The sequence below is a fragment of the Cyclopterus lumpus genome, chromosome 7 (genome assembly GCF_009769545.1).
Source record: "Cyclopterus lumpus isolate fCycLum1 chromosome 7, fCycLum1.pri, whole genome shotgun sequence".
NCBI classification, from domain to species: domain Eukaryota; kingdom Metazoa; phylum Chordata; class Actinopteri; order Perciformes; family Cyclopteridae; genus Cyclopterus; species Cyclopterus lumpus.
The window spans coordinates 12,080,938-12,191,229 of NC_046972.1; the positions used below are offsets into that span (position 1 = coordinate 12,080,938).

At 40.9% G+C, this 110,292-nt stretch overlaps 14 protein-coding genes and 1 non-coding gene across 22 annotated transcripts; 4 read left to right on the forward strand and 11 right to left on the reverse strand.

The window, feature by feature from the left end:
- The first annotated feature begins 9,682 nt into the window (after nucleotides 1–9,682).
- lhfpl5b (LHFPL tetraspan subfamily member 5b) lies at nucleotides 9,683–12,851 on the forward strand. The gene is made up of 3 exons (XM_034537665.1): nucleotides 9,683–10,091; nucleotides 11,938–12,177; nucleotides 12,841–12,851. The coding sequence occupies exons 1-3, from the start codon at nucleotides 9,683–9,685 to the stop codon at nucleotides 12,849–12,851; spliced, it is 660 nt and encodes a 219-aa protein (XP_034393556.1).
- A 227-nt stretch (nucleotides 12,852–13,078) lies between these two features.
- srpk1a (SRSF protein kinase 1a) lies at nucleotides 13,079–24,292 on the reverse strand. Its single transcript, XM_034538046.1, has 16 exons — nucleotides 24,189–24,292; nucleotides 23,524–23,581; nucleotides 20,796–20,923; nucleotides 20,494–20,602; nucleotides 20,272–20,359; nucleotides 19,843–19,930; nucleotides 19,267–19,373; nucleotides 18,635–18,800; nucleotides 18,529–18,554; nucleotides 18,163–18,388; nucleotides 17,704–18,072; nucleotides 17,422–17,522; nucleotides 17,061–17,168; nucleotides 16,821–16,890; nucleotides 15,851–15,943; nucleotides 13,079–14,446 (listed from the first exon to the last, which is right to left on the reverse strand). The coding sequence occupies exons 1-16, from the start codon at nucleotides 24,199–24,201 to the stop codon at nucleotides 14,262–14,264; spliced, it is 1,935 nt and encodes a 644-aa protein (XP_034393937.1). The 5' UTR covers nucleotides 24,202–24,292; the 3' UTR covers nucleotides 13,079–14,261.
- Nucleotides 24,293–24,807: 515 nt separating this feature from the next.
- mapk14a (mitogen-activated protein kinase 14a) lies at nucleotides 24,808–35,192 on the reverse strand. 2 transcript variants are annotated; one of them, XM_034538048.1, is made up of 12 exons: nucleotides 34,770–35,192; nucleotides 32,253–32,382; nucleotides 31,988–32,046; nucleotides 29,900–30,011; nucleotides 29,616–29,645; nucleotides 29,319–29,366; nucleotides 29,099–29,213; nucleotides 28,937–29,008; nucleotides 27,623–27,702; nucleotides 26,402–26,480; nucleotides 26,024–26,197; nucleotides 24,808–25,890 (listed from the first exon to the last, which is right to left on the reverse strand). In XM_034538048.1, the coding sequence occupies exons 1-12, from the start codon at nucleotides 34,886–34,888 to the stop codon at nucleotides 25,826–25,828; spliced, it is 1,083 nt and encodes a 360-aa protein (XP_034393939.1). In that variant the 5' UTR covers nucleotides 34,889–35,192; the 3' UTR covers nucleotides 24,808–25,825. The 2 variants fall into 2 exon arrangements, with proteins under 2 accessions (XP_034393939.1, XP_034393938.1); XM_034538047.1 differs by lacking the exon at nucleotides 27,623–27,702 and adding an exon at nucleotides 28,135–28,214.
- Nucleotides 35,193–36,891: 1,699 nt separating this feature from the next.
- Nucleotides 36,892–47,052, reverse strand: elapor1 (endosome-lysosome associated apoptosis and autophagy regulator 1). Of its 2 annotated transcripts, none has more exons than XM_034538382.1 (22): nucleotides 46,945–47,052; nucleotides 45,261–45,381; nucleotides 44,894–45,074; nucleotides 44,644–44,791; nucleotides 44,471–44,551; nucleotides 44,251–44,356; nucleotides 44,022–44,171; nucleotides 43,668–43,756; nucleotides 43,272–43,449; nucleotides 42,829–42,960; nucleotides 42,235–42,325; nucleotides 42,042–42,147; nucleotides 41,765–41,902; nucleotides 40,866–41,129; nucleotides 40,028–40,204; nucleotides 39,796–39,946; nucleotides 39,291–39,384; nucleotides 38,972–39,073; nucleotides 38,717–38,843; nucleotides 37,954–38,132; nucleotides 37,640–37,805; nucleotides 36,892–37,556 (listed from the first exon to the last, which is right to left on the reverse strand). In XM_034538382.1, exons 1-22 carry the CDS (start codon nucleotides 47,029–47,031, stop codon nucleotides 37,470–37,472), a joined length of 2,955 nt encoding a protein of 984 aa, XP_034394273.1. In that variant the 5' UTR covers nucleotides 47,032–47,052; the 3' UTR covers nucleotides 36,892–37,469. The 2 variants fall into 2 exon arrangements, with proteins under 2 accessions (XP_034394273.1, XP_034394272.1); XM_034538381.1 differs by having other exon boundaries at nucleotides 41,765–41,905.
- A 447-nt stretch (nucleotides 47,053–47,499) lies between these two features.
- Nucleotides 47,500–48,214, forward strand: c7h1orf194 (chromosome 7 C1orf194 homolog). Its single transcript, XM_034537726.1, has 3 exons — nucleotides 47,500–47,638; nucleotides 47,782–47,898; nucleotides 47,978–48,214. The coding sequence occupies exons 1-3, from the start codon at nucleotides 47,564–47,566 to the stop codon at nucleotides 48,212–48,214; spliced, it is 429 nt and encodes a 142-aa protein (XP_034393617.1). The 5' UTR covers nucleotides 47,500–47,563.
- A 385-nt stretch (nucleotides 48,215–48,599) lies between these two features.
- smc5 (structural maintenance of chromosomes 5) lies at nucleotides 48,600–61,378 on the reverse strand. Its single transcript, XM_034536735.1, has 24 exons — nucleotides 59,219–61,378; nucleotides 58,993–59,134; nucleotides 58,333–58,385; nucleotides 58,070–58,232; nucleotides 57,638–57,772; nucleotides 57,254–57,394; nucleotides 56,968–57,129; nucleotides 55,322–55,393; nucleotides 54,381–54,636; nucleotides 54,071–54,225; nucleotides 53,439–53,552; nucleotides 53,220–53,314; nucleotides 52,954–53,086; nucleotides 52,145–52,318; nucleotides 51,850–52,019; nucleotides 51,619–51,742; nucleotides 51,124–51,246; nucleotides 50,909–51,034; nucleotides 50,639–50,734; nucleotides 50,357–50,461; nucleotides 50,140–50,259; nucleotides 49,738–49,917; nucleotides 49,436–49,531; nucleotides 48,600–48,858 (listed from the first exon to the last, which is right to left on the reverse strand). The coding sequence occupies exons 1-24, from the start codon at nucleotides 59,380–59,382 to the stop codon at nucleotides 48,724–48,726; spliced, it is 3,234 nt and encodes a 1,077-aa protein (XP_034392626.1). The 5' UTR covers nucleotides 59,383–61,378; the 3' UTR covers nucleotides 48,600–48,723.
- Nucleotides 61,033–61,342, reverse strand: LOC117734229. The gene has a single exon (XR_004609800.1).
- An 815-nt stretch (nucleotides 61,379–62,193) lies between the features above and the next one.
- On the forward strand, nucleotides 62,194–64,996 carry zgc:195245 (uncharacterized protein LOC565483 homolog). Its single transcript, XM_034537677.1, has 5 exons — nucleotides 62,194–62,247; nucleotides 63,615–63,642; nucleotides 64,025–64,175; nucleotides 64,287–64,431; nucleotides 64,815–64,996. The coding sequence occupies exons 1-5, from the start codon at nucleotides 62,194–62,196 to the stop codon at nucleotides 64,914–64,916; spliced, it is 480 nt and encodes a 159-aa protein (XP_034393568.1). The 3' UTR covers nucleotides 64,917–64,996.
- Nucleotides 64,997–66,864: 1,868 nt separating this feature from the next.
- Nucleotides 66,865–74,908, forward strand: inavaa (innate immunity activator a). The gene is made up of 10 exons (XM_034536737.1): nucleotides 66,865–66,959; nucleotides 70,895–70,991; nucleotides 71,475–71,608; nucleotides 71,764–71,886; nucleotides 71,973–72,207; nucleotides 72,302–72,355; nucleotides 72,519–72,744; nucleotides 72,903–73,049; nucleotides 73,144–73,810; nucleotides 74,154–74,908. The coding sequence occupies exons 2-10, from the start codon at nucleotides 70,928–70,930 to the stop codon at nucleotides 74,244–74,246; spliced, it is 1,743 nt and encodes a 580-aa protein (XP_034392628.1). The 5' UTR covers nucleotides 66,865–66,959; nucleotides 70,895–70,927; the 3' UTR covers nucleotides 74,247–74,908.
- Nucleotides 74,909–75,069: 161 nt separating this feature from the next.
- LOC117733788 lies at nucleotides 75,070–76,648 on the reverse strand. Its single transcript, XM_034537679.1, has 6 exons — nucleotides 76,523–76,648; nucleotides 76,379–76,432; nucleotides 76,156–76,295; nucleotides 75,933–76,076; nucleotides 75,297–75,410; nucleotides 75,070–75,223 (listed from the first exon to the last, which is right to left on the reverse strand). The coding sequence occupies exons 1-6, from the start codon at nucleotides 76,631–76,633 to the stop codon at nucleotides 75,070–75,072; spliced, it is 717 nt and encodes a 238-aa protein (XP_034393570.1). The 5' UTR covers nucleotides 76,634–76,648.
- Nucleotides 76,649–79,834: 3,186 nt separating this feature from the next.
- On the reverse strand, nucleotides 79,835–82,088 carry rpl10a (ribosomal protein L10a). Its single transcript, XM_034538102.1, has 6 exons — nucleotides 82,024–82,088; nucleotides 81,535–81,606; nucleotides 81,364–81,444; nucleotides 80,571–80,719; nucleotides 80,311–80,483; nucleotides 79,835–80,049 (listed from the first exon to the last, which is right to left on the reverse strand). The coding sequence occupies exons 1-6, from the start codon at nucleotides 82,026–82,028 to the stop codon at nucleotides 79,879–79,881; spliced, it is 651 nt and encodes a 216-aa protein (XP_034393993.1). The 5' UTR covers nucleotides 82,029–82,088; the 3' UTR covers nucleotides 79,835–79,878.
- Nucleotides 82,089–84,370: 2,282 nt separating this feature from the next.
- fance (FA complementation group E) lies at nucleotides 84,371–88,021 on the reverse strand. 4 transcript variants are annotated; one of them, XM_034538280.1, is made up of 11 exons: nucleotides 87,761–88,021; nucleotides 86,628–87,207; nucleotides 86,425–86,469; nucleotides 86,302–86,349; nucleotides 86,077–86,220; nucleotides 85,881–86,004; nucleotides 85,621–85,696; nucleotides 85,455–85,521; nucleotides 85,235–85,360; nucleotides 85,111–85,152; nucleotides 84,371–84,798 (listed from the first exon to the last, which is right to left on the reverse strand). In XM_034538280.1, the coding sequence occupies exons 1-11, from the start codon at nucleotides 87,958–87,960 to the stop codon at nucleotides 84,766–84,768; spliced, it is 1,485 nt and encodes a 494-aa protein (XP_034394171.1). In that variant the 5' UTR covers nucleotides 87,961–88,021; the 3' UTR covers nucleotides 84,371–84,765. The 4 variants fall into 4 exon arrangements, with proteins under 4 accessions (XP_034394171.1, XP_034394170.1, XP_034394172.1 ...); XM_034538279.1 differs by lacking the exon at nucleotides 84,371–84,798 and having other exon boundaries at nucleotides 85,020–85,152; XM_034538281.1 differs by lacking the exons at nucleotides 84,371–84,798; nucleotides 86,425–86,469 and having other exon boundaries at nucleotides 85,020–85,152.
- Nucleotides 88,022–88,160: 139 nt separating this feature from the next.
- Nucleotides 88,161–91,739, reverse strand: mkrn4 (makorin, ring finger protein, 4). Of its 2 annotated transcripts, none has more exons than XM_034537396.1 (8): nucleotides 91,614–91,739; nucleotides 90,576–90,701; nucleotides 90,231–90,475; nucleotides 90,070–90,158; nucleotides 89,725–89,975; nucleotides 89,523–89,630; nucleotides 89,108–89,207; nucleotides 88,161–89,020 (listed from the first exon to the last, which is right to left on the reverse strand). In XM_034537396.1, exons 1-8 carry the CDS (start codon nucleotides 91,682–91,684, stop codon nucleotides 88,895–88,897), a joined length of 1,116 nt encoding a protein of 371 aa, XP_034393287.1. In that variant the 5' UTR covers nucleotides 91,685–91,739; the 3' UTR covers nucleotides 88,161–88,894. The 2 variants fall into 2 exon arrangements, with proteins under 2 accessions (XP_034393287.1, XP_034393288.1); XM_034537397.1 differs by having other exon boundaries at nucleotides 88,161–88,968; nucleotides 89,064–89,207.
- Nucleotides 91,740–92,357: 618 nt separating this feature from the next.
- On the reverse strand, nucleotides 92,358–99,532 carry ppardb (peroxisome proliferator-activated receptor delta b). Its single transcript, XM_034536240.1, has 8 exons — nucleotides 99,122–99,532; nucleotides 97,017–97,400; nucleotides 96,307–96,458; nucleotides 96,069–96,207; nucleotides 95,356–95,558; nucleotides 94,887–95,093; nucleotides 94,555–94,798; nucleotides 92,358–93,958 (listed from the first exon to the last, which is right to left on the reverse strand). Exons 2-8 carry the CDS (start codon nucleotides 97,339–97,341, stop codon nucleotides 93,711–93,713), a joined length of 1,518 nt encoding a protein of 505 aa, XP_034392131.1. The 5' UTR covers nucleotides 97,342–97,400; nucleotides 99,122–99,532; the 3' UTR covers nucleotides 92,358–93,710.
- A 1,107-nt stretch (nucleotides 99,533–100,639) lies between these two features.
- On the reverse strand, nucleotides 100,640–109,977 carry LOC117732994 (differentially expressed in FDCP 6 homolog). Of its 2 annotated transcripts, XM_034536238.1 has the most exons (12): nucleotides 109,773–109,977; nucleotides 108,198–108,338; nucleotides 107,897–108,082; nucleotides 106,695–106,922; nucleotides 106,446–106,592; nucleotides 104,701–104,760; nucleotides 104,470–104,578; nucleotides 103,878–104,176; nucleotides 103,618–103,784; nucleotides 102,967–103,165; nucleotides 102,427–102,517; nucleotides 100,640–101,413 (listed from the first exon to the last, which is right to left on the reverse strand). In XM_034536238.1, the coding sequence occupies exons 1-12, from the start codon at nucleotides 109,866–109,868 to the stop codon at nucleotides 101,217–101,219; spliced, it is 1,920 nt and encodes a 639-aa protein (XP_034392129.1). In that variant the 5' UTR covers nucleotides 109,869–109,977; the 3' UTR covers nucleotides 100,640–101,216. The 2 variants fall into 2 exon arrangements, with proteins under 2 accessions (XP_034392129.1, XP_034392130.1); XM_034536239.1 differs by lacking the exon at nucleotides 104,701–104,760 and having other exon boundaries at nucleotides 109,773–109,972.
- Between the last annotated feature and the right edge of the window lie 315 nt (nucleotides 109,978–110,292).

The following is a 110,292-nucleotide window of genomic DNA, read 5'->3' on the forward strand; positions in this document are numbered from 1 at the left end:
TCCAATAAGACAGCAATAAGGAATTATCCTAAATGTGTAGTATACTGCCATATGAAATGATGAATCATACTAAATATTTATATTAATTATATAAGTAATCATACTGACTATGTACTAGATATCATCATCATATGGAATCATACTGCAGTGATGCTACATGTCAGGAGTTTATGCAGTGATGTAAAAAACTCAAAAAGTGATGTTAAATTAATTAAGTTACATAAGTTAAGTTGGGGAACGAAGACCACACCTCATTTTCCGAGGTAACTTCCTGTCCAAGCCTAAAAAGGTGTCTTTCTCCTCTCTCTCTCTTTCAGCACAAGGACCACAGTGTGTGACAGAGACAACAACCAACTCACCCTTCACAGCGAGGCTCAACTGCCTGGGGTTTACAAGCCAAGATCTTAGTGTTTTTTTTACCGTGAGGTTAAATGGATTTTAAGCAACCAGTTTTGTGAGCATTGACTTGTACCTACTGTATATACTATAACTATATGTGTATGTAATGCTTGCAAAGCTGTATTCCGTTTTATATTAATGTGTGTGGCTTTGTGCCCGTGTGTAATTGTGCATGTGCTTGCATGGGCATATCGTTACTGCTCCAACTGTAGTGGACATGATAGGTTTTGCTCTGTGTTGTAATGTTTCCTTTCACCTGCCCAGAGACTGCAGATGGAAATTAGTGACTAGCTAAATCTGGTACAAAACATCTCTTCTCTTCTTTGAGATTAATGTATTTTTTATGTAAATAATCATCCCAAATGCAGTTTTTGTATATAATTACCTTGCATATTGCAAATATAATTGTTTTTAATTTGAATATTATGTATCGATATCCATATTACTAAGTGCAGGGCTCCATAATAATTTGAAATTAAATAAATATTATTTGCTAATAAAAGAAATTCTGCTTTAAGTTCATTGAGCCATTGTGCTGTGAGTTGACCTCTCAGTCCATTGTGTTCGGTCCTTAGTCATTAAGATTACTTTGGCCCTCAGATATCAGCGGATTACTGAAATCACCATGAATAAATGATAGAACATGTATCAATCTGAATATTGAAACATTTCCCCCTCGATCTAAATATGTTGTTTAGGAAGTCAATTGCTCTAAAATACCATACAAGCAGGGCCATGGCAGGAGGCCGGACCAATGAGACCATTGAGGAAGAAGGGACAAAGAAGGAGGCAGGGCAATTGGGAAGGAGGCCAGGGGCAAGGAGGCAGGACCCAGGAGCTAGGACCAGCTTCAGACACAGCCAGGTCCAATGGACCCTATGAGGCAGGAAGGCACAAAGACTTCAGGGAAGAAGTAGAGTTAGTAAGGTGCGATGAAGAGATGTCATTTCATCCATAAGGATAGAGAGGAGCTCAGTGTCCTAAAATGTCCCCAGCAGCCTATAAGCCTATAGCAGCATATGAGTTATAGTCCAATCTAGCTTTAGGATATATTAATAGGCTTGAGTCAAAGATGGCCGCCACTCCACCTCCTCGGCCGGTGCCTCAAGGAATGTGATTATGAATATGACTTGGAGGAATTGATTCATTTAGGCTGACATATTCTTCATGGCTCAGCCAGGTGTAGGTGAGACACAATAAATCAATGTGATTGTCTGATATTAAATCATTTACAAATACAGATGACAGAGATCTAATATTTAGGAGTCCACATTTAATTCTCCTGTTTTGTTGCACTGCTGAAATAATGGTGTTAACCTTTATGAGGTTATTTTGTATGACTGGTACATTATATTCTGGTTACTTTTGATTTAATTAATTGAAGTGGCAGACACAGTCTCTATAGAGTTATGGGTGGGTAACTGCTCGAATTGAAGTGCAGAGAAGGGTGTAATGCGTCATGTTTTACTAATCCTCAGATATTAGTGAATTTGACTTCATTTGACTTACGCAAAGTACTTCCTGGGATTATCTGAGGTCTGCGTGAGCCAGGTGGCGATCAATAATTGTTAACTTCCATTGACAGGACTCTCTCTTTGAAGGGCTCTGCGTCTAACTTATCCCTGGAGGAAACGGACCAAATTATACAAAGAAAGTAGTAAAAATCGTCATGAGCTGCCCAAACCCCTTTACCTGGCCAGTCACATAAAGAATAGCCCAACCTGGCAACACTAACAGGAGAAAACCGCTTGCCGGGCTTTGTTCAAAGACTACAGGAAGTCACTGTGCCCAGCCAAGAAATACAGTAGTCCAATTGTCACGAGAGAAGGGCAAGAATCGGACCCAAACGCCGACAAATAAGGAACAAAAGGAAACTTTAATTCTTTCAGCAAAAATCCAAAAGTACTACCTCACCCCCCGTGATTTATGGTGATCCTAACAGGACGAACTGACAAAGGGGAAAGACACAAACAGGGTTTAAATACACAGGGCTGGTGCAGGTGATTGGACACAGGAGGCAGACAATCACAAGGACAGGAAGTGGAGGGGAAAAGAGGACACGAGAGATAAGGACTTCACAATAAAACAGGAAACACAAAACAAACTACAGATCCTGACACCAATACGCATAGCCTCTTGTAAAACAACAACTTATAGTTTTCACACAATAAACAAGATATGTGTTGTTGTTGTTGTTGTTGTTTTTTAACAGAGCCAGGCTAGCTGTTTCCACATCGTCCACCAGGACCAGAGAACCGCCTGCTAGCTCCAACCTCATATTTATGATACAGACATGAGATATCAATCTTCTCATCCAACTCTCCAGAAAAAAGAAAATGAGTGCATTTCCCAAAATATTAAAGTATTTGTTTGACATCGGTCTGTGCAAGGCTTGTATAATTTACAGTTAGTAACTTACAAAATGGTTACCCACAGATTTCTTGTATGGTAACAGCAAATCTTAAATAGTATGAATAGTGTGTCATATATGCTAAAAACAAGTATAGTATGTAATTAGGACATACACACAGAGAGAGAAATAGAGGACATGCTCTAAACTAATACCCTTTACAATCCGTGGTGTGAAATGATGAAGAGTGAAATGAAGAGAGGGCTGATCTGCAGTAGAAATCCTTCACAGTCCAATTAACAGCAAGAATTTCCGCACAGCTCTCACATACAGCGCCGCCTCGACAAATGTTAGTGTTGAGGGGTGGGAATCCTTCTTCCTATCATTTCTGCTACAAGGTTATATAACTGCTGCATCACTTACACATGCACTGACAGGAAACAGGCACTCTCACATGCAGTGACAATCTAAAAGTGAACACGTGAAAAAACGCACAAAAAGGATTGTGGTGTGGCTTCTGGCCTCGCCTCCACTTCAGGACACTTGACAGAAATATTGAAGGTGACATTTCATAAGGGCACTACACATCATGATTGCAATTATAGGTTTGTTTTCTTTATTATTTGGGGGCCGGAGGGGGAGCTGATATTATACATGTGATATACACACACAATCAAAGTTCAGAGGCTCAGGTCTTAGAATTTAAGAATAACGATGAGAAATATGCCTCCTTGCCATGTGTGTCCTTGCCCCCATCGGATTTCTCATGCAGCGTGTGTGCAGCTCGGAGATGAAGCTGGTGTTGTTGCACCGACAGCAGCTGTGTTGGTAGGAGCAGCAGTGTTTTCACAGGGATTCAGTCTGTCAGGAGTTCTGAATGATGAGCCCAGCTCTTAATATCATGTTCACACACACACTGGGCTTCAATCCTCAACAGGACATCTACAGAATAAACACATAATTCACAAATCTAAATGAGGAAGAAAGACAAAGTAGGTGTTTGAATATGAAAATCAATGCGATTAAAGATTGTGTGTGTTAACACGGTCCGTGTGAAGGATGCAGAAGCTTTTCAAAGAACATCACACCAGAAAGGATCCACGTAAAATACACTCAGGGTATTTTCCCACATTAAAAATAACATAGGCATAACAACAACACACAGGACTCTCAAAAGGTATGTTTAATATTGATTTGGAAATCTTCCTGTCTCAAGTGACTGTGTAAACACAGTTTGTAAATACACACGAATGAAGAGCGAGGTAAGTCTGTCCCTCATCCGGCTGTTTTAGTGGAAGTATGGAAGGAGCACACTCTTAATCTATCATCTGTGCATGCATGCTAATAAATGACCCGACTCAATACACTTAATGGCATACTGCCCCCTCTTGGACAATATTGGCTAATAAAATATTTTTTTCATAAACTCAAAGAGAGAAAAGACATTTTGAGGCATGTTGTCTTTCTTTCTTTTACTATCATTTTTAACACAAAAGCAGAGCATCGATGGTGAAAAAGTAATCTCATTAGTGTGACACCAAACACACGTTCCAAAGGTTGTAACGATTGCAGATTGCCTCAGTTAGCCCTAATACACACATGCTGGATCTCTGAGGGTGTTAAAGCCCATTGTGGTCTTTTCTCTATCTGAAATAACAAGATGTGTCTGGCTGAGCCCTGCTTTCTGCTGCAGAATGACATCGACTCCAACACAAAACGGGATGAAAGAAACCTCTGAGCCTCAGAGCCGGCTGGACAAGCATCTATGAAGCTGCCGTGCTGTAATGAAGGGGGTTGGGGAGCGACATTGGTGCAGGGTCAGGCATCAGGGAGTGGAGGATAGCATTTGGGTCCACAGAAATGTGGATGCTCATCTCTTTTCCTGGGCAGAGCCGGTGCAGCCATTAAAATACCTGCACTGATCTCACAGAGCTCATTATCTTCAAACATTGTTGCTGAAGAGAAACAATGCCAAGGTGCAGTTTGAAGGTTATTGATGCAACACAGGGGGGTGTTTGGAAGGCTATTTCAGTATGCACAAAGCCAGTGAGATATATAAAAATGAAGGAATACTACAGACAAGACAGTTAGCCCTGCTGCAACAACCCTCCTGCATACTGATTGGAGTGGTTTATTAAACTGAATGCTGAGTAGAGAACACGTGACTAAATCCTAGTATTCTCCTCAAACCAGCACCAATGGGCAGCACCATTGTCTGGGCCAATCATAAAATAAATATGTGCCTGGGTTTAAAAGACAGTTAATATTAATATGAAATGCCGCGCCCTCTCTTATTGACATTGGCATCTCATTGGACGGCTTGTTTGTCATGAATCCAAAGGCTGAAAACTGCATCTTTTACAAAGACGCCGACACTTTGGTGGGGAGGAAGATGAGTCCCATAACATAAAGCAATAATATAGCCAAAAGAAAATATTATTATATAATACGACAATGATGGAATATCTGTCACATTTCAAGAAAAATATTGTGATAGTCTGCTCTCCGTCTCAGCAGCAAACCTTAATCACATCACGGAATAAGCATGTCGCTCATTTGATGAAAGTTGGCCATAAATGTAATAAAGCTGCCAAGGTTATTAGGAATGCCACAGGCCATTTTACAACAGCTCACACACCTCGTATTGGATTATGGAAAGAAATATGATGAACCAAGGAAGTATGACTTACCCATTTACAGAGGACCTGGGGAGGTTTAATGACTTGTGACCGAATCCATTCATAAACATTAATATCTACAGCAATGACAATCTGCAGAGGTTTTTTTTCAGTTGGTGGAAACTTGAAGACATTATTTTAAAGACTACTACAGTTAAACTGTATGTTCATATCAGCCATGTGTTGCCTTTGTACAACATATACACTCCACTATAGCTTTGATCAAAGGTACATCCAGCAGTTAACAAGTGTAACGAGGTATTTAGGGTTTAAAGCAACTGTGATACTAATGTCTGGTATTCAAAGAATGTCAGTGCCTTTTTTGCAATAAGCTCACAAGAAAATAACTGCAATGTCCACTTGAATGTCCACAATGTTTGACCAACTCAAAAAGTCCCCCTTAATAAGATCAACCTAAAAGTCCAAAAATACAACAATGGAATTTCTCCTCAACCACAATCATAAATACAAATCAAGAAAGCTAATGATTGTAAAGAAACCTCCAACATAATCTTAGTCACCAGTTGTAATATTGAGTATTGTCTTGATTTCCAGTTCCCTGCTCAGTAGTTATAGTCCTCAAATCGACTGATTTCTTTTGTTCACTTTAGATGAACAAAGAACCAGAAGGAGCTAAATGAGCCAAGCAGCTTTCTCTGAAGACTCCTACCTTTCTCCTCCGTCTTACTCCAAAAATATGTCCTTTCATGTTTGTTCCAATAGGCCACGCCTCCTTACACCTGTGATCCTGGAGGAAACTGATCCCCTGACCAGGTTTATGCAAACTCCAATATGCATGGGTGCACCAGAGGTTTAACCTTCCAAGGGTGTTTAGAATTATCGATCTATGTTTCATATACATCAATTGTGAAAATGACCCCATGACTGGTGTGTTAGTCACTTGATATTCACTTGACAATGATATAAAACATAACTTAATGTGTGATCTTCTGCTTGCAGGGAGCCAGAAGAAAAGTGTTCACTTACCTGTACCCATCTTCATTTTTTTCTTTCTTGTGAATCTCAGGAAACCAGACTGGCAGGTTGTTATAAAAGCGTCTCTGAACTGCAGTGAGGAGCAGGAATAATTGAACAGACGGATGAACTCCCCTGCGCTAGTCTACAAGAAGGCAGAAGAGCTCAGCTATCAGTTTGTTGATCAATTCACTCAAGTTGTTTCAGTGTAGATGGGTCTGTGTTTAGAAAGTAGATCCTGAGGTTGTCCATGATGCAACAATTAAAGACGTCTCATTCTAACATCAACTCATTATTTCTTGTTCACTCTTCAGACATAAAAGTACTTAATTACCATTAAACAAAGATATGGTTTGGGCGTCCTGGTGGCAATAACCATGTGAGCTGGTCTTCCTGTCACATCTCTACTATGTACTGTTCAATAAAAAGTACAAATACACATGGTTTCTGTACTCATTCCACAGATAAATTTCCCTTCTAACTTTAATAATAAAACATTATAGCTTGAAATTATTATCATTATTGCTGATGCATTAAGCATAGCATTTAATATACTGATGTGTTTTGGTGTGTAAAATCTTCATTTGTAAAGTTTCAAACAAAAGCTGTCAAATAAATGTACAATATTTTCCTCTGAATTATAAGTAAAATAACATGAAGTGTCATGAAAGTACAAGAATCTCATATTTGTAGATAAGTAAAGTATTTAAGTAAAATTGACTTTGCAAGGAAAGAGGTTAAAAGAGGTCTTCATCTAATTTGTGTGGCAGGCCCCCCAGGCCTGTTAATCCAGCCACCATGACTGATAGATTATGACTTTTGATGAGCAGCTAGCTATCACTATGTACAAACCCAGTGCTCATTAATTAGGAGACAAAATAAGAAAATGCCAAAATGACCATCAAGTAAACCTAAATTAGCATTTGACGAGGTTGGGATCAACTTCTGCTGCATGTGGTGGCTGCTGGTTGGAGAGGGCTGGCCATTTGCAGTCTTTTTTATACGTACCATCAACTTGACTTGTGTCTGAAATGTGCTGGATTGCCTTGTGGCACAAAGATAAATTATTTAAAGAATCAAAAAGAGATTCTGCTGTCAACAATGTTAAACAAGCATGAACAAGTTATGGAGTGACAGACGGTAAACTAAGTTTAATTCTCCTAAGTAAAGTGAAAGACGAATCCTACTATAATTTATATTTAGGAGACGATGGCACCCCTAAAATCAAACCTATTTAATAAGGTGAGGAAATGTTAACACAGTTAAACACCTGTATCCTCCTGTATGCCAGACCCTGTGTGATGGAAAAATGGCTGTAAAATCTAGACATCAGATTTAATTTTCGTTTGGGAGCTTTAACACAGCAGCGTTGCTCTTGGTCAAAAACAGATGGACATGGATTTATCTTTAATTCATAACCATGAGTTATGAGTGCAGCATAAGTGGATCTTTGGATTTCACTAATTCCCTCATATCACTGCAGGCTTTCATTATTTATCTAGAATAAGCCTTGAACAAGGCTTTTTTGTCAGAAAACCAATAAAAACAAATAACAAGGTTAATCCTCCTAAAAGTGGAACTATATCGGTGTCTGGCTCGATGTTCACCACATCCACAACCACATCTCCTCTTCAAAGAAGGCTTGAAGGCTTGAAGAAAATCCCGTCAGAGGCTGTCACATGTATCAGGGATTACGTCTCATTAGAGCAGCACTCAAAAGCAGCTCCCCCACATTTCTCCTCCACGGACTGAGTTTGATTAGTCTTTTTATCTATGTTGTGATGTCTCCTCTCCATCTCATCCCTCTCTTTCGCTCTCTCTCTGTCTGTCTCTCTTTCAGGCAGAGCTGGTGTTTCCCTCTGTGCTACCCCCCACCGGCAGCTGATTGTCCCTCTTGAGCTGCAGGGAGCCGTCGGGAAGCTGTCAGGAAGTCTGTGGCGACGTGGGTCAACCACTCCCCCCGAAATACTTCCCTCAACACATGGCAGAGTGTCGTCGGACTCCTTCCTGCTCCATGTTATGAACACTGACTGCAGGGTGAAGGGTACAGATGGTGGCTTGCTCTGTCCGGCTGCCCTCTGTCAGCCTGGAGCCAGAGTTGTCATCCTTAACTGAATATGGCACAACGAAAGAAAACATACAAGGAGTGACACCATATGTGTTGCTGTAGTTTAAAGGACACATCGTATGTCAAAACACACCAGCAATTACGAAAGGGAAAATTAGAAAGTCAGGCTGCAGCAATCAGATTGGCTGTTTTTGCTCAAAATGAATATCTGGTGTTGAATACGATTAATTATCAGCCAACAGAAGCGCAATTAAAATGGAAAAAGTAGTCTGCTGAACCGACTAGAGCTACATCTCTGCTTTGTGTGAATCACAACAGACCAGCTGCTTTTGGCAAACACATTTGTGCTGTGTGATTTAAAGCTGCCCAAATGTCGGGATTTCACATATGTGCCATTTAGGCCTCTACAGATCCGACTTCACTGTTGCTAAACTCCCAACACCATCTGCAACAACAGATATATCCTATGTTGTCAAATGTATCAAAATAAAATCCTTATTCTGTTCCTGTCAATGGCAAGAAGTTCCAGATAAGAAGCATGACAATAAAAAAAGATTCAGCTGGAGCAATATTGAATTTGATATAAATGAATAAAAGTTGGAATATGCTCATTTTTTAATTTATTTTCCCTGTGATAACAAATTGTTTTTCCTGAATGTAACAGTATGCCAATCAAAAACATCGGAATCAAAATGAGTTTGTACTCAATTAGAATAACTAAACAATGCTGCAGTGAAGATACAAAAATAACCACTAAACATCGTGCATGTATGTAGTTTTGTTGACGATCTGATCATTTGAATCTTTTTTATGAAGGAAAGACCAGGTTTGGCTTTCCAAGGAAACAGATACGTTTACCAAACGTACGTGCTATTTAATTATATAACACAGCTGTAGTGTTGATTCTACGCATGCTTCTTTGTACCTCCTAGTTTTGAATACTGTAAAAGTATTTCAATGGTGATCGTATTGCTCCTTCTGTCAATCTCTGACGTCAGAGTCACGTCGTTAATTAGAGAGGTGAGGGTGCTGTCCGGGGTGCTGAATCCTGAGCCAGGTCTTGCAATGCAAAGCAGCCACAGCTGTAACGAGCGCGTGTTGTGTGTGTTGTGGCGAGTTTAAAGGCTCCTCAGGACACGTGGGTTGAGTTTAAAAACGTGAATGAATTTGTTCGCAGTAACTTAAGACAGGGGCCATTTAAGACAAGCTAACATGCATCTGCTCCCGGCTCAGGAGGCTGCTAAAATCTACCACACCAACTATGTGAGAAACTCTCGAGCCATCGGCGTCATGTGGGCCGTGTTCACCATCTGCTTCGTCATCATCACCATGGTGGTCTTCATCCAGCCCTACTGGATCGGGGACAGCGTCAACACCCCGCAGGCCGGCTACTTCGGCCTCTTCAACTACTGCATCGGCAACGCGCTCACCTCGGAGCTCGTCTGCAAGGGCAGCGTGCTGGACTTCGCCTCCATCCCCTCACCAGCCTTTAGGACCGCCATGTTCTTCGTGGGGACCTCCATGCTGCTGATCGTGGCCACTATGGTCTGCTTCAGCTTGTTTTTCTTCTGCAATACCGGGAACGTCTACAAGATCTGTGCGTGGATGCAGCTGGCCTCAGGTGAGGAGGAGTGTGGTCTTCTAAGGCACTGAGGTTAGGTTGTACTTTGAAGTCCTCGTAATTCGTTTGATAGTTATAGTTACTGTTCGGATTAAGATATCAGATAATAAATGTATAATCATTATGTCAAGTATGACTCATCGTTATTGATTAAAGTGCTCAACAACATATGAAGCAGTTAAAGTTTCGAGTCAGCTGATCACTTTTACACTTTTGACAGTTAAAAGGACATTTACATTTAATACATACTGTGAGTACTTTTTGAATGCAGAATGCATACTAAAGCAGTATGTATAAAGAAACAGATACATTGTTCCACCATTGGTGGCATCTCATGACAAAATTAACAACAATACTTTGGGGTAGAATTCCACAGTCTATGGTAAAAAAAAATTATTCATATAGCCATACATCATTCTGTTTTATTTTGTAGGGTGCATTTTGATCACATTTTATTTTGAAGTACAGAACTGATACTGAACTTGAGTGAAGCTGAAACATGAATCAATATTGATTATTGAGGATGGATATCATCTGGGATTAAACCAGGAGTAACCCATAAAATATCATTAGATTATTGACATTGAGGCATTGTGTATACTGTGGTAGTATAGTCATGCAGTTAGTAAAGAGTATACTGGGTTTAAGATGAGGGTTTAAAAAACAAATGAGTTTATTGCTTTTCATATTCAGAGTTGAACGGTTCCCTCTAAACTGTGTGAGAGTGTGATAAACTCGTCTTCTCACCTCTCGGGTTTCTTGCGAGGTGTGTGTTTGTACTGGATGTGTTGTTCTTCACTGGGAAAGCCAAGAAAGGATCCAGTTTCAGCACAGACTCTGACACCTCTGATGGTGGATTGGTTACATGTAATAAGATCAGGTGTTGCTGTGTTGTTAACTGATCAAAACTCCCACCTGTAACACACCAGGGCCAAAGAAAGGATGAAGTATTATCAGAGATATATCAACTAAATGTACATAAATAATCACAAATAAAAGTACTTGTTCTACAGTAAATGTGTCTGCTGTGACTAATATATTATCATAATAACGTTGTAATACTGATGCCACGATGCGTAAGCAGCATTTAGAGACAGTCAGGTAGTTTTTTCTAATGGTTTCCAACTTAGGGGTCAGGCCCCTCCAAAGGGTCACCAGAAAAATCTCAGAGGTCATGAGATGATTAATGTGAGACAAAAAGAAGTTACATAATTTCGTGCATTTAAAAAAACTGTTGTTTTTTGCTACTACTTTGCTTTTTTGTCAACTAATGGATACGTTTTACTCTTGGGCCGTCAAACAGGTATTTAAATGAAACCCCCTGAGAAGTTAGAAGGGGAAATGTCTGATTTAACTGCTTACAAATCATAGACTTCTGAATATGTTTTAGTGTAAAAGAATAACTAGAACAAGTAAACACTACAATTGCTTCCTCTAAAATGGAGTGGCATATAAATTAAAATGGACTTCAAACACAAAATCTTACGATAGTACAGTTTTCGTTACCCCACTACAGTATCTAACTTGACACTTCTGGAATGCCCATATCTGCAAAATTCAGATTTTTTATATTTGCACAGGAACTGTGGCAAAAACCCAGAGGACTCTTTACCAGATGAAGAGCATTTAACATTGAAGAACTTTCATAGCAAACCGCCCAACTGAGCATCCTTTGCTGCTGCACCATTAATAAATTAAACCTCTGGCACTTTATGGGGTTACATCATGCCTTAGCCTGCGCCAGTGGCCCAGAATTACCTCCATTATAATTATTCAGCAAAGTAACAGCACACAAGGGTAATTATTCCAAGGCTCGAGCATTTCAGTGTCCCTTTTTCCCCCGCAGCGGTGTTGATGGTGATGGGCTGCATGATCTACCCTGACGGCTGGGACTCTCCGGAGGTGAAGAGGATGTGTGGCCAGAGGACGGATAAGTACAGCCTGGGGAACTGCACGGTGCGCTGGGCCTACATCCTGGCCATCATCAGCATCCTGGACGCCCTCATCCTGGCATTTCTGTCCTTCACTCTCGGCAACCGTCAGGACAAACTGCTGTCGGAAGACTTCGAGGTGCAGGGAGGGGCAGGTAATGAAAACAGATGAAGTTGGAGGGCATGGAGCAAAGCACGGAGGAAACCACGTCTCCTCTCGAGCCTGGTTTGTGGAGTCTGTATGCTGGTTGTTGGCCTTTTTCACAGAAGACATTTTGACTTGGAAGGAACAGCATTAGTGTTTGTTAAGCCGTGATGTTGGGACAATGAGCCAGCGTCCACGATACCAGGACCCGAAAACTGAAGCAGCTACACGTTAATGGAATTCAGCCATCAATCATTTTATTATTTACGCCTGCTTTTCCTACTGCGACATGATTTGAAGCTTACACTTTGCTTTTCCCTCTGCCACTCCTGGAGATAATCTTGGATTTTCACAAATATCACAGGGAAGGATATACAAATACAACTATATATAAATACTCCATTTCCATCTCTTTTCTGATTGGTTTAATTAAACGTGTATACATTCACAACCATAAAACATTCTGAAATGCTAAACAAGGACCATTTACTGTATGTTTCTTACTTACTGTATCCCATTTAATACACATTTTCTATCTTAAATATTGGTAAAAAATACAAATCTTACCTCAACTTTGTCAATATTAGCAAGACATGTGTGTTGCAACCTAGGAGGAAACCAAGGCCCAGTGTCTTAAATCTATGAAATAAAGAACGTTTTCCCTCTTTTACAGAAAACCCCTGATGAACACGGACCTTCAGGAGTGATTGAGATGCAATGAACAAGCATCCTGAATTGTCATAATGTAGTTCAGGTCAAACTGCTCACCTGACGAGTAGTTGTGACCTTCTCTGAATTGAAAGTATAGCATCCCTTACTGCTTCACAACCCTAGCAATAACAGTAGAGTTTCAATTCTGTACTTGATGTCAAAGACCTAATAAAGTTCGAGAAACAACCTGGACACATTTGTATTGTATGAACATCTGTTTTTATTGTATGGTGTGTTTTTGTAAATTGACAGCTTACACAAAGTCCATGTTCTTGAAACTGACACTGATGTACATTTTGCTGTTACCTAGGCTCAATAGATACATAGGTGATTTTGATATGATTGATTTGGGACACCATTACATAACATCAGATATCACCATTTTGTTGGTAAAAACAGAGACATTATTGAAGAGTTGGCCATACATACAACTGAGCTCGAACACATCTTCCATACTCTTTATTAAAACACAGCTACCCAGCTAAATATCTTTAGCTAAGATATAAGATTTGTTAAAAACTGTACATAACTGTAATATACATAAAGGCAAACTCTTTGGTACAGATATATACAGTTCATTTTCACTTTTTTTGTTTTCTTCCTTTGACTACGGCTTCTTAACATGTCTGTCTTTTTGAAACCTTCAAAACAGATTCCTGATTTGTATTAGTTGTATGAGAATACCAGCCTCCCATGAGAATGAAAGATCTCATTTATTATATTTAACTAACCACACCAAGTACCAGATGACAACAGATTTGTTATGGCTAAATAATATGACCTACAATATCTGACAGCGATGTATCTAAGAAACTGTCTGGAGAAATGCTGTGAACATTACCAGAGTCAGTTAACATGTCAGCCCAGTGTGCAACTTCCTCAGCCTACTTTACAAATACAAAATGTTTACCTTACATGTTTAATAAGATCAAATTATTATTTAAAAAAAATAAAAAAAATAAAAAAACACACCGCACTAATGAAAATGTACGAGAAAAGAAGTAATAGCAGATCGTTTTAGGGGGGAAGGCTACATATCCTTAATTTGTTTAGTGCAGGAGTGTAACAAACAAGGAAGAGTCACTAGCAGTACAATAACAGGTTTGCGTAGTTGGGTGGGTGAACGGAGCACAGCAGATTGGAGCCAGCATGACCACAAAGTAATATAAACCACTGGATTCCTGACGTCATCACACCGAGAAGAACCAACCAATACAAAGCAAACATCAGTTCAATAACAAGAACATAAGAAATCCAAATCAACGAAACAAAACTAAAAAAGAGAAATAAATATTCATTCGATATGCCCAAATTGGAAAGTGATCTGTTGCAGTCTCTGGAGAGAGTGGGAGGGAAGGAAGGTGCAATTGCTTGAGGTCTCCACTAGAGGGTGAGCCAGGGGTGACGCAAGCACTCTGCAGCAGTGGCTCTCTTCTCTGGGATCAGCTCCAGCATGGGAAGCAGGAAGTCCGTGAAGCACTCGGCTTCTTCACGGGGCCACTCGTACTTGTCAACCAGCACCTCCAGCAGGCCCCACGGCTTCAGCTTGGTGATGTGTTTTAAATCCCCTGCAGAGACAGCACTGCGTCAAAGAGCCATGCAGGAATACAGCACAACACTCTAGCATCTGTAAACTCACTACGAACGACAAGTCTGTGAAAGCATATTCAAACCTTGAAATATGAGAAACATTAAATAGTTTACTTCAACTACTGGCAATGGATTTCCAAAACAGAAAATATTTGAATAGTAATACCTAATGTTGGAAACGTTTTAACAATAAAAAAATTTAATTTCATAAAACAGCTATGTGTAAACATTATCAGAAGCTCTAGGGCATGATTTTTACAACCTCTTCTAATCTCGACACTGATTGTTTTACCTTTCTTGGTGAAAAAATCCTTGGAATATTTGCCAGTCATTATGAGTTTGTGTGGGACACTCCCCAGCAGCTCAATTATCAGCGCTATATGGTCTACACGGCAGACGATTGCAAGGAGAGGGGCAAGACAGACAAGACAAACAGATTCGTCAGACAGCGTCCCGGTCAGAGGCCCACTCTGGGTGTGTGGTCGGAGGGCTGAGGAGGAGCGAGGCCAGACTGTTGCTGGGGTTGGGGTGCACACCCCTGCAGCTCGAAATCAGGCTATCAAAACAGGCCACCAGACATTACAAGAGCTGGATGGTTCTTAAACTTCTTCCAGCTCCATGTGTCAAGAATCAATAGCTTCCATGTTGTCACGGCAGTCAGAAACTAACAAAATTCACATATTGTCGATGATAAATCTATACAACTAGGGTGGAATCAGCTCTTTCTAAAAATCTGTAGTGAGCCTTTAACCGTTAAGCCTGTCCTTCAATCGCAAAGTTATGGCAGTGTTTTAATCATGTTTGTACACATGTTTATAAAGCTGTTGGATCTTTATCTTCATTTTTGTGAAGGTCAACATTTTCCTCGCACTTTAAACACAATGTCAAAAAAAAAAAAAAAAAAAAAACTAAATCAGTACACATGTTACCGTATCAAGACTCCATAGTGAAGGCTGCCTGACAGAGGAGCCATCTGGAGCACAAATGTTCTCAAAGTATTTCAAGCAAGGGACCCTTTGGATGACGTACTACTGTATATCATATACAATCCCGGTCTATTAGTAAGAAAAACATTTGACCAACCGATGGAGGAAACAATCCCAACAGTATTCCCCTACAGTCGGATCAATACAGTATCAAGTATCCAGACTTCTGGCAACAACTAAGGAGGCGCTGTGTGGACTCTGCAAGCAGACAGACATTCTGACACATGAATAATGTCTGATGGCACTGTTTAAAGTAACAAATTAATTGGTCTGTATTCATTCTTTTGCCCACTGGCCTGCATACACCAACAACGTATGTGCTGTCAGGAACCTTCTTCCTCCTCCTCCTCCCATCCACCGTTCCCAGAGCGAGCCACAGACAGAGAGGTGGCATACCTCTCTTGGTGAAGTATTCCTGTGAGTATTTCCCACTCAGAGCATAGTGACGAGGGATTTTACCGAGCAACTCAATCATGAGAGCAAGATGGTCTGGAAATGAGGCACATCAGAGGAGAGATATAAAGTCAGAGGGCAACAGTGTGGAGAACGGATGGCAAACATGAGGAACAATGTATTAGGAATGATGGATGATCACAGCTTTGTATGACAAGAAGCATAAGTATGGGAAGTTTATATTATTTTTCACATGAAAAGCTTCAAACATTTGAATAAATGAAGCCATTCACTTTCATATACAAAAACAAACAACCCCAAAGATTGAATCAGACGGATAAGACTTAAAGCACAGCAATCAAAGGCATACACACTTGTACAGCAGATTCTGATACAGGATGAGTGATTAGTGTTTTTTTAAACGGTCACACAACAGTGCAAGCTGTTGAAGAATTAAGCAATAGCCTCATGAGTTTGTGTACTGAAGAATGTGAAGAAGCGGAGTCACAGCTGCTGGGCATTTACCAATGAATCTGAGCACAGACCAAACATGCTGCAACAGTATCGAGTCAGTACAAAAAACTAAAACTAAGCAGCGAGCCAACATTTACATAAAGCGTGAGGACGAGAACAATGACGCTGAATGAGATGAAGAAAAGATGAGCAAGGAAATCAGAGATAGCCCCGTCTCCAGTGTGGCAAAGGTGGTTTGAGGTGTTAGAGGAAATAAACACAGGAATGTTGGTACTCATCATTAACATCTACATATCTTCTAAATGTGTGACCATTTGAAATCACTGTAATTCATAATGGCATTAAAAAAACATCATGAAGCTTTTCACAGTAGCAATAAATTGCCACCAATGATAAATATCTTACCAGTGAAACATATATTTAAAAGATACTATTAAATATGTAATAAGGATTGATTCTGTGCAGGTGTAAATGGCGAAAGAGGAAGTCCCAGCAATACCTTCATCCCTGGAATAATCTTCCCCAGAATGTGGTTCAAACAAGTAGTCCCCTGTGGCGAGCTCAAAGGCCTGAGGAGACAACAAAATCATTAGAAACACTGCAAAGGAAACAGTTGATGGGATTTACTCCCGGGCTCCACCTGCTGCACACTCATAACACCTCAAGGTAAATTGGATGTTTTGTTTTCTTTGGTTTTGATACGGTGTGTTGGTCGTCAGTTGACAGTGCAATCTCTCACCATGCAGGCTGTGCTCCATACATCGGCCGGTGTGCTGTATCCAGCACCGATGAGCACCTCTAAAGACCTGTACTGCCGCGTCTGGATGTCTTCTGTAAAGTGCTTGTGCTGAGCGAAGGAGAGACAGAAACAAATCCTTAAAATAGATTCCAAAATATACGAGTGTGACAGAGGCGAGGACAACTGTATCCAACTTCATCTTCAATACAATTTAAAAACTTAAATCAATACAACAAATTAAACAACGGGATGGAAGATTTAAGTATTTCTATTTTGGTAGCGAGATAACACGGCATGTGTCCTTAGCTGGAGGATTCATCCCTAATCAGGAAATCCCTCAGGTTATTAGCAGGCTACTCACCACCCAGCAAGCATTTCCCAAGTCTGCAATCTTGACCTTGATCTTGTCTGAATTGAGTGGCTCAAGGGGGTTAACTAGCAGGGCTCCTGCTGTCAGCTTGCCTACAACAGAGTAGAGAGAGAGAGAAAGAGACAAGAATGGAAAAAAACATCTAATAAAAGAAGAGCTTTAACAATTAATGTTCACATGGATGAGCCTTCAATACATTTCCAAAACAGCCCATCCAGAGCAAACAGCTACTAAAGAAACAGTTACTAGATGTACTGATTTTGTCTGACTGACCATCCAGGCTTTCGGGCCCGTCCTCATCCTCCCCCTGCAAAATGCTTTGCTCCAGCTCTCCCTCCTCCAGCCCAACAGGAAGGTGTCTCTCAGTTACTCCACTGCTGTGAGCGCCCCTGCCTTCAGTCTCAGTGTCTAGCTCCTTGAGATCTGCCGAGTCCACACCGTTGCAGATGAGGTGAACTGGGGACTCCTCCGCCTGTTGCTCCTCCTGAATGGCACATTTCTCTGTGGGCTCTGTGTTGCCATTGTGTTGGTCTTCGTCCCTCCACTGGGACTGTCTCTGGTCCGCCTCCACATGGCCATTACAGTTAAACTCCAACAGCCCCTCTGGTCCCACCCTCATGAGATCTGCATTCACACTGCTCTCTGAAATTATCAAGAAAAGACCAGTGATATTTCTTTGCAAATGACTCGTACCAAGGATTTTATTACGGTCTCACAATCGTGACTTCTTACCCTCTGTTTCCTCATCTCCTAGATCCAGAACAGACACCCGTCTGAGAGGAGCACAGGCTCGTCCCTTTGGAGACTGTGGGTCCTCATCGTCATCTTCTTCATCCTCTCGTGTCTCTGTGTTCTTTTCCATTTCCTCGAGGTCCAGGATGCACTTTTCCAGCAGCTCTGCCTGACGCTTCTGTTTCTTTTTTAACTTCTTCTTCTTGTTCTTGGACATTTTTACTGTCTGTCAGTGATGAATATAAGAAACAAGACGGTGATCATTGATAAATACATAATTGTGGGACTGCTTTAAATGTGTGTTATACTGAAAATGTGGGAGGCTAACGTTCTACGCAAACGGTAAATAATACAAAAGGGCTGTACCTGTTTTGGAGCAGGTGCTGTGCTTACTGAAAAGAGAATATCAGATGAGTACAAACTGTAACCACACAGAGCTCATGAATGTACAAATGAAGTGTTTGTCTCATACTTGCTGAACCAGAGGGAGGCGGTGCCCCAGCCCTCTGCCACTCTGTAGCTTCAGCTGCGAGCTTCCGGACATACGGCTCATCAACACTCATCAGGATATTCTCTGGCTTGATGTCTGTGTGGATGATCTGACACTTTGTGTGCAGGTAATCTAGGCCTTGGAGTACCTGAAAAAGTAGTGAATTCTAAAATGATTGACCGATTGTAAAAGCTTCACTGTATTTATGAACTGATTAAAAATAAATACTTTAAAAAATATATCCATTTCTCTTTTAATTGTTCACAAAGTTGAAACAAATTGACTAAAAAGCTGATACACAGTGGTGCCTTATAGGAAAACAAATATTGGCAAAAGAAAATGAAATTAAAGACTTGACCACAACAATTATCAAAAGCATAAATAAGAGCAATACTTAATGGCAACGTCTACATCAACATCGTTGAAATCAGTTACAACAAAAGCTCCTTGACTGAAAAGAAAAATACAACCACAAAATACTCTGCCCCGACAGGTTTCCACCAGTCACACCCTGCAGGCTACCTGGCTTATGTGAATGAGTGGAAGCTACAACGGAACCTTCCTCAGGAGTCAGTCAGCATACAAAAGGTGGGAGACTGTGGGTCTCATGTTACCTGTCTTATAATGCTCTTCACACAAGGCAGGGGCAGCCCTTGATAATTGGACTTTATTATCCACTTTAATAAGTGATGGCCCAACACCTCAAACACCATGCAGACATCTGAAGATCACAGCAGTTAAGATAAAACAAGTAATCCAAAATAAAAACCCATTCGAAGAAAACGATTGCTGAAACATGCTGAGGCCTTGTGGTCATTCACCGAAATGATGATCATTAGCATTTTCTAAAAAAAGAGTGCAAACACTGGGGAGTGTTGTTTTGAAGTGTCATATTACAGCTGCAGCACTCGCTGTGGCATTCAGGGGATCTTACTCAGCCAAAGAGTTGTGATAGGCGGTGTGTTTGACACACAAGGTTATTTTCAGTAAAACCCTCATCTGTTTACTTTGTTACTTGCATACTGCTTTCACAGCTAAATTTGACACCAGGGGAAGAATGATCTGACCCTTTCCTAGAGCATTTTTTTCTAAGAATTAACAGGCTTTATTCTTTCCAGCAGGAAGAAATTAAAAAGGAGCAAATCTGAATCCTTAAAACATTTTTTTTTTAATCTGGCTTGAAAGGATACGGGTTCCATTGACACCAGAGATCTTGAAGTCATCTACCATTTGGACCACCATCTCCCGGTTGGGATCATTGGGGTCTGAGTTTCTCACCTGAGAACAAATAAACAGAACAACGCAATGCAAACAATCAGGATTCACACTTACTAATGTTAGACTGGGCCGATACAGGGTCGGCATGCATGTCTCTTTATCTGTAGTCATGTATTACTACTTCAACACACGCTGACTGACTGTTGTGACACAGTATTGTCTGTAGAGTAACACACTAATTTAAGTCTGTAATGTCTTTCACTGCAAGAAAGACCCCGTTGTCCTCGTGTTATGCGTGTTATTATGAACCGTGATCACGGTGTCAGCATTGATCAGTACATTTACTCTGCTTTCCAATTTGAACTCAAAACTTTCTGTGTGCCAATAACTCATCGACTCACGGATCTGAGGAGTTTGATCTCATCCACAGCTGTCTCTGTGTAATGCTCCGCACTCTTCACCACCTTCATTGCAACAAACCGCTTCACCCTGCAACCACAAAGCAAGTAATGTTCGCTAACAGGAAGCACCGAGTCAGCTGCAACTGAATCTGTAGCCAACTTCAGGCCTCAAAAACAAAACTAAGAATGCACTAAGAATATGTAGTAAAGTTGTTCTCATACTGGATGTCCCAGGCGAGCCACACGGTGGAGAAGTGTCCCCAGCCCAGTTTCCGGATGACATGGTATTTTCCATTGTAAAGGTCTCCTACTTTCACATGGTGGTAGCCACCTAAGAGTTGAAAATGCATGTTACAGTCAGTCAGTCAATTAACTAATAAAAGGCAATACTCTTTTTATTGTGATTTATCTTTGATAAATTAAAGCAACTCAGTGGTATAACTCAGTTATTGGGGTGGTTTGTTCAATGTAAATGGCGCAAACACTTTTCCACAGGTAAGCATGATGAATAAGAAGAGACTCGCCTTTGCAGTAGTCGTTGGGGTCCTCCTGCTCTTCATCATCAGAGCCGAGGATCTCCTCAGGTTCCTCGGGTTCCTGAGGCGAGGCTTCTTGCTGGAGATGCTGTCGAGCTCTGGAATTTATTGTCTGCCTAATGGGCAAAGACATGCAAGCAAACCAGCTTAGACTTCATTAGGAACAGAGTACCTTACATATTATCTTCTGCCTGGGAACAGAAGTATGTTAAAGCTGTAGAGCAGGACTTTTATTTATTATTAAAAGTCTGTTGAAGTCAGGCTGTTGTCAAACGAGTTCACACAATGCTGATTAAGCCTATTGCTGACAGGGAATGCTGTCTGGATGGGGCAGTTTTCTGGAGTCTTTGTTCTGGAGAGTTCTGTGGCCTCTTTCCCGCGCCAGCACACCGTGGATGTGGGACAAAAGTTCTACACTGCAGCTGTAAGTATTAAACTTCACAGGCCTGGCTACTTAATTATTGAATTGCATAAACCTAAATTTGTAACTAGGGTAAATTCTGTTTTATAGAGAGAACAGTTATCTTTCATTTCCCTCCACCCTGTAACCCTAACCACACCCAAAATCTGCTTATTGCGTTTCCAAGACATAATAGAGCAGCTGTGTAAAAATGTACATTTCTAACCATTTGAATATATCTACACTTTTGATCTAAATTAAAGGTGTAACACCATTATAAATTATGTATAATTAAAATGAGCTAATCTGCAAGATTGGAGTTGAAACCAATTTTGCAGATTGGTTTTGCTAGAAACAAATCTATAACAAATTACTAGGTTTAGGGTCAAATAACTGCAGCTGGGTTGAAAAAAAAAAAAAAAAAAGATATATTCATCATTAATAAGGAAGCGATTAGAGAGATATACAGTATATGCATATTAAATATTTGGATTCTTTAAAATCTGTAGTTATGGGTGTTTTGACCATGATTGCAGTTAACAATTTATCAACGTTGGCTTCACTGAACGACAGGAGGTAAATGTGTATAATTTGAATATATAAAGATCTTCATAAGAGGATGAATCCAATTTTAATGAGACTAACCTCTCATTTAATGCATTATTAATTCAGTCATACAACTTACAACTCTTGAAATGAGAAATAGAAATATAGCGATTCTGGCGTTCCAACCAAGCACAATCGAGGATCTTTGACTGCTAATGTGTCAGAAAAAGATCAGGTTTTTATTCCCAGAACAACATTCAGTCATTTTATATCGTAATAAAAAGAAATCTGGCATGTGAGCACTTTGCCTGTGTATTTATGTGTAACATCCTATAATCTGTCTTTAACAACAGTTCACGTCCTGATATTAACTTGAAAGCCAAACAGTCTGATCTTACTTCCTCCTCAAAGCAGATTAAGGCTGTTCATCACCATGGGAGACAAGAGCTGAGGTCTCATTCAAATAAATTCCCAAACTCGTCTGTAATGTCTCACAAATGAGCTACTGCTTTTCACATAATCTGCAACCTACTTACTCGCGCCTGACAAGGTTATTTGAAGCAGAGCAGTTTAAAGGCATGCTTGTGCACGAATGAAAGCACAAACAGCTGCTGTTAATTACTCAATTATTTGAACTGAATACTGGATTTGTGTGCCGTTTTTCTCTATTTTTAATGCATTGATTATTTTTACATTATTGCATAATTAAATCAAACATTTGTAGAAGAAAAAACAAATTGGTATTAATTAATCTCATGCTCATCCACAGCTCTTCACTGACTATTAAAGAATGAATAAAAGGATGGAATTAAAGGAATATCATTACTTAATTGTGAAGCCAGACAAAACTCCCATTACTAAAATGTTCATGAAAAGGAAATACATGGCTGCTCTCATATTGGGTGGATGCTCATATTTTTTTCTGGTGCTCATCAACTTTGGTGAGAAGGAAACTATGCATTGAATATTCAAGTTGCTCCGATGTACGTTTTCCCTAAGAGGCTTAATTAACTTAAATTAATATTTGACCACTGATTCTGAACTACAGTTTCTACAGTGTTGGTGCTCCTCTATCGACATGGCGCTCAGCATGCAAGCATAATCGTGGCATGCAACGACACCATTTTAAGTTAAATTTAGCTTTTTAGAAATATATGATTCTTCTGCCTAAGAGACATGCCTATTTGTTTGTGCCGTTTTCAGTGAAACGCCATGCATCGGTGGGCTGATGTGGGCTTCTTCATTCTCTGGTTTTAAATATAGCACAGGCTGTTATGTAACACTACAGTGGCTGCCACTGATGGCATTATTAGTAAATTGTGAGGTGCATCAAAACAATTAGTAGAGATCAATGCTTGAGTAGTATATTTTGAGTACATCCTGAATGTGACTTTATCTTAATACAATCATTAATAAACTATTGTTGTAGTAGAACATGGCCTTCGGGTGGCTGCTTTCAGGCACTACTTACAGCACATTCTATACGGATAGCTTACAACTTATATCTTAAATAACAGTCCAAATGAAAGAGGCGATATGCCCTTACTTAGACCCCATGCAAATATGGAAAGCTAGTTAAACCAACCCAGAGTGCTCAACCTCACGATCCGATATGTCAATTAGTCTTACACTATTTAACTAATCATTGGATTGAACAGACCAAAATAAAGTGCATGCAGTGAAGGACCTTGTGGCAGGTTCACACCTAAACCATGAGCAGCACGTTCAAAATGCAACAAACAACAATCTCCTCTTCTTTTTTTTACTCACTTTTTGCTGGTCTTCTTTGCTTTCTTCCCCCTCTTCTTCCTCGCCTGGAGTGCCAGCACTGTCAAAAGAAACCAGTGACCAATTATCTCGCCATTGTCTGGTTGCCGTTTGTTGTCTACTTGACAACAGATTAACGCCGTCTGAGGCGGAGGACACAACGAGCGCCATCTCACCCTGCAGCTCATGAACGCGGTCATCATGTACCGTAGTATGTCGTATTTACAACAACCGATATCGAGCTAAGCCACATTTCAGGTGCATGTGTCGGTTTTAAAGGGCGGTCTAACGTTGAGCTAGCTGACGGGCATCACTCGGGTACTTCTGCACAAGGACCAGCGGTAGCGTGACGCGAAGTCACTCCGCTGTCTGGTCGGTGCACACACACGGCTGGTTGCCGGTGTGGGTGTTTTAGGCTGTGCGTGAAACGGACAGAGCTACACAGCTAAACGCAGCGACATAATCCTGACATGTCCCAGTGAAGCTAATGTCCAGAGCTAACGTAGCTCAACAGTGCGTGACAGACGCGTTCAATTAAACCGCCCTCTGAATGTATGCAGCTCGGCTACAATTTACATGTGTGACCGCAGAGGAACAGCCACCGCGGTGTCAACACTCACACGCGGACTAACGTCTCTCACACGGTGCGCGCTGGTGTAAAGATTTACCTTTTCTCTCCATGTTGGCTGGATCCGTAGCTTAGCCCTTAGCTACACCACCAACGATCGAATGTTCCGCGCGTGCGCACTGGTTCGTGTACTCAAGGGGGAGCTTCCCGAGTGATGTCTCCACCTGAGCACCGAACCATTTAATTATTTTATGAAACACTGAAACTGCAGGTCAACACGGACGCTGTTATGTCCAGTGTTACGTTTTTATATTTACTGATAATACATTAAATAAGTATCGCACACAAGCTACCAAGTGGTTGTCCAAAAAATAGGCAGGAGCAGCTTCTCCTTTATACCTTAAATTTGGTTAATAGATATATACAAATAGACATTAAATGACAAACCGTAATCTGGAAAGTGTTTTAATTACTGTAAATACATAACGTTGGCCTTTCTGCACTGTAATTTATTGGTACTTTTTGTACCAATGTTTTAATTTGAATATAATTATGTCATTGTGTGTTATGCAATCGTGGCTTAGTAGGCATTTGACTCTTAAGAGACACACCGTTGATGTAGTAATGGATTTTCCATTTGTAAGAAAGTGCTGCTGGACCACAGAACGAATACAAATGTGTGGGTCATTGTCCTCTCGGTCAAAACATTCACATCAAAATTAATCAAGGATTTTTTATTTTTAAACACAGGTCTCTTAAAAATAAGTCTTTATTTTGTCAAACAAAGGACTGAAGATAGAAGTTACTCTGCTGGACTGAAAACATTTACGGGATCTTTCGATTGTTGTTTATAAATACCACCTCCACAAAGTATAAATACAGCGGACATCCCTCATTTAAACATTGAAGCAGTATTTCTATTAGAGGTTTTAGCATGACACTTTAAATTCCTGTAAACCAACAACACACTCTCACAAACGCACGCAACGATTTTAACTGATGTACATAATAAAAGTGATTGCTTTATAACAAACTCAGATAAGTCAGAGATTTAAAAAATAATGCACATATATTTACATAGTTTTGAATAGAGCATTTGTTTGTTGTTGAATAGCACTGTCCTTTTTAAACAGTTGAGGCTCAGATGTTCGTGTGTAGCCACAATATGTATAAGAGTCTGACAGAGGATCTAAACTATCAAAATAAACATTAAAATGTGTGAAATTTCATTGGTAAGCACTGACGGTCAGTGACTACACAGAGCAGGCACATTCTCAAATTATCAAACACCTAAAAACATCAAATATGAAACCCTTCAGAGCTATATCTTCTTAAATATACGATAACTGACTCATTTTACAAATTCATGTGACTCAGTGCTGTTTGTGACAGCTTGGCAGGGCGACTGGCAGACTAGCATATTACTTTTTTTAATTGATGGACACAGAAGCTTATATAAGCTATTCAATTGTACATTTTTAAACAAAGTAGCAGAGCTAAAGGTCCAGGTGGTTCAGCATATCAGTGTCACAGTGACAAGTCATCAAAGTCTATGCTTAAAAATAATAATAAAATCTGAAGAATATAAAATGATGATTTCAGCTATTGGCAATAAGAGCCATTTCCCAGCAACAGTCCATCAACATTAGTGGTTCATAAATAATAATAATAACTGCACTAATGAACATGTTCGGGATTGTTACAAATTGTCGGCGGCTGGACTCGATGTGGGTCGCGTTACTCCATCTCGTCCTCATCAAAGACCGGGGGCTCAAAACTACACAACGCCTCGTAGGTTAATCCTGCAAGAATTAAAAAGATCAAAACACATCAGGGATTCCATACCGTCAGTACGGCATACATCAATACCTGAACACGCTTCTTTGTTGATGTTTTTATACAGTATTAGACTTTTTGTGTAGAATAATGACGTACGCTTCCACTCTTCAATCTCCAGCTCTCTGCTCTCGAAGCTCTGGTCGTACGGCTCCGCCTCGGGCTCGTCGTCTGGGTCGTGGTACTGAGCGAAGTAGGGGTGAGCCAGAGCCTCGGATGCAGTTATCCGCTTGTCTGTATCCAGAACCAGCATTTTCTCCAGAAGGTCCACAGCTTTGAAAATATGTCAACGGAGTTAAATCTCAAACTATCTATGCTGTAACCGGTCATGTAGTTTAAGGTATTTTGACAAAAGTTTAGTTCAAACCAATATTATTCACAAACAAAAGCCAAAACTATTTATTAGAATTCATAAATAATAATTGAAGTTTTCAAGTCTTGCCCTACAAGCCAATACCAGCAGATGTCTTGTACTACCTTGTGGGTTGGCACCAATGAACACATCAGCAAAGTTCCTCTTGGGCATGTGTGGCAAGGAACTGATGTAGTTCCTGGCCTGCAAAAATGCATAAAGGAAATCAAATATCAGCTTCTACCAGCAGCAACATGTTGCCGACATTCAGTACCACCCGTTTCGTAATGCTTACATATTTCGTTATGCTACCGATTCTGCCTGCAGGTAATTATTGCACATCAAATAAATACTGCTCAATTCTTAGATTTCTCTCGATTAATAACTACACTGTATGAAATACCCCGAACAGCCTCACAACAGCAAGGTGTCAAAGAAAAACATTGTGGTGTGAATCTCTTTGTCTTCTTGTCTGGTTTAAACAGATAGTGTATATGCAATTATTTGTTCCAATATCCAATTCATCATGATTTTGTAAATTCTACTCCAATACATTTTCAATAACAAAACTACTTAACTAAAGATAAACACTTTTTTCTTAAAAACTGATAATAATTAGCCCAAATATCCTGTAAAAAGTAAAGAAATTAAGATGGCAACATATTCTATCATTTGGAATGGAAAACATGTAAATTACACAAACATATTGAGAGAAGCAAGACAGCAAGTTTTAAGAAATGGGCAACAAAAAAAAGAAAGAAACCCACAGAACAAAGCAACTTTCATACAGAAAGTGCTGTTAGTAGCTCCTGTATCACCAACAGAAAGCCTAGCTATTGCACAGTGTGCATGTTTAATTCTCAAGAGACAATTTGTTACTACCAGGGTGAAATGGCAACCACACAGATGCCTTTACCACACAAGTTCAGAGCCACCTCTGGTAATCACAATCCCATGCAGCAAGCGTGTCAGACACACGATTACCAGGATTAAACTAAAATCCTAAATCCCTAGTAGTGAACCCTGGTGGCCGTGCTGCTCCTTACACCCGACTTGACAAAAGTTGTCCCAGTCAACGAAGTGATGCTTTCATCAGTGTGGCCCCATTCATTGCCATATCACTTAAGACAATGAAAGTTAAATTAAGATTAACATAGTTAAATCTTGGCACCAAATATTACAGTATGTATGGTACCATTTGGGGATAACACTGGATAAATATAGGATATTAAGCCAACAGCTGCGTTGCTTTAAAAGCAACGAGAGAGTTACTTCAGCAGGTGTGACTGTCCTCCCACCCCGGCCTACTGTCTGGTCTAAAGAAGGTAACGGTGGATCCGGCTCACCTCATGGCTGGGCATCCTGTTTATTAGAGATGCTGGGGGCGTTCCTGTTAGACGCATTATCTGCTGAAGCTGGTTTATATCTATGAAGCTTGTGTCAAGGGGAGTATAGCGACAGAGCAAAGTAAGTTAAGAAGCTGCTTCTCAATCTAACACTGTGCGACGAAACTCAAGATGCACTACAATGTTATGTTGAAAAGCAAACTTCAAGCTTTGGCGCAAAATGTGACCATAAAAGTTAAGATTTAGAGGAAAGACACAACACAATATTTGCATTACAATCAATCAGTGAAAGCCAGAGCACAATCACCTGTGTCATAACCATATCATGACAAACAAACTGAATTCACACAATTAAAAAGAGGCAGAAAGCAAGACTCAAACCCACAAAGCTGAAGGCTGGAAAACATGCTGTGAGTTAGGTAACAGATACGCCCAGGTATTGCACAAAAGAGTGGCACGTTTGGAGCAGAAAACTGGTTAGAGAAAAACCTTGGGTGTCTTTTTGAACTCACAGACTCTGAAGATATTTTCATCAAGAGCTCAGGCCCTGGTGTTCCGACGAGCAGCATGATTAGCTTCAACTGATCAATGTCTATCGGCACACGGTAAAGGAAGACCAGATACTGGACAAGGGAGAACTTGTAATCTGACCCGTTAGTCTTCATCCTCCTTGTAAAACTTCACTTAAAAAAAAAAAAAAAAAAACGGCACTACGTTTACTTTATATTTCACACGTGAGATGAGGCAAAAGAAAAAATCTGCAGGCAAGTTTGCACAGGATAAAGTATTTGAAATGTAACCTGTGGAAAGCTTCCAAAAAAACAAAAAAGTGGAGGCAGCTGACAGCCCTTTACACTTAATTTACAACCAGGGGAAGCGAAAGAAACTAAATCTTGAGCACAGATTGAAAGGTCCGTGCAAAGACTGGCAGGGGTGCAGGCAGAGAGTGGACCAGAGCCATTGATGCATACTGCCGTGTAGGAAGAGTTAAAGCACGCCAGTGGAAACATTGCAGTAAAGGGCATGTGTCAAGCCAGAGGGAAGTGTGAAAACAGGTACTATCTGTGTTACATTTCTAATATAAAAAATGCCTCAGGCAGGATCATGTTTCAACAGAAAAGCAGGTTTCCATGAGAGGATATGGAAAAGCATTGCAGATGAGTCTCTGCTACTGTGCTGGCGAAAAACATCACAAATCAGTTGACAACTATGGAAATGTACATTTAACCCATTTGATTTGTTATGCAACTGGCGTGTCAGTCTTTCCAGTTGTGGGAGTTCTTAACATACTGCACTCTCAAATGAAAAGGATACGGTCAGTTCCAGGAAACAGAGTTTTTCCAGTGAGAAGTTCTGCCATTATACAGCCCACTGACCAAATATCAACTGAAACACAGAAAGGCAGGACACAAGCATTAGGAATATGACGTATAGGTGCAAAACGTCACCGGGGAAGATCATTTCAACACCATCTACCTGTCATGTTGTAATGCATCCAGTTCAACATGATCTCTGGGGCGCGATACCAACGAGTGGCCACGTAGCCAGTCATCTCATCATCAGTGTGCCGCGCCAAGCCAAAGTCCAAAATCTGTGAGCAATTGAAGTGCAAAAAATATTGTATAAAATTCACATGTGGGGACTCACATTTACATGTTTTTATTCATGCGTTACAAGCGAGCAGCTATTCACTGACCTTCAGCTCACAGTCTTCATTCACCGCCAGGTTACTCGGTTTCAAATCCTGAAAAACAAAAGCCAAAATGTAGTGATTTATTTTGTGTAATTTTGACATCGGAAATCTTTATCTCTTCTTGGAATGGAAGCATTACATCATTCACACCATGTACAAGGTCCTGACTTCCCTTTCCTTCAGTGTTTATACAAGGCACGGCCCAAACTCTACCAAGAGGAACAAGTCATAAACCCTGACACTTTTATTTGATCAAGGTCAGAGACACAGTGACATTTGTCAAACAAACATGCCACTTACTCTGTGAATGATATCTGCTGAGTGGATATACTGTATAGATGGAAGAGAACATGTGCATTAAGTTAAACATCATCAGTTTAAATGTGTATTGATTTTCCGCAACATGCAATGTCAGAGGCAGTGCAATGTAGGAACCATCGATTCATCAAACAATTTAGGAAATAGTCTCATTTGCTTTCTTGCTGAGATTTAGATGAGATTATTGATACTCCTCATACCTGTGGTATCAATCTACTCCTCTAACTATTGCAAGAAAACAAACAGCCTATTCTCCAAAACCTCACCTTTAACCCTCTGAGGATCTGATATATGAGAAACTGCACGTGGTCATCTGTGAGTTTCTGACATTTCACGATGTTGTTGAGATCTGCCCCCATTAAATGAGTCACAAGATACCTGCCAATCACAAAAGTTGAAATAGACAAATATTAAAAAGCATGTCAACGTTTTCACATTTCAAAAAAAGCTAGATGGATAAATGAATATATTTTCAAATATTTCCCCAGATTTTGTCATCATCTTATTTCCCATATGGCTATGTGAGCTTAAACCGGTTTAGCTGCTCCTTCTTTTCAGAGGCTCTGAAAGGCCAAGCCCTGCCCAAATGAAATGCCATTTAACAACACACCCACATAAATGGGCTTAATGGAGCTGCATCAGTTGTTTAAAGTGCCCAAACAGCACTTGTGAAGGAAGGCAAGAACATGATGCTGCAGTCAAAGTACACAAAGCCATGTGCTGCTTCATCAGTCTCCTGCTCAACAAATACCCACTTCATGAATACTCTTCTATTCTCACACAGCACAGAGAGCGGGGTCTTAAAATAGCACCCGGTTACACTCAAACGTGTTCTCAGCAGCAAACAGGGACACAGACACTCCAAAGTTCACCCGGCTTGGAAAAAAGGGGTATATAAATAGCGACCTCTGTTTTCCTCTCTCCTATAGAAACAGGAGCTCTGAGGAGCCTTACCACAGCGTTGTGACTCAGTCTTTATTTTTAGAGCCAAGGGGAACCATACTTAAAGCACCTGCATATCTGAGATTTTCCTGGATACCATACTGCATTCAGAACATTTCCAACTTTCCATCAGATGTTCAGATAAAGAGATACATATTTCCTCATGAGTAATCCCCATGAATGGTACACAGACTTTGAAGAGTGGAATTGGTGGAATTCACAAAGATATTTATCCATAGTACATCGTTTTCATGACATTGTCATGTAAAATATGAGAAGATCATGTAGACAAGCTGAATGGGAGAGAGCCTATTCAGGAACATGACCGAGGAAAAAAAGTCCAGCACAGTTCACTTCCCCCGCTGTCAATTTCTGTAGCTTTTTTTACATTCTGTATTCAAATGTATCTTGGGTGATCCGACAGTGGCTTGCTCTAAATATAAGTATGAATTAATCTGAACCACAACCCATTCGGAGCAGTAGAGGGGACTTGAGACCTCAAATGTTTCCTGGGTTTCCTGCAGTTTCCTCCAGCAGAGGTTGTCTTTTATGAAGTCTAACACAGGATGACTGACAAAGACACTGCATTACTTGGACTTTCATCACACATGTACATCATCTAGCGTAGTCAGGAAGAATGAAATAACACATTAATCGTTGGAGTCCTTAATCGAGACAACATAAACAGCAACTCCGTAGTTCCTCAGACACAAAATGACATGCATGTTAGGTATTAGCAATAAACCCATCCATGCATTTGAGCAAGGCCTCCGACATGAAGCAAGTGCTACACCACCCACTCTGCTGCAAAATAATTACGACGAGCCGAATCTTGAGGGATAAATTTCCATACAGGAATGTATAAAGTATGAAATCATAAATGAGCTGAGAAGAGAGATCTGACAAAGTATTTAGTTGAGACACATTCTTATGTCGGGTGTCAACTGAAATCCAACACAATTTGATCTTAAAACAAGTCACTCAGTGTGTAGAGAAGAGAGGGAGACATTCCACACATGGTGGGGGAGGCAGCACACTCTTTTGAGGATTTAGTCACCGTCTAGCTGTCCACTTCCCATTTCTAACAAACTGTAATATCAATGAACAATATCTATCTGTTAGCCAGCAATGTGTTTCACAAGTCAGAGAGCAGGAAACAAAGAGAAGGAAGCTGGTGGTGAAATAACTAGTAGCAGCTAGCGAGTGAATAACTAACAGAGTGTACAGTCTAAGCAATGTTGCAGTGTGTTTAGTCAGCTGGCCCATCTCCAGGTGCTTCCCAGGCACAGCTAGGATTGTCTGCTGCTGCAAAACTAAAAGGCTGCAGTTTGTTGAATATTTCTAAATCATGCACAAATGTTGAGGTGAACATGGGATTTCGTTATTATTCTAAACAAACACATTCAACTTACACATCATTGAATTCTTTCAGGCTAGTAGCGGGACTGAAGACATCTAGGAGGCCAATGACCTGCAAAAGAGTAATAACCATTGTGGAGAGGAGTTAAGAAAACAAACATTGGGAAGCAACTAAAACCTTTTTTTACAAGTAAATAGGAAACCTAATAAGCAAACACATTGTATGGCACTACATAAGCACACTTTTTTTTTAAACTTTGTTTTTATGACCGTTTAGCATCTGACTCAATAAAAGGGAAGAGAAACAAGTCCACTCACATTTTCATGTTTCATGTGCTTCAGCAACCGCAGCTCTCTGTATGTTCTCTTGGCATGGATGATGGACTGAAATGGCCGGGAGAGCTTCTTTACAGCTATCTCCAAACCAATCTTCATGTCATATGCAGAACTGTGGGGAAAAAGGGGGACCAACATTTAAGCTGAAATCTCATCAGAAATAATAATAAATAATGGTCACTGTAACCGTACCCACATACAAAATGTGTTGTCGGCATGAATTTATATCAAGAATAGAATCTACATGGTATGAAAATCAACACACCAGGAATTAGCTTAAATTAAGAAGCAAGCTTGTTTGTTTTTTTTAGGCACATGAGAAAAACTGTTTTGCGACCCAAAACCAAATTAGGTGCATTAAGAGCTGCCGAAGGTTGCAGAAAAGGGCGACATCAGCAGAACATGTCATCTCTCAGCAGATTGGGGTCGGGGTCAGGCCCACCTGCAGTATGTCCTGCACTCTCAAAGGCTGACTGTCTCTAAGCCAAACCCAACACTTTCTCCTGCTCAGCTTACCTAACCATAGTCTCAGGCTACATCCACACATCATTTTTAAAAAGGCATTACTTTTTTTCTACCTAGCATCCACACTACTACTGGTGTTTTTTAAAACCACTAAACCAGAGATGTTTGTAAAAACAGCTGAGGCTGTTTTAGTTTGAAAACTCCAGAGTTGCATTTTTGTCTGGGCATTTGAAACATTGACGCAGGCACCCATGTTTGCTTCTTGACTGGGGTCTCATCAGTCACGACTTCTCCTTCCCTGATATGACACGCCCCTATCATGTAATCCTATCCCAAAAGAAAACAAACATCCGGCTCGACTACCAGAGATTGATTTCAACATGGATAATTACAGGCGTTGCTGTCCTTGTGGTCTATGCTAGCAGTTATTGTGCAGTTTAATTCTGCATACTATAATGCTCCTACTGCCTACATGCAGGAGAGGCCAGCTACTGTTGGAGCCCTTTGCAACCAGTATGCACATGCCTGGTTTATGGTGCATCATGTGATATGCATTTCCAGGTGCAGTTATTCCTGAAACGGCACGAAAACGGTCATCTGGACGAAGATCTCAGCCAGTAGACAGACACTGGCAACTACTGCTGGGGGACTAGGGATCCACCAATATCACACATTGTTGAAGCTGAAATAAATAACCGTCAACCGTGTTATTATTAGTGTTTTCTATAGACTGTGAATGTTTTTGGTATGCAGGTATCGTCTCAACAGCAAAGCTGAACAGTTTCCGATATAAAATCACAGTAAACTTAGACCATGTAAACACACTGACATTCAAGGCCAGTGTACTGTCAATGCACTGGTGAGCAAACAGTAATCTGACCAGCAACAGATTATCCTATTGCCCAGCAACAGCACAGCTGTCTGCTTCCATTTGCAAAACAAACATCTGCCCACTAAATTAAGTGTACTGCTGACCATGTTGTGTCCTAGATAGTATTAGCACAACGTATTTAATCACCAGACCAATGCAAAGGATCTATCCCATGAAAGCTTACACTTTTGCCACGCATTACGGGAATCCACCTCACCAGCAGCAAGGTCTTCTAAACAATCAAATCAATAGGCAACACCATCTCCTCTGTAAATGTGAATGCTTCTGTGCTGCAAATGAGTTAATCCTCAGGCAAAACATTCACTTTAGAGCTGCCTAAAAAATAGGTGTTTTCATTAAAGCTTGAAACATTATTGATATTAAGATGAGACTACAATATAAAATCATACCTACAATAGGGCTGCAACTAACAGTTCATTTTCATTATCAGTCACTTCTTCCTTATTATTTCTCATAAATGAACGAATTACCAAAATTTGGTCAATACAATATTTTTTTTAAACTGACGTTTTCAATTAAATAAAATCCTTTCTTTTAAGAGCCTGAAAGCAGGCATTTTTTCCTTACAAGATAACTATTAATAAACCAAACCATCAAAAAGGTTGACGGATTTGTATCTTCCCCAAACACATAAGCACCAACCAACAATGGCATTATCTGTTAACCTCATCTCCACTTTACTCGGGTTACATCACCTGTTGGTGGAATTTCAAACTAATAATGTAAATAAACTCCCTTTTTCCAAACCACATATCAGTAATGTTGCCTCTGGGAACAGAATCTGCAGTTGCATTACGTAACTTACTTATAAAAGTGATTGCTTTGTTACTTTTATTACGTTAACATACACACTGATCAGATAAAAACTCGCGTACGTTGGTCGTTATTGTTAGTGAGAAGCGTCCTGCAATGCGGCTCGTGTGAATATAGAACCAGTTAGATGGGTTAAATACCAGTTTTACAAGAGGCACAACAAGTCAACAAGTGTTCTCGTTGAAGGGAACATCGTGACTCCACCTTGCTAGCTCAGAGCGAGCTAACTCAACTTTAGCATTTGCAGCACAGGCCTCGTCTAAATGAATGGAGGAGGGTAAGTTTAGGGGACTGCAAACGTTCACAAAGTAGCGCGTGGAGGGACTTACCACACGGATCCGTAGGCACCGGAGCCCACCGGGGACAGGTTCCGGTAGCGCTCCGGGACTTCCCATATCGTCTTGTTGACCTCCTCCCGATAAAACTTGGGTCTTTCTTTCTGCGACATTCCTGCAGAACCGAGTGCGACCACCGACTCCACTTTCTGCTCCGGGGTGGGCACTCCGAGCCGTGCAGCAAAACTTTACCCAACTTACGAGAAGTAACGCGAAATTAAACGTATCTCGTCGTGAGAGAACTTCAAATAATCGAAAGTGACGGTGCTGCCTTTTCTTGAGTACTGCTGCACAGCCGAGTCACCGTCTGCTAAACGTAGGTTTTTAAATCTTCACGCTATTTGTTCCCTTGTCCGCTCGCCTTCAGACAGCTCCCGAGGTTTCACCCCGCTTGCAACACCTCGCAACGTCTCGCGAGAGAAAACAACGGGACCCTACGAAACGACAGAAACTGAAACCCGTGCTGCATTCAGGCAATACATAGAAAAGAGAAACCTCCTAAACAAATTGTCCAAATCGTTGAAGGTAAACGGCAAAAATCAGAGCGCTAGCAAACAAGGTAATCCACTAGTTCAAAATGACTAGTCTAAAATAATGAAATAAGTATATTGTCACTAAAACAACAAAAAACGCACAAACTCCGATTTGTTTTAATTTGACGTAGAGACTTCTTTTCATCTATTGACGTTTTTATAATGTGCCTTCTATCGATTGATGAACAGACTGTTGCGTATGGTGGGTAAATCAGTCTGAAACATAAATCATTCATTTCGCCCGATATTTTTAGTTTAATCTGAAATATTACTTCAGTTTTAAAATGTGCATATTATCAGATGACAAAAACAGGAAATTAAAATGAATTTACATCATACGGACGACCAATTCAGCAAAAATGCGAAAAACGTAACTTTTTATTTAGAAGCAAAAGTATGTTGACTGATGCTGTGGATCACCAATGGGAGCACATTGCCCGAATCAACCAGGGGTTGATCAGGATGTCTTAAAGGGCCGTCCATGCAAAGACATCTAGGGGGTAAGGTGATCAAGCAAAAAAAAAAGGGCATCCCTCTCATACTTATTTATATATAATAAAGCTACATGAACATAACAGATAGCACCGAACTACCAGTCTCTGGCATACTGAACTGGGACATAGCCTTTGATTCCCTCAAAGGTCATGACAAAGCGTCTTCAGCTGTGATTTGTTCTTCTGTTTCAGTTGTTACATAAGAACTACACGATATTCGTCGTGGAAATAGGTTCAAAGTATTAAAGATTCCTAGTGACTGAAAAGCAGCTCCGTAAATTAATTCTCAGCAAGTATTCCACTTCAACAGTGGGGAAATTGTCCTTAGCGAAGAAGTTTGGTACAAATCACTACACCCTTTCAAATCGAAAGGGGTACTTGAGTTCAAGTGGCAGAAAAACTTGTACAATTCTATATTACATGTAAAAGTTTGGCATTCAAAACTTTACTAATGTAAAAGTACAATATTATTGCAGGAGAATAGCTCTGCACTATTACATTATTGGATTATTATTACTAATAATCTAATGCAATGTGTAAACATCATTTACATGTTCTAAAGTGGAATTAACTACATTTTATTTTACAAGATGATTACATGCGTTGTGTGTTTAAGAATAATCTGCAAAGTAATACTAGTACTAGTATTTAAAGCTGTCAGATTAATGTAAAAGGAGAAAAAGTACTTGAGTGAATGTTCAGCTATATTCCACCGTTGCTTATAATGACGTGATTTTTAAGATATGTTTTGGGGAAAAATAATGTTGTTCTTCCATGTGAAATTGCAGAAAAGAGAAACATTTTGATTTATATGACGTGCCTCTTTTTTTGCTCTGTTTGACTTGGGTTTCATGACATGTAGACTCAACAATCTGCAGTTAAATATTAAAAACATCTATAACATATGCACGTGATTTAAAATGTAATGCTTGTATTTTTCTTGAATTAAGCAACCACAAAAAATAATTTCTAAAAGGCACATAAAACACATACACACAATTAAAGTAGTAACATTAAAGTATTATATAATATATGCAATGTGAAGTAATAATATGGTTTTAGGAAGAGCACCTGAAGGCAGCATTCAAGGTTTCGCTTAATTTATAAAATGTGTTGTTTTTTTATTGTAGAAAATTTCTTTATTTCACAATAAAGCAAGATTCTATCATAAGCTTACATGCAGCAGGTTATCAAAGGTGGTAGCAAATATAATACAATATAATACAATATTGCTAAAAAAATTTAAGACTGAACTTGATGGCTGGTCTGATAACAATAAACAGAATAGCATAATAACAATAACAAAAGAAAGTAGAAAAGAAATAAAATATACATTCACAGTTGTGTTAAATGTAGAAAGCCTTACACATCTACAACAATTGTAACTTACTACACAGTTTGGTTATCATATCATTTTTAAATACACGATGGGCTTTGAAAATACAGAATATCCCCAATATGGAGACTTTCTATTACAGGTCTGGCAAACTCACGTATGACAAATAATAATAAAAAATGGATGATCTTAATATTATTGTTTTAAAACTCTCACAGTAAGCCTGTATCTTTTGTAATAAATAAAATGCATTTAACCACCCATGTCTGTTTTCTGTGTCTGGAGCTGTGTGTGTTTGCACTCTGGTAGAAGCATCTGTTCATCTTCTGAATTAATCATCATCAGAGTCTTCCTCCTCTCTATGATTGTATAAAGATGACGATTTTAGTGGAACTGAGTCAAATCCATCTGATGTCCTCTGAAAACACATTGATAATAACACAAAGCATGAGAAGTTGCTTTATAAGTAGCTCAGTCTGTGTGAATGATCGGGTTACTGACCTCTCGGGAGAAGGGCCTCATTTTGGTGAAGAAGGATTTCTTGGTGAGGTCCATGATCTCGTCCTCTGCGTCCTCTCCCTCCATTATTGCACAGCTGTCTGCAGTGGGCAGCTCACACTCATTACCCCCAGAGCTTACCATCAGCTTGGAGTACTTATACTGCAACCTGCATGATAGAAAATAACATTTTGTCAACATAAATTACAGTTTCTTCAGGTCTCGCTTAGGTTTTAGCTTTAATCTTTTTTTTTTACTATATGACATATCCATGCTTCAACAAACATCACAGAAAAGCTGAAGCTCAGCAATCTCACTTGCGTGTCTTTTTCCAGAAATAGCAGCTGATAGAGATGAGCAGCACAGCACCGATCGTTCCCGCGGAAACCCCAAACTTGAGCCAGAAATCCAGACTCACACAAGCGCTGACCTTTTGCGCTGGAAGTGACTCGCCTCCATAACACTGCAATGGCTGCTGCCACATATAGGTGGTTTTCTGAAACACACACATAATTTAATTTGTATAGGTCACATATCACACACACATCATTTAACTATTTGAATCCTTAGGTTTTCAGTATTATCCTTACAGGAATAATGAGCTTTGGAAGTGTTGGTAGGCAGATGCTGTAACATTCGACAGAGCCAGGCTAAATGTTTCCATTCTTTATGCTAAGCTAACTGGCTGCTGGCTGTAGATTGAGTGTCTCAATCCTCTCATCTAACTTTCCACCAGAAAGCAAATAAGCGTATTGCTCATTACGTCAAACTAATCCCCTTAAAGTACATACATATTGTGTATCTGTGTGTTCCAGTGCTTCACTGTGTTAATATCACACTTAAGTAAAAATGACTAAATTATAGAATAAAATATTATAATTATTATATATTTTTTTCTGTAATGTAGACTGACATAATAATAATTTTCATAAAATGTTCATGAAATAATTCATAATTTTTTAGAACATTAAAGTATTTACACACAAGACACACATTTGCGATGGACCTCTGATTGGATTTGTGGGGTCAAATAGGTGAAATTAATTTGACCAATATGCCCATATGTCTGTGCAGCACTACCTGTATTCCCTGGATGCAAGCACTGACAATCTCTTTGTAGTTGTTTTTGGTGCAGACTGGACATGCATGCTGGCTCTGCCACAGAAAGTGGAAAGTACAACCATCACAAGTCCCTTCTGAACAGTTGCTGTGGAAGAAAACACAGATAGGAGAGATATTTACAATCTTCAAGTGATGGAATAATACCTCCAAGTTCAGATTCTCAGAGCTCAGTATGTAAGTTCAGAAGTTGAGCTTGGTCTCAGTGAAAGATACCTTGGCAGTGTGATATGGTCTTTATCAGTCACTGAGGGGCTGCATCTCAGTCTGATGGTGGCTGACCGGCCTTGTTTACAAGCCTGAGTCGTCTCACTGGACCTGGAAACGTAAAAGTCTTAACTTCTACTCTGTAATATATTGTAGACTGTTTCTGATACTCAATTACATTTCTTACTTTAACTATCAATACAACTTCTAGCATCAACACTTTATATTAATTAAATAAAATCACATACATTATATAGCTATTATTACCATTAGAAATATGTATTTGAAAGTACCACAATGATAAATGATAAGTTGTGATCTTATTAACTTGTAATAGAAGATGACATCTGGTAGGTTGGACGCAGAGGGAAACAGCCATTTTGGAGATGAGATGCTGTTGAGGCTCGTGTCGGTGGTCACACCTTCAGAATAAGAGGACATATATCAGCATATGCATGTGATATATGAAATACAATCACATTTAAGCAACATCACAAAGCAGAATATATATTTGGTTGCAGAGTAACTGCAAAGTAATGAGTCTACAGCCATAATAACTACTCTGCAAGGCTGTACTGTGGTATCGTGGTGCTTTGAGCTAAATGTTAACGCCAGTGTGCAAAAGGCTCACAGTGAGAACATTACATGCTAATGTTTAGCAGGTCTAATGTTTACCATGTTCACCAACTAGATTATTGTGTGTGCGTGCTAACATTTGCTTATTAGCACTAAATACAAAGTTCCACTGAGGCTGATGTGTATTCGCCTACATTGGTTTTGTAGGTTTTGGGCCATAAACTACAGTCTATGGTCATAAAGCATTAAGTCCATACCAATGAGTGTGTCACCAATGATGAAAGGCTGGGTGGACACCATGCTCTGACTCCTGATGTCAGAGGGAACCGCAGTGGACTGACAGACGTAACCTTTGACCTCTCTCCCACTCTCTGTGACATTTTCCACACAGGTAGCCGGTACTCTGCCCTGTAAGTGAAACACAGCAGGTTTTAACATAAAAATAAATTTGACTTAAAAATAAATGCCATCAGGACCACAGCTTCTCACCTCTTTTCCACACAGACCCAAATTAAAGCGATGGAAATATCTCAGGCCTTTGCTGGTGAAACTGGGTCTGCTGTGGAAGCCGGTGACGTTGGACAAAGGAGAGAAGTTATAATGCAGCAGCACGCCTCCTCTTGTCTGCACATCCAACGCACAGTCACTGAAACAAGCTGTGTAGGCCTGAAGGATGAGAGATACATTTTCTGTTAACAGTGAGCGGAATAATCTCATCTCATGTACCGGCTGAGGGATAAAAAAATAAAATGGGAAATGCAGATATTAGCAGGAATATGGAGGCACGAAAGCACCTTATTCTACCTACTGTTACGGTACGATTCATCTTATGTTTATTTGGTTTTAGTGTATGTAGTACAACAAAATAAAAAGAAAGAAGGAAGCAGACATAGAAAACCAACATACATTCTATTATATAAACAATTCAAAATCAAATATAAAAAAATAGGGTCAACATGAGATTTTTTACTTTTTGATGGAAGAAGATTATTATTGCATTATAAAATAAATTACATTTTATATAGATAAATATATAGATACATTAGGGCTATGAGGTCATGAGTCCCAACCCCCAATTGGGAAAAGCCACCAAAAGGTTTTTAAAACCTTATGATTTTATCAAGGTTTCTTTATTAATTTAAATGTCTTTATTCCCTAAGTGATTGTTTTTAAAGCTCCATGCACACACCCTCTGCTATTTAATTTAATTCATTTATAAAGAGAGAAAGAGTCTGAAAAAATCCCATAATGAACTATAAGGACATTATCTATGTGTCCTTGACAGCGCTGCATGAATACCTTGTGTTTGTATGCTGTATCTTATTACCTGGTTTCTCTGTGTGTTTGGTCCACACTCAACACAAGCGGCCTCTCCGACAGGCTGATCGGCCCTGATGAAGGTGTTCGCCGGGCAGCTCTTACAGACTCCAGTCCCGTTGACCATGTAGTGACCCAGTGGGCAGGGAACACAGGCGGAGCCGGCCTTAGTGGAGCTCAGGGCACAGCGGCGACACTGAGAGGCCACACCTCCAATTACATTGGTGATGTGGATGGAGAAGATCTTTGCAGCATCAGCGCTGTATTTTCTCTCCTGAGGGAAAAGAAACACAAGCTGAGTCGCTGCAGACAATAGAGTGGTCTGCTGTTGAAACAGTTTTAGCACCTGTGCACCTGTAAGCTACTCAGCAACATGGCTCCTGACTGCTCCAGAGTTCAGTGCAATAACTGGGGGCATACTCACTCTCAGAGCAAAAACACTGCACAAATCAGCAAAAGCAAAAAGTGTGTTATAGCATAATCTAGTCAGAATTTAAAAATAAATTCACATCCATCATGTGTAAATATATTCATAGTATGTATTGCAAATGTTGGTGCTTCATCTTCTTCCCCTTGCCATTAGCAAATCTAATGGATGTGTCAGACTTTATCTTACCCGTAATTCTTCTTAGAATGTTGTTTTTACGATTTCTGATTGTCACTGAGACTTTAAAAACATAAACTATAAAGTCTGGTACCAAAGGGAAACAATGACAGAGACAACAGTATGACAATATATATGCATGAGGACATAAAGTGCACTTACTAAGAAATATAAAGCTTCAGAATGAAGAGAGATAAATCAATTAGCACTGTACTTTACTAATTACATTTTGAAGGCTGAGGGAGTGAAGCTGTTGAAAAGTCATAGATGAAGAGTGATACTGGGGATGTGGGATTGTGTCTCACTGTGTTAGGTTCCTCTGATCGTTGGAAAGTCCAGGTGAAGCTGGCGGTGCTGTTTCTCTGGATCAGGTAGGAGTATGACTGTTTACTGTTGCTGCCTTTCCACTGCTCCACCACATCATTATTCCAGTGGTTATACCCCTGCTGAGAAATACAGTCCCCTCATATATACATAATCATTCATATGGCTAGCTCTACTTCTTTATATATATATATATATATATATATATATATATATATATATATATATATATATATATATAGGAACATTTCCCCTCACCGCCAGGAAGTAAAACTTGCAGTCAGCAGTGCACGTGGTCTCAAAGACAAACGTGATGCGAGAAAGTTCACTCCTTTCACTTTCTTCGACCATGGACTGAGGCAGCCTGTGGAAACAAAGGACATGTCAATCAACGTTTCCAAATGGGATATTGTGTATATGGATGACCTTTAGGAGACACGTCTGACTTCACCTGTATCCAGGGACACTGAGTATGAGCATCAGGTAGTCTGTGTCCTCATCCCCAGCGGTGGTGTAGACATACTCTCCAGCCACCGCCCATGCTAGCATTACAAATAAATATTTAAAAAACAATCAGACGCCATCCCTCGAGCAATGCAGAGACGCACAGTAATTCAGGCTGACAAATAACTCTTCTAACATATTGTACTTGAAATTAAGCCCAAAGCACAAGTTAGTACCATAGAGTCTGAATGTATACACATTTTTTACTTGGAAATACTAGTTTGACAAAATAATTTCACCGCTTTTGGACATCTGCATTTTAAAATTATTTTGTCGAACACTGGGACTGTTTTGTTGGTGATTTTATAAGATACATTGTGTATTTTACTCTCTATCTCTCTTTGTCCTTATCTTACACATCCTGTTTCCAGTAATTGCTTTTTGGATGTTCAGTTTCTCGAATCTTGCTCTGTAACTAATTCTGTTACACTTCGGTTCTGTGCCTTAGAGTATTGTTTTCTAACTGTGATGATTATCTTCCAACTGCTGTGGAGTTTATCCTCTCCATCTGCACTGTCTTGCCTCATATTGAGTTTCTCACCTGTGTTGTTGTGTTCAGAGTTGCCGAACTCTCGACGGAAGATGGAGCTCTTCATGTTGCTCGGCATTGTGTTCCACCATTTGTACTCGTAACCCACCACTGGCTCCGTGCCAACAGGGCACTTGCTACAGGCTGTGAGTAAATACTGTGTTATTATGTCACGGTACACATGGCAAATACAACAGGACACTTTTTGACAGTGTTATATACTTTACACATATCACTCAGCAGTCAAGATTTATAATCAATTTTGTGGATTTGCGACAGTAGCTACAGTTTCACTACTCTGGAAGTCGTTATGGCACAAAAGCTTTTTAATATTTATAATATTGGTGTAAAATGATCAACATCTTTGGTAAGTACATGTGTATGTCAGTACACAATAAGCCCCTCAGTCTGACTTACATGTAAGATAGTGTAATAGGAGTGTGATCATTCTGCACCTGTTCCGTTGGAGTAGAAACCTTCGTCGCAAGGTTCACAGGAAGAAGAGTTGGTGACAAAGAAACCCGGGTTACATGGGGGACAGGTCTGCTTCTTCCCTGATGCGGGCAGCGTCACGGCTCCTTCAACAGTTTCATTGCAGATCTTTGGATTGATCCACTTATACATAAGCTGAGTCTGAGACACACAACAGGTTAGGCATGAATATATGAAAGAAGCCACCAGATGCTCTGTACCGCACACAATCAGCCCAAACGATTCATATGTAAAGAAACCTAATAGTTACACCAGATGGCCGGTGGCTATTTTCAAGGCTAAACCTTTCTCTGTGTTCACCACGACTGAACCTCCACAACCTCTGCCTTCACACGATTCATGTCATTTTCTACATTTACCTTTCCTTCAGAGTCACAGGGAGTGTGAGTGTAGAAGTAATCACTGTTTGTACATGCAGGTCTCGGTTTGCAGCTCCCTGAACCAGTCTCTGGAAAAATAGAAACAGAGCCAAAGGGAAACAGGCGGGGATGAGGGAAAACACACAGCTCACATTAAGATAAGAGATCAGACCAACCTCACACACTTAAGCGATAAATACAGTATCTGCATGCAGAGTGCCTTGCATGTGTGAGTGACGAGATGCAAATACGTAATGATTGTAAGTGTAGACATATCTACGAGTTAAAGAGTAGGCTGATCAGTGACCCGACTGGTGTTTGTGGACAGTGCGTTACAAATACAAACATACATACTTGCATATGTGCCTTGCTCACACTGGTCGCAAATGACAGCACCCTTGTTAGAGTAGGTTTCAGCAGGGCAGGGGATGCAGCGGGCAGATCCCTCTTGTGCACTGTGGGTGCCAGGTTTACAATGGAAACACTCTGATGTGTAGGCCACCCCTGGAAGAGAACCATTCATCAATCAATTTCATAACCATAATCAATTTCAAGCACACAACACACCATAGGGATAATCTACCTGAGATGGTAATGTTTCTTAACAGCACAGGTTTGACAGCACTGCCCTGCAGAGTATACGCAGCAGTTCTCCAATACAGCACATTGTTGCCGGTGTTAAGGTCAACCTGCACAGAGTGAATGGGAACATGAGACAGGAGCAAAAGATTTGTAATCTAAAAGATCCTGCAAATGACAACAAGATGCCAGGAGTTTTAGTGGAGTGCTACGCTCAGACAAACCTTGTATTTGTTGAAGTTTCTCTCAGTGGTCTTCATCCACCGGCTCTTTGATTCCGTGGACTGACACTGTTCATTCTGAACCTACAGCAGTGTGAGAAACGAGCCACAGATGACCAAATATATCGCTGAAAATCACCCATCTGTTTCGCCCAGAGTCCTTTTGAAACACTTACAAAGAACACAAAGTAAAGGCTGTCGTCAGGGTATAAATACTCAAAGGACACAGTCCCAGGCGTCTTCAGGCTCACAGCGTAGGACAGCGTTGCAGTGCACTCATCTGTGTTGGATGTTACGTAATCACCCATTGGTGTCCAGGTTGAGCTGAAGAAACATCAGCAGCAGAAACCGTTTGATGAGCTTCTTGAAACTAAGAAACAGTGAGAAAACAATTTAAATAACAATACATGTGAGGCATATACAGACTTGGAGCAGTCTGTGGGAGCATCCCCGTCGTTCGTGGTCAGTCCTTGGGTGACAAAACCAGACGGCATGCTGTCCCACTCATCAAAGGCCACACCGGTGCCCAAAGAGTAGGTACCTAGAGCACACTTCTGGCATTGCTGCGACTGCATGTCGAGGAACTCCCCTTCACTACAGGAGAAGGCTGGAAGAGGGAAAGAAAGAAAGAGGCCACATTGGAAATGTATCATGGAGACGTGGAAAACATGACAAGGAACAGCTCAAGAGGATTAAAAGTGGTAACAATTAAATATTTACAAATTAAAGCTGTGACACAGATTTAGGGAGTGCATAAGATGTATACAATTAGATTTAAGAGTAGGATACTCACTGCACTGAGTGCCTTTAGCTGGATCTGGGAGGCCTGTGCATATGTTGGCTTTGTTGGGAACTGCCACTCTCCATCGTGACCCAAGTATGTCACACTCTGTGTACTCAAAGTGATAATCTGACTGCAGGGACAAAACACAGGTGTTAGTTTCACACAGCTGGGGGAAAAGTATACATCAAATATTTTTTAATGATGCATAAAGCTGCAAGTCAGCATGCATGTGAACAGCAAATGGGGCTAATATTAAAAGAGGTCACCAGATTGTTTTATAGCTCTGGAATTTATTTTCCAAAAACAGACAAGCCTCTTTTCTAAATAAAAGTTACAGCTAATATTTGCCCAGGAGGCCGTCCCAACTGTTGGTCTAATCTCACTCCTCAAGGATGTGAAGTAAAACCTCAGGGTTTATTTTCTTAGCCAAGGGGAAGAAATGCTGATTAGTCCAATCCTTGTGTAAACATTGCATTTGTAGTGTTGTTTCTGGAGACAGCAGTAGCTCAGGTACAAAGCATATGCTGTATTTGTCTATGGTGTGACGCCTTTTGGAGATACTGACAGTAGGGTACTCACAAACACCGTCCCACCCGTAATGATGTAATTTATCTTGTTGATCTGACACCTTCTAAAACAAGTTGTGAATACTGAGCAGGCACACAGTGTAGCCAACAGCAGGCTTTAATGTTCCAAGGAAAGTCAGTCTTATCCAAGGCCACACAGCCTTGTGGGATTAATAGTTAACAGAAACAGAGCAGCAGCAGCAGCAGCACTCCTCTGGGTCTGTGTTTTCGATTAGAGCCGCTACATTAGCTGTGGTTGGGATATCAGATGAATGTGTGTTTTGCTGGGAGGATCTGATGTAAAAATGTATTGAATGGGATGGCTAGGGATGTGCTGAAGCCTAATCGCCTTCTTTAAACAAACATGAGGAAACCATGGCAACAGGACATAATGACCGCTTTGCCTCATGGTCAGTGGACTGGCATGGAAACAAACTCACCTCCTACCCATATCATCATCACCTATAAGCCCAATAGACTGACATTTCAAGGCCAAGCTTCTTGTGCTAACTTTTCAGTTACAGCTCGCATATCTTAATTCCACACACAAGAAATACTTTGCGTAAAAAACAAATGTATGCTAATTGGAAACAGATAGATAAGGGCAATAAGAGCAAGGCAGAGGACGTAACATATGGAAACTCTCGTAAAACAAGTGTGTGATAACCATAATCATAACCAACACTGAAGCAAGCAGAACTGAAGTGACCAATGTAATGTAATTCAAACACTTGCTGAAACATATGTTCATTTCCCACTCCCAATATGAGAAGGAGGCTTTTACTAGTCCTGCTAAAATCAACACTTTTCTTTATCTGAGTTCATCTTTAAAACCTAAAGACAAACATAGCTCTTAGACAGGCCTATACAGACTGTAACTCTTCAAGCAGTTTGAGAGGCTTAAGGTCAGCCCTCTTTGAACATGTTCAGCAATATTTCATATCTTGCTGAATTTAAATTACGCTTCCACCTACTGCTCATCCATAAGCAATTTGCCTGATCCAACCTTAATAAACACATGAATCTGATAAAATTGGAACTGACCAGTATGAGTCATTTTAGCTTTGTATGGGTTGTTTTTCATAACGTAGAAATGGCTAACAATAAAACAATAGGAATCTCCTCACCTCTTTGCACATGGGCAACTCTGCACGGGTTAGTGCAAAAAGCAACCACAGTAAAAGGTGGCGCAGGTGTATCGGGCCTCGCTGCATCGTCGCCTCCCGTCAGTGCTGAAGTGATGGAGACGGAAGAGCCGAGGGTTGACCTGCGCCCTCAGGTGCTGCAGGCTGGAGGTGCGGCTTTGCGCTGAACGGTGAGCAAATACTGTTCGTTGATTGGCTCTTGGGTCTGTTCTTACTCTATTCATCTTTTAATGGCTGGCTGTTGAAACGCAATAGGCGGGCTTGTAGCGAGCATTTTGCTCGCATTACTTGGACATTTATTGGAGGAGTGGGTTATCGGTGGCCTACTATTAATCTTTAGAGAATAAAATAGGTGGCTTCTTAGCACGGCATCACAACTAGGGTGGGTTTTTAACATTAAATTATTTCAAGCTAGGTTTAGTGAGTGGCCATTTTGTCATTTTTTTATTAAACAAAAAAGACTGTTACGGGGTAAAACGTTTTATTTTTAGGTTTAACCGGAAGTGTGTGGTTGCTTAGGAACCAGGTTGTAAACATTCTATTAGGGTTCTTCGTGAGGCTAAAAACAGCAATTACAACGAATTTCGTCCCATCGTTAAATATGTCTCGCCGGGATCCTTTCCCCTTTCCAAAGTTTGAAAACGGCTTCACTCTCAGCGGCTTCCGGCCGCAGCAGGTAGGTTTTCCTTCGGATAAAAGCCCAATGTGTGATTGGATAACGTGAGCTAACTTGCAGAGATGTGTTTTTGTTTTAATAATAGATATAAAGCCCTTTTGGGCCCTATTTTAAAACTATGATTTTCCTTTTCCGATGCACAGAGAGCCACCTATGATAAGCCTGCCCATATCGCCCAAACAGAGGAACCCTGGTGTCGTCTCCATGATACCGCTACTTTGGCCAGCTCCCGGCGGAGTAGTGTGCATTATGAGCATCAGGTAACCTCCAGGAGGATGAATGATTGTTGACCTTTAACTTTACTTGAATTGGAATGCATCACTCTCGTCTCATCCTCAGGCACCCAAGGATAGCCTCGACTTCCAACTAAAGTCTGTGTACGATCACCACAAGGACTTCTTCTGGTTCAGGAACCAGATGTTATACCAGAAGGAGACCGTCTCTGAGGGCCACAGGTCGGTGCAACCTCACTGTGCTGGCAGTGGCAGTTCAGGAGCCTCATTCAGCCTCACTCAACAAGAAGACATCAGAGTGTGGGTCGATCCACAGAGGAACTCCATTCACAGCATTAAGTGAAGTTTAATCGTTTATGATACCCAGTTATTGCAGCTGGTGTCCAGGTTGATGAGTTAAAAATAAAGGAACCTAAAACCTTTGGTTGCCCCTTTTCTTAATACTTTTTATGGCGTTTGATTAAAATGTAATTCATTTCAAGTGCAATAAGTTCTGTTCATATGAATTTTTTTTTAAATTCAGGAAAAGTACCAACTTCACATTGCATTACTTAATGAAGGAGTATTCATGCAAAGCATACCAGGAATCAGATATTAAATAAAAATAGAAAAATGTGCAAATAACAAAAATACGCTTAATGCATATTTCAATTTCCTCTCCAACTGTTTTATAAATGTCCATCCTATTTGGACTACGATGTGAAAAATCCTTCCATAGAACTAAAACATTATTTTCAAAGGTTCATGTTCAACTTTATTTGAAAACAGCTTAACAGAAATTATTTATAAATCAGTATAATTTTAACAGTTCAAAATAATTGAATTTGGGCAAGGGAAGGTCAAATGGTGGGTTCATGCTCTGGCTTTTCTTTGGATACATCGTCTGATGAAAGCCTTCTCGTCCCATTGGTTAGGGGGAAGCATTTGGCTGCCGTTATGCACACAAAGGACAGTCATCTCATCAGCGTACTGAAGATTCTGCAGCAGCTGGAGACAATGCAGAAGAAAAGGTTCAGGAAAATGAAGAGCGCAAAAAAACAATCAGCTGCTTATTTACACATCAGCAGATACTGACCAACATTGCATTGATATGGAGTCATGTTTCTGGCCACTTACTGAATCCAAGTCCAATAATCACCATCTTTTAACAGCGTTTTTGGTCTGCATGTCCTGAGGGACACATCTGGCTCTATAGCTCAATTATCTGCTATGTTCACCAGCTAGTTGCTAACTGTGTCTGCCTGCTGTTTCATGTTGAGTAGGAAGTAAACAGAGGGCTTTTTATACAGTAAAGTTGCAGGCCGAAAACCAAAACAATGAGCTGAAAGATGTTTAAATGTTATGTAAAGCCAAGGTAAACTGTAGAGTTTGGATGATACGTCTCTGTCCGTCTCTTTGTCATCACAATAAGTAACTTTTAATATACAAGTGGGCATGTGATTCATTATCAATATCAAAATATTGATTAAAGCCTCTTACTAAGACACACACACAATGTGGTAAGAATCTCTCGTTAAGTTCTGAACAAACTCATACAAACTCATTAGAAGGTACAAACACTCACTTTGGGTGTTATGAAGAAGTACTGGGATGTTGTCTCTTTGCAGGCTGTGCGGACCACAATGTCAAAGACTCTTCTCTCATTTACAGGATCCATTCCCTGCAGAAAAGAGAGAAATAGTATCAGTCATATTAAAGCCTGAGGCAGAGGAACCAGGGATTCATTTGTGTTGCAGTTTTGGACCCTAGAGCATCAACGCATTCTATTCCTGGAGTCAGGGCGAGTCATGCCTCTTTTGCAGCTCTTTTGACATGTTCAGATTCTCACAAAAGAAAAGCTGTTGTGAGTGAGTGAGTGAGTGTTACCTGGTTGATCTCGTCCACCACTCTGAAGGGGCAGCGATTGAGCTCCTGCAGGGCCATGAGGTAGAGCATTGTGGAGACGCTGCGCTCTCCTCCACTCTGATGGTAGGCCGTCAGCTCGTGGAGCTGAGTGCTGCTGTGGAACTTCACCCGAATTCGGATCCCATACTTGTCATACTCCTCCTGCAATGAAAGACAGCATTTAACAAGATAATAATTACATCTTGAATTTAAAAAAAGAGCATACGTTATATATACACACACCATAACAACCTTTTTGGATAATTAATTAAAAACAATCCTCATAAGCTTACATTGATTAATGGAAACAACCACTGGAATCACTCTTTAACCCCGAGATGTCAGTGTGTGTATGCGTGTTGTTCCGTGTGAGTCAGCATTTACCTCATTCTCTGAGTGCAGATCAACCTCTCCTGCACACTGCATGGAGCGAAAGAAATCACTGAACTTGTCATTAATCTGTTCCACCAGCTGCTTCAGCGGGTTCAGCCAGCGTTCCTTAGCCTATGAAGACAAATACAGAAATCACTATTCACGCATTTAAACAAAGGCTGTCCTATAGGAAATGCCTGAGGAATCCCTGCAGTGACAGATTACATACCTCTGATATGTTCTGTCGGTAGGCGTTCAGAGCGTTGCTCTTGTCTTCCAGCTCTTTCTCCAGATGTTTGATCTCCTGCTCTCTCCTGTTGTACTCGTCAACAACCTTCCAAGAGAACCAACATGAGAAACATTCACACTCCACAATGTATTCAGACTCACAACTTCTGCCCAAAATCAAGAAAGACAACAATAGATAAATTGCTACGAATTAAAGTTTAAAAAAAACAGCATTATATGGCCCGATCACAGTCTCCTGTAAACAGCTCTAGCTTCAGCTTACATTTTCACTGAGGCCAGTGAAGCACTCAGCTCTGGACCGCTCCTCATTCAGCATGGCGTCGATCTCGTCTAGTGTGTCAGGCAGCTTGCTGAAAGCCTGCATTAAAAAACAAGAACCATGAATATTTTACAAACTAATATGAATCATACTTTGCGTTCAAAGGACATCCACAGCAGTGACAGGACCACATGATAAGGATAATATACCATAGAAAGTGCAGAGGCTTGTTATATTCAGGGGTATAATACTTTAACACCAATAGGCGCTCACATTGCGAAGGTCTTCAGGTAATGACTCGTCAGGTTTCATCTTGCAAATTGCCATTGCTCTCTTCAACAGGCCTTTGCATTGTTCCGTCAGCTGCACCTTCCTCTGCTCCAGACGGCTACATTTTTGCTGCAAGAACACGCCATGAAATACAGGCGTTACTATTGTGGACACTACGGCAGGGCAGATGTGTATGAAAGTGGGAGTAAAACACAAACCTCAGTGGTCTTTAGTTCAGTGGCGCCGTCTCTACAGTCGTTCTCCAGCTTGGCCTTCTCAGCCATCAGACCCACCGTCTCCAAAGCCAGGTATACCTTCTCCATGGTCAGCTTGGATCTCAGCTACAGACGATGGAGAGAAAAAACAGAGGGCACAAGGTGAGTCAGACATTTGAAGACAGAAAATGGTCAGAGAAAGAATATGAGGACTTTTAAAGCAAAAACTAAACTAACATTTAAAGAAAAAAAGAAAAATCCCCAAAAATCTATCACAATACCAGAAATGGTCTTTCTCACTGTTTAATACATTTAACAATGAACGTTTGACATAATGTCGGCTAGAAGGTAGAGAGAGTCAGATCAAGACAGAAGCATGAAAATGCAGAGGTAAATGCAGGGACAGAAAATGTATTGTGTTAAAATACAGTAAAATCTAAATGTTATGCAACCACAGCTATCAAATGCCACCTTAGTTCTAAGGACATTGAACCATACCTTCATTTGGGCCATGAACACTGTGACTATGGACACTTTGTGGGAATTGACAACAGCAATTTTTTCTTTAGTTTCCTCTTCAATCTTCTGCAGGTCAATAACGCTGTGCTCCATCTGCCCCAGACTAAACACATAGAAGGAGCGAGTTCAGACTAGTTTGAGGCAATGTACTAATCAAGTTAGAGAGGGAAACGATCTGTGCTTGTTTGAAACTGTTCAAGACAGACTTGCCTGTCCTGCTTAGTACTGATCTTCTGCTCCAGTTGCCTCTTTTTGCCCTTTACTTCAGAAAGGTGCTTCTTCTCTGCCAACAACTCGTTGTCACGGCGATCCAGTGTGGCAGCTTCCGCCTGCAGGGTCTTTATCCGCTCATCGATTTCTCGTAACTTCACCTCACAGGCCTAGACACAGTGGGGGTTAACAGTTCAACTCTAACATATTTAGATGTCTTCAGGTATATTTCTCAGAGTATCAGATTTCTGAAATGTTGAAGTTAAAAAAGTCTGTTCCTGTGTCTCTACCTTACCTTCATCTGCTGCTCCAGCAGCCGCTTCTCTTCAGCATCCACAGTGATGGTGAGGTACTGGGAAGGGTGCACTGCAGAGTTACTGGTGCTGATCTTGTTGGAGTAATGGGACCTCTTCAATGTGTACCTCTCCTCTGTTGTGTATAACACCCTGAGGTAGGGCTCCTCAATCACCTGTGAGAAAGAAAATTATACGACAGAGACTCAGGTCAGCAGACAAGCCTTTTTAATAAAATAATTAAATATTAAGTTAAACACTACGAACTGCATCAGGTTCTCTGAACCTCAGTGGTCCAACTGGGAAATACTCAAATAAAAAAAATGTATCAGTCAGATTTAAGTTTCCCAAAGCAAAATACAGTCAAATTAAATAAGATTACATTTTCTAATACAACTAATTTTGACATCAAATTGAAAAATGCAACTTTCTGACAGCTCTGAAAAGGCACTAGTTTATAAAATAAAAATTCTAGTGTGGTGACCATTTGATTTTAATGGATGGTGCCTCACTGGCATATCAGAATCAGAATCAGCTTAATTGGCCATGTATGTGTGTACATACATGGAATTTGACTCCGGTTACACGTACGCTCTCGTCATCCATACATATTTAAATTGCAAATGACAGGATGAATATAAAAAGACATTAAAGACAACAGAGTAGCAACATATCAAGACTTAACCTACACCATTCATCTTGAAAGCCAACCTTTTAGTTCACCAGAGGCTGAATTCTAAATTAGATTCACGTTGCTAACACTCTGCTGTTATGTTGTGAGGACTTGAATGATGTGGGGAGAAAAACGTACCGTTTTAATCATGGCTTTAGTTTGGTCATTGCCCACCGGAACGTCATGCACTTTGTACTGGTGACAGAGGTAACTCATCACCTCATCAGGGGCGTCGAACATCTCGCGTAAGTAGGTGAAGAACCCAAAACGCCTATAAATAAGAAAATAAAACGTAACAATGTACGTATAAAAACTTTAAAAAGTAATGGTCCCAGACAAAATGACACATGTTGATGCTGATTATATAAGTCATGACGCCTCAAGTAGAATTCATTTTCTCTCACCTTAGGGACTCAATATTTCGGGATGGCTGCCGCCGAGAGCACGATTCCTCCGGAGCAGAGATGGAGTTCACTTTCAAGTTCATCTTGTCACGGACCTGAGGTTCAAGACAGATCAAATTATTTGATTTATTTGGGATGGCAAAAACTGGATGTCACACACAAAGTCCAGATTTTCATCCTCCACCCAGAATCAACAAGGCAATCATAATCCGCACTGACCTCTATCATGAATTTCTCCATGTCGTCTTTTCTCTGGAAGACAAACGCCCTCAGATCGTGGAATGAGATGTGGTTCTCCACGAACTTAGCAAAGCGATGATCTCTCACATTGATCTGAGGTATAAGGAAAGGATTACAATGTGGGCTATGCAGCGGATTCAAAAAGCACCACAATCACAATAATTACTGCTATAAATCCATGATTGCTCAAACTCCCCAATTAAAAAGAATAAAGAACGTAAATCCCAACCGTGAGCATTGGACAGACCTGTTTTATTCTGTCATCTTGCTCCATGTACCCATTGTGCTAATACTTGACTTCAAACCCCCATTTAGCACAATAAAATAAAAAGATAAGCACAATAAAAAACGTTTCGTAGATGGTGTATAATACACTGTAATGTAGTTCTACGCAGATAAAAGGACATGTTTTAGTATTCTAACTGTGTTTTAATATATAATATTTTATACAGCAGTCTTAGTTGTTGAGAAATACATTAATAAACAACTTACAGTTTATCTACAATAACAGTGTCTTATAAACAATGTATTACAATTATATTGTAACAATTAAATGCTGAATGGGGTGGGGTTAAAAATAAAGTGTGACCACATGGTTCACTGGGACTCACCACCAGCATCATGGGCTCATGGACATTTCCACCAAAGAGTTGTCTGTTCTGCCGGAGCCAGTGGAGGGCAGTGTGTGTGTCCCTGTGGCGTCTTTGCAGCTTTTGCTCTTTGGCATTCATCATGTTGTTCATGTCACTGAGCTTTCTCACCAACACTGGCAATAAATAATACACATAATCTCCTGACTTTGAACAGTCTATTACACTGGTACCTAATCTAGCACCATCTTATGTAAAATAATTACATTATGCAATATTATGTCAACTGGTTCAGAGGAAGGACGCTGCATAGTTTGTGGTAAACTCTCACTTGTGGACTCAGCATGGAGGTTGTCTTTCTCCCTGCGTAGGTCGGCCTTCTCTCCTTCGATCTTGGCTCTCTCTTCCCGGATGTTCCTCAGCTCGACATTCACAGCATTGATTCGTGGAGTCACGTCAGGTTGGTCGCCAACTTTGGCGAGCTCTGCCTTCAAGTCATCAATGGTCCGTCTAGTGTTGCTGATTCGCTTCTGGTGGTCTTCCTCTTCCATCTGCTTTAGCCTTTGTGTCTGTTTAATATCTTCTATCTGTGGAGAAGAACAGGGAGTCATCATTCATTATGAACAGCACACAGCTGCACTACAGCTAAAGTCTCCTTTGTTCTGTGACACACTGGCACACTGAACAGGAGTCAGCAACATAAACGATATGAAGTAGGAATGGATCATAAATATAAAAAAATACTTTTTATTATTAGAACATTCAAATAGCAATTTCTTCCATCCAAAAAAATAAATATTTAAAATATATATATAAAAATAAAATATAAATAATATAATCCTTGTTTTGCATCAAGTAAGAAGTCACTTCTTACTTGATGTTAAACAAGGATTATATTATTTTTTTAGAAATATTTTACTGTAACTGTCTAAAATGTAATAAACCATGAGAAAAACAAAAGAAGGATATTCACGGGGGCAGAATCCCAGATAGAAGTGCATTTAATGTATAATGTATATTTTATGCTCCACATTATTACAAAATGGATTAGATTTAATGTTCCGTTTACTCACAATTACTAAGCCCTGAATACCAAAATAAATCCATATTGCAAATCAATAGTTGCCACAAATCAAAAATCCACTTTAATTGCAGAATTTCTATCCAAGATAAAAGCAACTAGTTTCCATACGTAGTAAATGTCCACCTTCAACATAGATTATGCATTCAGCTTTGAGGGCTGCAAGTTTTCCTCCTCTTTCCGAGTCTCACCTCTTTGTGTTTTCGATCCAACTGTTCTTGTTTCTGTTTGCACTTCAGAGAAGCTTCTTTGATGGCAATAGTCTGGAAAAAAAAAAAAAAACACATTAAAAAGTTACTTCTCCGTTTAAACACTGAAGCCGGGCACAAGTCCATTTTTACATTACATTACATTTAGCTGACGCTTTTATCCAAAGCGACTTAAAATCATGTTACATTCATACACAGCTACAGGGAACAATTCAGGGTTAAGTGTCTTGCTCAAGAACACATCGACTAGGGTGGGGATTGAACCGCCAACCCCGATTGAAAGACGGACCTGCTAACCACTGACCCACAGTCGCCATTTCACACAAGAGTCCCATTTCTGATTTACAATTAACACTTGAAATAATGAGGGCACTTGCTACGGCCAACTGCGGCACATGTAGATGCAGCGGTCGGTTGCTCCCATGATCTTCACGACATTTTCATGTTAGTGATTTGTGTTGGTGGCTGTTGTGGCCACATATTTGCTCCATTGTGGCATTGACAATGGAGCCAAATATGCTGTATATGTTAAGCTTCAAAACATTCTGGTGCAAATTGATAAATTAGATATTGTAAACTGTTTGTGATTTGTCATGTTTTTCTGTAAATTAGCTGTATTCTGTTGTTTATCCCTGTATTGCATAATAACAATAAATGATCCCTGAAGTTATCATCATGATGAGATCACAAATGTTACATTCCAGTATTCATTGTACTGTAGAAAAAACATCAACAATCCTAGACTCTCATTTTAGTGACAACATTTTTAATTAATTAATCTTAATTACTCCTGCTTCACATTCAGCAGACATATTTAAGAAATAAACCGAAATGGCCGGCGGGATTCTCAAGTGTGCCACTCAAAAATGTCTTCATCTTTTTATAATGCGTTTCTGTCGGCAGCATAATGCTCCGATTCATTTATAATGTCCAAAAAATCATGTGAAATCCACATGGATGCCCAAAGAGGCTCTCCATAAAACCATTCAATGCAGTAGATAGATCAGTGAGAGCTAATGACTAGACCTCTGAGGTACAAAGATACGCGCAGATCATAAGTACGAACTCAAAGTAATCTACAAAAAATAACAAATCATTAACCATATTTATACATTTAGACGCAACCGTCACACTGTAGACTTGGTATGCAACCTGAGGCGCACATACAGTAGCATGCAGTAGTTTAACCAATGGAAAACTAGCAATAAGTGTGCTAGAGAAACTGCCTTTTTTACAGCCATTGGTTGTTGCGCAGCGTATTATTTATGATAGCTTGATTGATTTTTTTGAAGTTGCCTTTTTCACTGAATTTGTAAGGTTTATCGGTGATGAACAAGATTGGTGGAAGGTTGCTAGGGAAAATGTTTCAACTCAGGTGTATATACAGTATAAGTATTCAAATATCATTTTAAACATGTCGCTTTGCAAGTTGCATCTACAAATGAGAGTAAATGATAGACACAGTGTGGATTAAAATGTTGATGTGGTGTCATAATCACACGTAATGTTAATCTCTATGTTGATAAGGCACACTGATTAACAATAACATTTAAAAAATGGCATTCATATCAAAAGGGTTGCCCACCCCTGCTGTACACCTATCTGAAAGTAATAACGTGTTTTTTCACCTTAGCCTTTATTTGTGCCTCTGTGGGCTTCAGCTGGTTATCAATCAGCTGGATCTTCCCCAGCATGGGCGCCTGGGCCTGCTTCAGGGCAGAGAGCTGCTTTTTGGCGTTGTCTCGCTCCTTCTTCGCACCCTCAAACTCCTTACGGGTGGTCTCGTACTCCTAATATCAGTGGGAAAGAATCACAGCTAACATGGTTAGCTTAACATAGTTTTTTTTATTAAAAAGATTGCCCTTTGTGTTCATTCGTCTCTGTGCCTCACAGTGTTTCATCTCCATCACTCACCACCCACGGCTTCTTCTTCTCAAGCAACTCAATCACGTCCAGATGTCTCTTCTTTTCGTAGTAACGGTTCACATCATGTTTGTTCCTCTCGTTCCTCTGCTTGGCCTTTTCAAGGAAACTGGCCTTCTCCTTCACAACGTTCTAAAGGGAAACCAATCACCAACAACGGTGAAAACCCTCCAAGAGCCTACAGCTTGCAATGTTGCCTTTACATCTTTTAAATATGGGTAAAAGGTTAGATAATGGTTGGAGCCACTGTGACATTGTTTTATTAAAACATCTGGGTGGTGCTCGTCAAACAGAAGAAAGGAGAATTCCACTTAGGTGTTCAATGACATGTGACAACTTTTTGAAATGCATTCACTCTTTGACAATTATGTTTACCTCCAGTTCTCGTTCTTTGTTGCGAAAGTTTTTGAGCTCACAATGGTACTCATACATCTCTGGTGGTCCCACTGACTTCTCAGTTGCCTCCAGCAACTCAATTTTGGACATCTTGGCAAACTCTCCCACTTTTTCCTGTCAGGACAAACCAACCACATCAACAGGAAACAGGAATACATAAGTGTTATTGGATGTAACATTTAAGGTAATCTAGAATTATTTAGGAAGGATTTGTATGAACACTGACACATTGATTGAATAATGATCAGCCATCATTAAGACATTTCTATATTACAAACCAGGTATGCAATAAAGCATTCACACATATGGCACCGGCAATGTGCAAAAATGCTACAATGTGATAGTAATAGTTAAACAGGCTTACCGTGTGGACAATTTCAGCAGTTATTAGTCTATTTGACACAAACATACCTGAGGCAGAAACTGGCAGAGGTTGTTGACTTGGATATGCAGAGCCTTGACTTCTTCTTCCACTGATTTCTGGTTGCAGTGTCTTCCATTCAGCATCCACAGTGACTGGTTGTTCTCCACGTGGATCTCTCTGTTAATCACTAGATTACCACCAGTCTTGAACCTGGAGTAACAACAACGAGTTTTGGTTCGACAGTCAGATACATTTCGGAAAGAGCATACACGTAGCATTGTGTGTCTGCAAACTCTTTCACATAACTTACAGTTCAATCTCAATAAATCCTTTACTGCACCCACGTTTGACATAGAGCCCAATCTGCAGAGAAAAAAAAATAAACATTTAGTTTTTTCCTCAGCTAAAATAACTATATATTTGACTGATTGACATTGGTTCAGGGATCTGAAACTAGGTAGAAGATTATGGAATGCTATCAGCCAAAAACCTAGAATTTATGACATTTTTAATTGTGCCTTTATTACTAAATCAAGGCTTCGAGTTCAGAGTACATCTGCCTGGTGAGCCGGCCTCCTGCCATGGACCCTGCTGATGTGCCCCGCCCCCCCTCCTCTCTACCTCCTTCTGTTTCATGGATTCTGGAGGTCCATTCATACATTGTCATATTCATTTCAATGTGTTTATGCAACTCTGTAACGCTGTTCATTCTGTACACATGACATCTATTGCATCTGTCCATCCAGGGAGAGGGATCCTCCTCTGTTGCTCTCCGGAAGGTTTCTTCCCTTTTTTCCCTGTGAAAGGTTATTTTTGGGGAGTTTTTCCTGATCTGATGTGAGGTCCTGGGACAGGAATGTCATATGTATACAGATTGTAAAGCCCTCCCAGGCAAATTTGTAATTTGTGATATTGGGCTATACAAAATAAACTGAATTGAATTGAATCTACCAGTGGTTTGGGGTACTACCTTGTCTCCTCTGCCCAGGATAGCGGTCTTGCCAGCCAGACCCAGACAGATGGCACACACGATGCTCGACTTGCCAGTTCCATTGGCTCCAACAATCATGTTGAGATTGGGTCCCGGATACAGCACAGAGTAGTCGTAGGTCCTGTGATAGTGGGTGTTTAACAGTGTTATCATCAGGGGCTGTTAGACGGTGTTCTGTTGCTACAGCTCAGGAGCAGTGACTTACAGGAAGTTTTTCATGGTGATGCGAAGTATGGATCCCTCCACAAAACGACCATCGACTCCGAGTTGGTCCGTCTGGCCGCCTGAGAACATGCTCGCTGCGCTGTTGGACGTTTGTGAGCCGGCGTTGAGGTGACTCTGTCGCCGTTTCTTGGTGGACGTAGCCATGGTAAGCAAAAGACGAGCTTTCCGAGGGAAGGAATTGCAGTCCGTTCGCCCCCGCGCGCCCCGCCGAGTGTTCGCTGAGACACCTCTCAGATTGGTTAAAAAAGGTCACGTGTATACACAAAGACGGGCGTCATCATTAGAACTATCGCGAGATATAATTCACAGACTGATACGTGGAACATGAATTACAACATGAATACAACCTGAGTTAGTTGATAAACGTTGTATTCATAGAGGAGCTGTTCTACGTATCAGTCTGTGAATTATAATTGTTTTATACAAGGCTACTGTATATTATTTGATAACATTTTAGATATTTGTTTGTTATTTTCACTTGTATCAAAGAATATACGGTAGCCTTGTATAAAACAATTATACTGATGTTAACAAAACTATGCTATATTCAAATTCCCAATTCGACAGATGTTGGTTTGCATGAGATACGTATTGTTTTGGGACTATAATATGAGAGCTTTCTTTTGGACTTCTTTCTGCACCACATATATCCTGTAAAAAATGGGTTTAGGAGATTTTGACCAGGATTTAGGACATCGAATATTCTTGGGAGTTCTAAGTAAAAATACTGTCATCTGGTGTTGTTATTATATCAATATTCTGGATGGACCGTGTGCATTTTATGAAAAGAAAGACTGCATAAATGAAACAGACACAATATGAAGACACATATTGTATTAACATAAATAAAAAGAAACGGACTGGCTACGATAAATGGATAGCTTTATCAAAGAACTACTGGAATAGAGAGCCAAACTCATTTTAGTTTGTTGTATTCTATATATTACACCTATCTGAAAGTAATAACGTGAATAACATCAAGTTGATGTTATTATTACAGTAATAACATCAACCTTTTCCTGGTTATATACCAGTTCGTTAGGCTCAATGTGATGTGTGAGGTTGTGTACATATGGTATGTGATATTTCACCTTCATGGTCATTTTGGAGAATATAGTTTGTGGTGCTGTTGAATTGAGTTGCATTATACTGAGGTATTGTTAGTGTTGATTCGTCTACCTCAATGTTGAACAGACTAAACAACATATTAGAAACGGGTCATTAAGATAGGATGTATTGCAGGCATGTATTAAGACTGAATTAGCAGCCAAGTGTGTTCCCATTATTTTCTTTGAGCTGCCCGTTATGTGTTGCAGAGGATTAGTAACATGCATGAGTTCATTTTGTACTTTATAGTTACACACACACTGTTGACACAACTCCCATGGAAATTGCTGATACCCACGGAAAATGCCAATACTTAAAATGGAGATCAGTACGTGATTTAGTTTTTAAACGGACACACGTGAGGCTGCCCTTTAAACATGGAAACAGGGCTGCGACGACCAGGAGGTAGCCACGAAGAGGACATCTGTACTGTCGGCCATGATTCTCTTCATTAAATCACGTACGGTAACTAGTTGCAGTTGGTCGTACTTCACTTTCACTTAAGACATTTCCACCGTCGCGTAGTACAAGTGTGGACATTCCCCGCGGAAAGGGTGAACCGCCGACATCTTTTCCGAACAATGAAACAAGCCGCGTGTCGTCAGACACAATGAGCGTCTCGTGAGCAGAACACAGGCCTTAAATTATCAACCGCTCAGGTCGACTCGCGCAGCTCTTCAGTTGTGGTTAGATCAGAATCGCCTCTTTACTCATTGTCCATAGTGACGCTTGAGATGAACCCAAACACACCGAGAACTAGTATATCTGATCAATTCATCACCTCTGACCACAACATGAAGCGTGGCCGCTCCGATGTTAAGTTCTCGCCCGCTGCTCATCGCCATGGAGGCTCGCGAGCGCTTTCCTATCATTTCTGATCGGAGCGGAGCTAAACTCCGACCAGATCAAATAAGATCACTGTGTAGATTTTTAGAGAAATACACACTCACACACAAACTCTCCACATTCATTCAACCAAACGCTCACACAAGCACACCACTCACAACGCATTCAGACTATGAAGCACGAGTTACTTCCGGGTAGGCTTTAAAGTAAAAAAAAAAAAACCGCATGGAATCATGGGACATTGACAGCAGGATCACTGTTTGGTATACTGACCTCATGTGGCCACCAATGGAAAAGACCGCTCCTTCTTTCCCTTTTTGACTGGATGGATAGTTCTTGTATTTAAACAAATAATTACAGTTTTACAGTCAAGTAAGTAGAAGAAATTTATCATTTATTAGGTAATTAATAACACAATAGTCAAAAAAAAAAATGAATTCAATGAATAATGCAAGTAGCCTAGGTCTATATGAAATAATATAAAAGGATTGGTGAGTAATGTAGTAAAAAACAACAGCAAAACATGATATTACAATTCAGTAGAAAATATAAGTAAGATAAACAAAATAACAAATTACTTTTAGAGCATATATGTAATGGCACATATGCCATAAGCCAAGACGTATGACATTTAGATTACTTCCATCTCAATGTAAATTATTACAAAGAGTTATTATTATAGCAAACACAACACCATAAACTGCAAATAACTGTTATATCTCCAAGCAATAAGAACATAACGTGATAATAAGACTGCCTGACCATATGCAAACAGTTGGTTTGCCTGAAAGCCTTTGTTGTTGAAGTCAACTTGTAACAGTGTCGTGTTAGGTCGGTTTTAAGCTGCATTTGTGTCTGTGGCAATTACCTAATCTAGCGTCCTATTCCCTGTGGGGGTTGTGAGCTAATCTTGAATAGCGTAATAAGATTTCAGTGTCTACTACCACTATTGACTATTGCTAGGTGGCACGTTGAGTCTCAGGATCCCTCATCAACAACACTATGTTGGACTTGGATGCAGCAAAGAAACAGATAACAGACCGACCATGTGAAGAGGTGTGATTCTTACAACAATGGATTAAAACAGGAAGACTGTTACTGGACAGACACAGTAGACCTCCACCATCCTGCCATGGAGGGGACAACTGCAAGAAAAGTGAGTTGATTTCTTTCACCTTTACTTTTGGCATTGCCTTTTAGTGTGTGAGAGGTCAACGTCTGGTCTGGTGGCCATCTGTCAGAGGTGAAGTTGACTCCTGTCAGGATTTAAGTGTATCCTCTGTGGGTTGACAGTCGTCATTGATCTTTGAATTCTTTATGTCCTGTAGACTTTACATCCCTCGTCAAATTAGAATCTCTTGCACATACGGATGATCAAGATTATTCAGTGGATTCATATATGAATCTGCTTTAGTTCAGGTGAGAAGTGCAGCCATCAACGTGTTGTATCCATATTGAAAGCTATCAAACACAAGATAGAGACAATTTATCAGGTGTTTTATTGATATGCATTTAAATGCTTCATTAATTCTCAAACTTCAGAAAACTGATAAAGTCTCTTTTTGCATGTAAACATGTGGCATATCCCTATTCTCATATGGAAAACAAAAAGTTTTTTAAATTGTAATGTTCTCAATAGTCCAATGTATGTGAACCAAATGTTGATGTTTCTGAATGTAAAATGATTTCAGAGAGTCAACTGGGGATAGTAAAAATTCGGAGCATCTGGGAAAGTTGTAAGAATATTGATTTAGCTGGAATCCACTCAGGCTCTGACTGAAACAACCGCTTCCATCACGTCAGAAATCGATCATCTCAACCTCTCTGCAGGAGCCCGATCGAGGAGGAACCGGATCTGGAGGCTTATGTCTGTGACAGGGACAGTAGCACACCCCCAAATTCAATACTGAGCTCAAAGAATCCTCGAGGCAGAGTTACATCAGTTACAACATGAACCATCTACCATCTGTTACTTGCTCAATGGGATCCTTTACTCCTGATTATCTGGTTTCAGTGGGTGTGGCAGAGGTATCTGAGTGATTGTGTTTCAGTACGCTGTCATGCCAAGTTTGTATCTCTTGTGGTTACGTTTTGTGTGTAATAAATACAGATATTTACATTCTTTTCCTTTTTAATTACCGGTGGAACTTTGCGCATTTTTTGCCACCTACGTCCCCGATAGAGCGGTTACGTCACCTCGGTGCTCCACGTAAACACAGCTCACCCACTTAAGCAGCACAGCAGGCGCTGTCCCTTCCTGCTCTCACGGTATCTAATTATACACACGGTTCAGTCAGGTTAGGATCAATATACAAAAGATGTTTGGAGACATCAATGTCTGGCTCAGCTAGTGGCTGTGACATCATTTACTTGATACATTACTTACAGGGTGTCTCTTCTTCTTTATTCTTTTTAACCAATAGATACCAGGATATGGACATTACAAAAAAGGTATATTAAAGCACACACGTTCTAAACTATAACAGTTGATGATACTGATGATTAGTATATTTAATTGATTGAGATTGATTGCCCAAACAATCTTTCTATTGTAATGATATATTGGTTGCTCAACCAATCCATTTGTCAATTTTATCAATAGAATAACCTTTGTTTTACAAATTGTTCAAATTGTTATTCAAGTGTTTTTCCCTCTTTAAATAATTTCCCTAGTTACTTTGTGACTGAAATCTCACATTAACAACATGCATGATGGCAGTAGTTTACTTTTTTTTTAAATTTATCTATTCTAGGATTGTATCAGAATTGGAGATCCATAGAGTTAGAAGTGAAAGTCAACAGCTAGTGATATGAGTTATTGTGGGTTTCTCAGAGACCTCTGTTGGCCGCTCCAGGATGTCCCGTCAGTCCACAATGGACTGGAGTGGTAACGAGGGCGTTCAGACCAGGAAACTGAACGGTTCCTCAGTGGAGACACCGAGGCACCAGAACCTGCACCAGGAGCTGCTGCTCACCCATAAACGGTACAGGAGGGCCAACTCCAACACCTCCAGTCTCTGATCTCAATGTGGTCTACATTTCATAGAAAGCAGGGTGGACTGTTTGTGTAAGTGTGACTCTGACTGACCATGCAGGGGTCTGCTGCTTGAGGAGAAACCGGAGCTGAAACGAGTGCTGGAGCAGCGCAGACTGGAGCTGCACAAAGAAGAGGAGTTGGCACAGCGGCGGCCCTCCGATCTGGAGACAGAGCTTCGCAAGAGGCAACAGAAGCTGAAAGAGGTCAGAAGAAGCACAAACAGCTGATAGAAAATTAAGCGATTAATTAAGGATTTATTAAATACAAATACATTTGCTTTGGCCAAAACACACATTTTAAGGGCCAGGTTAGTAGATTTACATGTACTCAAGTACACATGTACAGTTTTGAGGCAATGAACATCATCTAGTTTGGCCCCATTTTACGTTTCAGATGTCTATGAAACTTTTCAGTTGATTTAATTTAAATAACAGTTCTACACCCAAAGAGGTCTATAAATCAGACTGTGTTTACGGCAAATACTATTGAAACCCTGGTGATTTACGTCTTGTGCTGGTAAACTGCTGTTGGTCTGGACTAACTGGATGGTGGATGAATGACACTGACTTGTCTTGTGTCGGACCAGTATGAGCAGGAGGAGATCAGACAGCGGGAGAAGCAGCAGAAGATCCCAGAGTTTGTCCGTGTGAAGGACAACCTGAGGCGGACACAAACATCTGAGCAGTGAGGCTCCCATCAGCCCCCACTGCATCTCGCCTTTGAGACCCCATCTTCATGTTCACTGTCTGACAAAAACATCACAGAGAAACCAGCTCACTACACATCTCTTAGTGAAAGTAACATTACATATTGAAATATCAGAACCTGTTTAATAAATCATGCATGCATACCAAGAAACACATACTTCTTAAAACTTTGATGAAGGAGTACTTGCTTTTTATTTATAACTATGTGGATCAACATTTGTTGCGGGAAACAGGATGGATATTTTATAATTTTTTTATGGTCATTATACTATTTTTGATTTGATCATGCTGGATTAAAGGAGCATGACAATGTTTTGTTGTGTGTTTAGAAGGGCATAATAATGATTTACTTTAAAAGACCTCTATGCGATTATTAACCTTTCTGAACAGAACTATTTTGTATTCATAGAAATCCCCCACAAATGTACATGTATCTATTTGAGTCAGGACTTTAGATTTTTAGTGTGTCCATGTCTTGTGGAAATAAAGGCGTTATGGTTTGCAGAGATGTGTTGTTTTTTTGGACACAATTCAAAGCACTGGGAATTGATTTGCATGCAGCTCTTCTCCCTGTGGACTCAAACGCTCCTTTCACATGGATGCGACTTTGTGTAATTAGTTGATCTTTTCATTCCATCACAGGACGAGAGGAGAAAGCACAGGCCATCTGGATATATAGGCAAGGAATACCCAAGGGCCTGGTTAAAGCACTGGAGAAATTTGGGATAGTCAGGGAAGCCCCGAGCTGAAGGCAAATAAAAAACAGCCTGTTATTCCAGAATTACATTGAAATATTATATAACTAAACAAATGAAACACAAACTGCAACACATTATCCATGGTGAAAGAAGTAATCATATTGTCTAAGTATGACCAGCTACATTCACTTCATAAAGGATCAAAAGCAAAGCTATTCAATAATTAAGATTTCTGTATTATTATATACTGTATATCATATTATTGGATTATTGATACATAAACATGTCAGCTTAATGTTGTTAATGTTGTAGACTGAGGTGGAGCTAATTCTAACTACTTTTTACGTTAGGCAGCTGATTGTGTAACAGCACATCATATCGTCTCGACACATAATAGATCTTTGAAATTTGAATCTGCAATTTAACTAGATACAATCAAATATATTTTAAAAAGTACATTTCCCTCCGAGCAGCATCAACACATTTTAATTTAAACACAGTTGTAGAGCAATAAACTAGTTAGGTCTATACTATTAACCACTGCAGATGATGTATTAGAGAATAAGCAAAAATAATAATAATAATAATAATAATAAGTTTGTTTTTTTATATCAACGTCATATCATCCAATAATGCATGAAATATTCTACAAAGGCCAGGAGGCCAGATACATCTTAATAGAAAATTAGCAAGTCAGCATTTAAAAGTACACCCTACTCTACAGTATAATTATTTGAATGTAGGCTTCTGGGAGGAATGTGTGGCTCATCTTGGCCCAATCACCACACTGTGCTCGTGTTTTCATCATCATGGCGGAATGAAGATGTGAGTGTGGTCGTGTTCACCACCAGCACTACTCAGCAGCTGTCCTAGGTTTTATCACAACGTGTCTCTCCCACCGGCCACTCGTCTTTTGTGTCTCTTTTCAAATTAAAAGCCACCCCTGTGAGTCGCGTGCTGTGTAAATACACAGAGCGTGTCTGGAGCGTCAGCAGCGTCGGACCAAACCATTTTAAATAACCTGGTGAGATCACGGACACCATTAAATGCACCTTTCCCGGCTTAACACGTACTTTAGTGAAAACAATATTTTTTTATAGCGGGTATACACAGGAAATAATACATTGAAGTGAATATAATATCTAAATTAGTTTGCAAAGAAATACGTGAGCAAAAACAAAGGTAGCGTTACCCCCGTCTCCGAGACAGTGGAGCGGACTGAAACAGATGTCCCAAGCGTTGCTTTCACATCTGAACAGAGAAAGTCTGATCACCTCCTGCTGTCTCCGAGAGGATGCTGTAGAGGAGCAGATATCACTCTACAAGGTGAGTTCTCAATACTTCCTATCGCTCTGCATCATAATATGTGAAGGGAAAGCCCGGACAGGGAAGCAGCAGCAACGTTAGTTCAACCAGCATTAAGTTGGGTGAAGTGTGTGAGGGGACGATGTTATAGATCGGTCAACTTTAGAAACCCGGCACAGAGCAATTCGATGAACTGATATTGATATCTCTTTAAAACACGTCGTTAAGATAAGCGCTCACTCTTTTTCAGTGTTGTAAAGTAAGTTGTGTACATGTACTCAAGTTCTGTACTTAACTACAATCATGAGGTACTTGTAATTTTCATTTCATTTTTGTTGTTACCACTCTCTATTTTTACACAACTTTTACAAAAAGACATATTGTACTTTTTACTTCAATACATTTATTTTACAGCTATAGTTACTAGTCACTTGCACACAAAAAATACAACTTTACATGCAAAACTTATACATAAGATGTATTTCATTGTGTGAGTATTTTATTGATAATACGTCTGTGCTTTTTTAAAGCTAAATCTAACACACAGGATTTGAAATGGAATATTTTCATAATGTGGTATTGCCGTATTTGCCTTGTAAAGCAATGTGGCGATGTGAATACGATTTCTGAGTAGTTCACTCACTGCTCCTCATTAAAAAAATGCGTTGTGCTAAAAAACTGAATAATAAAGGGATGCATATACGCAGAAAGTGAAATCACCTCAGAATTACAACATAAAAACTAAGCAATTATGATTCATTATTTGTTTTACTATCCAGAAGACTGAGTTTGGCCTCTGCAGTTTAATACGCTCTGAATAGGAACAGGTGGCTTTCACTGATAAACAACTCTTTAGGATGTATGTTGGGCAGCAGGCTGCCTGGTGGCAGTTGTTTGTGGCCAAGGCAGCCGAATAAACACCGTCTCTGCCAGTCCGCATGTTGACAGACATGCTGTGCTACTGTGGTGCTAAAGACAACACCTCTGTGTTGTCATGCCCCTGCAGTCCCCCAGTTCTTTTGTAAACGACGGGTACTTGTGGGTGAAAAGCTGTAACCACATCCTGCCAAGAGCCCAAGATGACCATCAGTGACCATTCAGAGGCCTCAGAAATGATGACTCAGAGGGACAAGGTGTCATGATCCTCGGGCAGCCCTTCGGCCTCTGGAGAACAATGCAGCATCTCTTCTTACCCTCTGTATTTACGCTGTCGCTTGGCTGTGACAGAGTTGGTGTGTCTGGCCAGCATATGGCCTCCAGCGACTGAGCGCAGGCCGATATGGTGCTTATTACCCAGCATTGTCTCTGCTCGAAAACTAAGACCTGTGCACGACTTAACAATGTTGATCTGACAAAGTAAATAGGCTGCCATTGTTTGAGTCTTTGACACAGACTACTCGTAACCATGGCTTTTAGTGTGAGCACAGCCTCTTGAATGCTTTTTGCTGCAGTCTGTGGACTTTCCACACTCAGCACTGCTTCTTAAGACAACGATCTGACTTCAGTGACGTGCTTTGTAATACAACACTTCTTTTTTTACTTTCTCCTGCCGCTCCCCCACATTGATGCACTTTTCTTCCAGCAGCCAGTATTGTGTGCAGAGTGCATCCATTCTGCTGAATGGATTTTGGCTTTTCACCCGACTCTGAAATAAGGCATGCTGTAAGGTCATTTGGTTTCTTCCATAGTATCAGCGTTCAGTGGAGAGTCTTAATTACAGGGTTTGAACAGGCCTCGGTCTGGTTTCAGGCATCCCTCACTGTTTCCTCGGCGAGGCTGGTCCCCATTGGTAATTCCAGGGCCGACCACAGTGGTAATGAGCGCGGCGGTGGTGGTGGCGGCATTCCAGGAGATCGCAGCTCCAAAGGCTCATGGGAAAGGGTGGTGGGGGAAGTCTGGGAGACAGTGAATCCACATCATGATCTCTTGCCATAAACACCCACTTCCGTAGATGTTACACTGGCACGGTCGGGTGAGCAGCGGGGATTTGGTGGGAGTAGCAGCTCCCGTTCCAGACACGTTCCTCGTTAGTGGTGATCACATGCACCACAATTAAGATGTTATGACTATATCAATCAAACCGGGTGGAGACTGTGCTATCAACGGCTATCAGTAGGATTTCAACACTCCCACGGCTGCCAGGTTTTTATGAAAGCTATGACAAATGGCATCAAGGTCTTGACAATAAGCTACATCTTGTAGTGAGATCTTCTGTTTTACCCAAACTCACCCACCCACTCACTCAGCCTAGCCCTCCGACCACAGACTCTTGTGAAAGTCCTCAGAGTTATTGGGTGTAAGTGGGTAAATCCCACATTACCCTGCCTGTCTCTGATTACCAGGCTGGATTCCTGTTGACGTCTTTAGTTTGAGATCGCTGCAGCATGGAGCCATGTGTCTGCGAGTACAGCGGGCCTCGGCCGTACGCAGTAAAGACTCTGCACTGTCCCTTTCCCCACCTCTCACTGCAGCCTTGTCTCAATATTGGCCCAACAACGCTGCTCAGCACTGAAGCAGAGTTGTCAGCAGATATTGCGCCCACAGCAGATTATTATGGCTGGTTGGTGCATACAGGGCCTTTGTTGCCGTGTTGTTTTACTGCCTTGAGCTGCCTGCGCCGCATTGTACTATATGACTGCTCATAGCTGAGTCAGTTCACATGAGTTGTCGTAGTGAATGGGTCAGGCCAATCGGACACACAATAATATCCTGCCTATCTCAGTGTCCTCCTGGTCCCCACAGGAAAAGGCCTGATACCGATCTCAAAACAGAGGATGAGACAAGATTGGAGGATTATACACGACTGCCTTAGAATCACATTCATTCATGTGATGTCTGTTTGCACGTCACCGTTGTTCCTCACTAAAACACGTAATATACTTATCGTATGAGCTTTGCTTGCATGATATTTATACAGATACTGCTCGAGGAGTCATCAAGTTCATGAAGTAAAATGTTATGAATGTGTGGCATTGAAGCAATAAGTGAGGCTAATAATAAGCTTTAATCATGCCAGTGCCTGTAATGCTCTGCTTGATTTCTGTATGAGAAGTCTAGGGTGGTGGCAGCCATGTGAGATCCAGAATAAATTCATTGACCTAAAAAAACAAAAAAATGGGACAGCAAGCTTTTTCTCGCTCATCCTAAGGCAATTTCACACAATAACGCCTCACACAGACCTGCTGTGTTTTAAAAGCCTCGACCCATCCCTAAATGTTGTCTCCAATTTGTTGTTGTCAGTGTTGTCCTCCCCCTTCTGTCGTTCCTCTCCACGTCTTGTTTTTTTGTTTATTGTCAGTCAGATGTTTGGTGGACAGCAACAATGGAGCAGAGCGGGCCACAAACCTGAATTGTTTTGTTCTATGTGTTAAAGTGTGTGAGTGCAATGTGTTGCACAGGAGTCAGCAGGGACTTTGTGATCTGATGCTGCGTAGACAAGCCCAGCATTGAGACATTCTTCCACTTCAAAGCCCCCCAGAGGGTTTTTCTGGACACTGGTTGAATAGGAGCTGAGGGGGGTGTGTGTGGGGGGAACAGGTGCAGTCCATGAGTGGGGTAATTCCTGCTGCCATCTGCTTTCTTTTTCGGGGTCTGGGCTCTTTAAACGCCCTCTGACACGCCTCACGGTGACACGCTCCCCTAGCCAGCCACATCGTGCCCCGTCACCATGGCACCCCGATTCGGATTAACCCCTGCACATGTCCCGAGTCAAGAATGGGGGTCTGCCTCTTTTGTGAGGGAGCATGGGAGGGAGAAAGAGGTGGTGGAGGAGGAGGGAGGAGATGGAGAGCTGCATGGATAAGTGTGTGAAAGGACACTCGCCAGTCATTCACTTTTGTTAAGTAAAGCAGCAGCAGGGAGCGTGAATGAAGCCATGTGGTAGAAAAACAACAAGAGAGTCTGTATTCTTACAGCTAACTTTGACTGATTTGAGTAATATCTGCTTATTTCAACAGGTACTCTAGAAAAGTTAAGTGTAGACAGTCGAGATGACAGCAATCGAGAGTAAAGAGGAGATCAGTGACACTGACAGTGGGATCATCGTCCACTCTGGTAAGAACATCAACTCTAAATACGGCATCTGATTTCAACGTATGCCATGTTATAGCTTAGGGCTAAAAAATTTAAGAAAATGTCATATTGTTGTACCCATTTTTATATTTTAACAACTAATTATATCCTAACCTATAAGATTCAAAAACATTTAAGAGCAAATTGTGAATAAATAAAACGGTCTAATGGTCACAATTTGCAATAATTTAGTTTGTAGATTTTGCAGATGTTAATTATGATTTTTCAAATTAACTTTGTCAACCCAAAGGGAATTTAATTCACAGTGTAGGCACACATTAAGAGCATTTCATGTATATGTGCTAGAAATGTAATGCCGGATGGGATGAAATCATTTCTGGGTCATCCACAGGAAAATGATATACAGTACATTATAGCCAGTAAGAATAGGGAACATTTATTTCTATGACTGATATAGAACCTGATAAGGAAAGCCTGATCTGATCTTCTGTGTGTTCACTGCAGGTCCGGAGAGCCCCACGTCCCCGGGGAAGGACCCGACCACACACACCAGAGCCCTGAAGCTGAAGCACCAGTCTCTGGAGGAGCGTCTGGAGCTCTGCCTGCTGGAGCTCAGGAAGCTCTGCATCAGGGAGGCAGTGAGTCATTTCTAGATTAAGATAATGCACATACTACACATATATTATTTAGGCACTTTGTAGTTGCTCTAAATGAGTTGTTAAAATAGCATTATGTGTGTAAGGGTCACAGATGTCCCCTTTTTGTATTTAACACTTTTATTTTGAATTCACAGGAGCTGACTGGTAAACTGCCCTCAGACTATCCTCTGATGCCCGATGAGAAGCTTCCTATGGTCAGAAGGAGGATTGGAGCTTCCTTCAAGCTTGACGAAGGTCTGATCCATCTGAACAGACAGGTATGGACCTCATTCAGTGTCTTTTTGGGGAAAGAGATTACAATTCATCAGCTGAAACTAAATGTCAGGATGTGGGTTTATCGTAGGATTCAGAGCTGCAAGGGCTGGAAACTGACTTGGCTCTTCAGCGGCAGATTTATGAGGCGGCCCGCAAACTCTCCCTTGAGGGGAACCTGCGGAAACCACAGAAGAAGAGCCGGTTGCAACAGTGCAAGAGGGAAGAGAAGAAGGTGAAGGATCTGCAGGAGGCCGTGTTCCAGCACAGGATCAAGAGCCAGTGCAACACACCTTGCATCAGCATCTCAAACAAACAAAACAAAGGTGAGTCACACTGCTGCCCTCTTCAGGCCACAAGTCAGGAACACATCCAGTGGCTTTGACCTACACGTTTAAAATGTCCCCTTTTTGCACACAGATGTGTGCATGTCTGATGACAGTTCCCTGTCTGATGTGGTGGCCCTGGATGATGGTGAGTGGAGAGTACATTTATACATATTTTATATTGAAGATCATCATCACTCTCTGATATACATGCTTGGATTAAAACATACAGTGAAAAGAAGTATGAATTAGAAGGATGTATGATGTATTTTGGAGCAGCATGGTTTGATGTTCTCTGGGATCATCCACAGATGTGGACTCGCCCGGCCCTCTCTCTCCTCCTGCGTTGGGCACTTCCTATTCAGAGCCCCTCCAGCTCTCAGCCACGACCTTGCAGTCGTCCCAGCAGTCATCAAGTCAGCTCAGTGTGGAGTATGAGCGCTCCCCCATCCAGAACTCTCCGTGGAAAGAGTCCAGTCTGGATCAGCCGTACCAGAGGGCCACAAACCCTCAGTCTGTTTGTAGCAGCAGGTCCAGGTATGAGTCTGAAGTGTATTAACTACCCATTGAATACACAACTGCTGTCTTTACATGACTACAAGAGAGACAATAAAATAAAAAAGGGACCTTAGTGTCATATCTCACAGGATGTATTGCACATCTCACATCCTCTTATCTGTTTTTGTTGTGTGCAGTAGTCCAGCAGGAACCCAGATGTCAGCAGAGAGCATAATTCCTCTGTCTCAGTTTCTAAAGAAAACAGCCCTGCGTCAGAACCACTCCACCAGCGCCCCCTCTACCCCCGAGCTGCACGTACGCCGACAGGGCTCCCAATCTTTCAGGTACACAGAGACGTCCGATTATAACACAAATGCACAAAGGGCACAACAACATGCGTACTGTAATTTAACAATTTCACATGATATGTCTCCTCAGACTTCCCAAAAGTAAACCACCTGCTGACACGGAGAAGAATGGAGGGCGAGCCAGGCTCCCCCAGCGACGCTTTCTGGCTGACTTCATGGTGCATTCTTCAGAGTACTCTCCCTTGCGCCCTTACCAGTCCAGCTCGGAGGACAGCAGCTCGGAGCACTCGTCCTCCTCCTATATTAGCTCTCCTGGCGGGGATGCACCTGCTGAGATCCCAAAGCTCTGCCCGCCGCCTTACGGATTCCACTTTGGAGCACAAAAGAAAGGGCTCTCCGGCTTCACCAGCTCCCACAAGAACACCAACCAGTCCCAGTCCAGCCCTGGCTACGGCAGAGCAAATGCAGAAGATGGCCCCCTCTCCCCTCATGACCTGGACATGGGAACGTGCTTCCTGTCTTCTCCTCTTGTGGCACAGCAAAGACAGTGGCAGGGGGGGGCCTCGTCCACGAGAAGAACCCCAAAGCCCCCTCCGCCTTACACCAGGCTGGTGAGAACTCCCTCGCTGAAGGAGTACCCAAACCACGCCACCAGGCCCAGAGACATTGTGTCGGAGGAGTTGAAGTCATGGCATCAGAGGAATCAGCTGCAGAAGTTAGGACCGAGCTTCGAGGATCAGCAGAGCTCCCTGAGTGTCAAGAGCCCCCCTTCACCTCATTTACCTCTTTTTGAACAGGTTAGTACTGATCATGCCAAAACAGTAAAATAGGCCACAAGCACAATAGTCTGATGATTATTTTCTTCATAAATAGATAGATTGTTTGGTCTATAAAACATCAGAAATACATATAAAATGGCCATCACAATGTCCTGGGGTCAAATGTGACATCTTCCAATATCTGATTTGTCTAACAGTCCAAAACACCAACATATTCTTTTTTTGCTTGAAAAGTGACTGAAATCGATGAATGGATTATTAAAATATTTGCTGAATGATGTTCTTTTGATTTACTAATCAGATGAAAAATATATGTATGTCCAGAATGTGTAAGCTGAACACTGGTTTCATGTTTTCACAGGGTTCAGGTAATGTGATTCTCCAGAGAGCTGCAGACGGGACTCCAGTTCAGTGGTTCATTGCAGAAGATGCTGAAATCGTGAGCCAGGTGTAATTCTACTAGGGAAGTGTGTTATACCTCTCTATTTATTTCTGTATTTATTACGGTTGTGGACTCTCTGTGAGATTGTATGTTGACATGACAAACGTAGACCTATTGGGACTCCGCTGAGCATGTTTCTCTCATCTTTTAATTTAAAACTTGATTTAAGGTGGTATGCCAGTTTTATTTATTTTAAATTGCTTTCTCATAGATGCTTCTAAAAAGTATTTAGAAAATTAAGGTTCAGATCAAACCGATTCAAAACACAAATGCTGAAATTCTTTGTGTCTGGCACACATTTTGCACATGAAATTCATCTACAGTAGTATTTGAAAAAGTATCCCCATTCCTAATATAATTTGTTATGTTATACTGTATTTATCTTTTAATGAGAGTTTCCCCTTTGCAACATAAAGACTATTTTCAAAAATGTTCATACACCTTTGAAAATGCCTGCTGGAAAAAACTATATATATATAGTTAAAATGTAACATCTAGCCATGATGTGAAGTAAGCTAAATCTTAACGTTTATTAACTCTTAATAATTAATCATGATGCCTTAAACGGTGGTTTGAGGAATGTTTTTACTTCAGTATGGTGTTTTCTTACTAACAAAGTTATTCTATTGGTTTTGATATGTTTTGTATATTTATAATAAAAAATACAGCTGAAAGTTAAGTTTGTGGCTTTGTTTTCTAGGAGGTAAAAAGAAAACTAAGTATTTCAAAGCACAGGAACAAAAACATAAACAGTTTTATATTCAAAAACTGATACAGATGTTCCAGCTGCTCTACACTGGCTGTTTAGACTACAGACAACCTGCAGGTGACACATTCACGGCTCAGGTGCTTCATTGTGGAGCTTCCACAAGAAGCAAGTCAACAAGGCCACGCCACCGAAAAGCACGAGCAGGTACATGCAGAGCAGCGGCCAGCGGCGGCGATACAACCAGTGAGCCAGCGGGCGAGGCCTCCACGAGGATCCACACCTGAGGAGAGCAGTCAGTCAGTGTCCAGAGGAGAAATCATCACTCTCGTCTTTTCAAACTTAGCTTGACTTACGTGCTCATGGAAAGCCGTCGGTAAATATTTGAACTCTTCTTATCCTTGTCGGCTTTTTTCTTTGATAATGCAGATTTGCCCTTGTGTCTCTGGCGCAGAGTATCCAGAGGGAAACTGCAACCAAGACCGCTCCGTTACAGTTTCATTACACCCCAGTACAGTGGCAATGCAGTGTGACAAACAGAACAAGTATATGCTTTTCATCCTGGTGTTAAATGTATAAAGTGTCTTTTAGTCACAGTTTCCTCGGGGCTGATTGACCCGCCCAAGGCCTGAGAGCCCTTGTTTGAGAGCTGTTGAAGTCGTTACCTGACACATGATTTTGCATTATTGTGAACTAAAGCACCAACAATTCACATAGAAACTATGTGTTCACTTTGTAACTTGTCCTAATTCAATTATGCGTTGATGCTTCTCGTAAAGCCGTAACTAATAAATAATAATATGAAACAATTCATCTTTTTCACAGCAGGAAGAGTGCAGGTGCTTCTACTGACTTGAATGATGGCTGGTAACTAAGGCTATTAATAATACCCTTGTTAAAAAAGAGCGCGCTTCAGCAGAGTCGATGTTTACTGCTGGCTTCAGCATTGTATGGTGTTTCTGCTATTTCATTCATGAACAGTGATTCCATACTTTTTGTTGTTTTTGTTACTGCAGGTTGTCCGTAACTTTCTGGTGGCCAGTTGTTTTGATGGGATGCACTCGGGGCTGGGCGGGGGCGGTGGAAGAAGCTCAACAGCTGGAGCTTCTGACAGAGTTTCTTCTTGATCCAGTTGTCTGAAACATAGAAAAGGGAAATCAGGCGATGCACATTTGCTGATGACTTGGCCCGGATACAAAGCATAAAGCATATAACCTGTCATCCACAGGGAGGCTGTCATCCCTGGTCATGGCAGAGCAGCTGGACTCAGAGTTCAGGGGGGGAGGAGACGAGCAGGTGAGGAAGGAATCTCTTCCAGGAGGAGCTTGTCTTTTCTCGTCTCGTTTTATCTTCTCCTGTGGAGGCGAAGGCACTCGACTCATTTGAGTTTCTGGATGATAACAATTGTAAACGAATTTCACTAAAGAAACCTCCTTACCTGGATGTGGCTGGGAATTAGTGTTATGCTGACTCTGCGACGACTGCCACTGTTCTGAAAGAACAGAAATAAAAAACAAGTTGGAGGCCTGAAAAGGAAAGTGTTCCCATATCAGACGGTACAATAAGCCGAATAGCTGCATACCGGCTGAGAGTTTTTCTTTCTGCTGTCACTTTCCTCCGGATCTAGAACGAGAAATTCAGTCAAATGTTGCATGTGACGACCGAGCAGGACAAACACCACGAGACAGCGCATCAGAGACCTGGCGATGCTCGGGGGTCGGCGGCGGTTTTGTTGGAGTTCTGCTGCTGGATCGTCTTCTTAACCTCCTCCAGCTCTGCCACGTTTCTGTCATGTTGTCTCCTCAGGTTCTCCACATGAGCCACCATGAGCTTGACTGCTCGACTCACTCGAGCCTCCTTTCATGGACAGAAAAACTAAAATATCAACCCTAACCCAACCAACACGTGTGACATTAATTTGCTTTCATGTCAGTACATACATTATAATGTGTTACAGATCAATATTATAAGAAACTGTAATGCATAAAAAGGGTGATTCTTCCCTCTGAAACGGCTTAAAAAGTTGAAAGTGTTCCAGAAAGAACATAAGAAATGTCTTTAATCCTTCTGTGACCCCTCACAGCTATTCTAGGGGCCTTTTTTGTGGCCCCCGACCCACAGGTGGCACTGAGCCATCCAGCACCTGGTGCACAGCGCCGAGCACCTCCGCTGTGTTGGAGATGCGTTCCACAGTCCCACCGAGGATGTCCAGAGACAGCTCCAGCCTCTGCAGGATGTTACTGCGCATACTGTCCAGACACAGGCCCTTCAGCATCTGAAAACACACACACAGACACACACGTGCACCTGCTCCATGGTAGCGTCACTAAAGCGTATTTCACATCATCAATCAGTCACTGCACCTCCAGCGTCTCCCTGCCTCTGATCAGCTCCACCTGGATGTTCTCCTCAGCCAGGTTGCGGGCGTGCTCCTCCGCCTGCAGCCTCTGTTTCAGGGTGTACTGATCACAGCGGGAGGCCAGGGCGATCTGGGAGAAGGCCGTCTGGGAGCCACAACATTCATCTTACATTGCAGATCTTATGGCGGGTTTTAAGCTTGATTCTTTATGGTTGAAATTATAATAACATTTGAATTGATACATTTTTATCTGCTACCTAGATATTTATATATATTTAGCACTAAATCAAGAAGTGAATTCTTTCAAATCCAGAGACAGACAAGGTGAACATTACAACTTTCTGTTCATACAGGCCTTTAACACAGGAGGACTGCCCCATCTTCACTTACATTGAGAGCTTTAGGAAGAGATCTATTAATAGGACGAATTATTATAACAAGCGCACAATAGGCGCACAATTGTTCATGTCTGTCTTCAAAAAAATAGCCAGCTGCCCATATGAACATTGAAACATTCTTGGTTGTTGTAATCATTCCTCCTGTTCATACAGACCTTTAACACAGGAGGACTGCCCATCTTCACTTACATTGAAAGAGCGTTAGGAAGAGATCTATTAATAGGACGAATTATTATAACAAGCAAAACTGTTCACTTGAAAAATGGTAAACCTATCATCTAAAAGCAACATACAAACATGCACACATGTAACATATGAAGTACATAGAAATGCACATGTAGACTAATAGAGGAAAAAAACAGCACGTAACCATGGAGACCGTACCTCCAAATCTTTCTCTGTCAGCTCCATACTGTCAGAAAACATTGATGAAAAGGCAGATGAACTGGTGTTAATAAGGTATACTACGTTATGTGGCAGATAAATATCCTGCTGGGTCACCTGTTGAGGCCGACACGCTCGATGATGGACAGCTCGTTCCCGCTTGTGATTGGCAGCTCCTCCTGACTAGTTTCTGTTGAGACACAACCCAGTTTAAATGCACAGCCATGATACTGGTTCCTGGACTTTTATGTTGCAGCCGTTACCTTCGTCGCTGTCCTCACTGTCCGGCATGGTGGACGGGTTGTAGCCGTTTGCCTCTGCATCAGGCTGAAACTAGTTCAGAAATAGATTAGTAATACAGATCTATTACTGAAAGATACAATCATTACATTTAAAGTGGTAATCAGGTGGGACAGCTGGTAGATTATTGACTCACCTGAGCGGTCATCACTAAATCCACTTTTGTCTTCTCAAGAACAATCCAATTGTCTTCCTCAGGTTAGAAACAGATTACACCATTTAAATCCTCTTCACTGTCAACTCTGGATGTTTCATTGTCGCTGGGAACACAAATGTGTTTGTTTCTGTCCGTGCTGGGTTCACGTCTTCCGTGGTCTTTCTCCTGTACTGAGAATAGATAATCCCATTAAGAGATCCAGTCAAACCAGAGCAGGACGACTGCCCCAAGAGGCTCATGGGTAGCCGTGGCTGTACCCGTTTCTGTTTTTATATTTGGTAAATAAATGCTGTTGTCCCGAGTGATGAATCAAGGATATTGCTTCCCATGCGTCTCCGTGGCCATTGAATAAGGAAATATGAGTCCCTACTATAAACTTCACTGAAGAAGTTTCCAACTATTCTTAAATTGAACCCTTACTGAAGACAACAGTGTACAAGACCCACTTTATTTCCCATTTGTTTTACATATTTAAAAAAACTGACTTTTTCTTCTAGTCATAGTATATTTTTTATATGTACTCAATATAGTGCAGTAGTTAATGCGTCGCCCGGTCGATTCAGGACATTGGCAATTACTAATCTCCCAAAAAGTCACTTTTTAAAACATTTAAATTGGAAGGATAACTCAAGTGTTAAAGCATGGAGGAAACTGACCATCACATTAACTAGAGACGGCTGATCAGAGGCGCAGTAGCATTGAGCCCCAAAAAACATCTGTAAAAAGATGTCCCATGGGAAATTATTCAGTAGCAATAAATGTATATTTAAACGTAATTTAGACATCAATGAACACACTACTGATGAGGCAAATAGAACTAGAACAGCTTCTTTGTTTGGCAGTACATAATATTCTTTTATACATTTAAAATATAAACACTGTAGTTTTATTGTTTAGACCAGTGGTTCCCAAACTTTTTCTGTCAAGACCCCCTTTGATGATATAGGAACAGCTCTCGCTCTCGCTGGTTTTGCCACAGTCGGTCTGTGACATGAGCCGCTCTGGTGGCGTGGTTGGAACACAGTGCATGTCACGTCGGTTATTTTATATTGTTTTACCGGTGTATGTGTGCGTCTGTGTGTGTGGGTTGGTGATGAAGCCGCGACCCCCCTGTAGTACCACCGCGCCCCCCCTAGGGGTCGCGACCCCCACTTTGGGAACCACTGCTTTAGACTGAACTATGGACCAGTAGTGCTGGTGAAGTCGTTGAAATGTTGTTACCTGAAACTCAAAATACTGAGGTGTCCATGATTACACAATGAAAAACTAAACTATCAAACAAGAAAAACTCAAAACTGTTATTTGAGCGTCACCATTTTTATTAATAGAAAAGCTGTCTTTTAGTAGAGGCGTTGGGGTTTGCCCATGGTACTCTTGACGTACAGGGCACGCACGTTCTGCCAGTTCTTCTTCAGCAGAGACACAAGGAAGTTGACGGCCAGATGGATGTTGTACACAAGCTCTTCCTCCGTCATCTTCACATGTCCTACAGCAACAGCCAGACACAGCACCTACAGCGCAAAGTGAGGATCAATAGATTATTAAGAAACCCAACAACCATTAAGTACAACCTCAACATTCACAACAGACGGTGCAGTAAAATAACTAGGGAGGAGTCCACCCAACATTTGTAATGCGGCTAGATTCACGGGCTTTGCAACGATCACTTCCAGTTTTTAAATTCACGAGCTGTATGCCTCACTGTGGAAGTGACGATCATTTCTTTAAGTGTACGGCAACATGTTTTTATAGTCAAGTATTGCTGATCGTACCTTCTTCATCTGGAATTTGATGGTGGATTTGACCTCATCCACCTTGGTGTTCAGGTTCTCATTGTGAGTAAGCAGAGAGGGGAACTTGCCAGCCTTGTTCAGCCCAGGACCCAGGATACGAGGAATCTGCTTGATCAAAGACTCAGAGGCCAGGAAGGCATCGTATTTTTTGGCTGGAGGGAAAGTGAGGAACACCAATGTTATAAAAACACCTGCAGGACTTCAATCAAATCAGGTGTGTCATGGTGCCAACTTCTTACCGAGCTTCTTGACCATTTTCTTGTTCTTGTTGAGCTTCTTGAGAGCCTCGATGTCCATGTGTGGCAGCTCAGCAACTTTGGCTTCGTCACAATGCTGCTGGTCTCCAAGGACGCACACGGAAAATTTGGGCCTGGGGAGAGTCTTCAGTCTGCAGATTTACAAAGCTGTTTAGAGACGCTGCTCACAACCCACATCAGTTGGAAGTAAGGCAGGGTCTGTGCATCACGGTGGTTTTAATGAAAGCTCACATGTGCTCTTCTCTAATGCATACATCATGACACACTGGCCAATTCATTAATACTCCTCATTCTGGTTTACAAACTCATTTTGTAGATCACATGGAAACTAGAAGCAATTAATTATAGGATAACAAAAGGTTATCTTCTCTAACATCTCAAATACATTGCCATCCACAAATGACCCCTCCCTCATTTTACTATGCAATAGAAGAAATCTTACCCATACCACTGTGGTCGGTGTCCAGCTGACCTCTGGTTACATAATAATTGGGCGGCTAGAGGACATGAACTTAGCAGCTCAGCCACTCAAAGCCTCCCCTCATGTTTTAAGACCCAGGGTAGGGGTCCGTCTGCTTCACCTCCACCAGCCAGGCTGGGTTGGCTCAGTCAGACTACCCAGAGTACTTCTCCATGTCTGCCCCTGGCCTGTCTGGACTTGGTCTCACTTTTAAAGATTTCAGCAACCAATTGCCACATGACAGGCTGTTTGTATCCTCAGACAGGGTTGGCAGCACACAGGGAAAAGGTTGGGTGAAACAGTAAAAGGTCGAACCTGACGGTGCCGGAGAAACGCTTGTCCTTCTGGGGATCATAGTTTTTCAAGCTGATCTGCAGCTCCACCGACTCCGTGAACCTAAAAACAGACAGTTACACATCGTCTCCCATGCATTCATCTCGAGGCACAAGTGTCACAGGTTTTAACAGCTTCCACACGTGAACTCACTTCCTTGTTTTGGTCAGAGAGCCCTGCAGGACCTCCTTCACCGCTTCATACAACATATCCCTGGAGACCTTACTGTAACACAAATATCACAAAAGATATTAGGGCCATCATCAGTGCAACAGCTACAGAAAGCCAGTTACTTCCGCTGGACAACGGTGGGAACATCATCGCAAAAATTGGCAAAAAGTAAAAAAATAATTCAATAAATATCATCTGTGAGATCCAATATAAACATCGGATGCGTGATTGTTTCCTAAAACACATGTTAAGCGCTGGATGCCGGAGGATTGTATCTGGTGTCCCGACGTTACGGCGGCGATGAGCCGGTACTTCGCGTCACGTTTAGCTTCACCAAACTCCGAATAACTGCACTAAATAACACAACTTCCGCCCACGATAGCAAGACGCAAGTCTTAAACGAGTATTACAGCACGTGTAAATGTGGAAATAGTTTATTTCTTCTTATTTATTAGGTATCCTGAGTCTGACCTCATTTTTGCAGCTGATTCCTCTCCACTCGCTACGTTGAAAAAGAAAGAGAAGCCGGAAGTCACGCGCAATAAAGGCGTCCGTGTGTCTACGTCATCAAAAGGCGCAGATTACGTTTTAGCCCCACAACTTTATTGATCAAATTGATATAGATAGATAGATAGATTAAAGAAAATGAAGAGGAAATGCAAAGTACATACAGTGTATATAAGTGTGTATAGTTTTTGCCAACTTCTTATTTTTCGAGTTTAAAGTTTTCAATATTCGGATAGTCAAATACTTTTTAAATATTCATTAGTATAAAAGGAAGGTAGTATTTCAAGACATATCATTTTATGGATAGACTAAAATATTAATCAAGTTAAGTATGGAAGTGTTACCTGCTGTGGCGGCTGGTGGCATTTTTTTTTGGTAGGGCCATCCAATCAACTTCAGCAAACATCCCAGTATGATTCAATGCAAAAAAAAGTATCAAACACTACTATTTGGTTAATTATATAACATTTATTCCAACACTGACATAATAAGGACATCTTATTCATACAATTTAGTATATTAATATATATATATTTATATAATATATAACAATATTCAGTATAATATGATATATAAATACCACCTAATGTAAATATACAATATACATATCATAAATTTATTATAATAACATATACATATCAGCTTGACGGAGTTATCCATGTGTGTCCTGGTGTTCTCATGTTTTCTTAATTCTTCCGACAAGTGCTTCATGCTTCATGTCCCTTACTCCCGTAATCTGTCCCCGTTGATTTTACCGGCTTCTTGGAAGAGAAGAGAAGCGCTCGCGCTGGACGACGAGATCGTGCAGCTTTTGGGCCAGACGACTTTGGCCCAAAGCTGAACCTATTTTAGGACGTGGATTGGCTAAATTGTGTATCACTCATTTATATATTTAATAATAATAATAATCCATTTAATTTATATAGCGCTTTTCAAGATACTCAAAGACACTTTACATGTTACATTATACACCGAAGACACAGCTACGGGGAGTCTTGCTCAAGGACACATCGACTTGGGCGGGGATTGAACTGCCAACCCCCTGATTGAAAGATGGGCATGTTAACCACTGACCCATAGTCACCCCAATTTAATCAGTAATAGGCTAAACTGCTTCTTAGACCCGTCTCTTCTGGGCCAAAATGATTCGGCCCCAGCGCAGCTGAGACATGCAGAAAGGCAGAGAGGGAAGGAAAAGCATATATTTTGCGAGATATCCTATTTTACAAATATTACTGGGTATATTCCATATCTCCAAAACACAAATACTGACAATTTGTATAATTTATAAATATAATTAATATTATTATTATAATTTTTGTATACTTTATATTATTTTTTGTGGCTCAAGGTGGATGGGGCCAGGCCCCATGGCCCTCTATTGTCCAGCCGCCACTGCTTACCTATAGAAATGGGAATTGTTAAAAGTGAGCGATGTATCAATCTTTGTAATGAGTATATATTTTTCTCTTTTTAAAAATATTTCTTCTAAATATTAACATGCATGAAAACAATCTAACACATGTTCAATAGTGTCCCCTTTGCACAAGTGCATCTGCTGTTTACAGTTGGGAAGCAATGACACAAGCTTAACCTTTTGAAAACCAACCTATTCTTTAGGTTTCTGCTCGAAATAACATACCCAAACTAAAAAAGGTGTATCTCAGCAAACACAAAGGCTATTTGAATAATGTTGGTGTTATAATAAAGGCAACCCATGTGTGCTTTTGTTCAGATGTGTACATATTAGTATATGTATTACTGGTTAAGAGTAAATAAAGATGAAAGACAGCAAAAATCTGTGCAATTTGAATGTTCTCATGTACAAAACCATATATTTCACTTGTATATTACTTATGGTGTTCAATACATCAAATACAGCAGTCTTTGTTGATTAGAAGAAAAACATTTTTTTTTTTTTTTAAAAAGCCAAAGAGAAGCAACATGTGTGACTGTAAAGCGCTAAAGCGATTCATGTTGCTGTGTTCTTTGGCTCATATCTCGGTGATGCTTTGGTGCAGAAGGATTTTCTGAAGATGTTTAGAATCCGTGTTAAATCCTCTTGCTCTTTGCTATCTGGCTTTTTCTGATAGCACCGAGCTACGGGTTGCTAGTTAGGAAATCCTCCTGACAAAATGATATTTTAATAATTCATTCAGTTGGTGTTTGAGTTGTGTGGAAATGGCTTACTGATTATTGTAGCCCAAATTATCTTGTTTAATTTGATGTATAACATATTTGCTCATGTTTATTGTAATGCTTTACACAGTCCAACTATGTGTAAATCGGCCACCAAGGTTTTCAAAAGGTTAAGCACACATCTAAAATATAAAGAAAGTGACTTTGTATATTGATAATTATACAATATTGATTATTGCAACTGTTCATCTTTAATTGCTAATCCTTTAAATATGCATTTTATGTATGACATGACAAAGCATGTGTGTGCAGTGCTCAAAATAAATGGACAAAAAAAAGAAAGAGTTAACAATATCAGGCACCTTTCATACAGGTGGTGTAGTTCAAAGTGCTTTACAATTACATTAAAACAGGGATTCAATTAAAACAGGCAAACCGAAACAAGATTGCAACACAGAATAAAACAAAGAAACTTAAGGCAATGTTGACTGTTCAACATAAGTGTCTTAATGCCATGGAGAACAGTTAGGTAGAGCTGCTGATTTTATTGGTGCGGTAGTTTGCATTTTAAAAGCGGAGGATCCTAGTGGCTGAGGGATTCTGAAATTAGAAAGAAATAGTAATGTAAGCGTGTCCCAAAGCATTAGGATCCTTGTACACAAATGTAACAATGTTCAAATAAATCCAATAAGACACAGGTGGAGATAATTCTAGTCACAGCATAATATAACCATGTATCATATTTGATCAGTTGGTACGTAAAATAAGGTTGGTACGTAAAATAAGGTTCTTCATTTAAGTAAATATGGCAAAGAGATGGCTGAGAACTTATTCAAACAGTTTTATTAACATTTACTGTGTGATTCTTCTCAAAGCAGCTTGGAGAGACTTTTTCAGGAAGGTCTCATTTACCATCAGGCAGCCTTGCAGGGAGTGTTTGTGTGCAGCTGTCATCTGGAAAAACACATGCAGAAAGGTGAACATGTCATTTCATCCACTGCTCTGCCATTGTCCATGACACAATGTACACACTTACATGACTGTTATATTTGGTGAGGACTGTTAGCATCATTTTAGCAAACTTCACAGACTTAGTGAATTGAGGACTCTGGCTGAGGAGCTGATCACTGAACTGTGTGAACAGTTCTTCACTGAAGTCAGGCTGAAAGAGAGAAACAACTCCATAACAATGAATATTCGGACAACGTGGCCTTGCAGCACTTCATTCAACATGAATAAACACATTTTCCCCTTACCTTCGAGTCTAGCAAGCTGTGGATAACGGAGAGCACAGCCTCAGTCCAAGATATTTTGAATGTCATTCTAGGGGGTAAAAACACTGCATAAACACTCAACTAATAATCATGTTGTGCTTATTTTACTCTTTAGTGTAGTAAATACATAATCTAAATGTTATCTTACTGAAGCACCTGTAGTATGTAATGGGAATCCAGGCAGCCTTCAATCAGTCTGTTTAGCAGCTCAGCCTGCAAGTTCCCTGAAACCAAAGGAAAGTTCAAAATAGAGGTCAATTGTTCGGGCCAAGGTCATCCCTTCAAAGCATCCTTCCCGTTTTTTGTTCTTCAAACACTGGATCCATGCCCGCTGTAACTTACTGACCGAGTCCCTGCAACAGGCAACGCTAATAACTGCACTCAGTCGTAGTTCAACTCTTTTCTCACCCATGTTCTTTTCCTCCAGAAGTGGTCCGATCAGAGCGTGGCATGTTGGTCTGGGATAGCGGCTACATAGTGACGTCACTGCAGTGACTAAACATCTGGAGGCTGGTTCTGACAGGGATAGGACCTGCAATAAAAGGATATCCTGTCAGACACAAATGCAACACATTTTCTATATTTTGCATAGCCAGTGATGTACCTTCTGCAGCAGGAGGCTCTTGATGAGTGTTGCTGCCGTGCTGTAGCTGAAGTCAAGAGCAGGAGCCAAAATACTGCTGCACAGGTTTGGCAGAGTTTGCTCCGGTAAATCAGGCAAACTCAGCATGCTGCATAACACCTCCACCTAAAGAGAGGACGAGATGTGAAGTTAGACTTTTCACCAGAAAGCAAAAGATTGGTCAAAAGGGTATTTTTGAGGACATACTTGTCCGGGGTCACAGTCGTTCAACACATCCATGGAGATCTGGTCCCACTGCAAACAGACAATAATATTAATTAGAACAAATGTAACTCAGTCCATGCTGCTTTGAAGAAAGACATTTCTTACCTCGGTCTGACTTTCCAGTAATTCTTTTATTTGAAGAACAAATTCCTAAAAAATAAAAAGTATATATATATATATATATATATATATATATATATATATATATAGTACAATAGATTTGATCACTTTGGAAACGTATTATATTGTTAAATGGATGTACATCTCAGTGAAGACAGAGTGCCTCTGCTGTAGAAGTATGTCTGCACCTTTATATGTTCAGGAAGGGCTTCACATGGACCGTCTGCTGCTGCCTGCAATTCTTCACCAAGGGTTTCTGCTGGAGCCTCACTTTCCAATCTTTCCGTCTCTTTTGCGCTCAGTTCATCAACATCGCGATGTTCACTACCACAGACGTCCATCTTCATCCGTTTAATCTGCTGTTCCGTTTCCTCACAATCAGAGTCCAGAGTGAGAAAGCTGCCCTTTCTTTTCCGTTGTGTCCCCAGCTCTGATAAACCAGATGCATGTTGAGAATCAGAGTCCACTGTTGGATCGCTGAAGCACATGGCCCAACCTCCGGTATTAGCAAAACCAACCAAATGCTTTGACAGCTCCTTGAGTCTCTGGCTGCACAGTGGAGTGCACAGAGGGTGGTCATTGTGGGTCCCAAGGTTTCTTTCCAGCTGTCTAACCAGAGCCATGACCCAGGGGCTTGGATGAGGGTCCTGGCTGAGGCATTTGAGAAGACGGAGAACAGTGATCCGAGGAAGAACCGAGTGGACCAGATAGATGAAGGAGAGCAGGTTGCGTTTGAATAATGCTGGGAACAGGCATACCAGGGGTTTACTAGAATAGGTGAGGGGGAACACAATGGGTGTGAGGCATATGGATGTGACAATACACTAGATAGCCACAATTTGTCTTAGGTCATAACTATGACTGCTCAAACAAAAATGAATTCACTTGTTACTAGTGCTGGTACTGAGCATACAGGCACAGTGGCAGGACAGATATGTCAAAGTAGTTAAGTACTCGTCAGCATACAACAGTGGAAGTCCAACCTTAAAACCCCTATACACTGGTCAATTTTAAAAATAGAGTAAAAACATATTACAAAAGTTTGCAGTGGAGTATAAGTAGATAAAAGTATAAATATGCCAGAATGAAACCGGGACAACGCAGTTTTATTCTGACACGTGCGCACTAATGTTTACATTGAAGGTTCCAGGACTTACACCGTTTTTATATCAACACTAACGTTAGGAAACTTTAGTGTTGCTCAAGTACATTCTAGCAGAAATAAAGGTTCTCAGCCCTGAAGAGAACGAGTGTCCTCTCCAGAGACCTTTACTCCCTAACACGTAACTTTATATTACAGAAACCTAGAGCGGGTACTTGCACAGTTAGCGGCTGGGCTTCAGCAAGTGGAGAGGTCACTTCGTCTTGGCACAGTGTCTCCATGAAGGGAGACAGCGACATGTCCGGGTTGACTCGCTGCTGCTGGTGAAAGACGTCCAGAGCTCTGTGGGCACCGGCGGGTCCGCATAGGAGCGACCGGACCAGCAGCTTCGCTTGCCCGTCAAACCGACTCAGAAACATCCCGGCCGGATGAACTACTACACGCCTCGGTCAGACAGCCACCCCGCCAGTTTTGTTGACAAGTCTTCTTCGCGGATGTCATTTCACGAAGTTAGTGCTCCAAACTGCCACCTAGTGGTGAAAATCAGGCGCAATACGTTCTCCCCCCCCCCCCCAGAGCAAATCTTATTACTGCAAAATGTAAATAAAATATACCTTTTCAGTGAGACAAAATGTGAAGCAATGTTTTATTTTCTGTGTACAAGTACAACTTGTTTAAAAAGAAATAAAAACGTACATTTCATATTCTTGCCAAAGGGCATTCACCAGTAGTGGACATTAGCAAGAAGGGGGAACAGCATACTTTTTATCTATAGACTTAAAACAATTATCCGCACACTTTAAAATATCAAAATTGTGCAAATTGCTAGGAAAGTAGTCAGAATTGAGCACTCCTATTAATTAGAGGTTACGGGAAAAACAACAACTTGCAACATGTTTGAGGTACTATGGCCACAGGAGCAAAATAAATCCAAACTAGAAGGCCACAGACACAACAACAATAACATTAGACAGAAGCGTCACATCTGGTTTGCTTCCATCTAGAACAGGAGCAGATAACCATGTGCCACAGAGAGCCGAGTGTACACACTCATTACCAAACAAACTGCAGCAGGTGAGTTCACAAGTTAGTAGTCTCTCCCCCCCCCCCCCCCCCCCCCCCCTATGGTTGAAGGAGGGCTAGTCAGTGAAATCACCTGAAGTAGTGCAACTAATTAAAAACCAACACAGGGCCTGCAATGGTGCATGGTTGACATCCTGTATCTTGATGACTAGTTCTCAAGAAAAGATTTCAACACCGCCAAAGGGTCAAAAACACAGCCAGGACTTAATCTAGGGGCAATTTAATAAGACCTGATGCTGTAGTTTCAGGCAACGACGAGACGGCAAAGGCTCAGGAACCATATTCCTCAGATAGGTAAAAAGGGAGGGCAACGTCGTCATCGTCTTCCCGCAGAATGCTCATGGCTATGAAAAGATTAAGTAGATCAACACCATCGTAGTCCTCATCTTTATAATACTGTTGAACAAGAAACAAATTTAAGGGAAGAGTAAACCCATACCAGTGGTGGCGAGCGCTGGATAACATAACCGTGGTTATATTTACCGGAAATGACCTGTGACAGCCAGGTTTGTCATGCCGATAAAGGCACTCCGTTTTGAAGGGACAGAATCTGTATTGGCTGTAGTAACTGCATGTTTGGTTACTAGTTGTGAGACAAGACATAAAAAGGGAGGTTTCAGTTGCATGTGGTCATTTCTCAAAACAAATTGCAAGACCAGCATTGGCTGTAAACTTAAAGCCATTTTGGGTTTAACTTAAATACTAAAAAAGGCAAAACTTACAAAAAAGGTAAGGCTCCAATTGATGAAACATTATTTTCGTATATTGCCGTCCCACACCAAGCAAGTACACAAGGGTGGAGACAGATGTGGATATTTAAAAAGGCCACCAGGCACGTTAGACCTTAAGCCCAGCTGTACGTTTAGTGCCGCTATCAAAACTGAATTTCACAAGATACCTGTATTTCGCTTTGAAGGCAGCAACTACGATTTCCTTTGCTCGTCCTTCAACCCAGTGTTTGTTTGGCACGTAAAAGGGAGACCTCACTCGACACTGTGGGCAGCTCCTGAGGAATTATCATTAAACACAGACGTCAAGTCAAATCCTTTACACGTGTTGTCAGGTGCAGTTAAATATTCAAATATGTTACTTAAACCTACTTGACGACATCTGGCCCGAGGTCTTTTGTTTTCCTCCAGGTCATGATGCATTGTAAACAGAAGGAGTGATTGCAGTTGGGCAAGATCCCAAAAAGATGGTTTCTTGGATCCTTTGCGTCATACACCTTGTCCATGCAGATGCCACAGGTCACATTTTTACTCTGGAGGAAGGCCTCCATCTCCTCTATATGCCCTTGAGGACTGAAGGCTGCAGCAGCTGCACCATCATCTATTGTCTCATTTGAAGTCTCCTTGACACAGAAACGTGGAAGTCAGTATAAGTAGAGTTCAATTTGGTTTGAGTGACTAATACACCCTGTATAAGGAACACATAATTAAGCAAACCTTCTCATTTCTTCCGTCACATGCACATGCTTGAGCAACTTCTGAGCTCTGGACTGATTCCCAAGAAGCAGTGAGAGGAGTGTCCGTATCTGTAAAGAAAAAGTAAGTAGTGTGGAGAAATGCTACCCAAGGTCAGTGTCATCCGTGAAAACAGCCAATACCTTGCGATTGTTCCTCAGCAATATCCGCTGCCAGGAGCCCAATGCCGTGGTGAGAATTTGAGATATTAACCACCGACTGCGATCTATTGCATTCCTGCCTGGACAGCAGCTCGGTCTGCAGAAGAGCAGGCTCGGATCCTCTTCTGCCAGGTGGAGCATAAGCCACTCTGGAGGAAACCGTAGGCACTGAACCTCTTCTACCAGCAACAGCTGCATCAAATGCAGGATGAAGGACATGGAGATACCTAGCAGGGGAAACATATTAAAGAGCCAAAGTAATGTGTGCAGGACATATTCCCTCATTTAATTAAATACAACTGAGTGATGTGGGGATAGAAAGCATACCTGCATCGTTGACCATACCAGCATCTACCTTTTTGAAAGTACCAACATATTGGTGGTGGTATAACTTGCAATTCATGTCGGTAACTACATCTTGGACCAAATCTGCAATAGCCATTCATGAAATGCCTGCAATGAAAGAGAGTGAACTTTTATGTACAGTTAGTTAGTACCAACAGCAGCATATTTTTACATAACCGGAGGTCGATTTAATGCATAATTAAGCATTACAAATTGTGAGAGTAGGCAAGCCTCACTGTCAAAACATAATACCTCTGCTTTTAGGCCACAAGTTGGTCAAGTCAGAGCTGTAACATTAACTTGAAAGTTGTCTCAAGTGAGTAAAAACACATATTTAGAAACAGGTGTACTAACGCTAGTTACCTAAAGCCATACATCACATGGCAAAATAAGCATGCAACCTAAACGAATGAACAGGACCACACACATTTAATTAAGAGGACCAGTTAGTAGATGCAGAAATGACATCTGGGACGCTAACAGTTAAAGACAGAACCTTTGACTGACCGTTTGAACGACTTTACTGGTTAACGTTTAGTGAGACTAACGCCAACTTGTGTCCTACGAAGTGACACTAGCGTTACAAGTAAGTTAGCGTTCATTAAGCAAGTCATGACCAGAGTTGCATGTAATGATGTCCATGTTAAATGTATGCGACAGCCGGAGCACGGGGCTGTCAATGACCGGTGGAGTCCGTGTTGCCGTTAAACGTCAACTGTCAACAAGGACGCTCAACTGCTTCCTTGACACCTGCCATGTCCATGCTAACGCTCTCAAACAACCACAACAAAAACAACTAACGTTAAATGCTTGTTTTATTAACCTCTACGTTATTTATATTGGTTAAAGTCACTCTTTTCGCTACAAAGTCCGCCTTCTCGTGCAGCGCGGCAGCGGTTGAAAGTAGCCCCCACTTCTCGATGCGGAATAACGGATTAAGTTATTAGCTAGTTAGTAACGTTTCTCAACATCAAAGCAACCGCTTCCCCCATTAGCTCGTCCACTTTAATGGCCGCTTACCTGCAGACACTTCCACTACGGACCGAGTCCATCCTCCGTGAGCGTTGAGCATACCGCCAAACTCCTTCCATCTCTGGGTCTAAATAGTTAGCAGCCGGTTCCTCGTCCCAATCAACTGAGCAACGAGCCAATAGGAACGTGACGTTGACGTTTCTACGCGACGTGTTCCATCGCCCTCTTAATTAGTCTGAACCAGCCCAACGTGTAATTGGTGATGGTGATCACACCAGACATGCGAATTGCACATGCACCTGTCTCTCTTTAGAAATAAGTAGAACATCAGCGGTATTTCTAATAAAGTTTATCAGTGAGATGTAACTAAACGAGATCTGCAGATGTTTTACACGTGACTGTGAGGACGAAATTATTTCAAGTCTTATTTTGAGAACACATGTCAATCCCAATCACTCAGACATAGAGGTAGCTTACATCAACTTTTTTGGTGTACTTTCTCGCCTTATCCATCCACACCCTTTTGCTGTGTCAGCCAATAATATCAAATTTGCAATGTGTATCAATAGCAAGAATCAAGGCAACAATAAAAAATGTCAGAGATCTGGTGAAACAGTGGAATAATGTCACAGATCATACATTAGAGGTAGATAGATTAAGAGCACAAGAGGATATTTCTGTAGGTGGACTGTGTGCACCAGTGCTGACATGCTGAAGTCCATTTAGAGTAAAAACAGTGAACAAAAAAGTCCTACAGAATACGAGGGGAAGGAAAACAGTTGGACACTTATGATTCTTGGCTACATTATTGTAAAGCTGTTACACTTTGTGGCTCTCCTAACAAGACAAATCAGTATACAAAAAGGGTAGTAATCTAGGACTGTGGTTAATACATGAGCGACTAATGATACCAAATGCTGGATGCGGATTTCTTACCAATTTTCACAATAATGACAATGTGGTACATCATGCTGGTTTTAGGTCAAGGCGTGAAATCCAAATTCCTTATCAAGGAAACGTTTGTTGGTATGCTCGACAATATATTTGGTACAACCTAAACTAAACAGGCAAGCATGTAATATGAAAAAAAACATGTACTTAATACATAAAGCAAGATGATAATTAATGTTTTGCCCTTACAAATATGATTCAAAATTACAAATAATTAGTAAAATAATTATATAACTACCCTTAAAATGGGAAATTCATGATAATTTGTGTGACAAAACAAAAGAATAGAAAAAACATGCGGTCCCTTGAACTTCAATGGGTTATGCGTCTATAGTGTCAGTTTAGAGACGAAATCTGTGCAGCATAGTCTAATAGTTACCACTTGGGTAGATTGCTTTAGGACAAAACCTGTATAAGTTGGATCTCCACATTTATTGAAAAATGAAAACGGTATTGCACAGACAGCTGCTTTCAGAGAGCTCTACACTGCTGGAGCCAGCCCAGTTTGTGTTCTATTAACCAAATGGCAAAGTAGCGGTCATTGATGATGGTGATGATAATGATGTAAACAAAAAACAATTTGTGCACCTTCAGCTTTACCAAAAGTCTGAGAACAATCACTCCATCAAAGACATTGGCATCATAAGAAACTCTTGCACAGTACAAACTTTACGTGTCTTTTCTTTTTCAACTATGCCATTGGTGTAAGAACCCATAATGCTTTCCCTTCACAAACACAGAGCCGAGGGGAGTGAGGAGAAACTCTCTAAAAACTGCTCTGGGGTCAGCTTTGCTATTCGAATGTAACAGGAGCAGCCTCGGTGAGAAAACAAATCATCCTCTCTGTTAAGTGACCGTTGTGGGAAACTAGGACTTTCAGCAAATGAATCCAGATGCTTCTCTCTCTCGCACGTGCACGCGCGCACACACACATACCACGCACGTGCACACGCGCGCGCGCGCGCGCACACACACACACACACACACACACACATACACACAGTGCAGAGGGTATTGCAGACATTAAAGAAGACTTTCCTGATTGTGTTAGCTCTGCCACGTCACTTTGCCTCATCTGCACGTTATAATCCATGCCGGTACGTGGAACAGTGCTTGTACTGAATGCAGTGTAGTATCATGAATGTAAATTCAGTCTGTAACAGTATTGTTAAAAGCAGTCTGTGCTGGGGAATACTAATACATGTCTTTGTAGATCTCCTGTAGTAGAGGGTGGAGCGAGGTCTCCGACTCTGTCTTTTTGATCTTTTGGACAAGCTGAACGTTCTCAGTAACTAGCTGACGAAGGTCGGCCATCTTCTGCAGCAGCTTGGGGAAGAGGTAGGCTGAGTCAGAGTGGTTTGATTGTAGGTGGAGGTCCAGGGCCTGAAGGATGTTGTCCTGACTCTGCTCCACCTGCTTTACGTTCATTAGCCCGGGACGATCTGAAAAAGAACAAGAAGGGACACCTTATGATGAGTCATTACATTTAAGCGAAGCAAACATACAGGGTTTCTGCAGGGTTGAAATTAAAAATGTTTTATTCCTTTCTATCGACACATAGAAAGCAATTTAACAACCGTTTCAAAACCTACAGACCAAAGTATGAAGGAAAACCAAAATGGACAAAATGGGTGAGAATATCATTTTCTTTAGTAGTAGCAGTATATAGAAATAATTTCAAAAGATATAATTCATAGAATTAATGAAACCTGGTGATGGCATGCATGGTTGATGTATTTGACTTTAAAGTTAACATTGATCGAGTCGAACAGCTCCCTAGCAACGAGAGTGTTTGCTTCAGGGCTTATGGTACTTTCTTGCAACAGGCCCGCAATTGGAAAATAAACATTTTATGACTGAGAAAATATTTAAGATTTTTAAATAAAGTGTAAGGTGGTTTTAGACCCTTTTCATAAATTCTTACGGACACTATTAATTTAATACTTTTGAAGACTTATCAAGACCTGCAGAAACCTTGAACATAACAAAAAGCAAATATGACATTCTTCATACATACAAGAAAAACCTTGAATCTCACCTCCACAGAGAATAATAGCAGCAACAAACAGGGCCAGGTCACTGTCATCCAGCTCCAGAGCATTAAACTTGACAGCAAACTCAAACTTGGGCTCCATGATCTCACTGAAGGGTTTTCTTAAGCTGCGCAGGAACTCCCTGGTCACAAAGCCTTTACCATTGGCCACCAACAGTCCATCTTTGTTCATGAGAGAGGGCAGCATGGCAAAAATAGCCTCATGCACACCATACTTCAGCAAAGTCACCTGCAGAGAGCACACAGAAAAGTGTACATTAGTGCCTAAAATAAACAGGCACATCTACATAATGTTAGCACAGTAGACGGCCATTCACCTGGTCATTAAGGTAGAGGTCCACAAACCCGGGAATGCTCTTGGCAAACTCAGTGAGCTCTCGCACCGTCTCCACGGTGGTGCATTGGCAGCGGTAGAACACATGAACCCCAATCTCCTTGGTAAGGGGTGCACCTTGAACTAGCTGGCTCCATACCAAACCACCTTCTGCCTTCCAGAGTGTGTCCATATCGTAGATCACAAACGGCTAAACAGAAGACAAGAATACATTTCTCGAAAAATTACCATCTGTTACTTCAATTAGTGGATTAGCATAAAACATAAGAATGAATTTTATAGCAACAGCTACTTTGTTGTAATATTACATATTTTCAGACTTTAAAGCAGAAAAGGTCTAACTGATTAAAACAATAGAGTGTGGAGGTAAGGGTCAGAGTCACAGTTCCCTATATGCATTTATTAATATGTCTGTAAAACCAGTAGTAAGCGGTTCTAAGACGATAACGTACCGAGGTGCTGCTGGTTTTGCCAGACAGGATGCTGCGGGCCCTCTTCTTGGTCATAACGAGGTTCTTCAGGTAGGCTGCGTTGACTTGTTTTGCCAAGGTCTTCAGGTCTGAGCCCCCTGGTTTGCTAAGGTTCAGTTCTTCAGCAAGCAGGCCTGCCACCAGCTTCTTCCTCTCCACCTCAGGCATACGTCCATATCGGATCGCTGAGCAAATGCACACACATGCTGGTCTTATTTTGGGTGACTATTTCAGGAGTAAATCCCTAAGCATGGGTTCTGATGCCTTTTTTTCTTTTTGTAACCGGTTCCTAGATAGCAAAACACTTTTGTAAATAAAACTACAACATTGAGTCCTTGATCTTAATTGGCCATCACCTCAATAATACCAAAGAAGCATGTTTTAAAAGTGCACGAGACTACAGAAACAAAATGGTTATTGTTTTCTCTTGCCAACTAACAGGGTGCACAAACACATTTCACTCTTCAAGCATTTATCAATGCAAATCAATAACAAGTTAAGGTGGACCTCAAAGTTAAGTTTGAGGTCCCCTTTTCACCTGCCCCCAAACAGAATCCAGCAATCCAATTCTTAAAAATAAACCATTCTCAGTAATTTACATATATTTAAGTCATGGATTTGTAAAGTTATAATAATTTAAAATAACATTTAAATTATGGATATGGTTCATTTGACAAAATATTTCTCATTCTCACCATCATGCGACATTCCCAAAGACAGGCACTTCTGAAAGCGACAATATTGGCACTTGTTACGATTCTTCTTCTGAATCTTGCAGGAACGCTCACAGCGATCATACTCCAGTTTCATTCGCACAGTTCGACGGAAAAAGCCCTGAGTGAGAAACAAAGCAACTGGTTCAGCAACTCATATCAAACGGCACAAAACTACAGTTATCAAACTTTGTAATTTTACTTGGCTATTCTGTTTTACCTTGCAACCCTCACAGGCATGCACCCCATAGTGAAAGCCAGAGGCCTTGTCCCCGCAGACCTTACACTCCACGCTGATCCCAGACCCTGTGCTGTCTTCTCGGCCAAGACGGAGCTGTTCTGACAGCGAGGGTGACGAGGTATGAGATAAGTCTAAAAAACATGAATTTTTCAGTGGAACAAATGACTGTTAAGTCATTATTTATGGCTGAACGAGGTAGTACGATGGTGATTGAGCCTCTTGGCCACTGTTGAAAATATTGCTATATATATATATATATATATATGTATATATATATGGGTATATATATATAAACTGGGTGACATTCCTGAAAAACATCATCTGCTGTATTACAGTTGTTTTCATTGTATACACACCAAAAATGGAACTATGCATATAATTTTAACTTGCTGCCATCTGGCAAGCGTTACTGAAGTATCCGCTGCCGTGCCACCAGACTTTAGAGCAGCTTCTTTCCTCAGGCTTTGATACACCTAAATTCATCCTCCACGTATGATATAGTTTAGTTTAGTTTTTCTAAAGTAGCAAAATGGGACCTAATAAATTAACCTATAGCCCATTGTTTTCACTCAAATAGAAATTCTCAATCAACCAGGACTGGACTCTTTCAAGGATTGCCACTTGAATGCTCTGTCATTTAATTATGTCATGCACCATTTCCAATGACTGTCATGACATAAAGGTTTTACCTGTGTAGGTGGAAGCTGCACTGCTGTTTCGCTTGCTCTGATTGTTTTCCTCCTTATCCAGACTCTCTTTCTCTTTTTTCCTCTGGTCCCCTTTCAGGCCTTTAGAGGGAGGAACTACCTCCTTCTCCTCCTCTTCGTCCTCACTTTCCTTGGCCTTTAACTCTTGCCGGTCTGTCAGTTCTGACACATTGGTCCTCTCGCAGTGGTCTGAACCTCTGAACTTTCCCTTGGGTGGCGTCCACCTGACAACAGCCGAGTCCTGGGGGGATTTGGGCTTGCTGTGGCCGTTCACCCTGTCGTGCTGGTCCTTCCGCTGTCCTTCCATGTTTGCCAGTTAAGCTTTCTCAGCGGCTCCCCTCCTGTCACGTTGCTATCATAGTTCCACTATTGAAGAATAGAAAACTTTGTTTTAAATAAGCAGTATTATATTCAAATGAGTAATGTGCATTTGATTACTTTATTAGTCTTGCAATGGGGACATTTGCAGGATTACAGCAGCAAACAGGTAAAGTGCACACAAAAGACATAATCAAAAATAGTAATATAAATAATAAACGGGAAAAAGAAAACAGTAAAACATCTGCAATAACTGATATGTGGATATCATACAAAACAAGAATGACCACATCAGTGTGAACTGGCCTCAAAAGTCCACATGTCATCTACCTTGCTATTACATCCAGCATGTGAGTGGTTAACAGTCCAAGACCAGTGACACTCACAGGCAAACTGAGCATTACACTTGTCAATACAAGCTGCAGAGCAAAAATGCTCCACTTAATGTCAGTTTTTCATAAAAGCATATTAGTAAAAATGCATATTTAGTTTGGCTATTTAGCTTTAGGTTAGTAAGACATGTATAACTGAAATAAGTGTGACTCTTTGACAGTGTGTTTATTGAAGTTCCCTTTCCCCGAGACCATCCATTACCACTGGTTGTGTTTGAGCAGCCAGGTAGTCCTTGATAGTAATAGGCTTATGACATGATATACACACACACACTGTGTTTGAACAGCCAAGAAGGGGACTCAGACTAATAGGTGCACTAAAAGTTCAAATTTTGAATGAAAATAAATGTGAACACCTTAATATGGATATCTATTAGATCCTCTATTATGATGCATGTTATTGATGTACCAATACGATATAGTACATTTTCTGTAAATTGAATTGACGAAGCAGACCGACTCATTGGTTAGAAACATGCCCTCAGTGGTCTTCCACACCTTTCTTACTAATTTTCTTTCCCATAATAAAATCTAAATTACCAAACGTAGGCCTAAACACAAATAAGGGCCCCATCTCCACGACCCAAGAGTCCTAAGCTAGCCACAGCGTTTGTCCTGACATGTATGTGTCCTGAGCATGCAGTCTGTCTTCTGCTATCTTAAAAAGTAAACATAGTCTCTATTGGAGCCGGGAGACATCTGTATTATTGTTTACCTCATGTCCATGGTAGGGTTCACAGTGTACTTGGGTGCTTAAAGGGGACAGGGTGAATGCACTATGTGCACATTGAGCAGTGCTGATCGCTGGTCGAGGGCAGTAGGGGAGAGGGCATTGATGGTGGGGGTTACATATTTGCCCTGCGGCCCCCTAGTGGATTAATCTGTGCATGAATGTAACGTTAGCTGCGCCCGGACAAACATCCACAGTGTGAACTTATTACAGATTCATTAGTGTTAATTTTTAATATTGTCCTTACATGATGGCCCCAAGCGTCACACTTTGTTTTCATGAGGTTTAGGGAACACACTTCTCAGATTGGGCTGTTTGGGCTTGTAGTCCAGCAGACAACCTGTCACACTAGTTCTCGGAAATATCTGCCAACGCTGGTGTGAATGACAGGACTGTAACTGGATACAGGAGTTTGAGACACGAAATGTCGGCAAAGTCATCAACATGGCTACTGGCAAACTTTTTTAACTCGTGTGAAAACAATATTAAACGTGTAACAACGTGTCGGTTGGACGTCGAGGAAACTCGGCTCGACCCGCAGCTAGTTAGGTTAGCTACTAACCTTGACTACTCACGTTAGCTGCTAGCTGACCCACATTCCCGTGTTGCCTTAAAATAACACGAGCGCACTGAACACGTTAGCTTACCTCTCCCAATACTGCTGCTGGTTCAGGACAGGTTTACGAGAAATGGCCTAAAACAAACATGTAGCGAGCGCAGTCCCGTCCAGGATCGATCGGCTGTTGACAAGTTGTGTGAAGTCCCAGCAGCAGGAGTGAGCTAGCAGCCGGAGCTAACGTCAGACTGGGAGGGTGAACTTAGACTCAGGCCTAACCGCTGAGCTCGAGAGAGAGAGAGAGAAGGAAAACACTTTTAACACTTTAGTTCGCTCCCATATCACATGCAGATAAGCGTAGTTAACTAATAATCCCTCCCCGACTCTCTTCTTGTTGTTCCTAGCTTTGCTTTGCTTTTCTTCACCCCCCCCCTCCTCCTCTCTCCTCCTCTCTCCTCCTCTCTCCTCCTCCTCCTCCTCCTCCTCGATCGTCACATGTCAGGACAACACAGAGCGCGCCCCGCCGCGCGCGCGCGCATGCACGCACGTAAACCCACACATCAGGCTGGATGTATCAAACAGCTTTCTGAAGAGTCAAGGTCTCTCTTATATTTATGCGTGTTGTTTCTGTAACATGGACATTGCTTTTGCATCTGCACGGATCCTGAAAAGCAGTGATCATATCTGCAGAAATGAAACTTTCTGGCTCTTTAGGGCGAGTTGGGGATTAAAATGGACTTCAGATATAATTGGAGTGCATGGCAAAACACATACAAAATGTATTTATCTAATGATGTTTTTCGCCATATTGTACATACCAACCAGGCAAAGCAAGAACGTATTAAATGGGGTTGCCTCGCAGCTTTAAAAAAAAAAAAAAAAAGGTATATATTTTTTTTAATTTATTTGTTCAAATCTGTATTCACAATTACATGGATTTAGAAGAGCTGCTAAAGCAAACAAATACTTTACCAAGACCAAGAAATGTGCGGTTGTGGGGTCTGAACTTTTGCTGTGTTTTGTTATTGTTACGATGTTATAGCTTAAAAAAGAATATCAAAGGTTTTGGCAGGTAAAATCGCTGTAACTGTCTATACGTTTAATTGATTGTTTGTATTATGTATTTTGTGGTTTTATTGTAACTCTCTGGATAATATTATTTATTGTAGAGCAGAAGGTGAGGGGGGCCAAGACATTAAAAAGACACAATAAAAATCCAACCAGAAGATATGTAGTTTGCTCTGCGTGTCAGCGGATGTCTCTGTTAACTCATATGTGCCGACTTTTTTGTGAGTGAGAGCTGTCAAATTATTCAGCGATGACACATTTCAACACTGAAAGAATGACGTGGACTCAATTTCAAAATCAAGCGGATGTGCAGTTTGAAAACTCAGCAGTGTGGATTTGAATTTGCTCTATTGTGTTGTCTTTGTAATTAAAATGTCACCTCTTTTATAACGTATTAAATGTTACTTATTCAAATAGTATTCATTTCAGATACTCATTGTGTAAAGAATAAATTGAGATTTTATTGACAGTTAGGATTACAATTTCTTTGAATTGCATGCAGCGCATAATTTACCCAATAAAAATACAGGCAGAAATCAGGTTAAGGCATCAATTCACTTTTTTATTTACAATTATGATAACTGACAAAAGAAACAGGAAGTTCAATGAGAGTTTCTCTTTCTCTTTCCTGTTTATCAGGAAAGATACTCTTCAAATGAAACTGCTGTATACTCTAATACTGAACCAACTTTTTACGTAAAAAAAGTCAAGCCACCGGAACGAAAAAACACATGTAAAAATGAAACATTGTTATGTGTCTATATTACAAAGCTAAACAAATGAGCTTCCTTGCATTGTATGAAAGTATTAGCCTTCAACACATCTCAACTCAGTTTCAGGATCTGGGTTACTGCTCATCTTCTCTGCACTGAGGTATCGTTGATGTCCAGAATAGGCCTCACACCGGCTGCAGTCAAAGCATTACTTGATTCTGCAAATGCTTCTTCTCATTAAAATGTTTTTAACTCTTTCGGTTTGTGGAGTGAGGTCAGTAATTCAACATTTAATAGAAATGGTAGTACTACTGGTAGTAAATTCAGTTTTAATTGTAGGTGTTCCACTGTTTTCATTTCTTGCCCTTTCAGTCTGAAAGTGACAGAAGTGTCTGACTTGTGTTTTTAGGGGATGTCCATGTCTCCGTTTGAGGCATGGGAGTGGCGTTTTTCTAAATCACATCCAGCACTGTTGTCAACATTTTCTTTGCTCTCCTCGTCCTGATCTTCTGATCCTGATCTCCTTCTGAGACGCAGCCCGGGATCTCTCTGGGTCGGGATCTGGAAGCTTGAGAAGGAGCTTCCTAGCGACGGCCTCTTCTCTAAAAACAGCACAAAGAAAATACCTCAGAACATAAAGTGAATGTTTAGAACAGGCAAGTTAAATGAGACCAAGTGGTTTGGAGATGAGGATGTTGAAATAGAGAAAGGATTTACTGGTCAAAACCCCACAGAAATTTCAGTCAGTATATTTACAGAACAGGCTATGAAATATTTATTTATTCACATACAATCTCTGATCTAAGAAAACGGTGTCACACTGGTCTTGACATAAAGCAAAGTTAAATGTCAACCCAACCACAGCGCATTTAGAAACCTGCAGTACACTCTGTGGAAATAATTAAAATGCTGCTGTAACATAAGACATACATGCTTATTTCAAACATAGACTTGTAATCACATAATATAAAGTTCCTTCTGAAGAATGTTTTATTATCAGACATAAGAACTTTATCACAGTCGACACATTTGAAATGTTCCAGTCACCTGTTTTCATGCACATTTTCAATTTGCACATGAAAACAGCTCAATGGATAACGCTGAAAACTACAAATCTGTGTGGAGCGATGACAAGACTGTTGTACAATGGCACCCATCAAGAGAATCACTTATTTTTCTTGATAAGCTAAACTTCTAATATTGTGGTAGTCAATGGAAACCAGCATTTCCTTTTGCTGATTTTCTGTAAATTAAATTACATTTGTGCTGCATTTGGTTGGAAACCGGGCTTTACAACAGGTGTTACTAATACTATTAATAATGGCTCCGTTCTATTCATGTGTGCCAGTAAGCCATGACAGTGTGACATTGAGCCAGCATGTACAATACCAGGACCCTGTAACTGAGGCAGCTAAATAGAAGTCAGCCAATATACAGTCTCTATCCTTTATAGCTGTGCTTTTCCTACTGTGACATGTCAAAATGTTGTCTGTGAAACACGCTTGATGTCAAAGGTTTGCCTTTCCTCAGCTAGTGTGAAAGCTGAAAAAAACCAAGCTTTAAATGCTGTATGTTTTGTCATGACACATGATTGTCGTGCAGATGGGACACATACCACCGGGTCCGATTGGCCGCATCAGTCTGTTCATCTGGACGTTCCAGTGTTTGACGTTGGTGCTCGCCTGGCGAAGTTTCCGCTGGGCAGCCTGTCAGAGAAAAACAGCAGCTCATTAAAACAACCGAGCAATTAAGAAATAAACAACTGTATACTACAACTAATATACATATCTGTAATAAGTATCTTTTCACAGTGAGGTTACACAGTCCTGTCACTAAGGGATACAAATGATAATTACAGAAATGACAAAGTAAATAAGAAGAGTAAGCTTCACCTTAAAACTGTGGTTCTGGTTGGCATTTGAATTCATTGAACTCTTTTGAAGGAAAAGCCTTGATAGCGGTCTATTTTGTTTCATTTATGTCCGTTATACTGCAAACTGTAATGTGTCGCCCTGTCTGTAACTACATGTAGATGCCGTTGTCTTTATCCTTATAAATGACATTTCTAAATTTTAACAGGCTCTTACCTGGTTAAATGATGGTTAACACAAATAAATACAACTTAACAGGTGTGCTTTTATTTTGTAGTTCTTACCACTACATCCTGGTCAACCCTATGCCTGTTGGCGCGGACCTCCTCGAGCTGCCTCTGCGCCTCGTCCAGGGATCGTGACTTGACCTCCATTTCCTGTTTGAGCTCCTGCTTCTCCCTCTGTGTCTTCAGGATGTACTCCTCCTGTTCCTCCTGCAGGGACATCAGGGCCTTCATTTTCTCCTCCTCCTCGGCCAGTAACCTGGACACAAAAAGAAAATACAAACAATAACATTTTATTTAAAACAATTATGACTGAATCCTCTGATTGAGAGGATCAAAAGTTTCAGGCATTATAATAAGCAGCTATACACAGACCCTAATGCATGCTGTTTGCAGATTAATGATCAATTAATCAGAAACGTTTACTTGGAAAGGTTGAACGAGCAAAGAAACAATAACAAAATAGATCTGACTGATGGCAGCGTTTAACAACTTCCTCTGTTGGCGGTTAAACTTCCTGAGGAACATAACGCAACATGAACTCCTTTTAGCAGCTGAGCTTAATGTCTGCCGGGTGCAGAGAGCGCCTCCCTTCTTACAGTTTACAGATTATTGTTTGGAAGCTCTCAAACAAATGACTTCTTGTTGTGCTCTGAAGGTGTATAATGTCTCTAATGTCTTAGAGATGGTTGGGTACATCTAACACTCTACCCTGCTTGAGCATAGCGGAAGGCCTCCTCATCCAGCCTCGCTTTGATCTCCTGCTGCAACGCCTCTTCCAAACGCTTCTGCATCTCCTCCAGCTCCTTGATCCTCTTCCTCTGCCTCTCTGCCTCCTCCTCTTTCAGAACCATCTCTGCCTGCATACTAACCCGAGCCTTGAGAGGTACAGCAAGAAGCAAAGGAATTAACAATCATCTTGTTGCTTCTGAATTCAAAATATGTTCTTCCTTCTGTGCCGCCGCACTCACCTCCTCAGCCTCTCGCAGCTGGACCTCCAGGGCCCGCTGGAGCTGTTCGTGCTGCTGTCGCCTCCTCTGCTCGTCCTGCTCCAGGAGGACCTGAGCCTGCTTTTGCGCCTCTTTCAGGAGATCCAGCTCTGCCAGCTTACGCTCCCGTTCCTCCTGCAGGGCCCGCAACCTCTGCAGTTCCTCCTCCTTGGACTGTTGTCTCTTCTCCCGCTGCTCCCGCTGTTCACGGCGCTTCAGCTTCAGATCTTTGTGGAGGGATGTTTTCCCCTCCACGTGCAGCCTGATCGCTGTTTGAATGGCTGTATAAAAGATTATATTTAAATTAAGCTTTTAAGATTCATCCATGACTAGTGATCAAGTCTCCTCTATAGGGCTGCCTGCCTTTAAACAACTAACTTTTCATTGGTCTAAGTAGTCTAAGATTTCTATTGTTGATTAGTAATTTTTTAAGATATGTTTATGCTAAATGACTTATTTCCAAGAAACTATCGAGCACATCCCTGGTAAACTCATACTTTGTTTTGTCGACAAACTGTACGATTGTTAGTCGACTAAGAATTTCTCTAATCAAGGACATCCCTGCTCCTCTGACCTGTAGTCCACTCCTGTCTCTGTTTGGTGTCTGAGGCGCTCATCTCATAAGTCTTGGAGAGGGTTTTCAGACAAAACATGCACCTTTTCCCGTCTCGGTCTGGTAGCACCTGTTCAAAAAGGAACACAGGATTTTTAATTGATACAAATTACTTCTTCACGTGTCCTATAGATTTGTTGTGATCGTGTCTTAAATAAATAGTAGTAAGGAGGGAAAAAAAGGTGAACTCACAGGGTAAAAGATGTTTTTGATCCATTTTGAATGACCAAACAATATGTGATCGTCTACTTCCTATAATAAAGCATGATTTTAGAATGATTGCTTTATTTACTTTGGAGTAAAATGGTGCAGTGTGAAGGGGCCTTGCTGAAGAAATAACAGAACATTACCATATTTGTGTTTGTCATTACTAAGTGTGGTAATGTGTGGCATTCATTAGCTAACAATTGAGTCAGTGTCCACCAGAAAAGCCCAGGTAACAATAGTTATTATACTTCAGGCTTCATAGTCCGAATGGGTCATTCGTGAGATTGAGGCTTGAAGAATAATCTTGACTTTCTGAGGAAATTTGAACATTCAGTTTCCACCCAAGGTTACCTTATAAACTTGACTGTGTCAAACCTTTTGGGATTATGACACATGAATATGAAGCTACGTCTACTTTGGGATTGTATGAAAATTATCGGGGTAGGGAGGCTCAGAAAAGGGGGAGGGTTTGTTAATTTTCTCCTTGCTGAAGGGAGGCTGCAATTTTTAGGATGGAGGGGTAGGGACTTAAGGGATTAGTAACTTAATGCTTTGTACACACACTTTTGTCACAAGGCACAAAGCACATTGCTATCGCCAGATGTGTGACAACTTTGTTCAGCAAGCTAGCCAGCTGTACACTAGTTAGCTTGCTAGCTAGCTTGCCGATCCCACCATGCTGTACTGCTACTCCGGTTACACAAAAGGAGTCAAACAGCGGGCTGGTGGATCTAAACCGTTAGACCCACCAGCGTGTGATGCCACCACAACAACTAGCAACAATCTTTTCTTGTCCATTTTGATTCAAATGTCCACGTGAAACAGTTCATATCCGTTTTTATGGTAACATTGTATACATTTGATCCGGTTAGTTGTGGTTTCACGTTGCAATTATGCGAGCAGAAATAATTTTACATCACGTACATCCTGTCGTCATCATGAGCTGCATCTCCCTTTACTGGACATTGATTGGTTTGAAAGAACAAGTTTTTTCCAACTGACTCTCCATTGGTCCAAATGTCAGTGAAACATTGTGCTACCACAGCTCTTTTTTTTTCTTCTCCCTTTTCCTAGTTCTGTCAACAGCCAGCCAGAACTTCCCGCATTTGGTCCGAGAGTCCGACCCATCCAAAGAACACTAGAACTGAACCAAAAGTTTGATCTGGACAGAGACAAACTCCTTTTGCCGGAACAAGGATCAGCTGTTTTATGCGGATCGTGGTTCGGGGGGACATCACATCTGTATTTTTGGTTTGGATCAAAGTGCGGACCAAACAAACAGGTGTGAAAGGTCCCGTAGTCAAGGAAATGGTCCAACTTGTAATAAAACGATGGAGGGCCTTGCTTGTTGTTCTTTTTAGAAAAGTGAGACGTCATTTTCTGCCCTCCTCCCACCCAAATCATTCCTGCATAGTCCCCTGTGACTCCTTGCATCTGGTTGCACATGTGTATGGGTTGTGAACAATGAAGGAGTTCCATTTTCACAAGCAATTCACAAGAAAAAGTTTAGGAAAGTCATAAAATAACTCTTAATCATCTTCCCCCTCATCTTGCAACATCATGGGGGAACCACAGGATTAAAGAATAACACTTTGACTCAAATGTACAAAAGAAAGCAAACAAGAACTATGTATATTACCTTTTGGGATAAATTGACAAAGAATACAATCCACAGTTCTCCAGTGTTAACAGTGTTGAGCTTTGAAAGATGATCAGCTCCAGCTGCTTACCTCCACACAGCAGTTCCCATCCAGAACTATGTTGCCCTGACAGTCTTTGCGGTCCTCCCCAGTGTAATAGGACAAGTTGCTCGGCCTTAAGGTGAACCAGCGTTCCTTCCAGTTTCTCCTCAGCTGGCCTTTCTTCCACAGATAACCCTGCACGCACCCGATAGACACAGACGTTTACTGTCACCAAAACCATTCAGCGCATGTCAGGATGGCAAAACACAGACTTTTGGTTGCAGATGGGCCTCCTACCTCTTTGAGGACATCACCCACTATCTCCCTGTATACTTCCTCTATAGCCATGCTGACTATGCTCTTATCAATTCCTCTGGTCATCTTTCCCGAGTTCATCATCTTCAGAAAAACCCAAACAGTAATGCCGCTCTGCTGCACTGAATCTTGGGAGAAGAAGTCCTCTAATTCAACACAGTTGAACTCAATACTCATAGACATACATATCTTCTTGAGGAGGTACTCCACCTGAAGAGGAAAAGAAACCAATGGTTTTGAGAGGGAAAATGTCTGTGGTTCATTTGAATTATTTGTCTTTGCTGCATTATACTCAATCAAGGAAGTTACTATCTTCTTCTATTATAATCAAGTACCTTTTTGTTATGTTTTTTTTCCGAGTGTTTTGTGTTTAATTTAGTTTGCATCTTAGTGACTTCACTCTAAAGGTTGTTTTGACTTCATTAGAGCTGTGGAGCTATTCACAATAAATGATTGTTGTCACAGCAGCCTGTATTTTTTCATTATTTGTGCACTTTATTTCGTTGTTACCACTTTTCAACATAAAACACCACAGTAAAGATCACATCCAACAATGTCCTTTCTCAAGACTAACTTGTAGCTTTTAGTTTCCTTTAGAAACAATATTTACTACGCTGTAGTATTCGTAACATCACCGATTTATTTGCACTGTGGTTGGTATGTGAGGCAAGTATTTAAATAAAACTAGATAATGTTTACTCAGCATGGTATAAACTACTCTGCCCTTGAAATGTAGGGGTTTCTATTGGCAGCAGCTGTGAAAAAAACACAACAGGAAACCAAAGTCTGCAAGTGAGAAACAAGCCCACACTGCTGCGTTCCATGAAAGCAAGAAACAGGGTTTCAGGCAGGTATTTAGTGGTTGTAAAAGATCCATCTCCACTTTTAGGTCACAGATTACTGACTACAGTCTCTGAATTGTACTCAACAACAGAGCACAATAACTTGAATTATCCATGTGTCTAATTTTAGAAACAAATGTCACTATCATTACACACAACTACAACCAACGATGACTTCAAGATGTGCATATTTGTTTGCTTATTTATTTAATGCTGATTGCAGTCCAATCATGTTTTGAATATTAAGAAAATAGCACATTTTTAAAGTAATACTTTATAATAGAACTTGTAATGAGTGTGAAGAAATACATTTTAATCTAAATTTACTCTAATTGAACCTACCTCGTCAGGGACCATAACCAATGGGTACTTGTCTTCAGAGAGAAAATTAAAAAGGCACCAGAGCCGAAAAGCATCCCTCTCTGGCACAACAGTGCTACTGGTTTTGTCCGTCTGGTAGTTTTTTTTTGCTGTAAGTGTCCAACAGAGCTCATCTACGTTTTCCTTAATAAAAGAGCCCTCAATGACCTTAAATTACAAAATGCAGAGATTAATAATAAAAAAAAAATGAAACAACAAATCCTTCATTACACGGCATATAATTTGACAAAACAAAAAGAGAATATAGTTGTATTGTTATCACCTTGTCCAGGATGTATTTGTTGAGGTAAGGCATGTAACCCTGACTAGAAACTGGACCATCATCGTCATCCCTGAAGTGCTCCTCCAAAGCAACTGGATCGTGTGGGATACTCAAGACTGTGCACAGGTTGTGGGACAGCACCTGGAAAATCAAGATACCGTATATCTAGTAGACACCGTTGGAAAATATTCACCAACAAATTCAGAGAAAATATTTATTTTGATCTTAAGGGAACTGAAATTTAGAATTTCTGCTGCATCATATATATCTAAACATAATTTAGTTTGCCCATACATTAGTGTGAAACCGATAGAAAAAAGAGTGTGTGCCTGGAGTGATTTACAAGGACATACTTCATGGTAAACAGTTCAAGACACTGCAACAAATTAAATGTTTATCTCAATGCAGCAGTTTCATACATTTATTGCAGCTCAAAGTGCTTTGCAGCTGACTGACAAAATAAAAAGTCAATAAGTAAAACAATTGGAAATAAAATAAAAAGGCACAAGAATAATAATTCCCAACTAACATAAATTAATGTATGCAATCAGTGTACTACTATTACTACCAGTATTAAATTTTTACTGCAATACATTTCTTCAAATGACAGCGTGCAACATCTTGAGATATCTTTTGCATGGTATCAGAAAACAGGTCTCTGTGTGTTGAGCCATAACCACATCCTGTCTCTCGTCTCCAGTGCCCTACAACATCTGTCAGTTTTGAAGCCGAGGCCTGCAAACTGCTTACTTCTGAGTGCGCCTAAAGAGCGTGGTGCCTATACACAGGCTGCATGCATGAGAAGGGATAAGCCTAGTCATGGGGCTGACTCGCTGTGAGCCGGCAGCGACAGGCAGCACATCGCAAGAACGTGGAGTTGGCTGGGAATGGAGTCTGATCCAAAGCAAGACCAATAAGTGACATAACAATGAGATCAACAAAAATACAGTGGCTTCATTGACGCCCTGTGGCGAGAGACAACAACCACGAACATGTTTCCACTGTCTCCTCGCTCTTACTCCAACAATGTTCTTTTGACATTCACGGGCTCATGTCTATTCAACTTGCTGTTCTCTGGTCAGGTCCAGTGCCAGAGGACCCTTTGCACTATAAGCTGGTACATGGAGGCCCAGTGTAAGCACAGCTTGGAGATGAGGGCTCCCATTCTTATACAGACTGAGGGCAAACTGTTACTCTCGTGCTCTTGCCAGACAGAGGTGCATATTGTGTCCTCTTTCAGGAGTGAAAGCATTTTACGCGAAATGTAGAGAACAAATTTGTTCCATGTTGGACAGCATGCGGTTTTAAAGCACAGGAAATAGTGAAGATGATCAGATTGCCCACACACTTTTAGTTCCTGAAGCACAATATAAAATCTAACAAAGACCGAATAACAAATGTATTTGTGACATTTAGTTTGCTGAGCATTTCGAATATCTTTACCTCATCCTTCTCAGAGCGAGCCCACGTGATGGAATATTAATTGTGGTAGGAAATGAGGCGGCAGAATAAAGAAGTAAGTGAATTTTCAGACAAAAAAGGTCTTATTTTCTTGGTAGAGGACACCCCACTCACCTTCAGCTGAGACTTGGACACCTTGCCACTCTTCTCCAGATCCAGGGCTGTGAAACCGTACCAAATGGACTTGAGCAGCTCAGACCGCAGGTCCATGTCTGCAGCACAGTTACTTTCTGGTTTCCTCCTCTATGTCTCTTCTTCTTCCCTTTGCTCTTGACACAGGGCCCCTGGGTGACAGACAAACACCCACACTGTGTAGCTCCTGTCAGGCAGGCATGGAGCTTTAATAGGGTGCTGGCAGCGACACCTGCAGGCTGTCCACAGTTACTGACGGAGAGGGAGGGTCTTGTTTGTTTCCACGATGATCTGATCCAGTGATGAAAGAAGTATTCAGATCCTTTGGTAGAAGAAGAAGTACTGCAATACGAAAATACTTCAAAACAAGTAAAAGTACTTGGTAAATAGTTTGCTTTAGTAGGCAACCTTTAAAGGGTTGCGTTATATTATAGCTTTATGTTAATATATTAAGTGCTTTAATTGTTTTTATTGCCTCTGCTCCCTTCAAGGGCTGATGATA

Excerpts from the sequence above, each read along its gene's own strand:
- lhfpl5b (XM_034537665.1), top strand. The coding sequence starts at position 9,683 with ATGCATCTGCTCCCGGCTCAGGAGGCTGCTAAAATCTACCACACCAAC. Across the intron at positions 10,092-11,937 it reads GTGGATGCAGCTGGCCTCAG|CGGTGTTGATGGTGATGGGC; the intron begins GTGAGGAGGAGT and ends TTTCCCCCGCAG.
- srpk1a (XM_034538046.1), bottom strand. Across the intron at positions 20,603-20,795 it reads CCCCAACGACTACTGCAAAG|GTGGCTACCACCATGTGAAA; the intron begins GCGAGTCTCTTC and ends TTCAACTCTTAG. Across the intron at positions 17,169-17,421 it reads TGGGAAATGCTTGCTGGGTG|CACAAGCACTTTACAGAAGA; the intron begins GTGAGTAGCCTG and ends TCCTTCGCTCAG.
- mapk14a (XM_034538048.1), bottom strand. The coding sequence starts at position 34,888 with ATGTCGCAGAAAGAAAGACCCAAGTTTTATCGGGAGGAGGTCAACAAG. Across the intron at positions 29,367-29,615 it reads CAGCAGATATCATTCACAGA|GATTTGAAACCGAGTAACCT; the intron begins GTAAGTGGCATG and ends TTTGTTTTTCAG. Across the intron at positions 26,481-27,622 it reads ACAGGATGCCCAGCCATGAG|GCCAGGAACTACATCAGTTC; the intron begins GTGAGCCGGATC and ends GCATTTTTGCAG.
- elapor1 (XM_034538381.1), bottom strand. The coding sequence starts at position 47,031 with ATGCAGCGAGGCCCGATACACCTGCGCCACCTTTTACTGTGGTTGCTT. Across the intron at positions 41,130-41,764 it reads GATCAGAGGAACCTAACACA|GAGAGAAAATACAGCGCTGA; the intron begins GTGAGACACAAT and ends CTTTTCCCTCAG. Across the intron at positions 40,205-40,865 it reads CAAACACACAGAGAAACCAG|GCCTACACAGCTTGTTTCAG; the intron begins GTAATAAGATAC and ends CTCATCCTTCAG.
- c7h1orf194 (XM_034537726.1), top strand. The coding sequence starts at position 47,564 with ATGTCTCGCCGGGATCCTTTCCCCTTTCCAAAGTTTGAAAACGGCTTC. Across the intron at positions 47,639-47,781 it reads GCGGCTTCCGGCCGCAGCAG|AGAGCCACCTATGATAAGCC; the intron begins GTAGGTTTTCCT and ends TCCGATGCACAG. Across the intron at positions 47,899-47,977 it reads GTGTGCATTATGAGCATCAG|GCACCCAAGGATAGCCTCGA; the intron begins GTAACCTCCAGG and ends TCTCATCCTCAG.
- smc5 (XM_034536735.1), bottom strand. The coding sequence starts at position 59,382 with ATGGCTACGTCCACCAAGAAACGGCGACAGAGTCACCTCAACGCCGGC. Across the intron at positions 57,395-57,637 it reads ACAAAGAACGAGAACTGGAG|AACGTTGTGAAGGAGAAGGC; the intron begins GTAAACATAATT and ends GTTTCCCTTTAG. Across the intron at positions 50,462-50,638 it reads TCACTGGCCTCAGTGAAAAT|GTTGTTGACGAGTACAACAG; the intron begins GTAAGCTGAAGC and ends TTCTCTTGGAAG.
- zgc:195245 (XM_034537677.1), top strand. The coding sequence starts at position 62,194 with ATGTTGGACTTGGATGCAGCAAAGAAACAGATAACAGACCGACCATGT. Across the intron at positions 63,643-64,024 it reads ATATGGACATTACAAAAAAG|AGACCTCTGTTGGCCGCTCC; the intron begins GTATATTAAAGC and ends TGGGTTTCTCAG. Across the intron at positions 64,432-64,814 it reads GGCAACAGAAGCTGAAAGAG|TATGAGCAGGAGGAGATCAG; the intron begins GTCAGAAGAAGC and ends GTGTCGGACCAG.
- inavaa (XM_034536737.1), top strand. The coding sequence starts at position 70,928 with ATGACAGCAATCGAGAGTAAAGAGGAGATCAGTGACACTGACAGTGGG. Across the intron at positions 72,745-72,902 it reads GTTTGTAGCAGCAGGTCCAG|TAGTCCAGCAGGAACCCAGA; the intron begins GTATGAGTCTGA and ends TGTTGTGTGCAG. Across the intron at positions 73,811-74,153 it reads ATTTACCTCTTTTTGAACAG|GGTTCAGGTAATGTGATTCT; the intron begins GTTAGTACTGAT and ends ATGTTTTCACAG.
- LOC117733788 (XM_034537679.1), bottom strand. The coding sequence starts at position 76,633 with ATGCGCTGTCTCGTGGTGTTTGTCCTGCTCGGTCGTCACATGCAACAT. Across the intron at positions 75,411-75,932 it reads AGTAACAAAAACAACAAAAA|TTTCCCTCTGGATACTCTGC; the intron begins GTATGGAATCAC and ends TCTTGGTTGCAG. Across the intron at positions 75,224-75,296 it reads CGACGGCTTTCCATGAGCAC|GTGTGGATCCTCGTGGAGGC; the intron begins GTAAGTCAAGCT and ends TGCTCTCCTCAG.
- rpl10a (XM_034538102.1), bottom strand. Across the intron at positions 80,720-81,363 it reads CGTTTCTCCGGCACCGTCAG|ACTGAAGACTCTCCCCAGGC; the intron begins GTTCGACCTTTT and ends GTAAATCTGCAG. Across the intron at positions 80,050-80,310 it reads TCAAATTCCAGATGAAGAAG|GTGCTGTGTCTGGCTGTTGC; the intron begins GTACGATCAGCA and ends TTTGCGCTGTAG.
- fance (XM_034538279.1), bottom strand. The coding sequence starts at position 87,960 with ATGTTTCTGAGTCGGTTTGACGGGCAAGCGAAGCTGCTGGTCCGGTCG. Across the intron at positions 87,208-87,760 it reads GAAGCCCAGCCGCTAACTGT|TAAACCCCTGGTATGCCTGT; the intron begins GCAAGTACCCGC and ends CACCTATTCTAG. Across the intron at positions 86,005-86,076 it reads AGAGCCTCCTGCTGCAGAAG|GTCCTATCCCTGTCAGAACC; the intron begins GTACATCACTGG and ends CTTTTATTGCAG.
- mkrn4 (XM_034537396.1), bottom strand. The coding sequence starts at position 91,684 with ATGGAAGGAGTTTGGCGGTATGCTCAACGCTCACGGAGGATGGACTCG. Across the intron at positions 90,476-90,575 it reads TGGTATGGTCAACGATGCAG|GTATCTCCATGTCCTTCATC; the intron begins GTATGCTTTCTA and ends TTCCCCTGCTAG. Across the intron at positions 89,976-90,069 it reads GTGACGGAAGAAATGAGAAG|GAGACTTCAAATGAGACAAT; the intron begins GTTTGCTTAATT and ends TTCTGTGTCAAG.
- ppardb (XM_034536240.1), bottom strand. The coding sequence starts at position 97,341 with ATGGAAGGACAGCGGAAGGACCAGCACGACAGGGTGAACGGCCACAGC. Across the intron at positions 95,094-95,355 it reads GCAAAACCAGCAGCACCTCG|CCGTTTGTGATCTACGATAT; the intron begins GTACGTTATCGT and ends TCTTCTGTTTAG. Across the intron at positions 93,959-94,554 it reads TGCTATTATTCTCTGTGGAG|ATCGTCCCGGGCTAATGAAC; the intron begins GTGAGATTCAAG and ends GTTCTTTTTCAG.
- LOC117732994 (XM_034536238.1), bottom strand. The coding sequence starts at position 109,868 with ATGGACCTGCGGTCTGAGCTGCTCAAGTCCATTTGGTACGGTTTCACA. Across the intron at positions 108,339-109,772 it reads TGTCCAAGTCTCAGCTGAAG|GTGCTGTCCCACAACCTGTG; the intron begins GTGAGTGGGGTG and ends TTGATTTTCCAG. Across the intron at positions 104,761-106,445 it reads ATGGGAACTGCTGTGTGGAG|GAAGTAGACGATCACATATT; the intron begins GTAAGCAGCTGG and ends GCTTTATTATAG.